Below are 142,678 nucleotides of genomic sequence, written 5' to 3'. Positions count from 1 at the left end.
ATGAGTTTTCCTATTCCGCGTGATGACGTTTATTGTCCCCGACAACCTCTGTAGTCCCATTTAGCCACTTGTTAGCAAGTGTCTTTTTCAAGACACGTAAAAGCTTAGCAAAATCACAGGTGGGGTATTACTGATGTATTTTATGTCGGAGAATAAAACCTGAAAATATCTTGAGTTTGTGTTAACCACAGACCTTATTTCAGGCATTTCACCAAAAACTCATTCAAAAAAACCCATTGACTTCGATAAGATGGAACCAGAAGTGCAAAAATGCTAACTCATTTCCAGGTTTTAGGACTCATTTTTGCAGCACTCTATAGTCTGAGGGATGTATATTGAAGCTAGGGTCTGTTTAAAGTGAAATTTTCGGGGAATGTACGCAACTGTAATTACTTCAACGTTGATTTACTCCATCCATACTCAGTAACATCGTTGCGTTTCCAGGAAGGTGGTTTATGAGATATCATGCCACGAGGTTCTACAATTTTAATAATAGTGTGGTCTAAATATTTCTCATTCCAAGGTGGAGTTCCCTGCTGGTCCAGGAAGTCCACGTGGGCCAGGTGGGCCTACAGGACCAGGCTTTCCTCTAGGCCCAGGAATCCCATGTACACCAGGGAGTCCTGCTTGACCCTGGATTCCTGGTGGTCCTTTTGGCCCTTGCAATCCATCTTTGCCTGCAACTCCCATGTCACCCTTCTGCCCCTTTTCACCTCGAGGTCCTGGTTGTCCTAAAGACCCTTTGGCTCCTTTAAGCCCTTGACTCCCCTTCACTCCAGAAGGTCCAGGTTCCCCTTGAGCTCCTTGAGGTCCGATATAACCCTTTGGCCCTGCAGGACCAGGGATACCTGGACGTCCCTTATCTCCCTTGATCCCTGTTGATCCTGTAGAACCTGTTGGTCCTGTTTCACCCCTGTTCCCCTTTGGACCTGGTGGACCAGGAGCACCTGCAAAATGAAAATAGATTAAATTCATCTCAATTTTAGTTTACCATATCTAATGCTATACACCACTATTAAAAATGCTACCTTTTACAATGGTGAAGTTCTGGATCAGCTGAGCGTGCCTGGTGTCCACCAGCTTCATCTCTTCCATAACCATAGAGATGTTCCTCATATCCACATCAAGACGTATATTAAGCATCATATATTGTGATCTCAAGGAATCAGCTAGGTTTAGCAGAAGCAAAATAGTATTGTTTAAATTCTGCAAATCCTCTGTGTGGCTGCCCAGCTTGGACTGGCAAGACGAGCTCTCCATGTTGATGTATTTGTACATGCTCTGAACATGGCTGACTGTTGCATTAATGCTGGAAGCAATGGTCTCAATTTCCAGTTCAATGGAACTCATTCTTGTGTCCAGTGTCACAAACCTTTCCCCAGTCCTGTTTTCATAGTACTTGGCATGATACTGGTGGTCATGCATGTTCTCCTCATGCTCATCAATGTAAGAAGACACGTTGTCCAGCTGTATCTGCAGATTCATGACCTGTAACGTGAGCTCGTGCACCATATCTGAGCTGATGCTGATTCTCTGATGTGTGGTAGAGATGGCACTCTGGATGGATCGCATTGTTTGGACATTGGTGCTGGAATTGGACTTGATTGCATTAAGCGTTCTGCTGTAGTTCTGCCAGTCTTTGGTCATTTTCTGTAACATCAATGCCTCTTCTTCTGCCTTCCTCTGAAGAGCATTTATCCACAAGGCACTAAGTGTGACAGTACTGTTGACCTGTTGCACGGCAGCCTTAAAATCATACTGGTCTTGGACCAAGGTCTTCATGCCCTGATCGGTCTCGTTGATAACAGCCTGCCATCCATTTACCTGATTCATGTACTGCTCAAGAGATTGGTTTATTCGTTTAATAGTAATCCCATAAGCCTGGACATCTCTTATCATCCTGTTATTGGACTGTGTTAGAGTGTTTTGGGATTGAGTGGTCCGGTCCAATAACTGCTCTTGACCTACAACCATCTTTTGGAGGTCTTCAAATTCCTTCTTGAGCCTGGTGATCTCTTCCTGGAAGTGAACAGCATTGTAGCATTCTGTACAGTTCATGGTGCTGAGATCTGCAAAAAATATATACTATATTTACATTTCTGTATATTTACTATATTTACATTTCACAAGGGTTTGGATGGTTATACCACAGAAACGCATGACTGCCCTACTTAGAAAAAGCTCTCCAAATGATTAGTATTTGTTGTGTTTGCAGCTGCTTCTCAAGCCATCAATAATGTAACAAGGACTTTTTCTTGACTCATTACTCTCAGAGGAGCTGACCCATCCCAAAGGAGTCAAGTGTGATAAGTCACAGGATTAGAAAAACACTTCAGCCCAGACAAACATAGCTTTTGCCTTACAGTTTTCTAGATCGATAACAAATTACCATTCTTTTAAAAGATATTCTCTCATTTGGTGTTTTGATGATGGTGGTGAAAATGCTGTCTAAAACATTGCTCCAAAGTCTATATTTTACAATTGGGTTGAAAACTGTTGACTGTGAAGGCCATAGTGTATGATTAACATCATTTTCACATATACCACAGACAACATATATCTGCACTTTATACTAGATACAGTTCAAACAGTTTTTGCCATCTATCTTTCATAGCTTCTATATCTATTATTTAAATATATTTTCTGCAATGGGTTGGCACCCTGTGCAGGGTATGCCCTATGTTGTGCCCCGAGTTCCCTGAGATAGGTCCCAGGCTCCCCCACGACCATGTGTAGGATAAGTGGTGTAGAAAATGGATGGATGAATTTTTTTTTCTATGTAAGTAAATTCTGTTTTCATGTAAATTCTGTTTTATGTTACAGTACAGTCATAAAAAGCATTTCACTGCATGATGCACTGTGCTATGATTGCGTGTGTGACCAAGAACCATTTTGATTTGATTTGATCTGATTTTTTTCATCCTCATTCAGTGGAAGTGAGCACCTGGAAGAGAGCACTGTCATTAGGATAGAAATGATTCATTTACAGTATAATAGGATAAAGGTGATCCTGTCAGAAGAACTTTGTACTGATTTGTAGTGACGCTTAACTCTTAAGAGAACAAGTTGGCCCAAATACCGAAACCATGCCAGAAAAATAAATGAACAACCCCACAGCTGAACAGAGCCACTTTTCTTTCCCCTTTTAATTTGTCAACCGTCAGCAAATTCCTTTTTCAGGAGTATGATAATGTTAAAATCTTACCTTGAGTACTCCCCTGGCCCTTGGTCATCTTTATATGATAAAGTGATTCCTCTTCAGATAAGCTGTCAACCTTCCTAAAAACTGATCATATAAATGAATCTGATTAACTTGATTTCAGTGATTAATGAAAATGTTCAAAGACCTGGCACAAAGACAGAAATGAAAAGAAAAAAAAAAGAATGGACAAACATTTTAAATTGAATAGTAAACAATGTGTGATTATTCATGAGAATAGTAGTGTTCTGGTATTCCTTTCAAGCTTTCTCCAATAAGACCTAAACTCGCAGAGTAAAATGCAGCAGTGCAGGAAGCTTGTGATAATTTGCAGTCTGACTACATGCATATCTAACCTTGTTTTATTCCCACAAGGTGATGAAAAGTCCCTATAGTTATAAAACAGTGATTAATAATGATAGATTACAGTATAACTGGCGCCTACCATGTTTTGCATAATTCAAAGTTTATTCATTTCTTGCTCTTTGAAACAGTGTACCTTATTTGAAGGCAACTGAAAGCTTTCTGTTTTTACACCCATGTTGGGCAACCAAGGAATGTGAAACAGATGTGTACAAAAGTTTCTGCCCTCACACGATCTTGTTTTTCTTTGAGCAGTAACAGCAAATCACATTGTTGGAACGTGAGTTTTCCAATTCTTTTGTTTTCAGATCATTAGGCCACGGATTTGTAGGTCGATTTTGTGTCTTTCCAGTAAAAAGTGAGAACCACCACAGAGCCTCAAGTATGTTTTGGAATTGGTTGCAGTCCCTTGTTGTTATCTGTAAATATGCAAGCATAGGTTTACTGCTCTGCAATCCCATGATTACTTTGAAATCCGAGATACATCTGGAGAGAAACATCTGTAGGCCCAGCAGTGGCTGACAGGTAAGGTAAGATGACCTACTCATATGATTCCTTAATCATATGGTAGTTCCACTGCTCTTTAGTCAGACCCCCTTGGTTTCAGTTCTCCGCTGTGCTTTACAATATAACTGAGCGTGTAGTGAACTCAAGCGTGTTGAAAGTGGGAAGCTTTGGTGCACTGATTGGTGATATGAGACTTGTAACCATAGTGCCTTTTTAAGTTCCAGATGTGGAAATAAACTTTATGAGGATATTTAATTTTATGGAATCCATAGTGGACAGTGTGATAGCTTACCCAGACACTCTACAAGACATGAATGACTTTCAAATGCAGACCAGCCTATTTTTATTCATCTAATATTAATCATCACTAATGATGGACAAATGTCTTGTTTATTTGTAAGCAAAACTGACAGCTTCATCGATTGCATAATAACCATGATCTCCATATCCATATATATATACATAGTGCATCAGGCAGCATTGCAAGCCATCGAGCCTGAGCTTGGGTTCCTGTCTGTGTGTGGAGTTTCATCCCATGTCCATATGAACTTCCTCCAGGTTCTCCAGTTTCCTCCCGCTTCTGAAAAAATATGCTGGTAGGTGTATTGGCTATGCTAAATTCTCTCTATGTGTGAATGAGTGTGTGTGTGATGCTCTGAGATGGACTGGACTTGGATGTCTTTACATCTTGTGCCTGGGGTTCCCAGGATAGGCTCCACAACCCTGACCAGGATGGAGCTGTTACTGAAGATGAGTGAATGAATGAATCACATCTTAACCAGAATAGCTTTAGCTCACCCAGAGAAACCAGGACTGCCAAAGCGATGACTATTAAGGCGAAGATGCCATAGAGAACTCTGACCGCCAGTTGGAGAGAACGAGTCTGCTGGCATTTCAAACAACCTCCTCGGGTTCTTCCTGTGGACACAAACACGTCTTGAGTTCACGGCTCCCTATGCCAAACCATAATCTCATTTAAAAGAGATTCGTGGTGCCATTATAAGAGTAACCACAAAAACTAATAGCAATTTCAACCTATGTCCAAAAGGTCTAGTGTTCAAAAAATTCTCCAAGTGACGACATAACTTGGAGTTACGTTTCTACTTAACAAACAATGTAGTCTGTGCCAGCTGTTCAGAGTTTATACATCATTTCCTAGTTTCACAGAGAATTGTATGAAACAGATGGAGGGACATAAACAACACTGTAAAAGCTGTGTTATTGCATGCTCTCAGCACATTTCACAAACAAGTCAGAGTTTTCAGTTTAGTATCATATTCATCATCATGTCATTAATGCTACATTTTCTCCTCTGTTTTCTTGGCCTCTAATTCATTTATGCTTAGTAAGAGCATGTTTTGTTTTGAATGTTAACACAGCAGCCACATGCATGTAGTTACATATCTGTCAAACTGTTAGCAGTGGTGTAATATTCTGGATGTTTGTCTAACCTCTGAAGGGAGGCATCTCCTCCTCCTCTCCGGTCGGGTCCTCCTCTGAGAACAGAGATTATTCAAAAGACAAATGAGTCACAATTGGAAGAGCTTCTCAGTTGCATGGATGAATAGCAAAACATATTATATAATTGCCTAATATCAATACTGCAAACTCCTTTGTGGCAGATTAAAACTCTCTCTTATCTCTCTGACATTATAATCTCACAGATTATAATGGGTGGACTGTTATGTTGGATTTATTTTTTTTTTCAACATTTTAAATAATAAAAATAGGACAAATTGTTCCCTTTTATTCCATTCAAAGTAATATATTCCAAATGACTAATAAATGAGCAAATCACAGAAGAATTGAAAGAGAGAAAAACTTCACAGTACCTTTGAAGAGATGGTTCTCGTAGCCACAATAACTTTCTGCAATAAAAGGAATTGGAGGGTGTTTGATTATTAGTTAATAAAACACTTGGCAGCATGTTATAATAGGAAACAAATCAACAACAGATTGGTGTGATGCAACCTGAAGTTAAGTGGAGTTGCTGTTACCAACCTGAAGCTGATTATTTTCCTATACTTTCCACACCTTTCGACGTGTTTTATTCCTCATTCACCACAGCAATTTGCTAACGTTTACAATTGTTAATTTATTAATGAAAAACACATTGTCTTTTTGGAACGCCCACTTAATAATCAGACCAACCGGATCTGAGAATTCTACCGCTCTGTGGAATAATATGTTTCTAAATCCCAATCATTTAAATCATGTTTTTAAACCAGTTGTATGAAACATGAACCCATAACCCCCCCCCCCCCCCCCCCCCAAAAAAAAAAGAAAAGAAAAGAAAAGAAAAACAAACTGCCAGTGCTTCCCTTCATGACACAAACCATGTGACTTGGGCTTGTTTCTAAACATGAGGTCATATCTGGCACCCTAACACACTATGCAGTAATAAATGAAAATCATGAAATCAGAGATAGGAGTGTGGTTTAATCAGTACTTCAGGAAAAATATATCTTCTTTTGGGAGAGGAGGAAGAAAAAACAAGAGTAAGAATAGCATAACTGAACTCGAACAGCATGAAGATGAAGGATCTAACAGGAATGGCTCCGCTTGGTGCATTACACAAACACATTGCAAATTATACCATCGTCAGTCAGAGCGAGTTGGGCCAAAGGTCGATTAACAGATGCTAAATAAGGGACTTGTGGAGCTTGTTTGACTCGAGCTCACAACAGAGTTGAAGGATAGCAAAATATATTGCTAACTCTAAATATATTCACTCCATTCTTTAGTCAATTTAATGTTTTTGCTTTAAGTCTTTGAAGAATTCTAGATTATCTTTTTGTCTTTCTGCTATACATCTAATTTTTCATTTGTCTAACACCAAAAACACTCTATACCCCTCTTTACTCTATATTCTTTGGTTTTTTCCAACGCAAACTTAGCACAAGTGAACAATCTGACTGATCTAATTGTAGCTGCCCTAAACTTTTACCCTCAGTAATGTCAGGATGTATGAATATACATAAAAAAGATATCTGGAAACATAACCATGTCCTCCTGTTGCCCTAGATATCACTAATAAGCTAACTTAACTAGCTGGATAGCTAGCAGCTGCTCTATTAACTTGTATACAGATACGAGTGGAATTTCAGGACCAAAGTCTTCATTTTCAATGAGTAAATTAACAGTAGATAAACCTGTAAAAAAAATAATAAAAAAATACTACGGCAATCAATCAGAGTGTTTTGGTTTTCCCTACTATTAGCTAGGTTGGCTATATTACTAGCAAAGCATGCAGGTTCTGCTGCTAAACATTGCTCAATGTTAACAATCTTATCTTAAACAACAATCTATATAATCAGAATCAGTCACCCAAGATGTGAGCTTTCTTTTTTTTTTTAGTTCATGGGTTCTTTAAATGAAGTTAAAGTGTGCAGCTTTGAGTCCATGTGCTCATGATAATCCCAAGATACCATGTATATCATTATTTCTGGACATGGTAAGCTAATGTGCTTTTTTTTTTTTAAAGCTGGTGTGCAGGGCAGCTAAAGGGCATCATCTATCCTGAGTGTGTAAGCCAATTGGAGCTGAAGTACTGTACCAACAGACCAAGAAATGTGCAGGAATGCCATCTGTCTGCACTTTTTCCAACCGAAGCACGGCTACGCAGGTGTCTCTGGGATCAACAGACCTAACCTGAGCCACTGCCATTAGTGCTGCCAACAACACAGAGGAAAAATTCAGGAGATCCTCTGGTCTGGCTTGCGGCCATCCCCTCCAAAAACAAGTTCAGGAGCTTACTTTCCAAAAACCGCTGAGGCTCATCTAACAGAAGTAGCCTTCAAAAGTACAACAACTTCTGAATGTCTGACAGGGGCAGGATGTTTGGAACGGGTGTCCAGGAAACTGCAGGAAATGGAGAGTTTGCTGAAGTCTGAGAACACAAGGAGAATTTGGTTTAATGAGAGTGATGAGTCCACAGGGAACCGAGTACAACTGAAATCCAGTTTGTCTTCTGATGTAAGACTTAAACAAGTTTATAGTGCAGAAACGTATGTTTATGGATTGTGTAATTGTTTAGCACATACAATGATGCTTCATGGTGGAGAGTTGTATTGTATATGTATTATCTTACGTTTTGGGCTCTATTTGGATGGAAAAGCAAATACAATTGCTTGTGTTTATTTTTCTCTCTGCAATTGGGAAATCCTAAGATTGAATCCAGACAACACTGCAGCCATTCAGAAGATCTACTCTGGGTGGAAGGAACTGCTTTCCTCTTTCACTCCTGTTGATCAGAGAGTCATTAGCCAGTCAAGAGTGTTGGTGAGCTCACGAATACAGAATTGGGCATTTGGTGTTTTCGTCAAAGAGCTTTTAACTTCCCTATGACTTTGAGTGAGCAGAAGTTTGCAAAAATGCAGGGTCTGGCTTCACGTATCTTGGATGCATCATGTGTCCATATTAATCACATTACCCTATCACTTTAGCCTAAATGTGTGTGTGAGACAGTGCATTGGAGTCCTATTCAGGATGTATTCCCACCTCATTCCCAGTGTTCCCGAGATTCTCTGGATCCACTGAGACCCTGACTGAGAGAAAGGATCTAATAAAATTAAAATACACCATTTACTTTGCTACTTGAAAAATGATGGCCAGTACCCAGCTACTCTAATGTTATAATAGTCTTTAAATGGTCTGCACTTATATAGCACTTTTATCCAAAGAGCTGCCATGCAAGACGCTAACTTGCCATCAGGAGTAACCTGGGGTTCAGTGTCTTGCCCAAGGACACTTTGGAATGTGAAGTCACATGGGTCAGGAATTGAACCGCCAACCCTACGATTAGTGGACAACCTGCTCTACCACTTGAACCACAGCCACCCCACTGGATACTGCATACTATCTTTAACAGTCCAGTATCAAATAAATGGTACAAAGCATGTCTAGAAATTATAGAAAGACAAAGACAGGCTCAAATATGTATATTGTTAAATGTTTTCTCAAAGTCTTTAATATATATGACATTACCGACATGTCCTTCAGACATGTTCCATGTAACATTTTCCAGGAGGCCAAAGTCAGAGGACTGCTACCATTACAGGGAGCTTGTTAACTGGGTTTTTGGTTGTTGTTTTTTTTAAGAAAAGCCCCAGGACAAAATAGTGAGCTCCACCCATAACTCTTGGTTGAAATCCAATAGTTGGTTACAACTGTGGGTATGCAGTATATCAATATGTCAAACCCTAAGCAGTTTCATTCTCAGGTGTAGGTGGAGGGAAGTAGTAAAGGTGATTTGTCTACTTGGCCAGATGTTTAATAGCATACTGCCCATTTCCTGTAAAAACAAGAGCATTAGATGTGGTGATGTTGTAACACACGGGACTTTTAGTTCAACAGTGCTGAGCGAGTAACCACATCCATATGAATCACTGTGCTAAATAGTCATTACATATAATCTCTGAATCTGTTCTGTACAGTAATTCTGGAGATGCCTGATTGTATTGAAATCAAGACTGTGATGATGAAAGGGGCTTTTTTTTTTTGCAACTGTGAGCCAGTATTCTGTGCCAAGTAGAAGCCTCGTGTCTTTCAACTAGTTTCTGGCAAAGGAATAATAAATAATTTCCTTCTGATTGTTTATTTTCTCCCTTTCTGGATTACTAAATGGTTAAAAATCCTAAGCACTGCTGTCTAACTCAGCATGTTCTCATATTCCAGTCCAGAGCTGTTCAGTGGTTTGTGTTCCTGAACTACGTCCCAAATCACAGTTTTTGAATGCTTGTCTTCTCAATAAATAAAAGTGTATATGTATGCTGTTTTGATAAAAAGTTCATATTTGAATGCGGTACAGTCGCATGCTGTTATTATAAACTCTGAGTAGCGCAGCCGAGGAACATAAAACCAGTCACGATCCCGGATACACAAAGCATGTGGCGTGTCAGACGTTTACGCTGATCTTTTTCTCATGCAACCAATCAGGATGAAGATTTCCAGAGGTGTGTATTCTTAAGTCTTAATCTTCAACGTTTGTTTCAAATTTCCAAAACCACCAAAATGATTGTACATTCATTTCAGTGTGCTAGATGGTTTTACCCAAATTCCAGAGATGCACAATGAAGCCCTTTTGCAACACACAACGACGTCTCATTTGATCCTCGTCAACAAACAAACTCTTCCAGAAGTACTTTATTAGGAGCGTGTGGTCCTGTTCTGAAGCAATGAAATGCAAGGAATGTGTGTATGCATTTTCCTCAAACAGTGAGAAATGAACTAAAGCATGCATGTGTTGTGGTCTGGGGTTGAAAATGTTGAACTGACTCACATGCCTCAAGCATGCATCATATGTGAATATTAATATGAAGAAACTACAATTTGGATAATAAGGTATGGTTTCAAATGTATAGCATTATCTCAACACAGACTGTAGTTCCTTCAGACTCGTTACAAGATACATGAATGGTCACTCTTGTGAAATTCACCACTTTAGAAGACAGATTTTCTGATAGCTCAGAATTCACGAGTCGTGGCACAACAGGCTGCATTACTAAGTGTAATAACACGTCTAATGGAAATGTTGATATTTCCAACAGTTGTGTCCCTTTTCCAGTGCCATTCTGGCTCTACTTTATTTGTATATAATACAAATTGGCCAGCTGTTCATTACTCTCAGTCATGAGCTAGTGTATACTTGGTGTCCTTATTTCCCATATGCACTTTGAGTGGCCAGTTATTCAATATGATATGGTTTTGAGCTGCATCCAAGGGAAATGCTAAATATTGTGCAAACACTTAGATTTAAAGAAACATGCCTCTTTCACTAACACTGACGGGTTCAAAGTTACAGCTACAGGTACAATATCCTTCATTGGACTTCATTGGTCACGCCTCCTTCACTGTGATTAACAGGCACACACATTAGAACTTACAGGCACAAAGGTCGCAGTCAATGAGACTGACAGGTCCAAAGATTACATCTTCTTTAGTGGACTGACAAGGACAAAGTATTTACTCTGACTGACAGGCACAGAAACCACACTGCCTTCATTGAACTGACAGGCATATAGACCGCACCTCTATCATTGGACTGGCAGGCATAGAGACCACACCTCCTTCAATGGACTGAAAGACATAGAGACGACGGCTCCTTTTTGACTGAAAAAGAGGCCATGCCTCCTTTATTGGACTGACAGGCTAGGAGGCCACATCTCCATCATTAAAACTGACAGACAAAGCATTTATTGAAACTGACAGACATAGAGGCCACGCTTCATTTACTGGAATTTACAGGCACAGGGGTCACACCACATTTACTGAAACTTACAGGCACTCAGGCAACTCCTTCACACCTTGATAGGATTGATAGGCACAGAGGCAAGACCTCCATCATCATGACTGACTGGTACAAAGCATTTACTGGGACTGACAGACATAAAGGCCACACCTCCTTTACAAGACTGACAGGCTAGGAGGCCACACCTCTGTCATTAAAACTGACAGAGAAAGCATTTATTGGAACTGACAGACAATGAGACTAAGCCTCATTTACTGGAATTTACAGCCACAGGGGCCACACCATATTTAATGAAACTTACAGGCACCAAACTTAAAGGGAACTCCTTTACTGCAACTGGAGGGCACAGAGGCCATGCCTCCTTCATTGGATTGATAGGCACAGAGGGTGTGGCTCCACATTTCCATCATCATGACTGCCTGGCACAAAGCATTTACTGGGACTTATAGGCATAAAGCCCACACTTCCTTTATTGGACTGATGGGCATAGAGAAAACAATTCCATTATCAGGGTAAACAGGCACAAAATATTTACTTGGACTGACAGGGACAGAGGCCACACCTTCTTCTGGACTGACAGGCACAAAGAATTTACTGGACCTGACAGGAATAAAGGCCACACCTCCTTTATTGAACTGATAGGCACAGAGACAATGCCTCCATCATCAGGACTGAGAGACAAAAAGCATTTACTGGGACTGACAGGTATAGAGGTCACATTTCTTTGACTGACCTGACAAGCACAGAGGCTACACCCCATTTACTGGAAACTACAGGCAGAGGCAACGCCTCCTTCGTGGGACTGACAGGCACAGAGAAGCATGGTGGAAGGCACAAACGTAGTGTTGAAGAAAGCTCATACATAGCGAATTTTCACACTATTCTGAAGCAATGCAGCTGTATTGCAAATATTAACACCAGGGCACTGATTCAAATTAATATAACTTTACAACGCCTGTTAATACACATGAACTGGTATGTCTTTAGTCATACTCAGACTGGAGAATATGATCCGGATCTCCGGTCACACACCTGCTGCCTGTCTGCTGATCGCCGACACGCACCTTTCCCATAGCTCTCTGGGATACGAGCTCAAATAAAGAGAAACAGACCTCCTACCTGCTCCCTTTCCCCATAAAAACAGCTTACCAAATCTTCTCCATATGCTGCCTCTGCCTTCAAAAGGTATCACTCAGCTTCATTTCCATAAAAATAAAAAAAATCTTCTCAGGATACCAAAATCTTAAATATCACACAATCAATACTGTTTATGCAGGAGTTTGTTTGAAATGCCAAAGCAAATGTGCAAGTGCTGAGACTGGGGAAGTTTAATATAAACCCCTCTGAGTCTGTCTTACATCCAAGATCAACAAATGCTGATTTTCCCTGGACACTGAGAGGGGTGAGAGGTGCAGTCTTTACAGCAAACCGCCTCAAAGTTTCAGAGTGAAGGAATTTTGATTTAATATCTGTATTCATGAAAAAAAGAGAAGAAAACGACCGGAGAATTTCTTCTTACCTTTCATATTAGTTGTGTAAAGGTGGTTCAGAAGGAATGATGATGAGCAGGTAGTCTTGAGAACGGTCTCTCTTCACAGGTCCTCCACTGTCTGTTTAAGTATACAGCTGCATGCGTGTCTTAAATAAGTGTCCTTCTTTAGAGACAAGTCCACTTAATTGTAATCGGAGCTCACTTGCTGATTTGAGCAGTTAGTTGTGCTACATGTTTAAGCAAGTGTGCATATGTAGCAGTCGCTCCAGAACATGAAGAGAAGAAACATGTGCAGTTTGGAGAGACACAACAGAGAACGGAGTGTGTTTGTCAGTGAGAGAAGGACAGAGGGAAGGGGAGGGAGAGATGAAGTGGGAGAGAGTGGGAGAGAGAGAGAGAGAGAGAGAGAGAGTGCATATGTTCCTGCAGGCCAGTCCTGTGCCGGCCTAATTACTAACAAATGTCTGGATAGGGAAGGACAGGCACCTTTGTCTTCTGTTTCTGCGTCACTGACAGATTTATGGGAATTTAGATCGGTTTAAACCACGGATTCTGCCATCTGGCTGTTTCTCAGTGTTCTACATTCCAAGTCAGTATCTGTGGAAATGAATTTGTGCCATATGGATTAGTGCAGAGGTTCTTGAACTTTCTACAGTCAAGTGCCCCTACAAAAAAAAATACAAGGACTCCCTTATGATATCTTTATACTTATAGATGATTTAAACATTATATATTAAATGTGCATTTTGTCTATTTATTGGTGCCTCTCAATACATTTTTTTTTTTTTTTTAAATTGCCCCTAGGTATGAATGTGTGTGTGAATAGTGGCATCCAGGATATTTTCCCAGCTTGTGCACAGTGTTCTGGATCCTGACCAGGAAAAGTGTGCTTATTGATTAATGTAGCCTAAGCATTGAATGAATGGAAAAAATGACTAGGAATTTCTATGATCAGTTGTTTTTTGTGTTTTACTGATCCATCAGGATACAATTGGACAGAGAGCGGAAAAATAAAGGTGGCGCACACGAATGAAATAAGCTGAGGCTAGGTTTAGATGGGGGCTTAAATCCACATTTTTTGGGGATTGTAAACAGGAAAGATTCTGTAAATTCTTTTAACAGCATTTCTTGATGAACGACACAGAAAAAAGGGCATGACGGTAGGTAATGACTGAAGATCGATCACAAATATCTAAACAACATTTTTTGACACCAGTTAGAAGAAGAAGAAGCCTTTATTAGTCACATATACATTACAGCACAGTGAAATTCTTTCTTCACATACCCCAGCTTGTTAGGAAGTTGGGGTCAGAGCACAGGGTCAGCCATGATATGATGCCCCTGGAGCAGATAGAGTTAAGAGCCTTGCTCAAGGGCCCAACAGTGGTAGCTTCGCACCTATTGAGCCACCACAGGTCTAAAAGTAATTTCTTCTCCCCGTCGGGGAATCGAACCCCGGTCTTCCGCGTGACAGGCGGAGATACTGTCCACTATACTAACGAGGAGGCCGGTAAACTGTCCTTACTGATTAACATTAATAATTTTGTGCTACTGAAAAAAAAAAAAATCATTTTTCAGCCATTATTTTTCCCAAATTGCCCAATCACATATTTTCATAAGACATACAGTTTGAAAATTAAAGCTTAAAGACTAGCATTGGTGCTTGTTTTCACTACATGGTGTAACAGTTCAATTCAAGATGACATTATTTCTACATCTCTTTAAGTTACTGAACACCTTCCAATAAGATACATGTTAATGTGACTGGCATAAATGCAAACTCATATAATTGAAGTGACCAGGCAGTTTTATTGTTATAGATTTATTTCTCAACAACATTTATACCACAGCACTGGGAAGCAACTTCACCTATGTTAATGACATTCACACCTAGGAGCCATTTAGCATAGTCAGTCCACCTACCTGTATGGTTTTGGGAGGTGGGAGGAAACTGGAGAACCCAGATGGACACAGAGAGAAAATGTGAAATTGACATAGACAGTAATCTGAGTTTAGGATGGAACTGGTAAGACGAGCATATCGTACATTTGACAGCCAAAGAAGCCATTAAAACACAAAAAGCAGTAAGTTTCTTGTGCCACAACAGGAATGTAGTGTGCATTTTATAGTCACACAAATAGCTGGCAGGTTGCAAGCAATCCTCAGAAGCAGCGATTCAATGAATAATGGCAACACATAAAGCTTAATAAATACTGCAAGATGCTCTTCAAATAGTCTGGATGAGCTTCTGAGAGCAAACTCTTTCTTGATTCAGGCCAGAGGAATTCCATTCAGTGAAGAAATGCTGCTGGGCGCACGCACACGCACACACACACACTAAAGTATCCATTGGAAAGATGTACCTTGGAACTGCGCTGCTAAAAGTAAAGCTTCTTTAAAGGAATGATAATTATATTATATTTGGAAGGCTATAATCCTGGACCAATCCTTTGAGGTTTGTTGACATTAAGTAAAAAGGCAAAAAAAAAAAAAAAAAACCAATCCCTGACAAAAAAAGAGAGAATAAGAACTGGTTATTACGATTTACTCCAAGCAGCAGGCTCGCAGTCAGAATCCAACCATGGGTGAGTATTTAGACCACATCGATTGCATCCATGCAGATGTGCAGATGTGAACGTCGCACGTGATCTTGATCAAGTCAATTTAGCGCAAACAAACATCTGGAGCGAGTGATGGATATCGTGTTTGCGGAAAAGAAACGCGCCAGTTACTCAGAGAGAACATCTTACTTTAGGAAATGAAATGAAAATGGTTAATAAACATCTCAATGACGTTGTGGAAAGCAAATTTCACACTCTGGAATATCAGTTCATGTGTCCTGAAACCTGACACAGTGATTACACTCAACATCTGGAAGAGATTACACCTAAACTTTTACGAACATTTATCTGTAAATCACAGAGATTAGTGAATTACGATAAAATGCACAACAGTACGGCATGCTGAAATGTGTTCTGTATGATGGGAAATTCTCATCACTGTCCTATTAGGAGCTGGAGAAAATGGAGCGTTCACTTTGCCTGTTCATTTCTCTAGTGCACTGCCAGGCGGCTGTGAAAGCATTGTAGTCCACAGGTTTGACCAAGACTCTAATGACTTCAAGCCCACCAGTTTACATCTGGCTGCCAAAACGGCACATTTGGCTGTCAAATGGAGTGTGTGTGTGTGTGTGACTGAATGTGTGATGTAATTTCCATAATCTGCTGGTTATCTCAAGAACCCAGAGACCCTTTACGTGTAAAAAAATTAAAGCAACCCCCTATTATTGCAATACAGAATTATTTTGATATAAATACTACAATTAGGCAGAATAGATAAATATATGCATATTATATATATATATATATATATATATATATATATATATATATATATATATATATATATATATATATATAAAATTTATTAAGTCTGTAGAGCTTTTCCTTTCTAAATATTTCATGAACAGGACACAAACAGTTAAAAGCTTTTAAATATTTGGTATCATATCAATATCACTTTTCGTAGTGGTGTTATTGCAGTTGAATTGAGTTGTAGTTCAACTATTCAACGATTGAACGATTCAACCTGGCATTATTTATATTTGTGTTGAAGTTACTGAATTTTAACTGAACACTAAGAAACATTAATGTGGCTGGCATTTAAGTGACCTACCAGTTAGGCTTTATATCTGTAATAACTACCATACCAAAGCACTGATCAATTCTGTTCGGTCAGAAGGTTTTCAACTCCATACTCCGCATAAAATAAAATAGATTTTATTGGCATTCCTCCATATAGCTTGTATACATTGGAAATGTCGCTTCTTCAGGACCATGGTCCAAGACAGAACAGTACACAAGACTACATAAAGTGCAAATACAAAACAGTGTGAGAGGAGTGCAAGTCAATAACAATAAATACACAGGACAGTAAATACACAGAACATGGGTGTAAACCCATGAAATTAACATTCCCATAGATGATGAAATTCAGTACACATTTTTGGGGCAGTGTGAGTAAGTATTTGACCAGAGCTTCTTTAAAGGTGTCCCAATATAACAAAATTAACCCACACCTGTCAACAAGTATGTATGTGACCATGGACTAAATTAAAATATCTGTATGATTCCCAGTGCCAGTTAATGGAGGATGAGCTCCCCCTACTGAGACCTGGTTCCTCTTCAAGTTTCTTCCTCGGCATTTCCATCTTTCACACTGTTAACACACTGAGGATTTCCATAAATATGAAGTATAGTTAAAAAATAGTTAAAATACCTTCTAATCTATATGCAGATTACCCGTAAAAAGTTTAGAGACACTGATTGTTATTTTTTAATTTGCCCCCCCCCCCCCCACCCCCACATTTTAGAAGAATAATAAAGTCATCAAAACTCTGGAGTAACACAAATGGAACTATGGGAATTATGTTGTGGTAAAAAACCCAAAATAAATCAAAATAATTTAATATTTTAGCATCTTCAAAGTAGATGCCCTTTTTGCCTAGAATTTCCAGAAATGTATTCTTGGCATTTTCTCGAGCGATTTCTTGAGGAATTTCCCTGAGATTCTTTTTAAACAGTATTAAAGTAGTTCACACCTACGCTGGACACTTATTGGCTGCTTTTCGGAATATTTCGCTCTGAGTCGTCTGTTTAAAAAAAAAAATTGTAAATAAAATGTTAGTTTTCTAATGAAAGAAATGAATATGTTGGCACAATTATATTTTTTGTCTACAACACCAATTTCAAACATTTAATCATACACTTTCAGATCAAAAGGTTTTTAAGATCATGAGAAACATTTCAGTCGAGTGTCCACAAACTTTTGACGGGTAGTGTAGATGTATATGTGTATAATGTGTACAGTTTCTGTTACTTATAAATGTTCATACTGCATATGGTCACTCTGGCGCTGCTCTTTCTCAGGTCTTTCTGTTGGAGTAAAATGATCTTGAGACAGTAAAGACCTCAAGAATGAGCAGCCATGTTTAACTTGAACATGAAACATTGACATCCAGGGGACAACATGGAGAAAACAACAGTTGTTTGCATTTCTAAAACAAATACCAGCACAATATGCAAATTAGTCTGCAGTTAAAAGAGAGTGCTTACAGACCTTTAAAGAGTGCTTACAGAATCTCAGAATCTTATTGAAATGAAACATGGCCCCAACCAGAGAGTTGTCAATTGAAACAATGGAAAGGATTACAAAAACTCCTTCAAGAAGGAAATCTGGCATGAAGTGTGACTAGGGTAACCATATGTCCTCTTTCTCCCAGACATGTTTTCTTTTTCAGACCTTAAAAAAGTGTCCGGCCGTGATTTTTAAATTTGAGAAATTGTCTGGGATTCAGCTTTAATTTCATTATGATGTGCTTATGGTCTAATACTGCATCATGTGTGCGCATATTTGTTTGAGGTATGTTTCACGAAGCCAGAATGTTCAGTTTTTAAACAAAAATTGTTTTGTGTCATATCTGTGACTTGTTTTTGATATGAAGTAAAAAAGCTAGGTGCGCATCCTCTAAATGTGGTGACTCCATAATTTTTTAAATGGGTTGTATATATGGGGAAAAAAACTTTCTCTACTACTACTACTACTACTACTACTACTACTAATAATAATAATAATAAATTGTCTCTGCTAATTGGACAGCCCAGTGCAGTAACCTGTCAGAGGCCTGAAATTTATTCTGGTGCCCTACCTAAAGCATTCATTCATTCATTTTCAGTAAGTGCTTTATCCCAGTCAGGGTCATGGTGGATCTGGAGCCTGTCCCAGGAACATATTATGAGGTGAGATACCAAAACCAAAGGAGATAACATGAGGGTCTCATTGTTATTAGTCCAAAATCAATGTATTACTTCTTATTAGTAGTATTAATATATAGTATTAATAAGCCAACTTTCTTGTAAAACATGGAATAGCTGTTTTTTTTTGTATGAACATCTAGAGTTGACACTGTTCACATGTATCTCAATCATAAGTAAAGTTGTAGTTTTATGAAATCTCATTACTCTCAAAAGTGAAAAGGAAGCAAAATGCATTTAAAGATTTCATTCTGACTGCAGTGCATCACATTTTCCCAGCTGGCATCTGATTACAAACCGATTTAGTCTGTTTCACTATCCAACTATAGTTATTTCACACATAGCTATCCAACAACTTGATCAGAGTATGACATTCACTGCTTGAGGTAAACATGCAAGGTTTTAGACATATTTAAGCACACTAAGTGCATTTGTTAAACTGCCTTCATACTAAGCATTTGCAGGACACCTGGTTAAATATAATTTATGCTTCTTAAAGTTAAGGTGTCAAAGTATGTCAAAGGCCAAACAAAAAACAAACAAAAACCCTCAACACTGATGCTTGGATGCCAAAGTATACGAAAGATTACTTCCATTATTAATGTTTATACTCCTAATAATAGTGGTGTACATGATAATATAAATAAATTATAAAGAGGAAAATTGCATAGAGTTTTCTCTTTAACACAGGGGAAATACTGAAATCATTTTACATACTGATAGTACAATACAATTCAAAAAAAGAAAAAGCTTGCATAGGCTCTTATTTTATTGAAAATATTGGTTAGAGTTAGCTGAATGGTTAAAGCTCATTGCTTGCAACAGGAAAAGAAAACATGTTCAGTTCCCACAACAAAAATACTGCTGTTCTGTGAAATGGTGACATCACTGTTATTTTGTGACCAAGAAAACAATTCAAACGGCTCACGCTATGTTTATGATCACTGTTGAAATAAGACATGAACAAAGCAGAATAAGAACAGTATTGCCTTTATTACCTTTCTTTGAGCAAGCTACACATGTAGTTTCTATGGTCCTGTGTGTCGATAATTATATCTCTATGCTCTGTGTAGACGTGGAAGGATTTGATTTTAGGTGCTAGAATATGTTGTTAAACCCTGAGTTAAAAACCTGCAAGATCCTCCATGGTTATTATATTTTAGCCCTGCATTAGGAAACTCCCACATATAATTATGTAATGCTTTGGCACTCATATTAGTGGAAGTATGGCTGCACCGTGTTGGAGAAACAAATAATACCAAACAGCCACTATTTCTGCAAGTCTTTAAAGGAAAAACTCCACACTGAACGACTGCCGTCCAAGATTTTTGCTTCATAATAAAATGATCCATTCTTTCTTTCATCGACATGTTGGTCTGTTTTCCTGTCGACAGCAGTGCAGTGATATTTAACCTTTACTCAATCTCTACCGATCCAGCAGCGCTTTAGTTCTTTAGTCTGTCCAGCTCTCTCACCTCCTCATCTGTACACTCTGCTCAAACAGACCAGCTTCCAAAACTTCAACTTTCAGTCTAATACCACTTTCATCATCATCACGATCGCCGTCTCGTAGACCTCTAACTAGCCGAGCCGAATCTCTGTCGCAGCCGTGTCTATATGGTAGCTGTCCAACATTCGCTGTCTCTATAATTTCTTTGTTGGATTTCCTCATTAATATGATGTTTATGTTGCTGGAAGGTGGTGAATGAGAAAAGATACGCTTCCTCTTCTGTTTTCAAGTGTTCACATTAAACTCTGACCGTTATCCCTTATGTTTGAGATTGTTGAAATTGTTTCTAATATACACAGTTGTAACTGCGGTACCAGACGTCAGCACCAACCAGCACCAAATACAACACCAACCAACAAATTGTTGCTCGGTGGTTAAAGGCTCTGCATACTGATCAGAAGGTCAGGGGTTCAAGAACCAGCACTGCCAAGTTACCACTGTTGGGCCCTGGGGAAAGGCTCTTAACTCTCAACTGCTTAATTGAAAGTCGCTCTGGATAAGAGTGTCTGCCAAATGCCATAAATGTAAACACATCAGAAATATTTAAATATAAACATATTTAATGTGTTTCCTTTAAACCCTCAACCTTTGATTTTATAGCTGGATTTAAATTTGCCTCACTTGTACATCACTGTATAATGAAATAAATGCATACATATTTCACCTGTATGTTATAACTCAGGGTGAAAATGAGTCCCTCATGTTTTTGCAACCACAAATACCCACCAAACACCCCCACCAAATAAAAAACAAAATATATTTCATGTCAACTTGGGCTCAAAAACAAGCTTTAAATCACCTCTGACTCACCGTGAGTAAGACAGGACAATGTGCAGCTGTGGCCTCCTGACATCTTGGCTCCTGAAACGCCTGACAAACAACTCGGCCCAGGACCTAGACATGACGAATAATAACATGCACCAAGCAACCACCAGCACCCCCTGTCTTCACCACAGCAAACCTAATAACCAAAAGTCTAAATCCATTTTCAGCTGTGAATGGCCCAGCATATAATTATCAGTATTATAAACAATGTTTAACATGCAGACTCTGGGGCATGAGTCACACGTTTATCGGGGACAAACATCAGGGACCAACCTTTGTGCCTGTGAGCTAGAGTTAAGTGCAAAAGTATGTATATTGTTAGGACAAAATGGAGAAGACAAGGACATTTCGTTTATACCAACAAGTGCACTGATTTTATTATTAGGCCTACATGTAATAAAATTGTTAAATAATATATATGTTCAGATATTATTAATAATAAAAAAAGTATGAATAAAAAGCATGTTCACCTCACACCTCCAGGGTTTGGGGTTCGATTCCCACCAGTGCCCTGTGTGTGCTGAGTTTGCATGTTCTCCCCGTGCTGCGGGGGTTTCCTCCGGGTACTCCGGTTTCCTCCCCCAGTCCAAAGACATGCATGGTAGGTTGACTGGCATGTCCAAAGTGTCTGCAGTGTATGAATGGGTGTGTGAATGTGTATGTGAGTGTGTCCTGCGATGGATTGGAACCCTGTCCAGGGTGTACCCCGCCTTGTGCCCGATGTTCCCTGGGATAGGCTCCAGGTTCCCCGTGAGCCTGAAGGATAAGCAGTATAGAAGATGGATAGATGGATGGATCTCCTTTCCACAGCTCAAGGACAGTTTACATTCCAAACTAATAAACACAGGAGAAGAACAAACAAAAGAGCAATGATATAAATATTTAATCTGTTAGGAGAAGCGTTTGAGTACTGAAGTAATAAATATATTTTAAGTTGTGATTTGAAAGTTGAAAGAATGAGATGATATCTGGGAATAATAAGCTATGAAGTGATGAAATACTGAGTTCTCTTCAACATGCAATTCAGGGATTCCATGCAGAAGGCGATTTTCCATCACTGAAAAATGAAGCCTGTGCTGGAAAGCTGAACATCTGGACTCAGAGCTGCTTGGAGCTGAAGTGCATGAAAAATCGAGCCAGTCATTTACCATTTGCATTTTATAATGGAGAGAAAGCCACAGTTTACACTTGTTTACAATGAATCCCTGTGCACTTTCCCCACAGGATGGATTAGATACCAATGCACTACTAATGCAGATGTTATTCACTGTACATGCATTTCACAGTCCAAGCTGAAGATCTGCTTAAGTAGGTCAGCTGATGTGTCTCTGCTGATTCACCCCCTCATAATGTGATCACTTCAGCAGATTGATCAACAACATGACTTTATTTGTGCCCGTAAATGACTGGCTGTTTTTATCCAGTAAGCCTTTTGTTCAGGCTGGCCTTGGAACAGGGTTGCCAGATTGGTGTTTGCAGCCCAAATTCAGTTTAAAAGCCTCTCTATTCTCAGTTGAGGAAGTGCAAGATCAAAACAGTACAGTGATTTCTATTCACTCAGAATTCTCTAACACATCAGATTCAGTCCATGAAGGTCTTGCTTATTAACTTATGAGTTGAGTCATGTGTGTTATCCCTGCTGAAAGATTCAGTTTGAATTAACCAGCTACCAGTAGCCAAAACACAGACCCAGCTGGTCATACTGGTAGACCATTATTACCATGTTATTTACACTATATGGCCAAAAGGTTGTGGACACCTGGTCATAACACTCATATGAGCTTTTTAAACATCCCATTTGAGATTTAGTCCCTCTTTGCTGTACAATTGTGGTGAGCAGAAAAGCATCACAGAATGCGCAACACGTTGAACCTTGAGGTAGATGGGATACAGCAGAAGACCACGTCAGGTTCCACTTATATCAGCCAAGAACAGCCAAGTCTGATGAATCTCGATTTTTGCTGAGGCACGCAGCTGGAACGGTCAGAATTTGGCACCAACAGAATGAATCCATGGAGCCCATCTGCCTTGTCAACAGTCCAGACTGGTGGAGGTGGTGTAATGTTGTGGGGAATGTTTTTCTTGGCACATGTTGGGCTCATTAATACCAATAAATTATTACTTGAATGCCACATCTTATATGAGTGTTGTTGTTGACAATGTGTATACCTTCATGGCCACAGTGTACCCATATTCGAATGGCTAATTCCTGCATGTTAACACGCCATGTCACAAAGTAAAAGTCGTCTCAAACTGGTTTCATGAACATGATGATGAGTGCAATGTTCTTCAGTGTTCTTCCAAGTCACCGGATCTGAACCCAACAGAACATCTTTGATATGTAGTAGAACGGGAGATTCGCAGCATGAAAGTGCACCTGAAAAATCTGGAGGAATTGCACAATTCAATCATGTCAACATGGACCAGTCTATCAAAGGAATTTGTCCAGTATCTAGTGGAATCCAAGAACCGAGGCCATTTTGAGAGCAAAGAGAGGCCTATCCAGTATTAATATAGTGTTTCTCATAAAGTGCTCAGTGAGTGTACAATTGTTCAATAACATGAATATTTCATCCTGGATGTGTGTATTGAATTTAATGTAGATCGAAGGTATAAGTATTTTAACATGTTAATCGGTTTAAAAACAATTAAATTAGACATAGATGGGTTGAAATAACTCAGCAGATGGTTCACAGTTCACAGACTCTCCTCATCCAATCCGAATGAGCTTGAGAAGATCTGCCAGGAAAAATGGGAGAAACCGCCCAAATCCAGTTGTGCAAAGCTTGTAGAGACTTCCCCAGGAAAACTCACAGCTGTAATTGATGCCAAAAGTTGCTTCTACAAAGTACTGAATAAATGGTTTAAATAACAACTGAGGAGAAGTTGGATCAAATGATCATCTGTTCAAAACATTATGTTTTATGCAAATATCTTTCAATATTTTTTTTTTGTCTCATGATATAAATGTCAATATAAATGTACAGCGAATGTGAATTCTGAACTACCAGCCCTTGATTACATTACCCCACCCAGCTTAAGGTTCAGTATGGTAATATGTAACATTATGCCCTGTTTAACTCCAGCACCACCTGTCTTCACCACAAAAAAATCTCAACAATATTGACAAACAACAGAGATCTTCCAGAGAGATCTCAATGCCCATCTTGCTGTTAAAGTGAATGTAGGCAAATGGTCTGCTACTTTACACTACAGTCAAATGTATGTGGACACCTGACCAGCCACACCCATATGTGCTTGTTGAACATCCCAGTCCAGATTGTAGATTCGTAGCTGTGGGGATTTGTGCTCATTCAGCCACCAGAGCATGTTGGGTGCGGAGGCCGGTCACGAAGTCAATGTTCCAAGCTCTTCAGCTGGATTGAAGTCAGGGCTCTGTGCAGAACACTCAAGTTCTCCCACTCCAACCTTTTCAAACTATGTCTACATGTACTTTGCGCATGAGGCATTGTCATGCTTGAACAGGTTTGGGCCCCTTAGTTCCAATGAAGGGAAATTGTAATGCTACAGCATCCAGAGACATTCTATACAATTGTGTGCTTCCAATTGTGTAGCAACAGTTTAGGGAAGACCCACATATGGGTGTGATGGTGTCCACATGCAGTGCATTTGGCGATATGGCGATATGTTTGGGTATATATATCTATGCAATAAAATGGCCTCATAGTTACAAACGTGTTGCATTGTGGATAATTGCGTACAACACAGTGACATCAGTGAAAACAATGCATACATATCTGAACAGTTTTTGATTTAAAAAAAAAAAAAATGGACCTGCAAAAATACAGTAGGAAGAAATGGCAGTGATGGCTCAGTGGTTAAAGGCTCTGGGTTACTGATCAGAAAGTCAGGAGTTCAAGCCCCAGCACTGCCAAGCTACCATTGTTGGGCACTTCGGAAAGGCCCTTAACCCTCAAATGTATAAATATAACTTGCTCTGGATAAGGGTTCTGTCAAAATGCTGTAAATGAAGAAAGAGCTAAACACATGTTTTGTTATTATGGATCACCATGGCCAAAAAGTAGCCTACATTTAATCCTTTCACAATACACTGTGCAAAGGTGAAGGGGTGTGAACACATTTTGAACCCACTGTACATAATGAGAGAAAATCAAGCGGACAGATTCCTAACTCAGGAGTAACTATCTCCAATCTGGCAACCCGTCCCCCTATGGCAGAGGACAGAGTGGGTGGGAGGGAGGGAGAGTGAGCGGGGGAAGGGGGGGGGCGCATAAAGAGACATTGGAGGAGAGAGAGAGAGAGAGAGAGAGCGGTAGAGAGAGAGAGCGGTAGAGAGAGAGAGAGGGCGTGACACTTCTGGAAAAGTCCAGCAGTGAAGAAATAAGGGTGGGGTGCATGTGGGTAAGGGGGGAGGGTGAGGAGGGATTCGTTCTCGCGTGCTGAATCACGTCGCCACCTCGCGGTATAAATAACGGGGCGCGCGCGCGGAGGCAGGCGGAGGACGCACGGATCCAGCTGTGCAACAGACGCTTCGGTAAGTGCGCGATATCTTCCCACAGTGGAACTCTTCACCACACGGACAGAGCACAGTGTTTCATAATAATAATAATTATAATAATAATAATAATAATTTTTTTTTTTAAAAAACCCGTTAATCCGCATTAAGTTGCGCCTGAATGATTTGAGTTGGATCAATGATGATGATGATGGTAATAATAACACAGTGAAACATTAAGAGATTGTCTTGAGCGCTTGTGTTTGCACATTAGATCCTTCTCTGTTGCAGCTGTGCATGAACAGAGTGGGTGGGAATGTTTATGTCCTCTGTTTTTGCAGAGCCAGATGCTCCAATGTCCAGTAATTACTTTCAGAATACGCTTCATAAGCAACATTAACACATTAATAGCGTACGGATTTAATTTTGGTTCAAATATGAAGGTTTTTAAAATGCTCTGATTTGTTGCATAAGCCACACAGAAAATATATATATATATATATATATATATATATATATATATATATATATATATATATATATATATATATATATATCTCTTCTTGTTCATTAAGTCTGATAAATAGTCTGATAAATATTACCCACTTATATATTACTTACAGGCTGAACGCTATAAGTGTAATATATAAGGGGTTCGTGATATTAGTATATGCAATAATCACGATAAGGATTAACAAAATATACTGTTCACCCCTGCATTACCAGAGTGAATTCCTAGTGAATAATTGTAATATTACATCTATATTAATAATAATAATAATAATAAGAAGAAGAAGAAGAAGAAGAAATCTTCTCCTTAATACTAATAATAATGGTGGAAGTAGTGTGTGTGTATATATATATATATATATATATATATATATATATATATATATATATATATATATATATATATATACAACATAATATTGGTGGAAGTAGTAGTATTAGTAGTGGTAGTAATAGTAGTAGTATAATAAAATAGTACCAACACAAACATTTTCTTAACTCAAATCACAGTAAAGGTGAATATTTCAATATGCAGTTAAAATGTTGGGTTTTTTTTCTGAAACTTGCATGTCATCTTATTATAATACATGAAAAATACACTACAAGACATCACTAATCCCATGTATTGTAGTAATACCCAGAATGAAATGAAAGCAGATATTTATTTTTAAATCACAGGTTTATCAACTAACCTTTTTTCTTTAACTCAGGCATTGTTGTGTCATTGTGTAACTGCACACACAGAAGGTTAAACAGCGTGTCTGCTCGTTCGCCCTCCCCGAGTTGAACATGTATTGATTTCTCAGTGCAGAGGGGAATTTGACTCTCAGTTCCAAACCATGAAGGGGTGGCAGGATAAATCAGGTTCATGTCATACTGCGCTCTCTCTCTCTCTCTCTCTCTCTCCCCCTCTCTCCCTCACTGCAGCACAAGTCCAGGTTTTTCAGGACGCCTCCGATCCCTCCCAGCTAAGGCCAGGCCATCTGCTTCACTAAACTAAAAAATAAATAAATAACTAAATACGACCTGCCAGGGACATTTTTTTTCCCGTCTGTATTTGGAATTTGCTGGATAACATACGCAGCAGAATGAGGAGAGAAACGGCTTAGCCTGCACCCTGCCGTAGCAAGTGATACTTTCACAATATATTTTCAGGACAGCAGGATATCCATTTTGTTTGATAATAAGCACCACATTAATTAAAAAAAAAATACATTTAACACTTTTCATTTAACACTATTCCAGTATTTACATGAATCAACTCTTTGCTAACAAACAAACAGGTATTCGAAAAGACTATAGTATGAATATGATATAAATATTTTTTCACCAATATGATACCAGTTCTAAGGAAGTATAATTAGTGTAAACAAAACTATAGGCTGATATTTTATATAGGTTAAAAAATAAAAGCATAGAAGATTAATCATTATTTCCAGCTCCACCCATATGTCTTAATTGGCATACTTGGTGCCTGCGCAGGTAGGATAACCAAATCCAAATCCACTACAAATTATTTTAGGAATAGAATTAATGAAAAAATCTTGGCTCATGGAGTGCTTACTGTACCATAATACATCATCGTTATGACCACAGGATATTTCTCCTTCTACCACAGCGACTTGACAATGACTAATACCTTTTTGACATGTTTAACAGCTATTCGACAATGATTAATATCATACCTTTTATAAGTTTATAGTTATGTTTACTGTTATGGAACATTCGAAGTCAGTTCCTATCATCACTTAAATTAAAGCAGCTGTAAACAACTGTTCTGTCCACTTTTCTTGAAGTTAAGACAAAAAATGCTTTACTACATTATAGAGAGAAACTATGAAATGTCCTCCATCATTAGACTCTCCCATGTTGGAAAGTTTAAAGGAAAAGCTTTACCTGTGACTGTTACAAAGAACTGACACTGGAGACTCCTTCCATCCATCCTATTTATGTACCGCTTATCCTACACAGCGTTGCGGGGAGCCTGGAGCCTATCACAGGGAACTCGGGGCACAAAGCAGAGGACACCCTGGACGGGGTGCAATCGCACAATCATTCACACACTACAGAGAATTTAGAAATGCCAGTCAGCCTACAACACATGTCTTTGGACTGAGGGAAGAAACTGTAATACCTGGAGGAAACCCCCAAAGCACGGGGAGAACATGCAAACTCCGTGCACACAGGACGGAGATGGGAATCGAACCCCCCAACTCTGGAGATGCGAGGCAAACGTGCAAATCACTGAGCCCCCCAGATTCCTTCCAAAGAATGTTAAATAAAGCCTCTTTCCAGAAAGCTTTATTTACTGCATCAACAATTAGACCCTTTTGAATCTATTTATTATAAGACTAAGAAGATTAGTTGAAGCATCTGCAATACAAGTCCTGTGAATAAGCTGTTACTATAGAAACCTATTCGAATAAGCACATTAATATAAACCTGTGATTTGTTTACAACAATCTATTTATATAAATTAATATATATATAAAAACTTGATTTGTTTATAACAGCCAGCGCTATCATCAGAGCTTATATTATTTTATTATATATTATATATATTATAGAAAATGAATCAACACTTTCTGACCAGTCGAGACTTTAACAGCACTGTGGTAGAAACCACGATAACATATCGTCGACTTGCACACTTCTAATGTCAGATGTGTGTGATTTGTTTTCTCAGCGCTGGGGGTTCTGTATCGTTCGCATTTCAGTAAGCAGTGAATGTGGAGGACTTGTGTGCTTCTTATATAACTGAGCTCCCTGCATTGATCTGGCAGAAGCTCAGAGGTTCTCTGTGCTCCGACGCAGCATGCAGGCATCCTCTCAGCATAATAGCACTGTCAGTGCACACCGAGTGTCTGACTAATCCTCAGTTGCTCATCAAGATGGATTGCGAATGGTGGCGCAGTTTTGGAAACGATTGTGGATGCCGTCGAGAGTTAATACGATTAGAACAATAATTCACAGTGTACTCGCACGCCTACACTGAGATTAAAGACTGATCTTCTGTACTTATTTTCTGGCTGATTGTGAAGCAGCACATACAAATCCAACCCCTAATCTTTCAAATCCAATCCAGACAGGTCAGAGGTTACTTACCACTGGTGGCTGAAAATGCGTCTGAAAACAATGCAAAGCAGGAGAGTTATTACAGTGCTGTGAAAAGGTATTCGCCCCCATCCTGAGAAACTAGGACTTACTCCTATGCTTTGGATCATTGTCTTGGTACATAATCCAGTTGCACTTGAGTTTCAATTTACAGACTGAAGACCGGCCATTCTCCTTTAGGATTTTCCAGTAGAGAGCAGAATTCATGTTTCCCTCAATTATTGCAAGTTACCCAGGCCCTGAAGCAGCAAAGCATCCCCACACCATCACACATCCTCCGCCATGCTATGATGTTCTTTTTGTGGAATTCGGTGTTTAGTTTATGCCAGATGTAACAGGACCACTGTCTTCCAAACAGTTCAACTTTCAACTCATCAATCCACAGAACATTCTCCCAAAAGGTTTGAGGATCATCAAGGTGTGTTTTGGCAAAATTCAGACGAGCCTTAATGTTCTTCTGGGTTAGCAGTGGTTTTCACCTCGCCGCTCTTCCATGAATGACATTTTTGCCCAGTGTCTTTCTGATAGTGCAAACAGCTTTATCAAATAATATTATAGCTAGGTTGCTAGTACTGACACTTTATTAATTAGCTGAATAGCTAGCAGATTGGGTATTTAGCTACAATTACTCTATAAAATTAAGCACTGAATAATATTAGGTATTAAATAAAGCTTGTTGGCTATCAGAATGAAGGGTTGTCACTAGCATTGCTTAACAGCTAGCTACTATTACTTTATAAAGTGCTACATAAATAAAGGTTGTAAGTATAGCTAGCTAGCTAGCTAGCTATCAAACTGAAGGTTTGTCACTGGAGTGGCTAAACAGCTAGCTACTATAACTATAAAGTACTATATGAAATAAGGTGTTAAAAGAAGGGTTGTCACTAGACTAGCTAAATATCTAGCTAGCTTCAGTAACAGGCAGCTATCACTAACATATGAAATAATATGACTGCATATGAAAAATATTAAGGAAATTAAGGTAGTAAATAAGCTGGTGTTACACTGAGACACTTACTGCAGAAGCTACATGATCTACATGGCGTGCTATTTTCACACTGAAATTCTGAAGAGATTCTCAGTAGTTTAATTTTAAGGATGCTGCACCTAAGTTTCCTATGTCCATGATGTATACAGGGTTGATCTAGTGTCTGGTTTCACATGTCAGAGGAAGTCACGTTACATCTCTCTCCCCAACTTTAGTGTGTTTCCTGCATCTGAAAGCTGAACGCGCTGAAGATGAGGGCGTGTTGGTTTTTGCTGGGCCTTTCTCTCCTCTACATCTCCGCTGAGTGTCTGCTTTCCCCCTCCACAGACGATCTTAAAAGTGAGTATTACAGACGTCCTGTCGGTGCAGTTAAAATAGCGTTCCGTGTCAGCCGGTGCTTGATGGTAGCTGTGCGTCTACAGAGATCTCTCAGCTTGGAGAGAAATATGTGGATAAGGAGATTGAAAACGCCATTAATGGCGTAAAGAAGATGAAGACAGTGATGGAGAGGTCGGAGGAAGATCACAAGAAGTTCCTGTCATCGTTGGATGAAACCAAGAAGCAGAAAGAGGTTAGAGAAGATTTTCAGACTGATTCAAATTTTTTATTTTTTTTTTAAATGTAACATTTTGGAAGTGTGCTAAACCTCCAGATTTCCCGTCTGCATTAGGACGCTCTGAAGGTCGCACAGGAGATGGAGGAGAAGCTGAACGAGGAGCAGTCAGTGTGTAACGAAACCACACAGGCCCTGTGGGAGGAGTGTAAGCCGTGCCTGAAGAACACATGCATTAAATATTACTCTCGCACCTGCAGCAGTGGCTCCGGCCTGGTGGGTCGACAGGTGAGATCTGAAATCATGCTGCATTCGTACATGTCAGATTGTGAACAGCAACTCAATTTAGATGCTTGCCAGTGGCCACGCCCACAAAACAAATATATATTTTAGAAATAACATGATAAAAAAAAAAAACGCATGTGCAATTCCCTAAGTAGGAAAATTGCTTTTGGTCTCATATTTTCCTTTTTGTCTAGGGAGTGCACGTCTGTATTCAGTACAAGTCTGGCTTAAACGCTGCGTTCACGCCATGTCGTAATTACAAGATTCCAACTTCTAAAATGCGTTCGTGTCCTTGTAGAACTCGTAATTACAACTTCTAAACTAGGAATTTTCTGAGACGTCATTCGGCAACGTCATGCGGCAACGTCATGCGGAAACACTCAAATTGGCGGCAGCTTCAACAGTACAATGTAGTTAAGTAGTTATTTTGTAATATTTCTGTGTAATAATTCATATAATTGACTATTAATAATGTTTTAATAATGCAAGATTAAGCTGAAAATAAACGAAAGACATGCAATGCAGTTTAATGTCATTTTGCAGTTATCATTCATTTAATTCCGAGTCCGTGGACATGAACAGCTGCAAGTACAATGTCCGGGCTGTCATCTAGTAATTACGGTAATTCCGACATGGCGTGAAAGCAACATAATCATTAATAATCATTATAATAACAAGCAATGTACTATATTATGAATAGAAGTAGTATAATAAGTAATATAAACCAGCAATCAAACTGTATAATTAGTAATATTCAGTAATTAAAGCATTTCTGGAAACAAAAAGTAGATCTAATTGATAAATAATATTTATGTATTAATAGTAACGATTTTATTATACATTCCCTCCAGGATTTCGTGATTTTTGCGATCGCAGAAATGAACACAAAATCAAGCAAACGCCGTAATATTCGGAGGAGCTTGCAATGTTTACCACAGATTTTGGCCAAGATGCGTCATGTGACATAATCATAACATGCATTCAGCCAAAGCCGTCTTTAATTCACGTGTGTCAAACCTGAGTACAGCTAAAAGGCCTCATTTATGCAATTTAAAAAAAAAAAAAAAGCCACGGCAAAATCAAACATTTTTAGCCACATCAACCACAAAAAAAACCTCGAAATCCTGTACGGACTGATTATAACATCATTCTTGATTCTTAGAACTTTATCCAAATTGCAAACATCACAAGTCATGCAACACTTACTTTAAAGACCTTAAAGACCATGTCCATTAGACAAGCTACTTCCTGTTATCACTTAGGTTATAGCAGCTATAAAGAGTCCTTCCCTTACCAGCCTATTTTTTCCCCCGCCTCTTTCTTGAAGTTAATTAGATAACAAAAATGAAGCTTGTCATATTACCAGAGAAACCAGAACGCACAAAGTCCTCTGTCCTGAAGACTTTCCTGTTGCAGGAAACTTACTGACTTTTACAAAGTGCTGATACTGGAGACTCCTTCCATAAATCCATAAAATGTTAAACAAAGGTATATTGTATACAATAGAATAGAGTGGAACTCAAACCCATACTTTTGTGTGCTGCCCCGTCTCAGCTGGAGGAGTTCCTGAACCGGTCCTCGCCTTTCTCCATCTGGATTAACGGTCAAAACATAGACACTCTGGAGAAGGAAGACCAGCAGCAGAGGCGGCACTTCCAGGATCTGGAGAGGCGCTACACCGACGTGGCTGACGGCGTGGACAGCATCTTCGTGGACAGCATGAAAGTATTTGACCACATGCGCTCCCTGCACCAGCCCGGATGGTTCCACAGACCCTCCCCCATTTACAGGTCCCTCTTCCATGACCCACAGTTCCCTGACTTCCACAGCATGTTCCAGCCTATGAGGCAGATGACTCAAGACGTCTTCGGATCGATCGGGTTGTACATGGGTGGTGATTCGAACTTTCCCTCTGAAGGTAAACAAGCTGTAACGTTACAGTGTCAGTGTGAATGTATTACTCCTCTCTGTGTAGCATTAAATATCCCTCGCCGTGTGAGAAATGAAATGCAGTACAGCAACATTATACCATATTCATCATTCTGTCACACAAACATCACTAAGTTTATCAGTCCACTAAGGGTGTGTCCCAAACCATATCCACTATACAGGCTATTCAGGAATGTACTCCGTATTCTCCACTATGCACACATTGAAGAGGGTCTTGTTTTGGGGATTATTTATCATTTCCAGCGTTTATGGTTGTTTTTTTTGGACAGACGGCAGCGTGAACGAAGACGTTATCATAACCAGACCGTTTGGGAACGATAAAATGACCTGCAGGGAGATTCGCCGCAACTCCGCCGGCTGCATCAAACTCCGAGAGGAGTGTGAGAAGTGCAAGGAGATCCAGCACATTGGTGAGCTCAGTATCAGGAGCACATTATAGTCAAGACATTACAAAAAACAAACAAACTCATACTAGATCTTGCAGATTGCTATTATAAAAGATTATAGTGTTTCATTCTTACTATATTCTTTTTTTCACATGTATTTATTGCATTTTTGGTGGACGCCCTTGTCCAGAGCGACTTACATTTATCTCATTTATACAACTGAGGAGTTGAGGGTTAAGGGCCTTGCTCAAGGGCCCAACAATGGTAGCTTGGCAGTGCTGGGGATTCATCTCCTGACCTTCTGATCAGTAACCCAGAGCCTTTAACCACTGAGCTACTACTGCGGCATGCTATAGCATGCTACGCTGCCTTTCATATATAGAACGGGTCACATAAATGTAATAAATAAAGCAAAAGTTTAATAAATGAAGTCAGAGGTTTTTAAATTGTGGGGAGGGTGTTTTTAACTGACCCCCTGGCAGCCCCGCCCCTTTTCTCATCTCACATAGTAATCTTAATTTTCTCACTTGAAAGCTTGCGTTTGGTTAGCGTACACGCAGAATGTTTTGAATTCATTCAACGGAATAAAATATAGCAATGTGTGTTCCACGTAGCAATTATGAACCCTCTGTGGGAGTAATCATGAAATCAAAGTTTTTAAAATTCCATAACTAGTTATTTTAATTGTATTTGAACCTAAAAATCAATCATCAGTTCTATTTTCCAAACATTGCCCTTTATTATGGCTGGACGTCATTTAGAAATGACACTGACCCATTAGGGATGAACTTTTTTCCAATTTGTAATGGCAGTCACAATTCCTTTTGTTACATTTAAGATAACAAAATAAGACCTTAAAAGTTAAATTAAATAATTCTTTCAATGTGCTTAACAGATTTTCTGTTCTGGAATAGGTTGCTAAAAAAAAACAAAAAACAAAAAGTCATTAAGGAATCGTCATAAAAACTTTTCAATTTCAAAACAATCTTCCAAATTCATATAACCATGAAACCATGATTAAACGTCTGTAATTATGGAATTAAGGAAGTAATTATGTAGTTAGATACATAGGCATCAGTTAACTATTTGAATTAGGGATGCTACTTACTTTTACATTTATTCATTTAGCAGATGCTTTTATCCAAAGTGACTTACAAATGAGGAAATACAAGCAAAGCGATATATATAGCGGAGAACAATACAAGTAGTGCTACCATACAAGATCTTTAATTGAGTTCTAGAAAAGCAAAGTGCGCAGAGTAGAGGTGTACGAGCCAGAGAAAGGTTTTTTTGTTTGCTTGTTTTTTATTTTTTTAAATAATGTGGGGTTGGCATTTTATGTTCACGAAATAGGTGGTCTGATTTCCTTGATTCTTAAACGTTTCATGCTGAAACTGATTTTTTTTTTTTAAAAAGAAAAGGAAAAAAGACACACACAGGGCCTTGTGGGGGAAAAAGTTAAGCTCCTTTTCACCAGAATGGAAAGCATACACAAGTGCTCCACTTTTCATTTTAAGGTTTGAAAAGCACTTCAGGATGGAGCAGTCCAAAATAATAAATCAGGAACATGCCCCACACATCTGGAACAACTGGCCAGTGGTGACATACATGTACAAACGTCCCCTCCAACGTGATTACCTCGTCACAGCAGCAGTGATTAGAAGTGTCCCTGTAAGTGGTGAAGCTGTTAATTCAACTCCATTACCATTAGCAAGGTGGTAGCATTGCTCCATTTTAAATCAATAGTAGCTTATAATGGCTCAAGTGAGGGATACAATCATGCTGTTATAGGAAATCAATCAACAACAGCCCAATGCAAAGATTATTACCACCCACAAATTGATAATTTTCCAATGTCTGCACATCCCATGTGTTGTAATACTCATTTACTACATCAATTTGCACTGAACACAGACCTTTAAAAAAAAAATTAAAGAGCGACACGTCATAGTTTAAGAAAAAAAATCTATCACTTGTTCCGTAAATGCTATAAATAGTCGTTTCCTCACCAGCCTCTCTTTTTCCTCTCTCGAAGTTAATAAGTCAAAAACAAACGCACGTTTTTAAAATTTTTTTTTTTATCCGTTTATGTGGAGCGTCTGCTATACAAGTCCCTGTGAATTAGCTGTTAAAAACAATAATAATAATAATAATAATAATAATAAAACAATAATGCATTAGAACAAGTGCATTAGCATAAACCTGGGATTTGTTTCCTGTTATAGAAAATAAATCAACACTCCTGACCAATCAGAATTGAGAATTCAACAGCGTTGGGGTAATGCTGTTTTATTAGCGTGTTGATAAATGCTATAACTTGTAAAGCTTGTAAAGTAGGTTTTCCATTGAAGTTAAAACTGTAACATGCGACTTTTAAAGACATTGGGTACTCCGAGGAAACATTTTAAAGCCTACATATCAACAAATACTTTAAAAGTAAACTTTTCCTTTTAGACAGTGCAATTCGGTATCATCTTCCTTAGATGAGGCCGAAGAAACTGCAACATCTTTTTTCCCCCCAGTTGATTTCACTTCATTTTGCTTACACGGCCAACAAAACATGCACTGTGAACTTCCTGCATCACCATGCTTGTTTGACGATAAGCTCGGCGAGCCTTGCAGGCAAGTTTGTTTGTGGTTGCTGTATGAGCACTGATAACGAAGTGTAAAGCAGACTTAAGATGGCCTCGTCTTACACTCGTTAGATATCTACACTTCCGTGCGCTGGTTTTTAATCAGTGTGACAGGAAACCAACTCTTCTTTATCTAGCTACGCTGGTCAGCAGCAGCAAACAGTTGATTCTTTCAAAAGCCAGACTGTGACACGACACCAAGAAAACCATAAAGTTTGTAGTGTACCGTTTCGAATGAAAGTAAAATAGCCCTCGGTTCGTCACAGCTCTAATGCTGATGGCCCAGGTTCTACAAACCAAGCGTTAAGCATGGCTCTCTTGTGCAGACTGTTCTGGAAAGAAGCCTCTGGAAGGTCCGCTGAAGGAGGACCTGGAACAGGCTCTGGCGTTGGCCGAGAGATTCACAAAGGAGTACAACAATCTCCTGAGGCGCTTTGAAGAGGAGATGTTCAACACCTCGAAGCTGCTGGACATGCTGAGGAATCAGTTCAGCTGGGTGTCCTCGCTCGCCAATCACACGACCAGCGACGACGGTATCTTCAAAATCCAAACAGTGAGTCCTGACTCAATGCCATCTTACTCACATGCATTCAGACACGATGATCCAGTACTCTATATAATGCTGTATTCTGCTTTCATAAAAGATCATCTGTAAGGACACCGAGAACCCTGAGACGCCAGGTGACACCAGCGTATCCGTCAAACTGTTTGACGAGCCAGAAATGAGCTTCACCGTGCCGGGAGAAATCCCCTGGACCGACCCGAAGTTCTCCGAGGTGGTGGCGCAGGAGGCTTTGGATCGCTACAAACAGAACACTATGTGGGTATTGAAGAAACGGGTCCAGAATATCCCTCTTAGCGGTATCGCTTTAATCCTTGCACTTATTACAAAATCTTCCTTTTTCATTACAGAGTTGTAAAGTAATCATGAAGGAGCCCGGGTGGAACTTCCTGTCGAAGAATCCACCCCACAAACATCATCATGGAGAACAGTAAAAAGTTCTTTCTGCATTTATCTCTCAAAATACCAATAGCTGTTGTACTACTTAGCTGGATGTCCTCTATCTAGCATTATTCCTGCTGTATGATCCTGACCGAGGCATCAGAAGATCCTCAGGCACCTGTGTGAAAATAAAAGTGCTTCCAATCTCCCTGTAATAACCAACTGTACATTCGAAAATGGATAATAAAGTGTATAAATAAACCCAACTACTTTACGTTTCCCTTTATATGTCTAATAATAAATGAGGAATAAAAACAGGACCAACATTTCATAATGTTTGGTTTCCTGAACAGATGGAATTTGGGAAACGAGGAGACTCCGAGACGTCAGCAGTGAAGGTTCTTTGCCAGAAGGTTTTCAGTTCTAATCTCAGCACTGGTAAAGAATCACTGCAGGGTTTCACACGCATCTGAAATATTCCTGGGCAGAGGACAGAGGACCAGCTGCTCTCTTACATTCCCCAGGCACTCTCTTCAACCCTGAGTTTTGTTTATGGCACAGGCAAATTGCAATAAATAAATAAATAGATAAATAGTGTGCTGTTTTCTAGGAAAGAATATTATATATATTTATTTCAAACACAGCACATACATGTAAACCAGATATTCTGGCCTGAGTGACATAAAGCAAAGAGGTGAGTATCTGTTATTCCACTAGAGGGCATAATAGAGCACTAAACTCAAGGAAATCAAAGTTTCCTCAACAACCGACAAGACACGCTAACGATTAATGTGTAAACATTATGCTGTAACCATGCCCCTCTCTCAAAGAACTAATTTATTGGTTTTTATAGCTATCAGGGTGAACACTTACACAATCACATCTTTTTCTATTTGTAAATAAATTTGCAAACATTAATATTATGGTCTATTTTGTATGGATTCAAGGCCATTTTTCTAATGACGTTTTGAAACCATTTCCTTCCCAAAGGCAAGCTGCACTTTCACCATGAAATCAGACCACACAGGCTTAGTTTTCAGCACGTTTGCCTCGCACCTCCGGGGTTGCAGGTTCGAGTCCTGCTTCCGCCCTGTGTGCGCACGCATAGTTTGCATGATCTCCACGTGCTTCGGGGGTTTCCTCCAGGTACTCTGGTTTCCTCCCCAGTTCAAAGACGTGTGTTGTAGGCTGATTGGCATCTCCAAATTGTCTGTAGTGTGTGTGTGTGTGTGTGTGTGTGTGTGTTTGAGTGAGAGATTGTGCCCTGCGATGGGTTGGCACCCCATCCAGGGTGTCCCCCGGCTTGTTCCCCGAGTTAGACCCTGTGTAAAATAAGTAGTATGGAAAATGGATGGAATCAATCAGATCTCTCTCTCTCTCTCTCTCTCTCTCTCTCTCTCTCACACACACACACACACACACACACACACTGTACTGTTGATCTTAAGAAAGCTCAATACATTATAATTACATCTGTAGTTTTACTTCTATCTGCATCTAGCTAACATAAATCCAACACACTGCTAAATAAAAGCGCAATAAAACTTGGACATTCATGACAAAGGAAAAGTTATTAAAATATTGTGCCATTTTTATTTTGTGTAAAAATCACACAGCTGCTAGTTTATTCTGCAGAGATACATCCATGCAGTTAAACATCTATGATCCCACAGCCATAATATAAGCAATTAAATAGAATATTTGCTATTAGTTAGCAATTAATGCAAATTTACATATGAGATCAAAAGGTATATCATACAATATACAAGAAACCTCTTATACAGTACATCGACCTGAACAGCAGGGGGAAAAAGGCTCACCGTGACTCAACATGGGGAAGGGGGGGGATTAGTGTAAAAACCTGAACGAAAGGAGTAAGGCTTCAGGGACCAAGAAGGGGGGGGGGGGGGGAGACAAACAGAAAAACTAACAAACTAACCAAACATTTAAGACATTAAGTTTGAGTAAGAATGTAAAACTCCTCTAGTACTAGTTAAGATAATAGACGTACAAATCAAGTGGTTCGAATTTTAAGAGCCGTTTTAGATCAAATAAGAACAAGAACGACATGCAAAAAGGGGTACAGAGTAAAATACGGACAAACAAAGGAAAGCCAAAGGGAACAAAGTGCAGTTTCAGGTCTCGTTTTTTTTTGTTTTGTTTTTTAAACTGATGGAGCAGGAAAACATGACTCTGAAGCACGACTCACGCAGGTTCTGTGCCATACAGGAAATGAGTGCGGGAGTCATGAGTGCGGGAGTCATGAAAGAAAAGATCTGTAATACAGGGTCAATGACTGTACAAGGTACAAAAACATTGTTATACCACAGATGTTAAAAGAAGAAAACGGAGCGGTCTGTGATGCATTATGCCAGTGTGTCTCAAGTCTACTCCTGGTGACACTTTACCGTGTGCTAACACACATCAAGCACTGATCAGGTATGATGGATGTGCAGAGCAGTGATCTTCAGGACCGGAGCTGAGAAACTCTGTATTATGCCATATATTTATAACCATCACTCACACACACACACACACACGTGCGCACACAAACACGAATATTGGTGTTGGCCAATGGCATGTTAGGGAGCTTACAAGAAACATGAACGAGTGCTTAGCAGTCATTCGTGAACGTACTTCTGATCAGAGCATGAGCTCCCTCCCAAAAAAAAAAAGAATATCAGTCCTCCCCTGCACTCACATGATTATCAGGCCAGAACCGCTGAAGAATCATCACCTTCCCATCATCCTCAGCGTGATTCAAGAACATATACTCCCCATAATAGCAGTGCTAACCGAGTGCTGCACAAGCAGAGGACTGACATTTACATGTAACTCACACTCTGTATCGTCAAAGTGCCAAAATGTTATATATTCCTACCCCTGGCTGTGAGGACAGCCTGTCTATCAGAGCAGGATGGGGTGTGGGAGAGCATTATGGAGGAAGCAGCAAAGTCTTTCCTCAGGCAGCCAGATGAGGAACAGGAAGAGGGCTGACATCAGCGTCCTCCCGGAGGATCTGTCGGACCTTTCCTGTCGCTCTTCACGGCTCTTCCTTCACGCGCTTACAAATGGGAAAAAGGTCTCAGCTGCTCCAGTTGAACTTCCAACGATATTCTCTCCTCCAGCAAATCCTGGAAAAGAAAAAAAGAAAAAACACAAAACTGTGATGGTGAGTAAATCGATTGGTCATGGCGATTAACTTGCCCTTTACTGCCAACAATGTGATGCAATCATATGGTGAACTCGGGTCGAGGACCCCTTTCCGAGTTTCGGAGTTAGGAAGTCCAACTTGACGCGGCACTTTGTTTGATCTTTCCTGTTCGGAGGTCAGAAATTCTGAGATTTGAGCTTTCAGAAGCAGTGGGGGAACGCTTCCTCACTTTTGAGGAAACGCCTCATAAATAGGAAAGTAGTAACACATGACCGACTGAGCACTTCCATAAATGTTTCCTAACAAACAAGTTACCAAATCAACGATTATACCATTTACTTTGTTAAACTTTTTTTTTTTAAATAAATCCGTTTATGATTAGTCTTAGATTATGCTAAGCGTCCACTGTACAAGTCCCTGTGAATGACCTGTTTTTATAGAAACAACACAAACAATAGGTTTTATATTAATGCACTCCTTCTTATGTGTTAAGTTACAGCTGGAACTACTGTCCGAACTGTGCTGTTATACAAAAATAACACACACCTTTTGACCAATCAGATTCGAGAATTCGAGAATGTGTAATTAAAGTCTTTGACACTTTTAAAATTACACCTCTCTATTTCTTTCTAAAATGAGCAATAAAGGCTTTCTATTCTATTCAATTCTATCACTATCTTTCAAGCATAAGCACTGATCGTGTGCCAGACACTGTCGACATATGATTACCGTCGTCCTTTTGCCCTGCCCTAGTCTAAATATTTCCTGAATGCACCGTCAGCCTCAGGAAACAAACAGCGGTACAGATTGGCTCAATATTTACAATATGGCTGCACTGAAAAAGTGTACATCAGGTGACTGTGGTGTGTCTCATACGACATTCACATCACTTCTCATAAGTAGTGTAGTTATTTACAAATGTTAACAAATGAGTTTCTCTAGGATTCTCTATGCTTTTTAATCCCAATTTATGAGGCGTGTCCTCCAGCTCAAGGCTAAAATCTTAATCGTGCTGTACATCCAGTACAACTTGTAAAAACACACACACCTTTAACTGCTGCTGTAATTCACTGTTGAGTCTGGCTAGAACCGTGTTCGTCTCTTTGTTTCTTCTAATGGAAGCTTGGATTGCCTTTTTATCCTTCCCAACAGACCTACATGGAACAGAAAAGATTAGAAAAGAGATACACAAAGAATAATACTAGGAAAAAATAACACACACACACACACACACACACACACACACACACACAACATTTTTGATTGACACGAATGCCTCGTGTGTATACCGTGGTATAGAAGGCTGCGTGGCAAGGACAGTGGCAACGATGCCGGACTTCTGAGGGTGCTCGTCCAGTTCGGGTCTGAGCTCATCTTCTGACTTCAGCCTTCGGCGGACAGGTTTAGGAGGAGGGGCCAATGGAGTGGATCCTTTGGCCTGTGAGAAAAATACACGGTTCAGTCGCAATACACAATTAATACGTCTATTAGGTGTGCACTGTACCACACCCATAACCACAGGTCCTCCCCTCCAAAACCGTGTGTATAAATCTGCTTTTACATTCAGATACGTGTAGACGTGCCAATATCAACAGGTTAGCCATAACACTTATGATTTTTGACCTACTACAGCAACACCCGGGGAGACCAAAAAAAAAAAAAAAGACACTTTTCAGCTAAAGCAGCAGTGAGATTAAACAGGATCAACGCTTTCCTTTCAGAAAAGTCACACGCATTTGTGGTTACTGTTGTTTCCGGTTACTTCATCTCAGTGCATTTTGCATTGCTGCAAAATTCTCTTTTAAAAGCACAGATAATAAGCACAGGCCATTCTCTATTAAAAGTACAAGGTAAAATATGCCATATATTGACCACATTATCAGTGTAAAAGTCCAGGGATTTTTGTTTGGTCAAAGTCTCCACACTAATTATATCATATTTTATTATTTTGCAGGAGACACCATTTTTGTGTCACCATCAATCCATAATTCTTTCTTAATCTCTCTCTCTGTGCATGTGCGTGTCTCTCAAACATACAGAGTTCACAGTGGCCGCAGGTCGCTCCTCCGGCTGAGTTTCATTCTTCACTGATCTCACAGCTGCAGCAGCGTCTGCACATTTCTCTACCTGCATGAAAACAAAAGCAGAGACTTCAGGCACTGACCGAGACGCACACAACAGGCTTGTTATTCTCAGCGGAATAACAAAATGGAGGATATAAGATGGCTAGCGTTACACGACTGCTCTGCGCCATGCCAGTAGTCCGAATTTCCTGCATCGCTGGATTATATCTTGTCTGCTTAAAATTTCAAGCTTGTCTGTTACAACAAGGCCAGAAAGCCTGAACTTTGTTTCCCCTCAGTAGCAGAGTATGTAGCTCCTCTGCTAACCCACCTGTCCACTGTCCTGCTGTTTGTCCCGCTGTTTATCCCCTTCATCTGCAGGCTGGTCCACAGCAAACACCTGAAACTGGCTGAAATCTGCAAAATTGGGCTGTTCTGGTATCTGCTGGGGAGAAGTGCTGGAATGTGCTGGAAGACCATCTCCATCTACCGAACGGTGCCCATGTGGCACTGACGTCTGAGCAAAAACACAAATAGCTTTAACCAACTGCATGGCAGAATGCATAATAATAGCTAAAATGCTCATCATAACTATTATGCTCAATATTGGAATAGCAATCAATTATCATGATTATCTTAAAATGGCAGAAAATTAGACTCTAAATGTCCTGCAATAAGACTTGGATCTGAGTACTATTTAATGCTTGATATAAACACATGGATGGGTTATGTACCGGTCAACAAAAGACTGATCCCAAATGTTAAGTAACTTATCACAGTGTCACTGATGACTGGTTCAAATGTATTAGAAGCCAAATACTGCGATCACATTTAAAATATGGGTCACATTTTATGGGAATCTGTACTGTTTTATAAACGAAAATCCAATGCCTGTTCTGACGTGTACCTGTGTAGCCAGTGGCCGAGGAGGCACGGCAGGAGGAAAAGCCACTGCTCCTGCCTGCTGCTGAGCCCCTGCAGAAATTACACATTTAGTTTCAGGTTAATATTTCTTCTCAAAACAGACAAGCTGGCTGCCCTGGGTAAAAGCGTGTGTACCTGCAGTGACGGTGGCAAAGTTCCTGTTCATGTCTAGAGAGGAAGAGCGGGAATGTGAAGCATGAGGACGGGGAGGAGGAGGGGGCGGAGCCACGGCTTTCAGACCTTCAGGAGATGTCCCAGAGTGAGACCTGCAACAAACACACCAGTGTTCAAAACAAGCAGGACTGTGCTTAATGCACAACACACACACACCCCTACAGGGCCATAAAAGTACCTTTCTCCCAATTTTTGCTCAATTTCATTAGCTTAGCTGTTAGATATTTCATTTATTATCCATAAACAAATTAAGTAATTTGAATACACTGAGACAAAGACTTTTGAAGGGTACAGTTTAAAAAAAAAACCCAAAACAAACAAACAAACAAACAAACCCTGCCTAAAGCCAATTTAACAGAACTAAAATATCAAATCCTTTTCACCTGTTCCTACAAAGTAATTTGTTAGAGGGGGCGGGGGGTGGTTGGAGGGGGATTTCTTGGCTGGTATGCTAACTGCTTCCCAGTTTTTGTGTTTACCTGGTCTCAAACTTTTTGGACTTAGTGACCCCTTTAACTGTTAAATAAATTTCAGGGACCAGTACATTTTTACAAACGTACTCCAACTATTCAAATATTAGGTATATTATTCAAATGTGTACACTAATATTCTGGACCCCCTGAATATTAAGTAAGTAAATAACAAACCCCCTGGCAAAGCTTCACAGACCCTACTTTGAGAACCATGGCTATAAAGGATATGGAAAATAATCATCATGTTACGCATCAGGCAAAGTGGAAAGAAAAATGTAGTACTGAAAAAAACACATGCGAGGTTGGACTGAAAAAAGGATGAAACTATTCAGGGCTGAAATGAATCTGACACTGTAAAATAGATAAAGCATTTCTTCCAACTGGATCTGAAAACTATAAAGCAGAAAATATATTTGGAAATAAGACATATAATATGATATATATAGATATATATATATATATATATATATATATATATATATATATATATATATATATATATATATGTATGGTGTTATTTGGAAATAAGATATGATATACAGCCGCCTGCATCAAACTCAAGGCCTTGATGCTCATGAACAAGACCTTGTATGGAACAGGCCCTACCTCAACATTCTCCTGAACGTTTAAGTTCCCTCGCACAACCTGTGATCGGTTAACGACCGACGCCTGGTAGTGCCTACTCAGCGAGGCACGAGGTCCCTTTCCAGAACCTTCAAACTGACTGCCACTCAGTGGTGAATTGAACTTTCAACCTCAATCCCGACAGCAGAATCTGTCGTTATCTTAAAGACACGGCTAAAGATCCACCTCTTCCATGAACACTTACCTAACCCCTAACTTGTACAACACCCGCCCACCCTCACACGATTTTAAAAAATAAATAAAATTCTGCACTACACTGGCTCTTATACCTCTACTTTACGCACTTTGCTACTCTAGGACTAAATTAAAAATCTTTTATGGTAACACTACGTTATGGTAACACTACATTTATTGTTCTCTGCTTGATATATCGCTTTGCTTGTATTTCCTCATTTGTAAGTCGCTTCGGATAAAATTGAAATACTATATATGTATGTATTAGAGATGCACCGGCCGATAATCGGTATTGGCCAATAAAGGCTATTCTTCGGTATTGGCCAATAAAGGTTTAAAAACATCCGATGATCAGGGCAGATTATATCCTGTCAATCAAAAGAGGGCGGGAAAACACAGATTTTGTAAAGATGATGTCTCTTTTGTGGAATGATGACAAAACTGCAGTTTGTAAACTCTGCACCACTAAAAATTTTACACCGGACGCTGCAGCAGTGAAACGAGTGTATGTGACGTGCATTACCTCTGTCTGGTTGCAGCACTTGAAATGGGTTCTTGATCAGATGTAAATGAATCAGAGCTGCTATAGCCGTCACCTGCGTGACAATAAGACGTTTAGGATTTGTCTGCAAATGCCTGCACTCCTAAAACAAGCCGAGCTCACAGTGGTGTTAAATAACTTACCTACAGTGCTGCCAGGGAATTTAATAACTGCTAGCTTTTTCTCCTCTGACAGTTCAGGAGGTTTAGTGATTAACGGACTTGTCGGATGTGTGTGATCTGTAGAGTCAAGACGGAGAGAAAGAGCATGTGTCATTTGTTTGGATGGAAAGGTCTCTGCGATCCAGGAAAGCAGCGTGCACATCTGATAAAGACAGATTTACATCAGACAAGTCGGGGAATTTCTTCATGCTGGGCTTGGATGGAGGATCTGTGAACTCCTGTGTAGTGCGTGAGCCAACAGTCTGCACTAAAACTGACCGCCATTGCGTTTCCTAATTAAATAAAGTGCTTCCTTTCTTTATGTTCGGATTATCCCTGCTGGATAAATTACCTCTAAGTGACCGTTGACTGATGAATTCAGAAGGTCTGTCAAGTAAAATGCAAGTCATTTCTGCAAACTGAACTTTTCGATCTTTACATTCTTACACGTTTCCGGTCTTAACGTGAATGAATGCGGCACTGCCAAATCCTTATACACATTATATTTTTGACATTAGCTTCCCTAAATTTTATATTGATATACTGTGGTAGTTTCTTGGTTGCAACACATCTTCAATTGGCTACTTAATATCATTAGAACTAAAATAGCTTTTTTTTTTAATAACCAGGCCAAAAGAAATCAAGACACATGTATTGTCACTAGCCCTAATTTCTGCAAATGCAGTTTCAACAGAGGGAGTAGAGTTGCATAGCAGAAGGCAGTGGTTTATCACTGTCTTATTTCAAGTGGGATTTACCTTGCAGGCAACACATGGCTCTAAAATTACACACTGAAAGGAATAAAACACAACACAGTGTGCTGTTATACCTCTAATACAAAGCAGACTCACTCTTACTACCCCAAGTTGATTATTTTTCAATAACAGCAACAGTCCCGAGGTGTTTTATTCTACTAACAATTTTTATTTTTATTTTATTAAAGAATGACACGCTGTATGTGGAACATCTGTGAGACAAGTTACTTCCTGTAAACACTGGCACACTCATTAGAGGAAAGAGATGAAAATTTAGTGCCAGAGGTGAGACCACAGTTGTGTAAGCCTGTATGTGCAGCCGGGATGGAGGAAAGCCTCCATTCTGCATTCTTTCCCCTAAATTGGTTGAATAATTGTGATAAAAATGATTATACAATGGAGCAAAAGCAATAATCATCATCATCAACATTTAAAAGGTATAACTTCCTGTACATCAGGCTGACTGTTGTGTACTAAAGTCATTTTTAACGATGAACAATGAAAACTTTCATAAATTTGGCACGAGCACAAGTTCTTAAGCATAAATACAGGGAAAGTTCTTTACCACTTCCAGTTCTCTTCAGCTCCATCTCCTGCATGTGTATCTTGCTAGGCGTCATACGGATGGGCACAGGATGCACGATGGCCGTATCCTGTAAAATATTCATGCGTCATTCATTACAGCAGTGTTAAGCATCTCACTTTACTCCTCATGGAGTGCAACAGGCATAGCTAGGCCATTAGGGGGTTGGCGGTTGGTTGGGTGTATGGGCAGGGGGGTAATAACTGGAATAAATATTTTACCAAAACGACTCTAATATGACCAAGAACCAAGAAATATACATAAAACTAAAAATTTAAGTGTGATTTCAGAGTCAGATTCACGTTATTACTCAGGTTTATTTTCACACAAAAGGAGCATGAGTGTAGAGTGCTTTTAATATAATTGGCAGAACTAGAGGTAGAGATAGGTACAGATAGGTACTGCTCGCTTCGTGCAACACAGCCGGATTAGAAATAAAGAGAAATTTAGTCCCAGGAGTGAGGTTATAATTGTTTAATCCCGTATGTGAGGCTGGGAATGAAGGAAAGTCAAGGATCTCAGTGTTACAAATGGTAAATTATTAAAGTTATTTTTTATTACTTTTTTTTAGTCATGGGCGGGACAAAAATAAATTAATAAAAATAACCTTAATTTACAATTTGTAAAACTGAGATCCTTGTAGGGAATTAAAAAAAACCAAAACAAACAAACACCTGTTACAGTTTTTTGTTAAAACTGCTGCACTTTTCACAGAGATAATTCTGTCTTTTAGAGAACTGGTACAAATGAATCTTGCGCAGGTTTAAAAAGTCAAGTTCTGATTTCAGGTTGTCTTTAAGTCCCAGTTCCTCTCTAGCTTCACTAGTTGAAAGCTTAAAGCAAAGAAATTACATCCCTATACTCACGGAGAGCTGAACATTAGCAATGCAGCTGCAATAAATAAAACTATTGACAATACTGAACTTTCCGAAAGAACACATATAGCGGTAAAAAATTTAATAACACAATAACCGTTATCGCCCAGCTCTATCATAGCTTTCTTTTGTTTCATAATTGTAAAAGGTTTTACAGAACCATCAATAGTCGCCATCTAGACCGTGTTATGTGAACAGAGTGAGCAAAACAATAATTCACAGGCTTAGCAAGCAAAAATAAAAATAAACAGAATTAAAGAGAAAAAAAATCTGTATTGGCAACTGCTGCGGATGAATTAGCAATGAAAACATGCATTTTTTTTTCAAGACAGAATCCCAAGGGTTAATGAAAAATCATTAATCATGAAAGAGCACTAGGTGATTGACTTACAGGGTCAGCTGGTGCAATGTTAGAATCAAATTGGGTCAGAGTTTGTGAGCTTGAGGAGCGTTCGCTAAAAGTCTCCCACTGCTGGAGAGACAGAGCAGAGACATGGAGACATGTCAGCAGGGTGCACGTGCCGGACTCACGTCCAGCTGAACACAACAGCACCAGTGAGCCTGCAGTAGAACTACAGCTTTCACTCTCCCAACACAATAAATCAATAGAGAATAAGAAAAGATAATGTGCAACACCAACACTACACCCCAAACCATCAACCAAAATATCAATGTACTGTAATAAATATCTTTGGTGCAGATACAAACAATAGAGTCTCTCACAGTTTTACTGAACAAAGCAGAAACAGCTGCCTACACTTTCCCAGAACATGAACAGTCAGTCACACAATAACCAAATACCACCGACTGAATAAGGACTCAAACACTTAACCTTTATATAAAAATGTAAATGCTCAAAAAAATTAAATGTAGTCCATCAGACAAGACATGTTTTTTTGTCTCAAGTTTGCATCTTTTTCCTGGTATCGGAGCTAAAAGTCTAACTCCAGTAGGCACTTAGCATTTTGCAAAGTGCATTCCCAGATCATCACACACCGACGTCAAAAGAGCACGCCTGGCTCCATAATATCATTTTCATAACAGAGTCTCAAAATAGAGTCGGAAACCACATAGCCAGGTCTATCAGAGATTATAAATGTGTGATGATTTAGACGTGCACAGTCATGATGCTAAACCGAAGGCCAGGAGCATGACTTGCTAGCACATTAGCCATACAGCATCATTACTCATAATGGGAGAGAACAATTTTTATTTTATTTTTTTATATACAGGTGAATAAACACACTTTTTTCCTCTCCAAAGTGGCATTTGAAAACAAACTGTCAAGCTAAAATGGAGACAGATACGAAGAACATCGTTTAAGTGAGATGTGGGGAGTTAAATAAATGATGTCCTCCTTAGCACTTTTTCTCTGTCAAATACATTCCTATGCCAATCGCTAGACTATATTAGTACGCTTAAGTAGATAGTTTGTCTCCATTAGGATGAAAACGACATTGTATACCACTTTTTAGCTGAGTTGGTTGTTTCAGACAAGCAAAAATAAAGGACTGGGTAAGCGTAGTGAGCTGCATAATAAATTTATGATGTGTCAAACTCTGGTTTATAAATAAATAAATAAAAACATGCCTTAGCTGATCGACTACATTTCATTATTCTGTAAAACTTTAAAAATAGAACAGCTATATTAAATGTGTATCTGCTGTAATTTTGCTACAATAGGTGAGAAGCTCAGGCCAAACCTCGTTGCTCTGGTTGAGCTCGGGCCAGGTCTGGTTTAAGGAAGGCATGGAGGGAGATTTATTAGGCGTCACCTCCACCGGGGAACCAGAGAAACTCACTTCAGGTGCAGGCTCTGGGACTCCTAAAACACACAGGTGCACACACATGCACACACACACCAAGGCCATATGTCTGATGCACTCTTTTGTATTCTGTATGCTGATCCTAGGTTCTGAAATATAGCTTCCTTTACCACTCCAATTACACATTTCTTGGGTTTCTCTTCTGTTCTTCATACCTGCTGAGTCATCCAGGTCAATAAGCTTTGGCATTAAGCTCTCTGGAAGCTTCTCTGGAAGGTCATAACCGTTCTTTCTGGCAACCACGAGATGAAACGCTGCACAGAACTCGTCCAGGGTCAGTGCACCGTCTTTATCAAAATCTGATAACTCCCTGCAGGGGGAAAATATATGACTTAATATGGCGCCTTTTTTTTTTCTTTTCAACAAACATTTTATACAAAAACCATCGCTGTGAATTTTGTGGTTTCCCCCAAGTAAATCAACTTCCTCTTAAACCCATGACTCAGGCAAAATAATGTGGCTAGAACACAGAGCCTGAATACTAGTAAGAAGAGTTAAGATTAACATCTCAGAAACGTCCTGAAAACAGCATCGTTATATTTACACTAAAATGATTTGAATACAAGCACTATGCTGGTCCTCATACAGCAGGTTCCTTCATTTAGCAGGGTGATGCATGCTCATGAAGCTGGTTTAGAAGATATTTGGAGTGTATAAAGTTTCATCAGAAATTATTATTATTATTATTACTCTATATTTAAACATAACTCTGTTATGGCTTATTTGTTTGATTGATTTGTAAAGAACTCTGGGTCAACTTCTGTTGTTTTAAATGTGCTCTATGAAAAAAAAAAAGGTTGACTTGACTTGCGCTTAAAATGAGCATAAAACTGAATTTTAACTAATACGGTTTTAATCATGATTATATTATTAATAGTGTTTGGTAAAAATCTCCTGTGACCCCAGGTGACCTCAAAAGTTTCAAACCTATGCCATATCCTCATTATTATCCTAAACTAATAGCCAAATAATAAAAACGAAGAAAACTCCTCAATGAGCAGGTATGCCCAGCGTTTTGACTGGCAGCGTATGTGTGTTTTTGAACAGGCTTAAGCAAGGTCATCCAAGACAAACACAAACACACTAATCTCAGTAAAGCAGCTTACCAAATGTGAGACAATTCTAAAATAGGCAGCTTCGACTTCGTAAAAAACTCCTTTGCAGCAGAGCCTGTAACAAAAATCGCTCATCAGTTTATCAAAACAAATATGAATGAAAACAAACCATATGTACTGCATATATACAGAAAGGTCAAATGTTCAACCCACTGACCTGGGATAAAACCGGTCAGATCAGGTTGGATAGTTTTGAACTGATTAACGTAATACTGTCTTTGCTCATCCGTGATTTTCCAGGGGTCGTCGTAGCCACTGGCCTGTCTTTGGATCTCGTTTGTAGTAGCAGCAGATGCCACTGTTCGTACTGTTGTGCTCTCCTACGGTACACAATGCAGCAGCATTCAGAATTAGGCACAAAAACAACTTCAAGCGTTAGGGGACGGGACTAAACGTGATAACGCCTTTAAAGAAACAGTTTAAAAATTTAAAGATAAAAACGAATTTATAAATTTTTTTCTGTAATCTAAATGCCAAGTTTGATGTCTGACATGTTCTTTTTTTTTAGTTTTGGACTACAGCTGGATGTTTGTGGATACCTGATCCTTTAGTCCCCTCATAACTGTTATAGTAACTTCCACTCTTCTGGGGAGGCTTTGCGTTCATTCTTCCACAAAAGTATTAGTGAGGTCAGGCAAGACCCACATATGGGTGTGGGGGTCAGATAGCGTATGAGGTAACAACTACTGTATAAACAAGTCTGTACAACCCAAAATATTTCCACTGTGTGCATTTCTATTCTGCAGAAACGACATTACAATTGCAAAGGTACGTATACAAGCCCCGGTGTTTTGGTAATGGGAAATAAATACAGCAAAACAATAGATTCAAATCAAACGCCAAGGGCAAAGATAGGAGCCGTTGGGACGTGTAAACATTTTCTCGGGTCCCATGGATACTTGCTTTGTTTGCTGCAGGTATCAGTAATGAGGTCTACTGTGTGTGGGCTAGACAAATATTAAAACAGGCCTGTGCTTACCCCATCGTGACAGAAGATGCTTTATAAACAGAAGCTTTATAACCAGCATCCATAACAAGCTTTGCAAAATACAAAAGCTATTGAGACGGGCCACAGGTTGAGAGAAGTCGCCGGTGCAGTACCTGAGCAGAAGAGGGATGCATTGCTGGAAGTGTGCTGGAGGGAGGAGTGTCTGTAAAACTGACCCAGTTTTCCTGAACAGGAGGAGGAGAGTGAGCAGACCACATCCCATCACCTGCTACTGGACCTTTGGGGAAGAGGAGGGGGAGGAAGGGGTTAGACACCCGCAACACTTTAGAAGTGGATTTTAAAATTTCAAGTAGATTTGCAAGGCCCTCCAGAATTAATGGCACCCTGTTTCACACTTTTTATTATGTTCTAATTGTTCTTAATGCCATTTTTATCTGCTTACCTATTTTATATAACCGTTACTATGATTTGCGCAGGTCGACAACCACCAACTCTCTAATTTGTGTTAAACATTCTTAGTTTTTTTCCATGATAATGGAGAACAAAGGCTACTACACAGTAGGCGAAAAGCAGTACGCTAGAGGATTCGTATGTCCGAATTCTCAGTAGTCGAGAAACAGTAGGTGAGAAATACAAGGACGGCATACTGCTTCTGGAGAGATTTTGCAGTGTGCAACCGATGGACACTACGTGAGTCAAAATTCCCACAATACAATGGGGATAGCGGATTTTCAGTATTAAACCTTGGATAAACAGGACTTGTTTAACAATACCCAGATAAATTGTTAACTTGTTGAATGTTTATCATAAGAAAACAGCCGTCACAACATTTGAAACCTTTTTTGTGATCTCCATCATGCATTAGCCGGCCAAGCTAATGGCAACGAATTTACCGCAGCCTGTTAACCCTGCCCTCATTACATTAGTAATTCAGTTAACTTTCCGGGATTGTAGTCATAATACACACACACATACTGATTAGTACGTACTGTTTCAAAGGCCAAGCAGTAGGTGCTGCATCGAATTCAGCACGTACGGTCACAGAATGCGATTTCAGACACAGCCGAAGGGATTTTTACACGTGTGCAACCACATATTTATACCCCAGGAAAATGGTTAAAGCCAAGAAAGTTCCTTGTGACTGACAGCAAAACAACAAACAAGTTTTTCCAGATATTTGTTTGGATTTGTATTACTCAGAGACTGCAGATCTTATATTTTTATTAGAAAAAAAAAAACGAACACATTTTTCCTATTGGTTGATTGACTGAGTGAAGATTTTTAATTATTATTTGTAATGATGTAATTTTATGCTCATTTTTATGAAGGGTGCCATTAATTCCGGAGGACACTGAATAAATACATTACAGATACCAGGTGAGCCTCCCTGACTAACATATCACTGTAGCTGATTAGATTAGCTGGCTCTCTGTACTCTACACATTCAGAGTGTGCTTGGACGTTTATTTTTGCAAACGCATCCGGCAGAAAAACATCCGACAGGAGAAGGTGTCCGGTGTCGAATGCAGGCTTGTTCACAGAAAATAAATGCTTTCATTTATCTAACCCTAACCCTAGCTTAAGAAGAGTCAAGTGTGTCAAGGCTGGTAACATAACTTAGTTAAAAAGACTGATGTTAAGAAATAATTCATCATTTGCTTTCTTTCACAACTTATAACGGGTCAACTGTTCAATATTGTGAAGAGTTTACATATCCACGAGAGGAACTGACTCAGCCATCTTATGAGTAATATATTCCCCTTTTTGAAAAACAGGTCACGTGATCAGCCCCTTCCTCGACGGTGAGTCAAATGAAAATGTAAATTAGACTAACAGTATGTTAATTAATTTTAACGGATTCTATTAAGCTGCGGATTTAATTTGTTCATGAAAATTAATGATGTACCCGCTTGTGCTTCTCTGAATGGTGGCCACACGGCTCCTGCCACCGCAGCCTGACGGTCCACGGTGCCGCCGCTGGCTTGTCGCTTGTGCTTCCTCCATGCGGGAGGTGAGGTGGGCGGAGACTGGTGAGGGGACACTACGGGAGACGTGGTGTCTGGCTGGGGGTCAGAAAACACAGAACATTAAAGAAAAAAATAAAGTTAACGTTAAATAAAAATCTTCCCCATACTTGACATGCAATTGATCAACCAAGTGTATTTGCACCATGTACTGTTTGTGCAAACAGTTTCATGCTTCGGCAGTCTGTAGTAATAAATTAACACAGAAATCAAACTGGAACTACTTTATATTACAAGCCTACTATTCTATTGTCGTATTATTAGCCACGCCCCCTACATAAATCAGATCTGAGCTGATAAACACAAGTGCTAAGATTCAAGATGGCTGCTGTGACTTCATGTTCTGCTTTAGTCTCTTTTTACAAGGAAGTGTGAGACACGGTATCAGAAACCACATAAGCTCGCCTGAGGTTAAAATGTCTTGTCTGATTGACTATGTCTGGAGTAAGAGGAAAATTTTATTTACCGATAGACGTTGACACAACACAGCTTTACAGAAACCTGGACGTAGATTTAGATTCTTAATAAACAAGGCAGAGACAACAGAGTACACTGACCTGGGGATCGACAGGGGGCGCACAGGGCTGGATCACTTCGTGCGTGGACACTTTTTTGGTCGGGACTCGGCCCGGGGGTCTGGGGATCACACTGGAGTACGGCCCCTGGTTCTCGGTGTCTGGGTACACGGCTGCATGTCTGGCCTCCTGTTCGTTCTTACCCACCACAAAGCGAGGGAGTGGCAAGTCTTTGACTGCAAAGCCAAACACAGATATACGAGTCGTTCATGCAAACAGGATTCAGACCTATGCTACAGATAAAATTCCAGGATATTAAAAAGCTTTTCAGACATGACTTTTGTTTTCAAGGATACAGCAAATGTCCTTCACTGAGCTAAAACAGTGTGGGCGTCAGGCGTGAGCGTTTGGTCCGTGTGGGTGGAAGTACACATCAGTGTGAAGCTTTGAGCCATGATTCTTAACCCCTCACCACAAAATCAGACAATACATTAACAAAATGACTTTCAGGGCACTTCTTATCAAAAAGGCACTTCAGCCTTTTCAGTCCGGGGTGGACAAATCATACATTCTTTTGCCCAAGTGACAGCTGAAGTGTGCTGTCCAGTCCCACGTTTTATTTACCATGAAACATAACCGATTTTAATGTTAAAATGGTGGAGCTACCACAAATACGTATGGTGAGCTACGTTAATTAACCAGCTAAATGTATAAATATAGACGAAGAGAAACTAATGGGTAAATGAACTGGGAGTGGATGACGCCGCATAGCCAAATACTGCATTCGACTAAAACTCCTAACTTTCCTAGTCAGAATTTAGGACTTCTGACTTGGACCACTGATCGAATTCCCACTCAACCTTGAGTTTAGTATGTGACAAATTAACATTTCTTATGATTAAAACAAACAAACAATACAAAAAGACAATTTCAATTGCTTTTAAAGTCAAATTTAACAAGCTCAACACATTGCATTATATATGTTTTGCATTGGCCAATAGAATTAATCAAGCTTCAAAACTAACCTGACAAGGAGCAGGTTTGTCCAAAAGCATACGTTGCCATAGTAACCCAGCGGGGCTTGCGATTTGCTTCGTTTGTGAAACCAAAATTGATGGAAATTAGCCGGGCTTGTTGAAATAAGCCTCGGTTTTGTGGAATACCCTCCAGAACTAAACTCTGAGCCAGAAAAATGTCAACACGAGCCTATAATTGCAAATCCACAATTTAACCCGCACAGCAACATTTTAACGAACAAATGATATCTTTAAGATTATTGAACTTCTTTTTTATACAATAAATAATTTTTTTTAAAAGCTACATTCTAATACCAGCAATAACCTTGATGCTGGAGAACAAAACGTTCTTTCAAACCGTATCTCTACTTTGAGGCCCCTTTTTACTGCAATTTCCTGTTGACTCATTTTCTATTCTCTTACAGTATCTTCAGGCCTACAAGGGATGCCCTTATTTCCTGCTCGGTTTTAAAAACCGCTATCCGCTTTTTTATTCATTCTTCATCTATGAAACCAGTCATTTCCTGATCTCTAATACAGGAGCTTTCAGGCTGGCAGCTGAGAACGCCAGAGAGAGAGGGAGAGAGAGAGCGAGAGAGCGAGAGAGAGAGAGAGAGAGAGATCGCACAGACTTGGGGATTTTAGTAACAGAAAGAGATTGAACTGCAGCTGTAGTGTGTGCAGAATAAAACTCCTGTCATGCACAAAGATGCACTTATTAGTTTTTTCCATACACAGGACATTTACTACAGGACTGCTTTTGCTTACCGCTGTTCAGGCTCTCGACACGAAGTGGCAATCCAGACTGGGCTATTGCGATAAGTTTCAACGCGATGTAGAACTGGCTCCTACCGAAGTGGCCAAGACGAGTCGCACCACACAGTTCAGTGATCTGAAACAATAAGAAGAGGTCAGAAATTCTGCTGCAATACTTCAACTATTAACAAAGCATCGACCATGACTAAGCACCTCTATCAGGTTACTGAGTAAGAAGATTCTGTGTTAGTTTTGTGAGAGTGTCGACATAACTCCGCCTATCTCCGATCATCGAGATCAAAAGCATAAGGCCTGATGAGAAAGTGGAAAGGTCTGTCACAACAGACAGACACGCCCCTCTGTCTGTATACAGGTTTGTAGACAACTTTGGCAAGCGTCCTCCCTCGTTCAGCGCACTGGATCCTCGATGCTGAAACGATGAGGGTGCGAAACTCCTCGTCTGATGACTCATCACAAAATGGCTTTTTGGCTTCAACTGCAACTATGCAAGTCAGGCCACAGTGCTTGTGGCCTTGATCTGATTTCTGAGAAGTCAGTGGTACAAATACTGTATCAACACTAAGCAAGTGTTATATCAAAAACAGCAAGTCGAGATATTAAAACGTGTTTACATTTAGCAGTTTGGCAGGAAATGTGCGAACAGCTACGACGATACCAAGCACTTTATGAACTGAAATGAAACGCAAACGCTTTTATACATACGGCCTATCCTTATTGAAGACAGCAATCATTTCAACTTCCTGTAGAGAACAACTGAGATGTACATTGTGTGTGTGAAGAACATGATGATGCTAGCTAGCAATGACCAATAGGAAAATGTATAAAATCGGCACTAGATATTCAAACTGTTGATCTATGCAGTGCAGATGTGCGACATGTGATGCATGTTCATGACAGTTAGAAATCTCTTTAGCTTTTTTAAAATCAACAGTCAATAGCGTTGAGCAAAATAACGACATGCTGTTGATATCAGAATACGTCAGGTCATCATTTATAACTTGCTATTACAAATAAATCAACAGGGCATCATACTCAATCTTCTGTATGTAACTAAGAGACGCATCGATGTTGGCTTTTCAGCAGGTCGCCACGTAAGAGCTCTGTGGATCAGTCGATCCAAATCTGACGTTCTCCTAATAACCAAGAACATTTCAGAGACATGCTTTAAGGCTTATAATCTGCTTGTTAAACTCTCAGCAAAAGCGTTCTTGTGTATAAAGTATGGAAATGTTTCTGATAGAACAATTAATGGACAACTTTAGAAGCTTTAAGAGTCTTAGATTTGACATTTTATTATTTTATTCACAGCTGTCCAGTGGTTCTGTGCCGTTTATTCTTTATCATTCACCAAACAACAACAATTTTCTCTATTTACCACTCAGTCCACTCATTTTCCTTGACCTTGTTACCCTCAGGGCAAAATGAACAGAACATAATCTCTAATCTCTGTTCAGTATATAAAATTAAAATCAAGTTTCATAGTTGGAAAAGCGTATCTAGCATGCTTACTAATGTATTAAGAACTTTTACTTGTATTAAGAAATACACATTTTAGCGTTAATCCTGCTATAGCACGCCTGTTATAACTCAGAAAAAGACTATTAATTAGCTGATTAGTTGAAGTATGTGCTAAAGCAGGAAAACCACTCCAGGGCCAGAGCTGGGAATCTGTGCTTTAAGACAGTCTGTGTCGTGTTGGTCAATTTTGTATCGTTCTGGACTCAGTATCCATCTTCGTTCATCATTCTCAAGCATCGGATAGGTCCATCTGTAATAACCCAAGCAACTTGCTTATCATGGCTGGTTTACATAGTTTAGATAATCTAGTCTAGATTATCAAATCTAGACTAGATTATTATCTAATCTAGAAATTAAATTGTTACAACAGCAACATGCTACTAAACCTAACATGCATAACAACAACTCAAGCAAACAAATGCAAATATTTAGGAAAAAGGTCCGGCACAATTTTGAGATTGTACTTTATATAAATAGCGCAAATTATGTTCGAATATAGGACATGCACTACATTGCCAAAAATTTGTGGACACCTGAGTACCACATCCATATCTGGGCATTACACAAACTGTTGCACACAATCGTATAGGATGTTTTTGTATGCTGTAGCATTACAATTTCCCTTCATTGGAAATAAGAGGCCCAAACCTGTTCCAGCATGACAATACCACACTGTGCACAAAGTGAGCTCCATGAAGACATGGTCTGTCAAGGTTATGCCCTGATCTCAACCCTGGTGAACACCTTTGGGATGAACACATAATATATGATATCGCCAGAATGGTTGAAATTCGTGTTCAAACAATTTGACATTCTCCAAGCAACTGATGACTCTGTGCCGTGTTGGACAATTTCGCACAAACAAAGTCAATGGAAATGAGAAGAAAACGCATCCGATCTGATCCTTCCTCATACGTTTTTATGAGCGAGCATGCAAAAACATGTTCCGTTCTAAGACGGACCAATGGGTGTTAAACTACACATATACACGATTGTGTGTTTACTTATTATTTATACTTAATTTTATAGGGGTTTCTCCCACCCTCTAACAAGTGAAAAATGGCATTAAGTTTGGATGAAAGAATAGAGATGATGCTCTTTGGTACTCTCACAAAGTTCCTGACGTTTTTGAACACCCTGTATAAATAATAATAATAAAAAAAAGTAGTGCATGTAGCAATAGGGACGAACATCACAGAACGATACATGATGATGATGATCTACCCAGGAAGTCTGGAAACATCAACAGCAACTGCTCACTTTTCATGTAGAACTGGACAAAACATTGTCGTGTACGCATCAACACCATACCTCCACATTTCAGTTCCTACAGATGATAATGATGATGAAGAATAAATGATTGAGTTCCACTCCTCGTGTATAATACAATACTGTCAGATATCAGCACACATACTGTGTGCATCAGGAGGTTTTGTTTAAGTATCGCGATATGATATTCTTGCCATATTGCCCATCCTATTAACAGGTCGTGTTCGAAAGTAATGGCACACACCAGCTAGCTAAATAACTTCGCAAAGAACACACCCTCCCTCTATTTATCTATCTATCTATCAATGAGGCATTGTTTTTCTTTTACCTAATCACAAAATCTAGCAAATTAGTAGACATAAACCCACATAAATAGAGCTGAAAATATCTGTTTGTAGCTGCAGACCTTACACACACACGGAGTGTATTGAGGCGCAGCTGCGTAGCTGATGCACCGCTATAGCTGAGTTACCTGCAGCACCACGTCGTTGGAGAGCTGGGCCGCCCGGAAGAGCTCCAGCACCTTGCCGTTGGAGGCCACTTTCTTCGTGTTGTCCACGTCGCAGTACACAAACAAATCCGAGTAGTATTTCTGCTCGACGTCGCTCAGCGTTAAACTCTCCATTGTGGCATATAGGCTAAGTTATTAGCGACAATGCTAACGCTTAGCAAGCTAGGCAGCAATATACCCCAGACTGCTAGTGCCAACCAGAGAAAATAAACCGGCTAGCCAAGGCTCAAGTGCGTCCCTTAGCTACCCCTTCTTCCCCTCAGTGTGTTGTCTGGAATGACAAAAATAACAACAAAGTCAAACGTTTCACTAGTGCAGCTGCTACCGCTCAGTACCAAAGCTCTAAGGTTAGCTTCCTTGCTAACGCAGGTAAAGTTACAAGGAATAAGTTAGCTAGCTCAGCGAGCTTATATCCGTAACCGTCCTTCACTCTAAGCCGCAGGAGAGCTCTCTGTGCATTTAACTCTGCCCTCGTGTCCTCGGCGACTGAAACGATGCGGTGTGTTACACCCGCAGAGTGTGTGCTGCTGTGGAGTAAAGTTTTCAGGCTGTTCAGGCTCCCTCCCTCACACAGACAGACAGCGCCGCCATTCCTGCGCCCGTGACGTCATCGGCCAGTCTCTAGCGCGTGTCTACGCGATAGGGGAAAGACCCGGATGTTCAATTCCAATTATAATTTAACGCTTCAGCCTACATTCGCGATGTCACCGGTTTTTTTTGTTTTCGTTATGTTTTGTCTTTTTTATTTTATCGGAAAACGCCAAATTAAACTCTTGCAAAAAAATGAAGCCGTGTGCAAAAGGGAAAAACAGGAAAATGTAGGCTACCTATAGGCCTACTGTGAGTTACAGTATATTCACTTTATATATAGAAACATGTTAAGAGGATGTGCATAAAATGGTGGAGGCCGTTATAAAAGCTGGACTTTGTGCAGGACCTTTATGATGCCAGAGTATCCGATTTTCTGTACACTTCAGTATTTCTCTGCAGCAGTCAGGATGGCCGAGCGGTCTAAGGCGCTGCGTTCAGGTCGCAGTCTCCCCTGGAGGCGTGGGTTCGAATCCCACTTCTGACAAAGCTGAAATACTTTTCAGCACTGCGATACGCCAGGCAACGGTTGCAGTGTGTGAAACAGGGGTGTAACTATACTCTGGTCACAATTATCACGTGATTTTGGACAAAATTTGAATGAAGAAAAATTTATAGCTGAAAACACTCCCTTTTTTAATTTCTGAATCATAAATAATGGACATTTTTGTCTGTATAAAACTAAATCAATGAAAATGGCTAAGAACATTTTGTAAACATCATTATTTTGTGAACTTCAGTACTATGTACACTTTAATATTCAGTAACCTTCAGGATTTCATACACTTCAGAACTCTGTATATGTCAGCATTCTGTAGCCTTCAGTATTTTGTACACTTCAGAACTCTGAACACCTCAGTATTCTGTGTATACTGTGAATACTGTGAACTTCAGTATTTCCTACACTTCAATACTCTGTATACCTCAGTATTCTGTAGCCTTCAGTATTTCGTACACTTCAGAACTCTGAACACCTCAGTATTCTGTGTCTACTGTGAATACTGTGAACTTCAGTATTTCCTACACTTCAGTACTCTGTATACTTCAGTATTCCGTAGCCTTCAGTATTTCGTACACTTCAGTATTCTGTGAACTTCAGTATTCCATAGCCTTCAGTATTTCGTACACTTCAGAACTCTGAACACTTCAGTATTCTGTGAATACTATGAACTTCAGTATTTCCTACACTTCAGTACTCTGTATACTTCAGTATTCTATAACCTTCAGTATTTCCTACACTTCAGTATTCTGTGAACTTCAGTACTCTGTTCACTTCAGTAGTTATTTTTTATATACTTACAGAAATTTTAGCATGTCATACACTTCACAATTTATACACTTTAGTATTGCATACACTTCAGCATTTCACACACCACAGTATTTAATATTTTTGTGCCCTTGACCTTTTCCCACTAACAAACTGTTTAAAAATTAAACCTGTCGGTCATGTATAAACCGCTGTTGTATTGTTATGTATTTTATTTTGTATCAATAATGTGTAGGAGACCATAGATGCTGTATTTGTGATGTTATTAGATACTGACTAAACACACGAGATGGAAGCTGCTCCTGCATTGCAATTTTGCAATGTATACTATTCAAACAAACAAACTAACTAACTGAAATATCCCAAAAGTATCTAAGAAGGAATAAAAAAAATCTACTCAAATGTGAGTTGAACCCATGCCTTACTATGGGGAATGTGCGCCCTCTGCTGGTAATTATCCAGATCTGCAACGTGGAAAACGCTGATGATTTATCTACATTAGGGTTCGAGTCCCACTTCTGACAAAGCAGAAATACTTTTCTCTTATAACGTTTCGTAACCAAAAATTTGTGAAGTTTAATATTTAACTTTAGAATGGCTTCTTAATAACTACTATCCAAGAATGATCAGGGTAGAATGGCTTATTAAGAAGCCATTCTACCCTGATCATTCTTGGATGGTAGTCTCTTGTATATTCCGTATACCTCACAGTACTAATAATGGAGCAGGTTCTTGTCAGAATCAATGGAAGGGTTCAACAGCATCATAAGCAACGTTTAAAATTATGTTAAAAATAAGATGTCCTGTGTAGAAAATAAATACACTTTTAATTCTGTCAGGCGTTGTAAAGAAAATGACGTTTAAAATAGGTAAAAACCAAAGCAGGTGAACGGGCATGAGGTACTGACGGATAGTGCGCCCTCTCTCGGTTGTCAGGGTTTATTACACATTTCCCCGCCAGTGTAAATCAAGCGCTCGCAATAGATTTGCAACAAGCTTGTTTGCATGTTTGTGAACACGTTATTTTATTACACGATGATCTCAAACAAAACAATTTTTCACTGCAGGGGGGATTTATGACCCTTTATATACGATATATACAAATCTTTTAAAGCGTTAATACTTGAAATGTTAAACTCTGGTGCGTAATCTAGTGTTAGAGATAACCCAGTCAGGATGGCCGAGCGGTCTAAGGCGCTGCGTTCAGGTCGCAGTCTCCCCTGGAGGCGTGGGTTCGAATCCCACTTCTGACAAAGGATATGTTTTTCCACTTCCGGGGGAAAATTGTCTGAATTTGAAGTCCAGAAAAAGTATCAGTGTTTGACTCCTGACAGAATCCCTGTTTTTGCTTTTCTTCAATAGAGACGTAAAGAATCCATTGATCAAGACAAAACACTTGACTTTCACACCGTTTTAGCTTGTAGAATTTTTATTTATTTATTTAGAAATAGAACTCTAATGCTGCCTGATTGAATTATGTTTTTCAAAGGTTAGAAAAAGGAGGATCAGTGAGGGGCTCAGTAAAAAATAAATATTTCAAATGACATCTCATTTTGTTATTGAAAGGTTGTGACAATTGCATACTTGACAAAATACTTTCCTCAGTGACTGCCTCACAGTACTGTCATGGAGAATATTCTGTACCAGAGCAAAATGCACTTATTCCAGTGGGGGAAAAAACATGAAATACAATACTGCTTTTTATTAGGGAAATACTGAAAACACACAATTTGCTTATAGGCAATAATACAAAACTACAATTTTCCTATGTAACTGAAAAAAAGGGGTTTTAAGTTTAACTTAACTTAAAAAATGTCATGTCAGATGACCAGGAAGTGCTGTTTGTACTTCCCCTTTTCTGCAGTCACATGGCATAGTGAAGATCATCATCGGAGGGCTCTCAAAATTTGATAGAATTATTATTATTAAAAAAATAATATTCAGGTAATGCTACTTAAAGGAAAAAAATGAAACACTATATGAGTTAGAAAAAGGAAAAAATGAAATGGGAATTTGGTGGGTGAGAGATCATGATTATACAAAATCAGGGTGAAACATGAAAGAATATAAGTCTTTTTTCTACATCATTTCTGCATGAAATAAAATAAAAAATAATGTTAAAAACTTTTTTAATGCACTGTTATCAGTTAGTACTTCCATCATCATCATTATTATTATTATTATTATTATTATTATTATTATTATTATTATTATTGTTGTTGTTGTTGTTGTTATTATTATCAAATTTCCTCTCGGGGGATGAATAAAGTACATCTGTCTGACTGTCTGTCTCTAAAATATTCTGTGATTATAAAAAAATATCCACCAGAGGGCGCAGCTGTCCATAAATGTCCACAAATTCCAGACGTTCAGTATTATCTTACACTGGTGGGTATAAACTGCATGACAATAAAATAAAATACTGAAATATATGTTTTGCCATATTAACCTTACTGTATTTAATAATAATAATTTTCGTTCATTCATTCCTTCTTCAGTGAGCACTTTTTCCAGGATCCAGAGTCTATCCAAGGATGGGACATCAGTCCATTGCATAGATCCATACACACACTCATTCACACACGAGGCAATTTTGAGTAGCCAGTCCACCTGTGCATATTTCTGGGAGGTGGGAGGAAACTGGAGAACCCAGAGGAAACCTACACAGACACGGGTAGAACATGTGAAACTCCATACAGACAGTAAACGGAGATCAGGACAGAACCATGGATCTATAACGTGACAAGCAGGCCACAAATAGTAAATACGCTACATGTGTTTTCAGGGGGATTTGAAGAGGTAAAAATTATGTAACGAAATATTCTCATATGATAAATCTGTTGTAATTTGATGGGAACTGTCACAGATGATATTCGGGAAATGTGACTATATAAATACATTTGTTTATCAACCCAGAATCAATGAAAACATACTAATCTCTAGATTTTTTCAGCAAAGGCTGGATTCAGGTATGACAGTACATCATGTAACAGGAAACACACATTATGTCATAGAACAATGACTCAGCCATTCAGCTATGTTTTTGCTCACAAATAATAAAAAAAAGACCTCCCCAAAAAGACCACCTCTAATGCAGCAATTAAAGACAATATTGTTAATAACAAGAATAACAAGATACAGATGAATAAAGAGGGGCTGAAGAATAAAGTGTCCATTATAGTGTTCATGACGTTAATAGAAGGGATGAGAATAAAGTGTTTATTAAAATAGTTAGAGTGCTAATAAAGACGATTAGAGGAATAGTGTTTATTAAAGTGTTGAGTTTATATAACCACAGACAGATAGATAAAGTGTTTATTAAAGTGTTGAGTTTATATAACCACAGACAGATAGATAAAGTATTTATTAAAGTGCTAAGAGTGTATATAATGAGAGACAGAGAGAACCTGTTTATTAAAGTGTTGAGTGTATATAACCACAGACAGAGAGAAAGCATTTATTAAAGTGTTAAGAGGGTATATAACCACAGACACAGAGAGAAAATGTTTATTAAAGTGATAAGAGAGAATATAATGAGACAGAGAGAGAAAGTGTTTATTAAAGTGTTGAGTGTATATAAAGACAGACAGATAGATAAAGTGTTTATTAAAGCGTTGAATGTATATAACCACAGACAGATAGATAAAGTGTTTATTAAAGCGTTGAATGTATATAACCACAGACAGATAGATAAAGTGTTTATTAAAGTGTTAAGAGTGTATATAACCACAGACAGTGAGAAAGAGTTTATTAAAGTGTTAAGAGTGTATATAACTACAGACAGAGAAATTATATATTAAAATGTTGAGTGTATATAACCACACAGATAGATAAAGTGTGTATTAAAGTATTCATATTGTTTATAAATAGAGACAATAATTTTAATAAAAAGGGACAAATTAATAAAATGTTAATTAAAGCACAAAAGTTAGTCTGAATGCAGGAAATGCAAATTATTGCATTTCTTTAAAAAAAAAAAAAAAAGGAACAAACTGATCTATGTGTATTTTGTGCAGTTATTATTACTACTGCACACATTTTCAATGTAGCATAAAGACTTCCGGTGTTTACACTCAGCGTGGGGTTTTTGTGTGTGTCCAATTCAACGAGTTAATGCAACACTACAAGAGCTGCCTTCCTGCGCGCGCTCTGCTTCAACCCTCTCGCGCAGCACAGCCGCCGCTAGTCGCCCCCCAGCGCGTGCTGTTGTTTAGGTCTCCGCGCGCGCCCAACGTCACGTCTGTACTTGAACTTAAATTCCAGTCTTTACTCTTTCAGTCTGAGGCAACCCCTGACCACACACTCACACACACACACACACACACTCACACACACACATGTACAGGCGCGCGCAGGGTGGGTCCTGTCCTCCTTCGCTCCCTCCCTCCCTCCCTCCCACCTTCCCTCCCTCCCTCGCGAAGAACCCCGACGTAAAACGCGAGACGTAATTAATGACTCGGGCCGTGGGTCGCTTTTTGAGAGGCGGCTCCGTCTCGTGCGCCGTGAGTTGCCGTTGCCGCGCGCTAACGCCGGGCAGGATGGAGCGCGAGCTTTCAGTCACCTGTCAAAACCACTTTGGAAGGAATTGGGATTTGCGCGAGAGATGCCTTTTTTGACACAAGCGTGCAACTCTGAGCGTAAATAAATAAACAACAACAACAGCAACGACACACTGTGAGCAGAGGAGCGAATATTTACAGGCAACTTTTAGTTTGGGGAAGTCGCGTAGTGTCGCGCGCACTGCGAGCAGAGGAGCTGCATTCGGTATTAGAGGAGAAATTAGGGGATTGGTTTTAGCTCGCGCTCGGTGAGGTGAGTGTTAGTCGCGCAGAAGGTGCGTTATTATTATTATTATTATTATTCATCTTTATTATTTTCCTGCTTGCCGTCTTCTATTCGTCTGTTTTAACCCGTGCACACCGGAGCGTTCTCCCGTCCTGAACAATCACCTGAAAGCTACGGGCTCCGGACAAAAGACACGAACAAAAAGTTTGCTCAGAGGAAGAGGAAGAGGAGGAGGAGGAGGAAGAAGAGGACTGCGTGTCTCTCACGGACTGTTTTTATTCCTCTGTGCTGAGTGTGTGTGAGATGCCGGGCGATGTCCCGCCGCAAGCAGGGCAACCCGCAGCACCTGTCCGTGAGCCAGAGGGAGAGCGTGCAGCGTGAGTAGTCCCACTCTCACACCCACCCACCCACCCACCCACACACACACACACACACGCACGCGCGCGCGCGCGCATGATTCTAATCAATAGGCCTAATGATTACACATCGCATAATAAACCGTCTGTCAATAACAATCTTGCACACACGCGCACGCATCGCCAATAACCCTAAACACACACACACACACACACAGGAGGACATGTAACAACACTACGCAGGGGCACTGTTCTTAACGTGATGAAATGATATATTTTGTAACTCAAGTTTAAAATGCAGAGCACCACTGGACTAGTTATTAAACCAGCTGTATCTGACTTACACACCGACCCTTTAACGAGCTTCTCATTAGTCCAGATTAACCACATACCTTGATCTGGTCCCTGAAATATATCATTTTTTAAATCCATATTATTTGATGCAAAAATAAAGGACTTTGACTCTGGCTGAACTCCAGACATCCCATTAAAACAGAGACGTCTTTTTCATGTCCTCTAAAGGTATTTGTGCTCACTACTATTTTACTACTTTAAAAACAACAACAACAAAAAAGGTTCCTGGAAGTTCTTCAGATTGATTCACCTTTTAAAGGTGTCTCCAGGAACCTTGTTTTAAACATTGCTGAAACATAAATGGTTCCTTAAAGAACCCTAATGTCAATAAAATCTCAAACGCTATCCGAAATTCCGTTATTATTATTTTGCTCTAGAGTACATGAGAAGACTTTCATCATAAAAACCATCTAAAGAGTGTTTACTTGAGAGCATAGATTACACTTTCATTTTTTCGAGCTGCATTATATTCCACACTGATTATAATTTGAGTCGCATTGTATTTATTAATGTTTACCTGCCCAGATGGAAAACTAGCTTGCTAATTCTCATTCAAAGCACATGTTTCAGTTTTTATGTATTCACCCCCAGACCAAATAAATCAAACAAACAAAATGTACTAATTCAAAAATAAATAAAAAAAAACAGACAGAGAGAGAGAGAGATAAACATCTACAGAAACATTAGAGTCTCTAAAATAAACTGATAAACTAGTCTTGAGAAAATTTTGCATTAAAAAGCAGGAGTAGGAAGCACAGATTAAAACAAATCACGCACACAGCTGTTTTTAAGGTTTAAAAAGGGGCTTTGCATCAAAATATGAGTTACTACTGAACTGAGGAAGGCTCAAATGATGTCTGTCTCAAACACACACACACAGACACACACACGTACAAACATTTTTATATACAGACTAAACACTTCCACTGGAGCGCATGCAGTTTGTATAATATTTGATTAACCATTTAATATGATGCTTTTCCATATCACTAGGCCATTATTATTATTATTATTATTATTTTAAATGTAAGATTTGCTGATCAATGTGTTCGGAAAGACTGATCTCATATAATTTGATTTTTATATTTATACATAAATAAAACGCTACGCAAATTCGTAGAACGAAAAGACACAACGTAATTAGCATTTCCTTTAACAGGATGATTTGGCTTACATTGATCTTAATTAGCAAATGAACACATTGTTCCAGTGAAGCCATGCCTCTATAGCTTTACAGCCAGCTATCATCGTTTTACAGCGCAATCAACATCAACATCATCAGCATCACCTCATAATAATCAAACGTTACCTCAATTAGAGCTTAAAAAGACTTCATGCATACAGGCCCAAATTATATTCATTTCACATCATTTCAAAATATCTTTTTTTTTTTTTTTTTAAATCAGATGTAATAGCAGCCAAACAAGTAACATTCAGTTCCTGTCTCCAGTTCAACAGCAGCATAATCAGCGTAATTCATTCAGCCTGTTTGCTACTGATGAGCTAAACATGTTCGTTTAGCCACCTACGGATGTAGCTAGATTTCTGTGCGTGCGTCGAAAGTAATCCATGTGTCATAGTATGATTCTTGAGATGATGTGTGCGAGGACGTGCGTGTGTAGGCCTGTAGAGTTAGAGAAGTCATCCTGACCTTTAACCTGTCTGACTGCTCTGTTCTAATTCGTGGAAAGTTTGACGCTTTGACGACGAATTCATCGACGTGTACGCTTTAGTTTCAGATAAGGTTCCTATAAAACCTAATCAGTCTTATTGTGGAACGTGTAATTATGTATCTGTTGTAGGTGTATTTATGAGGCCCTTCCTTAAGTCCTATTGAGCCCTCCAAGGTACGGTCAGAAATCAAAACATAAATAGACACGTATAATGCATATTTATTAACCTGCAGTGCAAATGAACATGTACGTTCGAGAATATATGAATTAAGAGCTGTGGTGTAGGTGTAGATATAACGACGGGAGTGGAGTAGTAAGAAGGTCTACAGTACTTGATGTACGTGAACTCAGCAATTATAGAATATACGATACAGGCCATACATACATACAGTATATAATACTCAAGACTGTACAAATACTTAACTATACAACCCGTGTTTTGTCTTACGGAAGTTATCGTGTTGGTCATTGAGAGGTGTGTGTGGGTCTGTGAGTACGAGTGAGTGACAGGAAGCACTGATGACCTTTGAGCCGAGGGTCTCTTTCAAGACTCGAAACTTTCCAGCTTTGCTCCAGGGCTTCTTCTTGCATGCTGTAGATCCATGAAGCGGCTTCGTGGACGGTGTAAAGTTTGTAATGGAGTTACTGAAAGCATGCCAATAACTTGTTGCACGTGTGCGTGCGTGCATGCAAGTGTGTGTTTGCTTTTGTGTCTTGGTGCATATGTTTGGAGAGAATAATGAGATTATGACTCATACAAAATGTTTGTTTGTGTTGCCCTGCACGATGCATGTGTATGTCCAAGGAAAAGTGTGTGTGTGTGTGTATGTGTCTCGATCATTTCATACCAATTGTATTAATCTCTGCCGAAGGTCGAACGCAAGGGGAAAAACCAGAACGACCTCATTTGGATAAGCTAACACTCTTGGAACAGGACGTGTCGGTTGAGACGGTTGCTCAATGCAGGTAGAGTTAACCCAGGGTGCTGAGATATATAGGTCACATTAGGTTAAAAAAAAAAAAAAAAAAAAAAAAAAGGTGTGGAAACTGGAGGATCCACATATTTTAAGCTGTAAAATAAATGCATGCATAAGCTGCTATATGCTGTGTGTGAGCCGGAAGGCACTAGAGAGGATGGAGTGTTGGACAGAAAGGATGCAGCTTAAATGTTTGAAATGATTCAAATTGCCTGCGTGTGATGGATGGATGAAATATGAAAATATTGAACGTACATATATATCTATCTATACATACGTGCTAATGACTTCATGACCTTTAAAATAAATATATATATGTGTGTGTGTACAAAATATTATTAGTGCATATTTGAACATATTTACACACACATATATACATACATTCTTGTATATATGTGTGTGTATATATATATATATATATATGTGTGTGTGTGTGTGTGTATATTTAAAAAATATTTAATTCATGTAGTTATATATAGTTTAATACGTATATATATGTATGTATGTGCGTGTGTGTGTGTGTGCGCGTGTGTGTGTGTGTGCACGTGCAAGTTTTATTATTTTGGTGGGGACCAAATGTCCCACAACGATAGGAATATTACAGTTAGGACATTTGGTTGGTCCCCACAAGTTAAACTATTTTTTATTTTAAGCAAAATCTGCAGCTTTTATTTATTTATTTATTGTTATTGGTGAGGATAGTGAGATAAGTGTGTGTGTGTGTGTGTGTGTGTGTGTGTGTGTGTGTGCGCAGTAGTACTTTTCTTTGAAATTTGGCCATTTTTAAAATAAAAAAATGAGTCAATGCATGAACCTTGTGTATATTTATGTGTAGGAGGGGGATGTCCATCCTAGACCTGTGGGTCGCTTTAGTGCATGCCGTGCAACAGCGTGCACGCTGTTTCAATACGATTTCGTGTCATGGCCTGTGGATGCACACACATGACATTTTGACTGTATGTACTGTAAAAGAGTGACCAGAAAGAATGACTGCTTCTTCTTCTGATGAGTCTGATGAGGTGTTAAGAAAATCGAATCTTGTCACTCTGGACACCAGAGCTGTTATCTCCAGGTCTGTGACATGTACGTAGATACGTTTAAGCAGTTTTGTGTAAGGAACCGACACAAAGCAGGACTTCATATTCACGCCCACGTTAGCCATCAGCATGGTGGTGTGTAAAGCATGTGCAGTAGGGGTTTGCTCGGTTTAGCAGTATCGATTGTTGTGTGTGTGTGTGTGTGTGTGTGTGTGTGTGTCTGCTCATTCTACGAGTGTGTGTGTGTGTGTGTGCGTCTGCTTATTCTACGAGTATGTGTGTGTGTGTCTGCTCATTCTACATGTGTGTGTGTCTGCTCAGTGTTTGTATGTGTGTGTGTGTGTGTGTGTGTGTGTGGGACTTCTCATGAAGAGTCAGTAGTCAATAGTGTGACTGATAGGGGGTGCTGTAAGTCTTTAGGAGCTTTGTGCAATTGGGAAGAGTGAACACCCCCCCCAAACCCCCCTCCCCCCACCCCCAACGCCCCCAACTACCCACCCACACCCACCTTCTTTTGTGTGTCTGTGTGTGAATATACTTCTTCGGAATTTGTCTTTCCCTCTGATTATTGCCTTCAGGAATAATGTGTGATAAGTGTATTTATCGTGTGCACATCCCCCATGTGGCTACCTGTCATCTCAGGAGTATCGTTCCCAATCCGCATTCACTTCCACCCCTTATCTTAAGCTGGATATAATTCATTCGCTTTATTGTCTGTCAATTTTTCCCTGAGGAACGTGCATGAAATTGCTGCTTTGTGTGAGTGTGTGTGTGTGTGTGTGTGTGTGTGAGAGAGAGAGAGCAAGAGAGAGAGAGAGAGAGAGAGAGAGAGAGAGTTTGTTTTCCACACTGAATATAATTGAATAAAGTCATGTTACTGTGATGCACAAAAACATTGTGAGCATTAAAACATTGTGTACGATTGAGCTTTTTCGAACGGCCTGCAGGACTTCACCCAGCCGTACTAGGAACATGTGATACGTTTCTCTGTAAACGCAGCTGCCGAGGTTTGCTAACGGTTCGATGGTTAGACTGTTTCGATTCATTTATTTATTTATTTATTTATGTATTTATTTATTTAGTCATGCTCATGTCGTGTTTGCGTCTGAGACACTTTTGTTACACGAACAGGATTTCGACTAAACACTAAGCGCTAGGTTTGGACGACAGTGGTTTACTGAATACAGTTTCACTTATTCATTTTTTTTTCAAATAATATTGAGTATAGTCCCTTTAAAATAATATATGTTTATAGGGTTTTTAAAACAATTGAACAATTTTGTGAATTTCCTTTTATTATGATAATTGATAACTGATAATAATTAACAATTATAATAATATAATTTTAGCATAATTAATAATAATAACAACAACTATGATTGCTAGTAATCATAATGTTAATATTATTATTATTATTATTATTATTATTATTATTATTATGATCACCTCTTTGTTGTTTTATATTTGATTTAAAATTCGATATTGTGTGTGTGTGAATGTGTTTGTGTGTGTATGGTTTGCAGCCCCACCTGCATGTTTTGCGCCCTACCCCGTAGCAGTGCTGGGCGTTTTTTTTTCTTCTTCTTCTCGGGGGCGAGGGTGCTACTGAACGAGCTCCTGTCCGCCATTCCTGTGGCGTTGGGATCTTTGCCAACTCCATGACATTCATGTTCCTCCTCCGGCGATCTTACTCAACCGTGTGTGAACAAACAGGCTGATGCCTCTTTCATCTCACACTGAGAACCGAGTACAGATGGCCAGGTGTGTGTCGGCGACACAGAATGGCTTCGCTGTTAACGTTCAGGCTGCCATCTCGCAGCAACGTTCGCCATGTGAGAACACGGAGCGGTTGATATACTCGAGGAGTGTCTACTCCTTAGCGTACCGTAATCTTTCTATATTCACAGTATATCAGATGCTATTACGTACATGGTATAAGATCTCAGACCTGTTAATAGGGTTATTAGTATTAGTGTATGATGCGATATGAGATAAATGATGGAGAGAAAAATGTGAACAATGTGAATTACGTACATCGTGCATCCATTTCTGTTTAACGTACATCGTTCATAATTTACCCGGACTATAAAATAAAGCTATATGATATACAATAAGTAATATACATTATTAAAAATATGGCAGACAGAATAAGAGCTATATTCTTGGTTGCATTAAAAGGAGTTCAATTAGGCACAGACGAGTTAGTGCTAGCGTGACAGAGCACAAATATTCACACAGGAGGTGGTTGTTTGTCGAGTATCCTTAACCGATCTTTTCCCAAAGTGCACCTGCGAGGCGGCCTGCGGCTCTCGCGCCCTGTTTGCGGCTTCAGCAAGCGCTCCTCGGCTTCTACCTGTACAGTGCATGTGCACGTCTCCAGCATCCGGTCCAGCGTGCAGAGAAGTAGACCGGAAATAGCGATAGCACTGCAGGATCGTGCTATTGCACGGCTGTGACACACACACACACACGCACACACACACACACACACAAAAAGATAGAAACTCACACTAAGACACCTTGTCTGATCTCAGTTTGTAGTTCACAGGTGTTCTGCTTTCTGTGGTGTGAAGAAAGAGAAAGGCATTTTGTAACGGCAAGACACTACTTGTGCGCTATAGCAAGCGTACACTATAAGGATCATGATCTGCGGTCCTTGAGGCCAAGTTTATGCTCTGAAGCTGAGGACATGGTATTAGTTAGCGTCAAGCTCAATTTAAGAACATGTTTTCAGATTATTATTTAAAAAAAAATTTTGATGAAAAATCAAACGTAAACAATTTTCCCCTTGTCAAAATATTTTCAGTCATCAAGGTCTGATGTTTTGAGGTTTGCGGATGATTTGAGTAGCTAGCCACTCATAAACATCTTTCTCACCTAAAAGCTTTTCAGTTTACATCCACCAATAACTACATCCAGCTCTTCAGTGGTGAGGTTTAGGACACCGTGTGACGTAGTGTAATGTATAAACAAGAATAAAATGCTTATGGAGGTAGGCATTTTGGATAATTGGAATAATTTCATTTCCCCACAAGATACACAGCAGGCGGAATTGTACTAGAAAGCTGTAAGTAATAGGAATGATAACACAGTCTCACTTTTAATCTACATTGTAAACCTAAAACTCACTTTTTGCCTGCTATATTCCAAAATTGTTTAGAATTGTATCGCTTTAAAGCAAGAATGAAAAGCTTTGTGTGCGTATTTATGCTAGATTTGGAGTGAGATAGACTTAAATCATTTTCCATCAAAGCTTTCCTTAAACGTGTTTAGCTGAAAATTTTATGTTTTAATTAAACGCTGTCTTGTCCCCTTTCTTCCCCGAACAGCCGAGGCCAACCATGAAATGGGGGTGGAGCCTCGTTCACCACGGGTGTGTCCTCCCAGTCCAATGGGCAACGCTGGAGAGAGAGACCTGCTGACCTGCGGTCAATGTCAGACCAATTTCCCTCTGGGAGACATCTTGTCCTTCATCGAGCACAAGCGGAGGCTGTGCCGTGGGGCCGGTTCCTGCTACGAGAAACCCAGCGAAGGTGGCGCCACGTCATCGTCACCGCGTGCTCTGCGAGTAGAACTCTCCAGGAGACCCCGCCCCGTGGAGATCGGCATCCAGGTCACACCAGGCGAGGATGAGGAGGAAGAAAAGCGTCTAACGCCCGCCAGAGGAATCTGCCCCAAGCAAGAGAGTGTACCGACAGGTACGAGGGTGGAAGGGAGGAGGAGGGCTTGGAGAGAAGGGATTGATATATGTGTTAAACTGTATACATCCATGTGTAGGTGTGTTGAGAGGCGGAGCTTAGCAGAGAACAACCGATCAGGAAGTACACAAGGGTCGGGGTGTGTGTTAGGTTTTGGCAGTGCTTTCACAGACCAATTTAATCACACTTGTGCACAAACACACCCATACAAACACTCCTCAACTGTTCATAACATATCTATCTATCTATCTATCTGTCTATCTATCTATCTATCTATCTATCTTCCTTCAAATATTTTTTTCCTTTTAGCTTTGGTGGCAAGAGGGATTAAGACATGAATGCATGTCCGCTGTCAGATGAGTTCATTAGAGTTCTACTTTTTTTCCCTTCTTTCTTTTTCTTCCTCTCTCAAACAGACTCTGGCTGAAGGGCAAAACTGCATTTCTAGGAAGAATGTTCTTGCCTAAACACCCTTACCTTGTAAGGGTGCTTTCACACTTGGAAGCTGTAAGTGTAACAAAGCTGTTATCAGCCCAAGCTAGTAGTATCAGCTAACTAACTATCCTAAATAACCATTATGAGTAATAGAGATGAAATAAAGATTGGTTTAACTGTGGTGAGGAAGTAGTTTAGCGTCATTGTGGCTTTGGAAGCAGAAAAACCATGAGAAGAGGGGGCAGATACGTATGCCTCTGGAGTACTGAATGTGAGTTTGAATCCCGGTTTGAATGTTGCTATGGAAAAAGTATCTGTAAAGTCGAACCTCATGTCACGTCACGTCACATCATGTACCAGTCCCAACAATAGACACGGTATTAATATTGGAATATTGGTGATAATATTTTCATAAATCTCCTTATATACGATCTCTTACAAGACTTTTTCTCCAGCACTTCATGTGTGTTCCATGATTGGTTTTTCTCACTTGCCTATCAACTTGCCACCTGATTGGTCGGTAGGTCAAAATCGTTTGACATCACTCAGTACTTTTATTTTGAAAAGTTTACATTTTTCAACTTTGAAAGCTCCACTGTAAGCCAATGGGATTATTTATTTATTTATTTATTTTTTACAAAAGACACCACATTCTATCCGACTTACGGTTGCTAAATATAGCATTACATGTCACAGTTGAGAAAAAAACACCTAGTGTGAAAGCACCCTTGCAACAAAAATGCAAAGACAGAACAATGGGCAAGTGTGAAAGAGTATAAGACAAGATTCAAACTCATCTTCAGTACTAGCAGCTTACTGCTAACTTAAAGTTTACACAGGAGGTCATTGCTAGCTAGCTAAGTTAGCTCAATCAGCTCAATCAGATGTCCATATTAGCTGCTGCTTGATCTAAATGAGCAGATATTAACCACGATGGTCTCACATTTAGAAATTTGACTGAATTTATATGAAAAGTGACAACGGTTAAGCTTGGGTTTAGTGTTTGGATCATTTCTTATGACTTTATTGTATGAAATTGAATGAAATCCAACCACATCATTCTTGTCTTTGCCTCTTTTTCTTTCTTTCTTTCTTTTTTTTTTGTTTTGTTTAGAGATCAGGTTATATCTTTGGTTTTAATAACTGGTTTTGTTAAAGGAAATGAAAGCATACACTTTGCTACAGAAGTTGCTGCCAATGTTGGGTTGTTGTTTAAATTAGGTCTCATTAGCAAGTCCCCACTTGACGTATCCACCATATTTAGATAGGATCAAAAACATTTCCAGGTGTTTTAACCGTTCTTGTGATCTTCAGTGTTGGAATGAAACGTGATCAGTGGAAGATGACATCAAGCAAGTGCGCGAAAAAGAATAAGAATGCCTACTAAGAAACCCCCTCATTCTTCTTCTCTCCTTTTTCTTTCTTTCTTTCTTTCTTTCTTTCTCTCTCTCTTTCTCGTTTGTAATAAAACATCCCTTTGCAGCCCGAAGCACTTTGCCAGCTGAAACCAATTTTCTTTAAAAAAAAAAAAAAGAATCCTGAACCTTACCCTATATGTAGGGGGAATTTAATATATTAGGAGAAAAAACAGTTAGGGAAGCTCATTAAAATTCACTGGCTCTAAGAAATAGGAAGGTATTATTATGATTATTATTATTATTAAGGGAGAGTTTTTTTTTTTTTGCTGTTTAGTGTTATGCAAGAGAAAGCAGAGCTACAGGACTACATGTTTACCACGAGCAACATGAGCACAGCAGCAGCTAACGTACTGAACATTATACACACACACAGGTCTCAACACCGCATCTAAGATTACTGTTTTTATGGGGATTTCCACCGAGTTAGCTGGTCTATACCAAGCCCTATCTCTACTTTCAAACCTAACCTCAGCACTCAAAAATGAATATTTTGATATGTCTTTTTCAGACAAGTGTTGCATGTTGTTCAAATCAAAAAACAAAACAGACAATAAAACAGACATACTTTTATAAAACAAAACAGACAATCTTTCTTAATGGGTACTAGCTAAATGCTGATCCAGCAAGGTCAAACCCATGGGTCATTCGGTCCTGAGAAAGAGTTTAAAACGTGTGTGCACAGGCCACATACCACACACACACACACACACAATGTTCTCACACCTTTGCATACAATTCTCTCACTTTTATTCAGCACAAATCTGTAGTGTGTTAAAACTGCCTTAACACATGAACCCCACACACCTTAAAATACTAGTTTGGTCGTGAGTTGAGATCGGCGGCCTTACAACACGTAACGTAATACTCAGCGGCCGCCGATATCGTGCCATTGCGATCAGTGACGTCCAACGACAAAAAGTTCTGTCAGTGTCCGAAATGTTTTAATCTCAGAGAGTGACCGCTGCTAGGACGCTCGTCTAAAAACCACCAATAGGAACACGGCATCGTATCACACAAAAAGTACAGTACAGTAATGGCAAAGATAAACAAAACATAAACAAAAGAGTATCCTTATTTCTTCAATAAGACGATCTGATTTCCGGATCACGCTGATCGATAACATAAGCATGACGTAATAGTTTTCTTGCATTGCAGGTCTATCGTTAGAGGATCTTTATGTTTTGGTATATTTTGACACGGAGAACACGTACATTATCACGCAGTCTGTTAAAGAAGATGTTTGGCCAAGATACCATTGGGGTCGTCTTGTACAGTGTGACAAGTAATAATCTTAAAAGACTGCTGTTTAAAACTGGCTTGAGACTTAAATCAGCAGATTCATCTTACTGTGCATAATTATACCTCATTTTCAGGTTTCCACTATACATTAAAGTGAAAATATTATAACACTGTGATGTTTTATGGAATTATAGGATATCAGAATTTAGTTTGACTGCGGAGTTTCGTAGCCAGCGGTTGAGTTGTAAAATATTAAGCTGGATGAGAAGTACATCGTATAAAATGCCTTGCTAATGGTTACAATTAACACATCATTACCCTACTTATTATTATTTTTAAATCCATTTCCAGTCCACATGTTTATGTAGAACAGATGAGTACCTCATTGGAATTGTTCAGTCGTTAATGGTATTAGTTTTGTAATTGTTCTATTGATCATTTTCTATGCACTCATCTTATATTGTGTCAGAACCTTGCTATAGACACGAATGAATTTACTTCACAGTTTATTTATATATCATTTTTTTTACGTTTTATTTGCGCTTAAAGAAATTCACAAGAGAAGGAATCTTATGTATGGATTTAGGTGTGCAGGAAAACTCATCCGCATGATACATAATATAGCACGATCGATTGTCTTAATATTAATAATGCAAAGATTATAAACTCGGATTTACTGAATTTATTTAAATTTCTCAAATAGGTATGGGATTAAAATATCGACACGCCTAGTGATATCACATAACCACAATAACGAAGGTGAGTGAAAAAAGAGGAAGATTTCTGTGATTTGTTTTAGCCAGGTAGATAGCGTTTCTAGCTTAGCATCTTGTAGTTGTAAAAGTATTTACGATGTTCACAAAACCTTTATCCATCATAGTTATGGACGACTGCATACATTCGCATTTCCTCCATCACCAAAGGGCTGTTTGATTCCTAATTCTTTAAATACTTTAAATACTGGTTTCTATCATAACAACAAAATCACAGGGACTTGTATAGCAGACAATAATCTAAGGCTAATACTCAACAGATTTTTGTAAACGATTGTTTCAATTAAAAGAGCATCATTGTTGATATGGTGAAGTTTTCTTAAGTAGACATTCCTTAAATATTTATGCAAGGAGTCTCCAGTGTCAGCGCTTTGTAACACTCAGTACGTTTTTCGGCATGGGAAAGTCTTTAGGTGTTTTGGTTTCTTGGTAACATGAACGTTCGTACGTTCGTAGATGCTATAACGTAAGTGATAATAGGAACTAACTCGTGTCATGGATATGCCACAACATTAAATGTAACTATAAATGGATAAAACGTAATCGTAGTGGTCAAAAAGTGACGTAATTGTTGTAATTAGTGTGATGTAAGAAGGATGAAACACTGGGATGTGCTATTGTAGAAAAATAACTTCAGGATGGTGTTAGCTCGATGTGAAATGGAGTTACTGTTAGGAGCGAGTTGTTGATTATTTTCCTATAGCGGCACATCACGCCATATTTTATTCCTTACTTAGAAGCGTCTGGGAAATGAAGGTTATCTGCAGACATGCAGGTTAGAGAGGAGCTCGAGGGCAAACGGTAGTTTCTCAAAGCATGAAAACTTTGCTTATCAAATTGAAGACAGTAAAGCTTTATCTTTGGTCAGGAGGAACGTATGATTCCTGATTGCTCAAGGTTAGAGTTTGATGAGTACACAACGCTAACCGTTAAGATCCTGAGAATGTCTAATCATACTATGTCAAGCTATTCACGTCTAAACACTGGCAGTACTTTGCCATAGGCACAAAAAGATTGGCACCAGAAAACTATTAAAGGGAAAGTGGCCTTCAGTTATGTTCATAACCTTTCCTGCTGAGGATGGAGCGAGAGTGTAGAGATATGTGCCTCTGTCCACTGCAGTCCCACAGGGCCGATCCTGGCACGCACACTGGCAGACATTTGAACTCGATTGCAGCCTTGGCCGTCATTTGAACTCATTTTCTCCCCAACATCACGCTCCCGCTGGGGCAGTTTAACAGCATGGCTGGCTCAAGTGTGAGGAAGTTATCCCTGACCTCCAGCTTAAAGGATCAGTGCCACTGAATTTAGACTCAGATGGCCTGTCCTTGTCGTATTAGTGCAGAAACATACTTCCAAAGATCTCACACTGGAAATTTGGCTCAGAGTTTAATTAGCACGTTGGAGCAAAAATCAGGTGATCCTGAAAAGTGTTTTAGCTAATCTTAGCTAGCTTTTTTTTTTTTTTTTTTGGCAACTGTGAGCAGCAGGCAATATTAAGAAATTATTAGCAATTACTCAATAATTTTTTTTTTTTTTAAATCACACAATCTTGTCCTTTTTATGTTTTACTAATTTGCAAGGTTAAAGTTCACATAGATGCAAGGCAAAAATAACTTTTTTTTTTTTTTTTTTAGTGTGCCATGTTTTTGTCCCCATTCAAATAAATTCATTCCTCCATCAGGAAAATTTTATTCCAATTTTTTCCTGACCACCCCTTAAATTTTGCATTACTGTTTCTTGTTGCCTTTCTCCATCCTTCTTTTATGTCTATCAGGCCTCACACTTTTTAAAGATAACACCTTTTTTTTTTTTTTTTTTTTAAATAGCAAATTAGTGCTAATTATAATCAAGTTTTCCACAACGTCTTAGATCGTCTTCCTCGTCATGCTAGCTAGCTAATGTTCACTACTTTTTTTTTTTTTGTAACTGTGAGCTATGTTAAGTGGCATTAAGGAATTGTAAGAACATTACTATATAATTAGCAGTTACTCAGTTTTCTTTTAATTCCGGAAAACCTCATCCTTTTTCCAGTTTTCGAGTTTCCCTCCAAGATTCACCGACTTTCCACCAAGCTGAAAAGCAAAAAGCAGAATTAATCAAAGTGAATTCTTTTTTTTCTGTCTTCTCGTGTCTTTTCCAACTTGAGCAAATTGCTTTCATTACATGCAAAGTGTTATTCACACGACATAATTTTCTGACCACCCCTTTAATTTTTATGTCTTTTCTCTCAGGATTTCCAAACCTGCAGTGGACACACAAAAACGGAAAAGGATAGCGCTCATATTCAGAGCTCTTTTTATTACTAGTGATTTTTATTTAGAAACATTATCAAACACATTTATTTAGATACCAGGTGTTATTTCACTCTCTTACTCCATGGCATTTTGCCTGTCAGTTTCAGTAAATGAGACATGGCCTCACAATTATCAAAGCTAACACTTTAAAAATTTAATAAAAATTTATTCAACTTGAAATCAGACTATTTGTACAATACTGAATCAGATTGTATTTTAATGCATTATATTGTACTGTATTATATTGTTTTGTATTATATGATATTGTATTGTCTTGAAACATCTCTCAATAGTACGTATCAAATTCAATTATTGGCGCCTTTAAATCTGTAAATATAACCTAACAGAAATCGATCACTGATTATGTATTATTTTGGAAGTACGGATACACAATGCTTAGAGGTGTACATCATAGCAAATTGGGTTCTCAAAGTGGGGTGTGTGAAGAATAGTCCAGGATTCAGTGTTTAGTTTTGCTTTTGTTACAGTGCTAAAAGTCTAGAACATTCTGTTAGATTTATTATAGAGTCAATTTGGTTATTAGCCTGTTGGACTGGTCACGTGAATTTCATAGTTTTAATCCAAACCGTTAACTTGGACCTAATGTGTTCTGTAAGCAGAAAGTTCAGGAAGAAAAAATAAATAAATGTACAAAAAAAAAAAAAAAAAAAACCTCTGTGGCTCTAATAAATAGGCAAAATATTACTGTACACATTGAATTAATGAGACTAATTCAGTATTTGAGCTTCTGATTATAGATTATCCTGCGTCTCATTACTGAATCAAGAAAATCACCAGTTCACTGTTTGTACTCTTACTAATTTGTTCAAATTCATATTCAGGGTCAATAGCAGATCTTTGCCAAAAGGCAGGAATATTTCCCACTCTGTAACATTTCAACACACGTCTTAGGTGCACTGAACGACTCTTTAGCATTTTCAGTCGAATCAGTGCAGCGCTCTTGCCGTGGCGCATGATCCAGCTTCCAGATGTGAGCGTAATCATTGGTGAGTGAGACTGGTACGTCAAACCTTTGAGGTTTTTCTTGTCTAAACATTCGCCTGACGAGGCCCAAACCCTGATCAAGAGTCCTCCATGAGTGCTTTTGTTTCACGGCTGCAGATGGTGATCTGTGTTTCCTATATAACATATATCTGAGTGTGTGAGATTTGTGGAATTGTAAACAGGTCTGGAGTGTCACAGTATAACTGTAAACCGCTGGGCTTGATTACAGCGTGCTTCTTATTTAAGACGCTACCTGTTCTTTTATGAAATACAAATGCCATCAATTTTCTCCTCGTTTGCAAAACCGCGCAGACGACACCTACACCGCGCTTATTGCAGGCTGCACGGTGAATCTTTTTTTTTTTTTTTTTTTTTTTTTTTTTAAATCTGCCTAAGCAAGCACACGTCCTCGCACGCTGGCCCTTTGCAGTGTTCGTCTAATCACCGAGCGTGCTCTCATTTAAATATTAGAGTAGTCTTTAATCATGGAAAGTAATCAGTGTCATGCATATTCATACGGTCCCGGTCTAACAGTCTCATTGTCTCGCTTCAGTGCCAAATCATCTCAGCCAGTCTCTCAGCTGCCTGCTCTGATAGCGAGAGCCTGGTGCGGTGCCAAAAATACAAAAAAAAAAATCCACCATCTCAAGTTTGAAAGAACTTCTCTCGCATTTATATGTCGTCCCTGAAGAGAGAGGTGTGAGTGTGCATGTGTGTGTGCGTGTGCCTGTGTGTGTGTGTGTGTGTGTGTGTGAGAGTGTGTGTGTACGTATGTGTATGTGTGTGCATTCGTGGGTGTGTTTGTGTGTCTGAGAGAGGAGAGATTTTCGAAAGATGGCGAGACTGATCCCTGTTCCGAACGATGAATATTTGCGCAGGGGCTCAAGGAAAACTCCATTTGCATAATGACTTTGTAGTTCTGCATTAATTAAATTTGCATATGAAACTGCGTTAATTACCTCTGATCATCTGGTTTCGACTCTGCTGCATTTGATGTCCAGCCTTCAGGGTTGTGATTAGAGGTTACAGTGGCATTTTGTGTGTGTGTGTGTGTGAGAGAGAGAGAGAGAGAGAGAGAGAGAGAGAGAGAGAGAGAGAGAGAGTGTGAGTGTGTGTGTGTGTATGTGTGTGTGTTTGTGTGAGGAGGGTAGGTGTGTGTGGCAAGTTAGTTAGTAGCAAGAGATCGTTAGCGGATATGAAAGCCATTTTCTCACACTGTCACTCAGAATGCACAGGTTGAGTAAACTGTATCTGTGTGTCCTCAGTATCCTCAGTACAGACCTGACTATGAAGGGACTGACATACAGCTTAATATCATGTTTATCTTTTATGTATCCGGTTAAAACTTCTCGATCACCGAATTCATGTCAGAACGCGCCGGAATAATGAGTAACACTTTCCAGGAAAGCCGTATGCACAATGACCAACGACTACATTCATAACATGTTACGGTGTTACACTTGATAGCAATGTTTATAATGCATTTCTAAATCATTCACATTACAAGCAGCGTTTAAAACAAAACGTGTTACATCACCGATCTCGACGACATCCAGGATGAGTTTGATAAACTCGTTGTGAAGTTATACACTTTAATAATTAAGTTATTAAGCTGTCACTCTGTCGGGTGTGATTCATTTATCCAAGAAAATAAATCACGACAGGTCTCATAAGGCGCTAGACAAAGCGGGACTCTTTGGTATTGGTGATATAATGTGTTATGAATTTATAACGCATCACGTTAACCATACATAATGCATAATAAGCGGCGCTATAAAGCGTAATGCATCTTCACAGATAATTATGACAATATGTATAATGTCATATGACGTATCATGTGTTCATGGTTTATTTTAGAACGTTTTACTGAAGGGTTTGACAGATTATGATGAATAACAGCTCTCCATTGTAACAAAAAAAGGACAAAAATAACATTCTCTGATATCTGTTTAACAATACAGTATGTTTTTTGTTGTTGTTGTTTTTTTTTTTTTTACAATATTGTGGCATATTACATGACCTGACATCATTATCTGTACTGTTATAGCATTATGTGTAGCATTATGTGTATTATGCTCCAGCATTCAATCTAATCTCTGTTCAGCATATCTGTAGTGTATGCCCGGACAATAATTTGAACTTCATGTTACTCTGTACTGAGAAAATAACCGAAAACCGAAACTTGTTTACTCGAAACAAGTTCAAGTTGGTGAACAAAACAATTCAAATATGCATACATTTCTAACCTTACTTAAACAGTAAAAAATCTTGCGAGAACATCTCACCAAATCTGTACTTATGTCATTTCACTCAACTTTCCATCACTGGAGCAATAATTCATTCCAGTTAGGCTTTTCTAAAGGTTTTATAGTGTCCACGCGCCACAAAAACCTTCTCGTCTCAGAACGGACGATAGATACGGATTTAAAGCTTCTTTAAAGCTTCGCAAAATACCTTTGAGCAAAGAATTCATGACAATTTTCTAAAGAGATATATTTCAGTCGTTGGTATAAATAATTAGACTTAAACTATAAATAGGTTTTGAGTAAACAACTTTTCAGGGTGCTGTTTTTTTGTTTCGTTTTTGCGCTCTAGCAATCCAACCTGTTCAGACTTTTGATACATTACACAACACATACTACTGGCAAGAGCATCCACCTTTTCTTTTGTAGAGAGTCGTATTTTGGGGGGGAAAAAGGTTACGATACAAACCCATTCTACTGGCTTCCCAGTGAAATCCCCAGAAGTTTTGCATAGCTGCAAAGGCTCATGGAATTGGAGGCGTGGCTTTCGGGGCTGGCCTACACCACCCTGAGGAAGGCTGATTGGTTTTTCGACCCTGCTCCATACTGGATCAGTTAAAGTGTGGCAGAAAAGAGCGACACGCCATGTGCTTTCCACTCGCCGCCCTGTAAGGAGTTAAAGTCTCCCACATGAAGGCATCAAACGCTCCACATACCGCTTTATGGTAGTCATATGGCAACCGATTTGATATTTTTCCTACCACAGCAGGGAATAAAACTCGCCACTAATTTAGGCTGCAAGCGCCGCCGCTAAATTTCAGCATGTGCTGACGGTGTTCGCCAGATGTTTTCCTTTTGGTCCCTCTCGCTTTTCAGCCCTCGCTCTGTCTCTCTCTGGACTCGCCTAATGTTCTCTCACATTTTGTGAGAAACTGCCTGGCTGTGGCACAAGTTTGGAAAACAGAGACTAAGTTTTTATTATAATTATTAAAAACATCATTGCTCTGGTTATAGTTTTCATCTTGTGAGGAATCATGTCCCATTGGATCTGTCAGCAGCAGCTCGTTCTCGTCGTGTCTTCTGCGAGCTAACCGCATTGCTGACGCCCAGATGCGACCCTCCGCTTCTGGAGTACGTTTAAAGCCCTTGTGATTTTCTCCTTTCGCGCGTTATTTTTCTTCTCCTGCTCCTTAATATTATGAAGGGACCTCTAGATTATGTGGGTCATGTTCCATTAAGACGTCGCACATCACTTCATCGTGACAGTGTTTTCCTGGTTTTTACAGTGATTCTAATCGAATCTTTACACACCTTCACACATTTTTATTTATTTATTTATTTATTTATTTACTTACATTTTCCGTCTGTCTTACGTCCCTTCGGGAAGGTATAAAGGTGAAAGTGCGGGGAGTTCAAAGAGACACACGCAAAAACACGCGCGTCCTTGTGAAAACAATCCTCCTTGCTCGTTTTTCTTACATGGCCCCGAAGGATTAGCCCACTGTCTATCAATAGTCAGACTAACAGTGTTGTTCATGGAGAAAGACTAGCTTAGCTGAACAAGTAAGCGAGATCTGAAGCTGCGGCTGTTTAAAACAAACAGTTTTCCTTAGCAGACATTACAACGTCTCGAGATCTCATTGCCTGAGCTTAATTCAGTGGTAAAGTGTGGTGTCGGCTTGAGCGTTACCAGCCAGAACGTAATCTCAGTTACAGCGGCGTTTGCCTGCCACCGTTATTGTCGTTGCGTTCTGGGTGGCATTATAAAAACGCAACCGCTTTTAAACACCGAAGTTCTCATACGCTTTTTTTTTTTTTTTTTTTACGGCTGTCTTATTTTCCCCTCCCTCACTCAAACTGTCTGTCTTTTTCCTTGGCGCTGATTTTGATCTGTCTTGATGTGATAAATGCCGCATGCTGACCATGACTGGGCCATATGCCGCCGCTTTGCTGTGGATACTGTTTTCACTGTGCAGCAAACACAAGCCAGACCTCTCCTCAAGAATCGCGCTTGTACGCTGTACTCTCTCACGGCTGGAGAGTTGATCGTTGGCAGTTTCACCTGGCTTCGCCTCTGTATGACATCGCTCGGTAAACTGAAACCGGTTTAGCTTTGCCTACGGCAAAGTCCTAGTCTGTTCTACTCTCGTTCTCTGATGCCCTGAAATGTAGCCCTTTTTTTTTTTTAAAAAAGATCATGACGGGGGAGGGGGGGGGACTTTGTTGTGTCATGCTAATAAGAACTCATGTCATTACAGTACATAGATTTAACTCTGAGAGGTTATGGACACCATGGTACCATAAGTACCCTTCTTTGTCTCTGTGGGAGCCCCTGTGAAATGAAATAAGGCCCTGATCTTATCAGATTTTGTTCGTGCCAGCACAGGCTTGTCCCGACGCGCTCGCTGAGTTAGCCATGGCCCTGGCGCTACAGGCACTGCCGAGATGAAAGAGCCCCCTTAACCATAAGCTATGTAGGGAACTGAGCCAGAGTTTGAAATGCATCGACGTGATAACAGCCAAGGGAAAAACGAATCTCCTCTTGTTTAACTCCCCCACGGCTGCAGTCAGGAGAAGGGTACATGCAGGATCGGGGGTGGGTGGCGTGGGGGGAAGGGGAGTTATTCGGCTGGTTGACGTGGCCATTTTCGTTCAAACCTGACTGGCAGGATTTACCATGATTTATTTGTTCTTTTTGAGGTAATTTATTGCTCAGTGTTAGTTTAGCTTAGTAGTATCATAATCTGATCTGTATCATGATTGATAGCATAGTGATATATTCTTTTCAACTGTTTTCTCTTTTTATTTTTGTTTTCATTTGTCTTGTTTTCTCATTTTTTATCCTTTCATCTTCTCTTCTCTTCTCTTGTCTTCTCATTTCCTCTCCTCTTCCTTTTCAAGTCTATATGTACTGTAACCTTTAGCTTAAAACCCAGTTAGTGTCAGTGTTTGTTTCTGATTGCGTGATCTAAGGTAAAAACTTACTTAATTACTAAGGCGTGTTCTACACACACACACACACACACAGCTCTGTAATATGGTCAGCGTTGGGGCTCGATGCCAGCAGGCATGGCAGTAAGGTGGCTGGCATGTGTGGCAGCTTCTGCCATCATAAGGGCCGGGCGGCATCTGAGGAGCCATTTTATAGTACATGCACACACACACACACACACACACACACACACACATGCACGCACACACTGATTATAGCGGCCTGATTGCTTTGGAAGGCACTCTGAAGGTCTGCTGAGTTTTACAGTGGCCTTTAAATGGGTCTAGATGCCTGCGCTCAGCTGGGGACCATTATGGGGTACGTTATCCAAAAAAATGGCAGGGCAATTATTTCCCATACGGGACTGTTCTTCGTGCCATTTTGTTCACACACACATGCAGAAGTGCACACACATGCACACACGCGCACACACACACAAACAAGACATGATACGCTTGTTTTGTGCATTTATAGATTCCGGGCTTCCTCTTGCAAAAATTGAAGAGATCAATATGCACCTCCCACAGTTATGATGAACACGTTGGAGTATCATTCCCGACAGTTAGAGCTACCTGCTCTCACGCTGATCTGTGTGCTGATTCTCTCAGTGTGTGTGTGAGAGAGAGAGAGAAAGCGAGAGAGAGAAAGTGTAAAGCCTGTGGATGTGTGGGAGGGAGATGGTGCCCATCCAGGAGAAGATTGACGAGATGCATAGCGCCCAGCTCACGTTCCCTTTGATCTCGTTCCTCTCGCTTGCTTTTTTTCCCTTTCTTCCCTACACGGCGGTCTGCGTCTCCCTTCAACCACAAGCTCGAGTGTCATTCATCAAACCCCTCGAGCCCTTCGCCATCGGTGGCTCATGCCAGCCGCGTCTTAGCGTAGCGACACATACTGGGGCTTGTGCCCGAACCATGATTCAGGCTTGCTACGATGCCATGAAAAGCTTTGCTAGTGCACTCTGTATTGCTGTGACCAGGCCAGGAGTCATAGCTCTTATTGACAGAGATGTCTTTCCACTTATTTTGCACTGTCTGCTCCTGCCTCTGGCTCAGGATCCCTGCTCTTGCTCCCGTCATGTCTATCTGATGATGGCACACCACTCAGGCCCTGTATGTGTTTTCAATTAGATGCTTGTGTATCCTAGCCTGTGCTGGGAGATGGAGTTGTAGCAAAATGTCTAGCTTATAGAGGTTCATTGATCTGGCACACACACACACACACACACACACACACACACACACACAAATACAGTACACCACCTGCTGGAAAGCGGGCATCCAGCCAAGATTCATGTTGTGTGTGTATGAGCTGAAGGAAGCATTTGTGTCCAGTCTTCTATCTTCAGTCCATTGTGTGTGTGTGTGTGTGTGTGTGTGTGTGTGTGTAAGTGTGTACTGCAGCCACATCTCTCCTCAGTCATCCTGCAGGTGGAGCCACAACCGGTCTGCTTCTAAAATATGTGTGTGTGTGTGTGTGTGTGTGTGTGTGTGCGCGCACCATTCAGACTGGCTTAGTTGCTCCACACACACACACTCCGACCCAGGAGGCCAGGAGGTGTGTCCAGTTGTGCACCTAAGATGTGTTGTGACCCTTCATCTGCAGGTTTTATCAGGAAATATTGCCAATATACTGTATTCCGTAATCTAACAGCAACCATAGTCCTCATAAAGATTTGATTTGTATAGAGTTATATTACTATATATAACTAAAAACGGAGGGGCACGATGGCTTAGTGGTTAGCAAGTTTGCCTCACACTTCTGGGGTTGGGGGTTTGAATTCCGCCTCTGCCCTGTGTGCACGGAGTTTGCTCGTTTGGGGGTTTCCTCTGGGTACTCCAGTTTCCTCCCCCAGTCCAAAGACATGTGTTGTAAGCTGATTTGCATTTCTAAATTGTCCAGAGTCTGTGTGTGTGTGTGTGTGTGTGTGTGTGTCTGTGATTGCACCCTGCGATGGGTTGGCACCCCAGTCAAAGGTTACCCCTGCCTCGTACCCACCCTCGAGTCCCCTGGGATAGGCTACATGCTCCGTGCGACCCTGTGTAGGATACGTGGTATGGAAAATGGATGTGTTGATAACTAAACATTGTGTTTCCATTCATGTTAGTTAGATAGCAAGTTCGGTCGTTAACATGAACATTTAGAAAAGTGTGTAAGTAAGAATAAACTTGCATGGTATGCTGTAGGGGGTTATTATATATTCTCTTTTATTTTCTGATATCTCCGATTCATCTTTTTCTGTGAAGAGAATCGGAAAAATCTGGTTGACTATCTACCTGGTCGATTTTATACTTTAATATAGCATGGTATTTGTGATCTCGAACCTGGCAATAAGTGATCATGAGTTACCGCATCCACTTGTTTGCTACCTCCCCAGTTCCTTCTACACTAAAGCACCCGTACACAACACAGACCCAAAGTTTAAACCAAGCCATATGGGTGAGCCAGTGAAGCAGGTATAAATAAAGCAGCCCAAATGCAGAACAAATCTATAGGGGGGGTGAGTTGTCAGGTCTGCTTGAGTCTACAGACTGGGCTAGAAAGAAATCAGCCACAGCCTCTACTTCTTACCATTCTGTGTATTTTTTTTATTTACAACCGTTGATGGTGCTTTCATCTGCCTCGTACCTCCTGGGTTGAGGGTTTGATTCTCGCTTGTTCTTCATGATCTCCCCGTGCTTCAGGGTTTCCTCAGGGTACTCCGGTTTCCTCCCCCAGTCCAAAGACGTGTGTTGTAGGCCGATTGGTATCTATAAATTGTCTGTAGTGTGTGAATGTGTGCACGATTGAGCCCTGCGATGAGTTGGCACCCCATCCAGGGTGTTCCCCACTTTGTGCTCAGAGTCCCCTGGGATAGACTTCAGGTTCCCCTCGCGACCCTATGGAGGATAAGCGGTACATGGATGGATGGATGGCGGTGCTCTTGTTCTTGGTTCCACAAAAGTAAATAATAATAATCCACTCCAACCCATTTCCTAACACCAATAAGATGATTTGGAGGCCAAAGTTTGAGCCTTATTATTATGGGATGTTTTTCTTTTCTTGAACGACAGCCCTGGTAGCCCATTTATACCAGACAGCCCTGATCCACAACATTTGTACCGTACGTGCAGTCACAGCGGACAAGAATTTCAAGATGGTTCCCTGTACTGAAACCTGTTTACTTGAAAAGCAATTATAATGGAAGCCTAAGGGCAGCTCATTATTCCAAAAATGAAGTTTGGTAATGGATGATACAACTGGTTAACACAGACATCTCGAAGTAAACATAGTCATGCTTCAAATTGGGCCCCATGGTTATTGTTACAGTGTAACCGTTTTAGTTTTGACTTTCTATTGTTGTAGTTTAAACATTTATTGACTAAATTCAAAAGCTGCCCTTTGACAGCCATTGTAAGTGAGTAAGCATTTAAAAAAAAAAATCACAACTTTTCTTGTCCATAGTAATACTGAAGTGTTCTTCTTTAATATGGTTGGTTGCTCAAGGACCCAGCAGTAGCTCTCTAGCAGTCATGGGATTTGAACTCACAACCTTCTGGTCACTAAGACAGAGCCTTGACTGCTAAGCTAGCACTGATATAGACCCTCTCCATTATTTTACACTATTGTCTAGAACTTTGTAGTCATGTCTGAAATTGTAGTAGATAATATCCAGCGTGCTTCTTGGTAATCCCAATCGACTTGCATCCAAACAATATACCCCAACTGGCACAAAATACCCATGATGCCGTGTGGCATGCCCGGTGTGCGGTGTAGGAAATAAGAAGGTGCTGTTTCAGATATATAAATCTATATTTCACTGCATTGTGGTATTTCATCAGCACACTGATTCAGGCATGACTATAAACTGCACGCTCATAAAAATGCTGCATTATGTAGTGGACAGGCTGTGATTAAAGACATATTGAGAATATCAAGATTTCTAAAGAGAGATAGCAGCACAGTCTTGGGAGGTCTTTCTTTCCCAAAGACACACACATGCACACAAATATATGTACACAGATGTCCTGGTGTGTATCTGCAGCAGAAACAGCTTTTCTACAGCAGTGGCAGCATGTCCCACACCACCATGCATGCATCCGTGTGTGTGTGTGTGTGTGTGTGTGTGTGTGTGTGTATGTGTGATTTGCATGGCAGTCTGGCCTCTTGATTAGCCGCCATCATCTGAAACAAGACATCAGCGATGTGAGGTGAGGCCCCGTGGGTGCCCAGGAGCTGCAGATCACAGCCATGCTAATGTGGGCACCGTGCCAGGTGTCACACAGTGGGTGACAGGTTCTCAGAGGGGGCGTGGGCGCTGCCGGGGGGTGTCACATTCGGTGCGTTATCACCTCGTCCTTTGTTCTCTATGCAAATGTACCGTCGTAGCATCTTCCACTGCTAGTAATGTGACACATTCTGGAAGCTGAGCTCCCAGAAGTGCAAGGCGTAAGGCTTACAAACACACACACACACACACACACACACACACACACACACACACACATCACTGTGACTGGCAACGTCTCTCTCAGATCACTTAACATGGATGGGCATTGTTGTAGTGCTCGAGGTGTTAGAGCTAGCAACCATGTTAGTATCTCCTTTTCTCAAGACATGAGACTTATGAACTTCCTCAGAGATAATTAAATATCAAACAGCCTCCTTTTACCATTACACGCATTCTAATCGCCTCAAAAAGGCCAAATAGCCTCGTTTTAAATGAGAGCTAAACCCTGAAACGCTCTCTCAAAGGATGGCTTAATTGGCTGTGTGGTTCTGTAACACCAAATCCACTAGGGTGGGGAACTTTAATGCCGGACCACCTCTAATACACACACGCATCATTAATCACACACACACAGACACAATGTGACGGGAAGCGAGCCCCTCCTCAATGATTAGCGCTGCGAGTTTGGCTTGCAATGAAATGCTGCGCAGCCTGGCATATTTTATAACAGCCGTGACTCAACTTAGCCATTTAACCTGTAATCCCTGCATTATTTATGGAAGTGTGAGGGGCGGGGGAAAATGAGGCCATTAGGCTCTCACAACGAACACCCTGAGAGCGGAGAAGGCGCTCTGCTAACTGCTAGTTGACCTCCACAGCCCACAGCGAGAGCTTTTTTTTTAGCATGGACCACTGTAATTGCTGCAAATTGAATCACAGAGCGAGTGGCAATGATTCCTTAATGAGCACTTTTATTGGCTGGAGCAGTGCAGTGTGGCACAGCCCTGCCCGGTGCCATGCGGTGCGACCCAATGGGCCATGATCAGATGGAGATTTGTGATCCTGAGGTGGCTGATGGGTAATTTCACACCATCACACCACACAAGCTGCCGTTGCAAGACATGGCTCTCTGATGGGTCATTAGCATATTTTAACTTATTCATGATGGGCTTCTCTCATTCTGCCTCTCTCTCTCTCTCTCTCTCTCTCTCTCTCTCTCTCTCTCTCTTGCTCTCTGAAGCTTGTTTTGAAAGTTGATGAAATTTGTCTTTGGTTGTCATTAGGCCTGCCTGTCTGTTAGCTGACACGCTCCTTTGGCAACATATGGCTCTTTCTGTAAGAAGTGATAAGATGCAAATTGCCAGAGCTTGAGCGCACATTTATGGCAGAGTAGAGGCGCACACTCATAAAGAGACCCACACACATACACACATTCAGCCAGTCCCTCTCCTCACACCCCCTCTCTATCACTCTCCCTGTCTGTCTCATTGCCATCTCCCATCTCCCACCTCTCTATTTAGAAAAATCCAGTTCGGCACTAAGCACTCACTTGAGGAATGTGTGATCTTGACGAGGCGTCATTAGAACTCATGGGGGGACATCAATTACGTCCACTCCTGATCCACACTTCAGCTCCGGGCTGAGTTCCATGCACGCTGAGAAGGGAAAGGAGCAGGCACGTTTATATTTTAGTATCAAATCCTCCCCCTCTTTCTGCTCCCTCCTGTCAGCCATGTGTGTGAAGGCCGGCCAAACTAAACACGGACATCAGGCCCCCACACTTCTCTCATCTCCAACAGAGCAACACCAGTGGGACTCTGGCCATGCCATACAAGCCCCTGGCCATGGCCCCAATAACACCCTTTGGCCCCTGTCAGCCGTAGAGACAATACCACACCCCCATTAGCACACAGTAACTCTACACACACACACACACCCACACACACAAGACAAAATAGAGCCACCATTATAATCTTCTCTGTCTGGAGCCAGAGCTGAAAACCTGACCCATATTATAATATAAAAAAACCCCAAAATTTTCCATTGTGTATATCATATTTCACTCACTAATAGGTGAGTTTACGGCTCACTTTCACTGCCAAATGATTATCATGTATTTTTTGCCATATATGTATTCTACATCCGTATTCCACACATATCAGCTTTACAGGTAGTACTAGACATTGTAATGCAGTTTTATGAGTCGGGGTAAAACTGATCACCACCTCACTTGTTTTTTCTTTCTATTTCTTCATCTTCTCTTTACCCTGCCTTTGCTACGCACTTATTCCCATATGGAAATAGCAAATGTGTCAAATGTGTGTGTGTGTGAGTCTGTGAATTGAGCTGTATATTAAAGCCTGTCTGGAATTAGCATTAGCATAATGCGTTGAGGCCTTCAGGCTGTACCTGCCATCTGCATAAGGCTCCAGCCCTCAGGGAGTCTCAGGGAAACGCTCACACACCAACCCTCCACCCTCTGGCCCTTGATCCTTACCCAGTCACGTACAGACACATCCTCTCCACTGAGGGTTTAGCGAACAGCAGGCACCGTGAGGCCACTGATAACCTGGCAGAGTATCAGCCGATTCGGCTCTCCCACTTACAGCGATGCAATTTTCATTTTGTCTCATAAAATGGCTGTCACCAGAGTGCGGTGAGATGCCGCTCACATGTTGCCTGTTTAATTTTTAAAGTGAAATGATCCATGAACCTCATCATAGAGAACTCTTCCCTTTGATTACACCCATAGCCATTGCCGCGAACAAACAGATGCAGGAATGACATGAAAATCTATTAAAGTGTGCCATCAGAGGCTCTCCTAGGAGTGTGTTGCAGAGTTAAGCACTAATTTTTATGCATTCATTCACACCATGTACTTTTTGTGTCTTCCAGGGAAAGATGAGCCCTCTAGCTACATCTGCACCACATGCAAGCAGACTTTCACCAGCGCCTGGTTCCTGCTGCAGCATGCTCAGAACACGCACGGCATCCGTATCTACCTGGACAACCACCCTTCCAGCTGCTCCCTTACACCCCGTATGGCATTGCCCCCTCCTTTGGGAGCAGATGCCCTGCCTCGCTCACCTCTTGCCAGTTTCCTGGGAGACAGCAGCAACCCGTTCCACTTGCTCCGCATGGCAGCACCTCTTCTACGAGAGCCTCAGCCCACTGGATACATGGAGACCCGCTTGCCATCTACACCACCATTTGTAAGCCCACCTCCACCGCCACGTCATCCCCTTGACCGACTGGGCCCGGAGGAGATGGGCATTCTCACCCAGCATCCCAGTGCCTTTGAGCGGGTGATGCGCCTGGCCCCAATGCCCATGGAACCGCCATCCATGGATTTCTCCCGCCGCCTCCGTGAGCTGGCCGGCAATAACAACAACAATGGTGGGCCCACACCTCCTCTCTCACCTAACCGTGTGCCCCCTGTGCATAGGCTCCTCAGCCCCACACTCTTTCAGCCTGGTGCCAAGCCAGCGCCTTTCCTAGGAACGCCAACACAGCCACTTCCAGCTGCTCCCAGGTCCAGCTCATCACCAACCTTGAGCCAAGCAGGCAAGGTCAAGTCCTGTGAGTTCTGTGGAAAGACCTTTAAGTTTCAGAGCAATCTGATAGTACATCGGCGCAGTCACACTGGTGAGAGGCCTTACAAGTGCCACCTGTGTGATCATGCCTGCTCTCAGGCCAGCAAGTTGAAACGGCATATGAAGACCCACTTACAGAAGTCAGGTTCATTGAGCAGCTCACCAGATCGGGGCAGGCGTGATTCAACAGGAGAGGAGCAAAAGAGCGGAGAGGGCAGGGAAATAATGTACAATGATGATGAAGACGAGGAAGATGAGGAGGAGGATGAGGAAGAAGAGGAGATAGAAGAGCAACAGAATGGCAGTAGCAGGCCTGCATCTAATCTCAGCATGGACTCTGAGCTCAGCAGAAACCGGGAGAACGAGTCCCAACCTTTAATGACAGAGAAACCACTCTCCATTGACAGAGGGAAGGAAAGCCAATATAATGACATCGACAATCACCTGAGACTGCCTTTGGGCAACAGGCCTAGGGAAGAGGCAGACACAGATTCATCAGCCAGAGAAATAGATACAGAGGGTCGACCCATGGTTAACGGCAGGGGCTGTGGACCCGAGGACTCCATGGCAGGTTTGTTCCAGCAGAAGCCTGCACCTATCTCTAGCCTAAACCTCTCTGGCTCCTCATCCAAGAGGATCAAAGTAGAGAAGGACATGGAGATTCCATCTCTGCCACTCATTTCTTCTGAAAATGTGTACTCTCAGCTGTTGGCTGGCTACGCTGCTTCCCGCCACTACATCAGGGAGCCCTTTCTGGGCTTTGGTGACTCCCGGCAGTCACCTTTTGCCACATCCTCTGAGCATTCGTCCTCAGAGACGGGCAGTCTGCGCTTTTCCACGCCCCCTGGGGAGCTGCTGGAAGGTGGAGTGTTGTCAGGACGAAGTGGCAGCAGCACACCACACCTCCAACTCAGAGGTCCGGGTCCTGGCAGGCCTCCTGGTTCTAAAGAGAGCCGGAGGAGTGACACATGCGAGTTCTGTGGCAAGGTGTTCAAGAACTGCAGCAACCTGACAGTACACCGGCGCAGCCATACGGGCGAGAGGCCATACAAGTGCGACCTGTGCAGCTATGCCTGTGCACAGAGCAGCAAGCTCACACGCCATATGAAGACCCATGGCCAGTTTGGCAAGGAGGTGTATCGCTGCGACATCTGCCACATGCCCTTCAGCGTCTACAGCACCCTGGAAAAACACATGAAGAAGTGGCATGGTGAACACTTGATGAGCAACGATGTCAAACTTGAGCAGGCAGATCGAGCCTGAGTTATGTGAACTAAAGCACATACTTCAGACAGTATCATGAGTTTAGCTGGATAATCTTTTGAATAAATCTAAGTATAGAGTTTTTGGAATGATTTTGGTGTGTTTTTTTGTTTGTTTTTGTTTTGTTTTGTTTTGTGTTTTGTTTTTGTTTTTTTCTAGTGCCACCTGAGAAATAAGAACGTTAGTAAATGTCTGTGGATGGATTTGAAAAAGCCCTGCTGGCATTCCCAGCAACCACCAGGAATTTGTCCATTAAGAATCCATGGAGCCTTTCTACTGTGCAATAATTTCTGTATTTATTGGATCATTTCTTGATGATACATGGCATGTGCAGGTATATTATGGCATATGCAGGGGTTTTAATGCATTCCTTTGTTCGAATATTATTTTCAGACACCATTTTTAAGATATGACACATACTGAGATTTCGGCATTCTGCCACCATTTTGTTTGAGGAATTTCCTGAAAGGAAAAGAAGTAACTTTAACCTGTCCTGCTAAATCCTGAAGAAGTTGTACTTCTAAAAATCAGAGAGAGAGATTTTCTTGTGTACTTCTGCTGTTTGCAGTCACACCAGACGTGGGTGATAAATTAAAAACATAAAGCACTGAATGTCAACTTGACAATAAATATGAAACAAATTCGAGGGATATGGAATACCAGGGATGTCTCAGGCAGCTGGATGACAGTTTGACTGTATTTTAATGATTACCTTTTGACCACCATCCAGCTGAGTATGCTCTTGATATGACTTTTATGATTTCAGCTGTCAAGCTTCATCAAAACAAATTCGACCCTACGACAATATACTCATTTAGAGACTGCAGATTTATTGTATTCTTCACGAGGCTGATAATGTAATATAGCCCGTATTTTTCTGATCCAAATGTTTACATTACCACAAATTGTAAAACAAAATACACCACCCAGTGTATATTTTCTTAATACACACGTTAATGGGTTTGGCCTCGTAGCAGAGTAAACATGCCGATTTGCTTATTTTATCCTGATTGAAATGAAATGTTTAGCTGATTAAAATTGTGAGATGTTATGAACACACTAGGGCCCATAGTGTTAAAAACAATTTTAACAAAAACCTCAGCCAGGACCATTCCTTAACCTAGTCTTGCAGTATTATAGACGTATTATTTACTAAATTGTTATCAAAATTGTTTTGTTATGGCAACATGCAAATGTCCTAAGTGGCTGCTTACTCTCCAAAGCTTAGTGGAATGAAAAAATTGTGCTTATTTTAGATGTTGGAGGCCTCCCTACCTCCTATTTTTCACACTTCACCAGTTCAGAGGGCTGCTGTGGCTTTAACAAATGACCATTCTCCCCTCTAATCTTAGAAATCTCAGCCTGCTGCTTTTTTTTTTTTTTAAATAGACAAAAAAAAAATTCCATACTATTTTCATTCCAAATTAAGCTTCAAATCAGCACTTAATATTTCTTTGTTTGTTTGAAGACATTGAAAGATACCATAAGAAAAAAAGGATTTGATCTTTAAGCCTAGCTTACCATATGGAACTCGGTATATGTCTTTTGGGTAGCATAAGTAAAAATAAGGTAACTTGAATATTACAGAGACGTTGAAAATAGTTAAAGTCAAGATACTCAGAGACAAACCGGCCCAGATACACACGCTTGTGTTTTACTGCCGTTCAATCCAACAAGCACACAAATGATTGTGCAGTGTGTACACTTGTATTCCAACACCAAGAAATCACAAAGAAGAGGTTAAATATTTATGCATTTGACGTGCGTATGCGTACTACCTTTCAGAATCGAATTTAACGCACAAGTTTGTCTGAGACGACCAAGCCATCTAGTTCTTCACTGATACTTATAGCTGGATATTCACCAGCTTGGAAGAAAATAAAAAAAAAAATAATGATAATAAAAAGGAGGAAAAAATGACACTCTGTCTTTAAAATAATGTTTACAGTGTTGAAGTACAAGGATAACAAATTCCTGTGTAAATGTGTTTTAAAAGAGAATAATCTCATGTTTTTTCTACCATTTTCTGAATGCCATAGCAGGGTTGGTTGATTGTTTGTTTAATATTTTATTTTATTTTTGGTGCAGGGTCCCCCCGCCTCTCTCCCTCCATAAATTTCAATGGATATATTCGTATATGTTTCGTTCACTGTTAAAATACACAGTGTATTTGTATACCAGTGGCATTTTATGAAATGATGCAAAAAAAAAAAAATCTTTATATTTTGCAGTCCATTATAAAATTGTGAGTCTATCCAAATGTTTTTTTTTCTGTTTTTTTTTTTTTTTTGTCTCTATACCTGTTCATAATTTTGGTAAATCCATCCTTGTGAGGATGTAAAAAAAGAAAATAAAAAGGAATGAAAATTCAACCTGTTTACTGAATCGCTGTTTCATGTTAAACTTGCAGCTGTTGGATAATTAGATATCACTGGGGCTCTGAAAGTAGGGTATAATCTTATTTCTTTTTTTTTTTTTTTAATTTATTTTACCTGATCAAATATTCTGATCAATAAATAAATAAATATTTAATAAAAATGAATATTATTTAATAAATAAAATAGCATTAGTAGAGGGAATGAATGAATAAATAAATAAATAAATAAATAAATAAATAAATAAATAGTGTAACAACTGTCAATAGCAAAAATGGTCCACTGCAGGCAGATTTCATTGGCACCAGGTTTTATGTGAGACTTTTAGGAGTCAGATTTGGATGACTGACTGGTAAATGCAGCTATTTAAAACCTCCAATAAATCTCGTTCAGTGTTTCATTTTCAACACCCAAACTTATGGAGCCTCCAGACAGTAGTGCTGCTTACTGCATGACCTTTGACCTAAGAAGTTCACTATTTTTTGAGCCCTTTATGTTGCACCTGCCTGCCCCTCTCTGTAGTGAAAGATGCTCTAAACACAATGACCCGTCTGACCTATCTTGACCCCATCAATGTCGCCACGTCCCTTCTTCCCTTGTGAGACAGGTGGGCTTTTGTAGCCCTAACAATGTTGCGTGTAAGGGCGGGAAACTACTTTAAAATCTTTTATATCCTATTTACGCATGGCCAATCATAGGGCTTTGCTGCTGAATAACGCTCTCACGACTTGCAAAGTGAAGTATCTGAGAGAGGCGTTTTCTGAGAGACCTTCCCTACTTGTACCAACAAACAATTAAACCGTAGTCACTGCGTCTTGAAACGTCTTCTGGTGCTCCATGTTGACGTGACTGTCTGCTCAAAGAACCAGGCATGGATGTGGTTAGACTGACCCTGGACATCTGGGACGCATCTTCAGTCCTGAAACAGCCCATTCCCAGCAAGACTCTGAATAAGATTAAAAGACAGCAGATTCCCAAAGTCTCTCTCATGGCACCATGTTCCCTTGAGGTCTCACCATTTTCCCATTCTAATTACGCGTCTCAGCCACACCGATGCATCGCTAGGCCATTTTGACCACCGCTCCACACAGGGTAGTGTCATAGTTCACATCTGATATGTGATTTAAAGTCCCTTTTAAGCTTGGGTAATAGAAGGTCCCCATTTGTGCTGTGTGGCCAATGCCACGGGAATAAAATGGGCCGTCATTTACTCGGCCAAAACGGCTAGAACGTGAATGGGTCACACACAAGGAAACTTTAGGAAATGATGGCTTTTGGTAAAACCACGGCCTCGGGGAACAGGGTGTCAGCAGGGGCTGTGGTCGGGGCCTTGACCACACAGATTGACCACAGAATCCTTTATTTTTTAAATAGGATTGCAGGGGCCAAACCCCACCGGGTCCCTGTGTCTATATCCAGTTAGCAATCTCTATTCCCTGACCAAGGCAAAAGGATATGGCACCCAGTGAGCAGGCTTTACCCCCAAGGCAGAGGAGCCGACAACCAGAGCAAATCTGACCCATATGGACAGGCCTGGGAACATGTAGGGTGTGTAGAGCAGTTTCAGAAAAAAGGATAGGCAGGAGATGAAGAGGAGTGTGGTTGCTTCACGGTCAGTCTGCAGCTGCGGATCTTTTTTTTTCCAAGGAGATCTGACCGAGAGGAACAAAGGCTTTGTGGTGCCATGGAACATATCTGTAAAGCGAAGGGAATGCATGCTCCCTGATTGAAGAGAACAAAGAAAAAACAGAAAAACTGTTCATTGTGCCTCTGTTACATCAATGAACACTCAAACAGCACACAACGTGCTTTAAAACATATTACACCACTGCACTGCACATTGAATTGCCAAACCTGATGGTGTTGATTCATTTTTATAACAGTAGCACGTCAGTTTTCCACATGATTTATAATCATAGATTTACTATATATTAATAACTTATGGTTACTATAGTAGCAGTTTACTTACACAGGGACTTGGCAGACATTCAATATATACTTGTTATTTAAATGCATGTAATTGTAGATATGGTGAAATTTTCTGTTAGGAGATGTTTATTTAGTATTTAGGAAGGAGACTCCAATGTCACCACTTTCTTTTAGTCAGAGGGGGAAAAAGTCTTCCACCACAGGAAAGTCGTCAAGATGGAGAGTGTTGCCGTTTCTCTGTAACATAACAAGCTGCATTGTTGTTGTTTTTGTCTTATTAACTTCAAGCAAAATAGAAAAAGAGAGGCTTGTGAGGGAACAACTATTTATAGCTACTATAATGATATGTGATATATAGCTGGAACTAACTTGTTTTGCAATGAGTTAGTTCTTGTGAGTAATTCCACAACATTAAATGTGCTAAAATGTGCATCAAATGAATAAAAATTATGATGTGTTGTGGAAAAAAAATTTGCTCTGCACATTGCTGTAGTAGGGGGCACAGTGGCTTAGTGGTTAGCCTCGCACTTCCGGTTGGTTGGGGGCTCGAATCAATATCCGCCCTGTGTGCGTGGGGGTTTCCTCCGGGTACTCTGGTTTCCTCCCCTAGTCCAAATGTCCAATTCGTGCATTTCCAAATTGTCTGTAGTGTGCGATTATGCCCTGTGATGGGTTGATACTCCATCAAGGGTGTCCCCTGGCTTTTGCCCCAAGTTCCCTGGGAACTCCCCCACAACGCTGTATAGAATAAGCAGTGTAGATGGGGGGGTGAACAGTAACTCTTCTTTTCATCGGGCCACATCACAGTAACCCATCATTTGGGGGAAATAAACAATTGGAAAAAAATAGAAGTTTCCATACATGAACTTAAATGAGCAAATTTTTACAAAATAGTTTATTTACAAAAGAGATTACATATCTTAATATAGTTTCAAATGACTATTTCAATCTATTTCAAATCTATTTTTGGAAAAGATTTTGGGGATGACACTTCCATTATTTGTAACAAATACACACCTGGAATGTGAATAATTACCTCTAGTATCTACAAGCTGTAGTCATATGGCTTCTTAAAGCCAGACCTCCCTGAAGCAGATGTAAAATTAGGAATCTTTCTGAGCTGCCAGAGCCGTTACCTCGAGGGGGTCGATGTAATTGTTGATATTGGACCCTGCTCCTGTCCCAGAGAAATATTAAATCTTCTCATTTGATTTCGAGCATAATTATGTCGTAAAAGTAAACTGGCTGCGAGACGGCGGGCCCCGCCAGTCGAATTTGCTTTCATCAAGTACGGACTGGCTTAATTACAGAGCACATCACTGGCCGTCTTTTCACTGCGCTGCCACACTCAGCCATTTGTCTCTCCGAGTCATCACTCTCTCGTGTTCACAGCTGATCACAAAGCGACTGAGGCGGTTTGACACTCGATCACACACACACACACACACACAGCACAGTGAGGAACTTCAAGCCGATACTTCTCCAGTGATTAGGTGGTGTACTCAGTGTTGGGTTACAGATACATCAAACACTGCTTCTAACCATAGCATGAGGAAGAAGAGTTCTCATAAATCAAGACAAATGAAATGTGAGGAGCAAAACTTTCGAGTTTAAACTCTTTAACACATTAAACAGTGTTTGTCAGTCATCTACACTAATCTATATAGCATACAGTATATCTAACATCAACCTCATGTACACAGATTTAACATATTTATGCTTTACTTAGAGTACCTATGAAATGTGTTAGGTTTTTTTCTTATTTATTGTTATTCTTCATGGAATATCATAGTTCGTATATATGTTATGTCATTAACCCTGTTAACCTGACCATAGTGCAATAACAATACCCAAACAGACAGACAGATAGACTGACACAGAGACAGAGAAAGAGAGACACATAAACAGAGAGACAGAGAGATATATAAATAGACAGTCAGTAAGACAGATAGGTACATAAAAATACAGACACCGAAGTAGATAAACAGACAGACAGATATATAGTCTGTCTATCAGGTGTCACCCAGATGAGGATGGGTTCCCTTTTGAGTCTGGTCCCTCTCAAGGTTTCTTCCTCGGTTGCTCATTAGGGATAAATTCATATATTTAAAACCTATATCCTGAATTGATATATTTCTGTAAAGATTCTTTGGGACACTGTCCCAACGACTGTTAAAAGTGCTACACAAATAAAACTGAATTGAATTGAATATATAAACAGATGTAAAAAAACAGATATATAAACGGACAGACAAACAGGAAGACAGACACACAAATAGACAGAGAGATACTTAAAGAGACAGTGAGTAAGACAGACAGATACACAGACATACAAGATAGATAAACATACTGATAGATATTGTACATAAACAAACAGAAAGACAGATAGATAGACACATAGATATATAGCCAAGACAACCCAATACATAAACAGAGAAACAGACAGACAGACAGATGCATAGACATACAAGATAGATAAACAAGATATGCAAAACATAGCCTACAGATAGATACTGTACCTAAACAAACAGATAGATAGACACTAGATATATTGTATTGTTTTCCGCTTGATATATCGCTTTGCTTGAATTTCCTCATTTGTAAGACTCTTTGGATAAAAAACGTCTGCTAAATGAATAAATGTAACTGTGTAGATATATAGTCAGAGAGAAAGACAAACAGATACATAAATAGAGAAACAGACAGAGAGATGTACAGAAAGGCAGACACAGAGAAAGAGAGATACATAAACAGAGAGACAGATTGATATATAAACAGACAGTCAGTAAGACAGATAGGTAGAAAAGACAGACAAAGAGGTAGATAACCCGACAGAGAGATGTATAAACAGATAGAAAAACAGATACATAAACAGACAGTCAGTAAGACAAACGGACAGACAGATACTTAAAGAGACAGTCAGTAAGACAGACAGTTACATAGACATACAAGATAGATAAACATACAGATAGATACTGTACAAACAGAAAGACAGGCATATAGATATATAGCCAAGCCAACTCTATACATAAACAGAGAAACAGAAAGACAGATAGATAGACAGATAGATATATAGTCAAGCCAGCCCTATACATAAACAGAAACAGAAAGACAGATAGATAGACAGATAGATATATAGTCAAGCCAGCCCTATACATAAACAGACAAACAGAAAGACAGATAGATAGACATATAGACAGGCATATAGATATATAGCCAAGCCAACCCTATACATAAACAGACAAACAGAAAGACAGATAGATAGACATATAGATATATAGCCAAGCCAGCCCTATACATAAACAGACAAACAGAAAGACAGATAGATAGATATATAGATATATAGCCAAGCCAACCCTATACATAAACAGAGAAACAGAAAGACAGATAGATAGACATATAGATATATAGCCAAGCCAACCCTATACATAAACAGAGAAACAGAAAGACAGATAGATAGACATATAGATATATAGCCAAGCCAACCCTATACATAAACAGAGAAACAGAAAGACAGATAGACATATAGATATATAGCCAAGCCAGCCCTATACATAAACAGAGAAACAGAAAGACAGATAGATAGACATATAGATATATAGCCAAGCCAACCCTATACATAAACAGAGAAACAGACAGACAGATACTGTAGATAGATAGAATGAGCATGAGCGGTGTCCTTATTAGCGGATAACTAGCTCTGCTGGCTCATATATCTGCGCGTTTATGGAGAGCGTCGTCTTGAGAAGTGTTTGCTCAGCACTGGGCTTGTTACAGTGATAAGTGAAGACAGAGCTTCTCTCCCTCAAACGCTCCATCAGGATGACACACACTCCTGGCAGCGGTTTATACACACCAATTCGGCAGAGCTCTGCACTGTGTGGGGAGAAAGAAAAAAAACAACCCCAAAACTTTATCACTCAGCGTAGAGGAATTAATGTCCATGCAGATTATCTGTTTCATCAATTCATTCGGTTTGCATCACATTCAAGCAACGTCAAGATGAGCGAACATTTCACAAGTTTTACTCAGGACCTGCGTTTTACAGACTGGAAAGCGTCTTGGCACAGTGCCTCTTCAAACTGGAGAGTCTGTGTGTGTGTGTGTGTGTGTGTGTGTGTGTGCGTGCATGTGCGTGTGTGTGAGCGTGTGTGTGTGTGGGGGGGTTACATGTTTTATATCTTGGTGGGGACCAAATGGGCCACCAAGGGCAGGAATATCTGTTAGTTTTGTCATTTTACTTGTGGTCCCCACAAGGTAAACTGCACTTTTTTGTGTTAGTTTGTTTGTTTATTTGCAAAAACTACAGTTTTTATTTTAAAAACTAAAAACACCAAAAAGTTTCCTTTTAGTTCCTAAGGAAAAGCCTAGTGTTAGATTTAGGTACAGATATAGCATTAGATAGTGCAGTGCAATGGAAGGTCCTCACAAGGATAGTATGACGAGTGTGTGTGTGTGTGTGTGTGTGTGTGTCTATTGTGCTTCATTCCTGACTATGTAATTGTCTCTTTGCCTGGAAAGCGCATTCCTGTATTATCCAGATGAGACGGAGGTTATCTGATACTGTACATGATGATGAATTTAGAAGCCCCTGGACTTTTGCCTATTTCTCAAAGGTTCAAGTTTCATTTCGAGTGATTTTGCAATGAGTTAGACGGAAGCTAAAGGATTTTTTCAGTGACTCATACACAGAGTTGAGGCTTGCCTTTCGTAGTCTATTGCCGTTTTCTTGGTGGCTTTGGAGTGGAAGAATATGTCACCGTCCCGGACATTCAGATTTCAAAACTGCACTTTTTTTTTCCACGCTCAGAGTCAGTGTACAGGCATTGAAGCTAGTAACAAGTCAACAAGGTCAACTTGTAAGATGATTTTCCGTTATGTAATGTTTACCACGATTATCAGGATGTACATTTTGATATATAACTAGCAGCTTTCAGAAATCCACTTTTAGCGTATGATTTAGGATCAAATCAGGGATCATGTACCGTATGTTTTGTAACTTAACCTGACATGCGATGAGTGGGTGAGGTTTGTAACATTGGCCCCGTTCCATCCAGTCATACTCTGATGATTAATTCAACCTCAACAATACTCGACAATACCAGTGAGTGATCAGATCAGACTTCCATAAGCTGCGTAATTCCTTCCACAGGTAATTGATATAGCTTTTTGGGGAAGTTGTTGAACCACACAACTAACTAATAGCAACCGAACACCACAAAGCAGTTGAATTTTTCAATCTTGAATTCTTGACTTTTCTTACACCACAAAGCAGTTGAATTCTTGAATCTTATCAAACCGTGTTGGTTCATTTTCTCTAACAGCAGCTCTGATAATAGCTCCAGCTCTAACATAGATGATAGGTTAATAGTAATGTGCTTCTTCTGATAGAAATAAAAAATTATGAAAATAATCTACAGCGGTGTTATAACAGCAACTCTGCTTCACATCACCCAGACTTTGATTATTTTCCTATAATAGCAAGTCTAGATTTGTTTTATTTCTTACTTATTTGCCTTAAAAATAAAAGTCTTTTGTGAATACGCATTAAAAGGTGGTGGTGGTGGTGGGGGGCGGGGGGGGGGGTTGTTTTGACAATGTAAATAAGTTACATTGTTAACACAATCATTCCAACGTTGGTTAGATTTTCATTTTCCTATCTTGGAGTACTCGGGCATGTATTTTAAGAATTTCAGATGTTAAATTGTTCATCCTCCCGAGCAGCCTGTCTTACCATTGACCCCCTTTAAATGGTCTGAAAGAGAAAATAGTCCTTTTTGCATTCCTCTATTCCTAAAATCCAATTAATCACTCGTGTTTGTTGCCATGTCTTCTGGACCAGGGCAATTTCCTGACACTCGAGGTCTCTTTCCTGACACTCATTAGCCTGGTATTATGTAGCTTGATATTTTTCCTCCTGTGAAGCCTTCATCTGGGGCTGCGGTGTTTGGTCGTGGACCACCAGCTGGAGCCACTTATCCTCCCCCAGTTCAGATGTCCTGCGTCCAAGGGAATCGGCGTCATTAGCCTGATTTAACGTGATCACTTTGCTCAGGTTGTTTGAATGATCCCATCATCGCGAATTAAGCTTCTCTATAGCACATGGAGGCTGCAGTTTACATAAACCCACGACAGTGTGCTGCTTGGCAGAAACTGGCTGCGCTGTTTAGGGCCTCGGTGCCCTCCAGGTAATGCCGCACCGGCCAAGTGTGATCACTCAGGCAATTTGAATGATTTTCAACGGGTGCCCGGAAAGTAGCATGGGGGATAAAGACAAGCACGACCACAAGCGATGCACACACAACACACACACACCGACCAAACATGGGCGCTGAAATTTGCATGGTGCTCAGTAATACATTAGTGAACATCACTTGGCAATCTGTTCATACCAGCTTAATTGGATTTTAATACCGCCTCTGATCTTGTTTTCTAATTAATGGCGGTGGCTGGCAACCAAGCAGAACCGTGCACTGAACTACACCTTTGATCCTGGCCATATGGAGCTCCTCCAAGCATGGCTGCGATGGAGAAATCCGTCACCTCAGCGCTGGGTGTAAAGGTGCACGGGCAAGATGGGGGGAAAGTGTGGCACAAGCCACAGCCTCCCCGGTGCCATCCCTATTGATGAATTTCCCTCAAGATCGGTTGTGATCACAGATAAATAAAACATGAGCCAGTGAACTGATGCAAATAAGCCCTTGCATGCTTTAGGGAAATGTCAATTGCTTCTCCAATCTGTTTATTTCCCCCCCTTCCATGGCCTTTTTGATATGTGCCTACTAAAAATGTTCTATTCTTCCAACTGGCAAGGTAAGAGCTGCATTTCTACATCTCAGTCTTCGCTCGGTAATTGAATGGCATTTGATAAAGGGTTGAGAAACACAAACAATATACATTCCATACATATGCGTTATATAGTGCTCGTCCCAATCCCTAGGACAGTCATATTCATTTCAGGGATGTAAGGAACGCTAGGAACGTCTTTGACGTATCAAATGGCCTTCCAGCTATTGAAGTGCATCTATGTGGCATCGTTCTCGACATGCATGGCCATATATAAAGGCTCGCTATTGAAAAGGTGTTTTTGCCATTCACACGGTAATTAATTTAAATAGTACTCATTACCTTTAAGCTGAATGCATAAAATCCATATGTTTTTCTCTTTGTGCTTCAGTGTAACGATGACAGACAGGCTGATGACTGAAATCAATTAACTCTAGAGGCAAGTCAAGTGCGGATATGCAGAGAAGGCCTCTGTCTCATTTAAGAGCTCAAGTACACATCAAAGAGCGTGGAATAAAAAATGTCTATATGCTCAAGTGCCTTCACATGCATTCTTCAAAATGTGAGTGTGAATGTTGTAGTGTCAAAGTTGTTTCGCTTTGTGTTCTTAAGCAGCATGCAGCAGAATGTCAATGTCAAAATGTCTGTCTTCAATCAAGAAGTAGATTAATGAATAACAAAGAACTGCCACATGCATATATCACTCTATATAACTCCTGAAAGACATCAAGAGACCATGAGGAGCTTTGATCAGGAACGTTTTATATAAGAAGTGTGATGAAGAACTATAGGACATTATTATCAACATTATAATCAAGTAAGTACATGGATTTAAGGTAACAGGTTTTTATAAATCCTGTAATAACATGCCAAAATGTACCAAGTTTTATTATTCAGTCATTTATATTGAATAATTAATTAACTAATTTATTCATGGGTGTGAGGTTGGAATGCACCCTGGATGGGATGCTAGTCTATCGCAGGGCACCATGCACACACACATTCACACTTAGGGAGAAATTTAGAGCAGCTAGTTCACTTACCAAAATGTTTTTTGGGAGGTGGGAGGAAACCGGAGAACCTCAAAATTCACACAGTCATGGTTAGAACATGTAAAACTCTACACAGAGAGTAACCCGAACCCAGAATCTAACCAGAGACCCTGGAGCTATGAGGTGACAATGCTTCCCACAGCAGCACCATGATACTCTGAATAATAAATTGTTTATTAACACCTAAGAACTATAACTTAATATGACTATGTATGAAAATGAATGATTGGACATTTGGACCAATCCCCTGAAATCTGGGAACCCACAGTATGCTGGTCACACTTTTTGCTATTAGCTATGGTATATTTCACTACTGCAGAAATGTAATCCTTGTACATGCTCCAAAAAAAAAAAAGGCTCTGTCTTTGTCCATCTGAGAAAACCTTTCCAGGTTCTATGTAGAAAAACCTGACAGGGTTGGGGGTTTTTCTTTCAGAAACGTTTCCACACATAACCCTTGCAGAAACTAAGGAACGCTTTAGAAAGCAATTACGTAAGACTCGACATCGGTTCACCAACATGTATCAGAATGAGCATTGTTTTGACTGATATTGCTTGGTGCTACTGTGCAACTCTGTTATATTTTACTGTGAGTAATGTTTGCACATACTGTAGCTAAAAAGCTAGTTACACTAGCTTGAATTTTCACATGTAGACATGAGCGGTATTTTAGTATCACTGTTCGTCTCAGTAAGTTGTTGAACAGCTACCAAAGCTGCTGGTTGTTTAGAAATATTAATGAGCACGGGAATTCAATAGTTTGCCAATTGAGACCACAATCAATTCTGTTAGTTTTAGCAGGAAAATAAAGAAGAAAAAACAACCAACAACTTTATGATAATGTGACCATATGCTGAAGTAATGCTTTTATATTCTGTGTTTGAAATGAAATTATAGATGCTGCCTATTATTTAACACGGTAAGTGCTTGTTGTACATCAAGGACCACAGTGGAAATAAGTCAATGATTTTATTGTGTTTTCCTTGACAAAGATACAGTCTTGCTTTGTATTGTCAAATAAACTTAACCAAATTAAACTAAACTAAAAAAATATACTATAGCATAACAACTAAGAATTTGTTCATTAGCTAAGAGAGCTAGCAGTGAAGCTTATCATGCAAGTTCTGTAACAAAAGGTTTCTGGATACCTCTAATCCTTTGGTTGTTGAGTGGAAGTTTTTGACTAATTGAGTTACTAACTGAGCTTGTGAGTAATGCTTATTATTATTATTATTATTATTGTACAGAAGTGCTGGAAAAGTGTCAGTTTTAATGGAAAATATGACTTTTGTGATGCGTTAGTAAATGAAAATTCATACTGAGTTAAATACATGCAAAGTTTAAATAATTAACTAAATGTAGAGTTTAATATTTTTTAACTAAATGCAGAGTTAACACATTTAACTAAACACAAAGTAAACAAATTGAACTAAATGCAACATTAAGACGTAACTAAATACAAAGTAAACAAATTGAACTAAATGTGACATTAAGAAATTTAATAAAACAAAAGGTAAACAAATTGAATTAAATGTGACATTAAGAAATTTAACCAAAAACAAAAAGCAAACAAATTGAACTAAATGTGACATTAAGAAATTTAATTAAACAAAAAGTAAACAAATTGAACTAAATGAAACATTAAGAAATTTAAGTACACACCAAGTTAACAAATGTAACAAAGTGCAGAGTTAACAGATGCAACTAAACACCAGGGTAAGAAATGTAACTAAATAGCAAGATAACAAATTTAACTAAATGCCATATTAAAACATTTGACTAAATGATGTGTTAACAAATTTTACCAAACACAAATCAAACACGATTTGACTAAGCATCCATGAGAAGTCAACTATTTGCATATAGTGTTGTTGAGTTCAAGGTGCTATAAAGGACAATGTTACCTAACTTTTTGCTGCAGGCCACTGGCAAACACTCTCAACTTCTACATGATTTTAAAAACACCAACTATTTCAATCAACACAATTCCCTCTGGCCACAGAGCAGTTTTAAAGTTAGTGATGAGCTTTGTGTACTTCTCCAAAGGTGTCAGTCAAGTTGGAAGAAGTAATAAAGAGCACCTGGCATAAGTCAGCTAAGATCACATTATGATTCATTTTTTACTTCCTGCTTTGTTTTGTGACAGAATTGTGTGTGTGTGTGTGTGTGTGTGTGTGTGTGTGTGTGTGTGTGTGTGTGAAGGGAAAAGGGTCAAAAGGGACAGAATACAAATTAATATGAATTAATAGCCACAGATCATCTGCTCAATGACCATCTGCCTTCAAGTGCATGAGCTGAAAATTGAAGCTTATTTTAATAATTGAAGAACCGGATTGCTAAGGGCAAGGTGTTTTTCAAGTTTCCTTGATAATATCTTTACAACTATGTTATGACCGGTGAGCTATTAAAGCAAGTTCTGTGTTTGACTTGAGGGCAGATGATTATGGGAAAGTTTGTCATGGCCAAAAATATTGCTGACATGATAACACTTCAATATAAAATGTCAAATGTGGTTGCACTGATTTGATGCTGGAAATGATCTCAGTGTTCAATCCAGTTCGCCAATAATTAGCTGGTATGAGTCAGGTGTATTACAGTGGGGGGAACCACAAAGCTTTACAGAGCACAGGGTACCAATGACTGGAATTAAGAACCGCAGATTAGCATAACGTGTTGTTACCCAAACAGCTAGTGATTTCTGTACTGACAATTTGATCTCATGAAAAGAAAAAATTGTAGATGTATCAAATAACCCAGATTGATTTTTGTTAAAATAATTCTGGAAAAGTGGTGGCACGGTGACACAGTCATACTCACCTGAATATGCCATCTGAAATTTCCATTTCGTGGTTTCATTTCATTAAATGACGGGATGCTGTAAACGTTTTCATATCCGGTGAGTATATTCAGCTCAGAAAAAAAGTCTTTGTGTCAAAGTTTAGAAATTTTACGGCCTTATTAGAAGCCAGAAATCCATCCCTCTTCCATACCACTGATCCTACACAGGGTTCTAGAGGAGCCTGGAGCCTGTCCCAGGGAACAAGACAGGGGACGCCCTGGACAGGGTGCCAACTCATCGCAGGGCACAATCCCACACTCTCAAACACTAGAGACAATTTGGAAATGCCAATCAGCCTACAACACATTTCTTTTGGGCTGGGTTGGAAACTGGAGTACCTGGAGGAAACCCCCCGGAGCAACATGCAAGCTCCACACACAGGGCGGAGGTAGGATTTGAACCCCAACCCCAGAGATGCGAAGAAAGCGTTCTAACCAATAAGCCACCCCCCACCCAAGTCAGAAATCCAGATAGCTAATTTGATGTCAGTCTTCATGATTCTGACGCTTGTGGCCAGAGAAGTGTGCAAGAGGTAACAGAAATTCTGGGGATTATTAGTGGACTTCCTGAGGTGGAGAGACTAAGCTTTCAGCAATCCAGGTAGTGAATTATTCATTCATTCATTCATTCATTCATTCATTTATCATTAGTAACTACTTCATTCTGGTCAGAGTGGTGGAGCCAATTTCAGGAACGCTGGATGCAAGGTGGGAATACACCCTGGATTTAATGGTAGCAAAGAGATACAGAATAACTAAACAGCATTAATATCTTCCTACTTAATGAATCATTATCCATCTACAGTCACAAGATGCGTAGAACAAACTTTGCTAAATGCTCTTTTAACTGCATTGAGACTCAGACCCACAGAAGAAGCGTCATTGTTACCTCATAGTAAACAGTGAACACTGGCGAAATGGCATGAGAATGAAACCGTCAAATTAATAAAGCACTTGCAAAGGTTCATTCTTTTTGTGAGAGAAGGTAACACAACCAGGTTGCACTAAAGACTGGGAAGTACTCAATATGGGAGTGTTATTATAGCTGCGGGTGTACAAAAGCCCAGAGATAGGAAAGATCAGATGTAATGTATCTGGTCAGATGTCTAAGTTTCATTTGGAACGATTATAGAAATTAGCTTCCCTGAAAACGCAATGCTATCATAGACTGTGATATTTCTTAAGATGATGAGATCATGTTCACAAGTTGTTATTGCACACGCATAAACTGAATATATGCGAGCGTTGTAATAGCAAATTGAGCCTGCTGTGAATGTTCGGTCTGACTGCACAGAGGACATAGCACTGATCTTCAGCGAGAGAGTGTCAGAAGCAACACATGAGCAGGAAAATACACTATCAAGTTTTTTTTTTTTTTTTTTTTTTTTTTTTTAAAAGGTGTGAAATTTGCCAGCCAAATGTAGTTCAGCCAAGGTGTCTGAAGTTTGTTCGTTTAGTTTTGCACTGAAGCTCCAAGGCTAACGTAACTAACAAGGCTTATATGTTTAAAATGTAGCTCAAATTATTCTCCAGTATGATGTAAAATCCATTCATCCATTTTCCATACCGCTTATCCTACACAGGGACATGGGGGAGGATGGAGTCTATCCCAGGGAACTCGGGGCGTAAGGCGGGGGACACCCTGAACAGGGTGCCAACTCATCACAGGGCACGATCGCATACCTATTCACACACTACAGACAATTTGGAAATGCCAATCAGCCTACAACACATGTCTTTGGACTGAAGGAGGAAACCGGAGTACCCGGAGGAAACCCCAGAATCATGGGGAGAACATGCAAACTCCACACACACAGTAAACTGTTACACATAAGCTTCCTGTACTTGTTAGCTCTTGTACAAAACTAAAGAAGCAAACCTCAGACACAAAGCATGTCTTGGCTAGATGGACTTCACTTGTGGAAAATTTCACTTTTGACCACACTATGATGAATTGTGATGCTGACGATCTCTTGATACCTGCAGCATACTGTATATTCTTAACTGTATGCTGTAGATGCATATTTAACGCATTATTTTGCTGCACAATTATCATACCTTCAAATATTATTAACTCCTGTATTAACTCTTTTCTCGAGTCATTAGTTTAGTTTGGCTGTAAATTAAAATTCCTGAGAGTCTTTAGCTGAAGCTCTGCTCCACCATCCCTGTCCAAGCCTGCTGTGTGCACAGTGAGAAATCTCAGACTGTCTGTAGGAGTGCTGCCGTGAGTCACATGTCAGTTCACTCCTTCCTCAGTTTAGACGAGATTAACTTGTCAAACAACTGGTCCTTTGCCAGTCTGCTCTTTCCAAGCGGATCTGGGACTCTGATCCTTTCTTGGACTGATAGTTGAGGCTTAACAGAATGCAGGGCCAGAGAGAAGCGAGAAATAAGCGGCTGTGGATTTAAGACCACTTTACCTGGATTCGGTGGCGCAGGATGGTGGGATTAGCTGCTTGGGTCTGGCGGCATACTAGTCTGTTTAGCTTAAGGTAAACAGTGTCATTCTGTGTACCCGCACAACTCAGGAACTACAAAATGCACACAGGGAGGGGTAAAAAAAAAAAAAGATTTTGAAGTCTTTATAGTTTAGGGCCCTAACACACCAACCTGAAAAATGGCCTTCAGATGTGATGGTTGACCATTTAAATTCCAAGCAGGCTATTTGGTAGCTAAGCTAGGTTCCAAGGTCATGTTCCAAAGTACATAGTACTGGACTAAATATATACTAAAAGTTTGTGTACACCTGACCATAACACTCATGTTCTTTTTGAACATCAAATTCCAGATTTAGTCCCCCTTTGCTGTTAAAATGTCCTCCACTCTTCTGGGAAGGATTTTCACTAGATTTTGGAGCGTGGTTGTGGGGATTTGAGCTCATTCAGCCAGAAAAGCATTAGTGAGGTCAGACACTGATATCAGGTGAGAAGGTCTAGGGTGCCAACAGCATTCAAGTTCATCTCAAATGTATTGAGTGGGGTTGAGGTCAGGGCTCTGTGCAGGACTCTCGAGTTTTTCCACTCCAACTTGGCAAACCATGTCTTCATGGAGCTCGTGTTGTGAACAGGTGCATTGGCATGCTAGAACAGGTTTGTGCTTCTTAATTCCAGTGAAGGGAAATTGTAATGCTACAGCATGCTAAGACATTCTAGATAATTGCGTGCCTCCAACTTTTGTTTGGAGAAGACAAACATAAGGGTATGATGGTCATGTGTCCAAAAACCTTTGGCTGTATAGTGTATTTTATCAACCATACATAATCAAATATGTCATAGTTCAGAGGTGTGTGTGGGAATGTTTTTGAAATTCCATTCTCGCCACTCCTAAAGGAAATCTGAGCAGTCCCATCCACTCCCGCAGACACTCTTGACCAATCCTGTCTGCTCCTGCAGAAATTTTGACAAATACCGCCCACTACTTCAAACACTCTTGCCTAACTTCATCAACTACAACTGTTATTATCATTTGTACCTGTCTGCGATATTTTTTGACGTCCATTAGTTATATAACAAAATATAAACAACTTAGTCATTTAAACCATAATTACCTTGACCAGGTGGTTACTGAACGTTGCCTTTCTTTGTCTGGATGAGCTTCATATCTGATCATGTACTCTCACAACCAAGTCAAAAATTCCTGCTCTCGAGATTTTGTTGTGAGGTCGTGTCTGTCCTGTGGGATCCAAATACGGATGCACACCTCTACTATATACATTATATAGCCAAAGGTTTATGGACAATTTACATTCAGACGGATAAGTGGGCCTTCCGCGATATGTGGCCACAATATTGGAAGCACACAATTGTATTGGATGTTATTGTCATGTGTCTATAAACCTTTGGCCATATAGTTATATATAGTATATTTACCATCACCTAAAGTATGTGCCAGTCTGCTACGAGTTGTAGTCTTTGTGTCTTTGTGATAAGCCAGAACAATTACAACCCGTCCCTTAGCCTAACCCTAACCCATTAGATCATGTTGGTTTGATATTGCACAGGACCTTAGGCTACTCGATGTATGAATCTATACAACTCTGAACAGGAGACCCAATGCTCTTGTCTCTCAGCCAGGTACCTGCTGCCGTTCTCCTCTCAGCTCTAATTGGTAATTATTTTTTGGGGTTAATGCCTTTATTCAGGTTGTCACCGTGTGGTGAGGAGTGAGGGATTATGAACCTCATGGGGGGAAGCGGTGTGAGATGAGACCCTGGCACAGGCAGAACTGATCATTTTTGTGCAGGCAGAGACGGAGGACAGCTCATCTTTGATCCACTGGGGTCTTCGCAGGCCAGAGGGGTGACAGCTGCACTTTCTTTAGCCCCACATTTGAATTTGAATTCTATCTTATGATGCAGCTATGCGCCGACTTGGCAGGCCAGTGGGGTAATCTGTTCCGCGCAAAACGCAGAGCCTTTCTTCCTGTGTGCCCTCACAGAGATTTGAGTAATTAAAGTTAAATGGAATGCATTAGGAAAAAAAAAAAAAACCTCACTTGTACCGGTGGCTGTCTTGCAAGTGCCAAGCGTGAATAGTCAGGGCTGTCCTTCGCTCTCTAATCCCTCGTACTATTTCTGCCCCTGTGACTTTGGCTGCTGCTGCACTGGAAGCTCAGCTCTCTTCACAAGCCGTCTTTGCAAGCTGAAAAGTGGAACTTTTGAACTGGTGACAGTTATTTGGAATAAACATCTGTGCTGGTGTTGCTTTTCGGCCCTTTCAGTGGTACTCTGAGCAAGAGAGTCAGGAACTTAAATGTTCTACATCATACATTAACCTGTGGGAGAGGGAAAAAAAAAAACCCAGAACCAGTGAACTGGAGATCTTTCTTGTGAATAGTTTTCACAATTTTACATCATTAAAGGAAAGCTCTACACTGAAACACAATAAATATGTTTATATTGAAATATTTGGGATGCTTTTTGATGCTGTATTTTATTTTAAATAGTCCTGTGAGAAAAAGAGGTTGCCTGCAATGCTGTCATCATAGATGGGCATTAATAGCACAGTTACTGCAGAATGGTGTTCAATAGGAGAAAAATTTAAACAATCTCAAATATAAGTGATAATGGGCAGGTTTTACTGTTCGTTCCTAATAAACAAAACAACGTAGACTTGTGGAGGCAGTAAACGGACTGAAAGTTCTAGCTGTAATGCTATGACACCATTACGGCAGAGATTCAACTCGGATAGTTAGCAATCTACAATGATATTGTATAGTATTGTATAATGGCGGTATTAAAGCTTCCAAAGATGACCCGAAGCTTTCAAAGCTGATCTGTTTGAGCAGATGAGAGAGCTGGACAGACTGAAGGACTAAAGTGGTGCTGCATCACTCTCTCCAGAGAGATGAATCAACGGCTATAATCCCCCTGCACCAGTATGAGCAGGTAGTTGAATGACACTGTGAGTAATGTAGGAAACCAAAGAGAAAACTGACCAAGATATTTATAACTAAAAATTCTCAGAATTTTATTACAAAATAAATCTTGGATAGCGGGAAGATCACACTCACTATAAAGGTTAATATGCATGTTGTTCAGAGTGAATGTTTCCAAGAAACATAGGGTAAAGTACTAACATATGTATGATACCAGATGTACCTACTGTATATTAAATATTACCTTGTTTGTATGGACAAATTTGCAAGACCGAACAATCAAACACTTCAACAACAAGAACAGCTAAGCCAGACTGATATGAAACTTGTCTTAGTGGGTGTGGCCTATTATTGTACCTTGTAACATGATTGACTTCCTGTTGTCCGTGATTCCCACAGCCACTAAAAATAGTGGTTAACCATGGAGATTCGCAAAGACTAAACACATTTATTAACATACATAATAACTTAGAGTATATTCAAATAATTATTAAACTATCAGAGTATGCGACAATCACTAGGTTAGCTTTTGCTTGCTAGTTTGTTTTTGCTCACTAGGTTGACTCAAAAAAACTGTGTAAAGCTTTAAACAAACCTATCTCACCCACTTTACATAGAAAGAGGAGAAATTAAGTCATGCTCATATTGGAAATTCACTAATAATTTATACTGTATGTTGCATGTTGTGTATATGCACAGATTTAGTTCCTATGAATGTAAACAATCATATCAGAAGTAACAACTCTCACCATATTGCGTCACTGCATGGAACAAACGAACAAACTGGAAATGTATACGCTCAGGAGTAAAATAACTATATTTCTTGTGAATTAGTCTTTTTTTTTTTTCAACTTTCGATTCGGCAAAAAACAAAAGGATTGCTGTGTTAGACAGTTTCATTAGTGTCACCTTTCAAAAGAAAGAAGGTGGGGGAAGCTGTGAGACAAACACTTTTGCTTTGAGCTATGATACTTAAGTGATAAAAGGGACGGCCCCAAAACATACATGGAGTCATAAATTGAGTTGAACAGTTCCTGTGTTGCATAAAGGGCATTAAGTCATGACTGACAGGTTGGTATACAGTACGTTTAAAGCAGGAGGAAATGCTGTCTGCATATTCATGTCTCAAACTGTAGCACCTTCAAAAAAAAAAAAAAAGGTTCAAAAGGACAGCAAGTCTGCAGATGTTCTAAGAATGTGTTTTTCTACTGCAGGTTCAAATAGGAACCATATTGAGAAACATATACATTGGGTCTATACAAAAAAATGTCATTCCAAAGTAGGAAAAGACTGAGCAGTTCATGTTGGAACAGTTCATATCAGCTGAAATCAAACCAGTTTGTCTCTTCAATGTTCCATCGCTCAATATTCTCCATTTTCTCCAAGTCTTTTGTCTACGTTTATGGGCTCACATACTGTTGTGTAACTAGTTAGCATGCTGCTAAACCCCTTTCCAGAGTACCACCAGGTTTTGTTGGTGTCATTTTGGGCATCTATCGAAAACCATACAGCTGGAACCTTTGGTTTTGGGCCAGTGGACAATACAAAAAAGCTAAGTCCAGTGTGTCTGGGGCAAACGTTAAGTGGGGAAAAACACACAAAGAGTTCAGAACACTGATATGTAACACCTTGCTAACTAGATATCTTGATTATGATATAAAAATGATACCGGAAAACATAAAATAAAAAAATCAAATCAAACCAACACATTATACACTGTAAAACTGGATAAGTTCATTTAGCTCAAAAAATTTGAGGAAACTAATTACCTCAAAATTTTTAAGTTGATAAATCAATTTCTTTAAGCCAAATACACTTAAATATAACAAGTTTGAGTTCAATTTTTGTTATATTTAAGTGTATTTGGCTTAAAGAAATTGATTTATCAACTTAAAAATTTTGAGTTAAATGAACTATCCGGTTTTACAGTGTATAACATCCAGTATATAGCATGTATATCTCAGTTCAGCCATGATGCCCATGAATCATGCACAGGAATTATAAACGCATCTGAGAATTTTGTTCAATTTCACATGAAAGAAGTCACGAGTAAACTTCATTTGACTCATGCGAATTAATGTGAATTCAATTATTCTCTAGCAAGAGGTGACATATGGTAAAATTAAACTAAGACCAAACATAATTATGATCACGAAATAAATTTGCATGTCATTCCTAAAAAATGTGTCTAATTACATGGGTTTGTAAGAAGCAAACACAGGAGCGAAGTGTGGCCGCCAAAGTCTGGCTCATCTCTCATTAAATAAAAGTGCCCTAAAAACGTCTGAGATCTCAGGTATAATACCTCTCAAATTGGATGTCGTTTTTTATTTCCAGACGGGATGAAGATGGAGACAGAGGATACAAAACGACCATTGTAATTGTCTTTGGCTGGATGTGTGATGATCTCCCCACCTCTTGATAAAATGGAAGAAAGTGAGGTCCAAGTAGTCTCCCATCACAGGCGCCATGAGACAGACTCCACATCAAAGTCGGCATTAAAACACACACACACACACACACACACACCAGCCGGCCTGTTTCAACACACCTGAGAAGAAAAAGCAAATTGATTACTCCTTAACCTACACTGCTAACCAAGGTAACCCTCTGATATGACTATGAAATAATTATAACCTGCATTTCTCAGTGGGCATTACTGCTGTATGTATATTTTCATTGACTTATGTGAAGACCTCCAAGGTCTGGACAAAAAAAAACTACTTTAATAGCTACCTGTCAAGTGTAATTAAGTGTGTTTTTCCTTTTCTATGCTTTTCCCATAGCCTGCAGGGAGACGTTTCTCTTAGCCGTGTCTGCCTCAGCGCCTTTGCCACCCAAAGCTTGGAGACAGTTTTAATTGCAACATGACGACCACAAGAAAAGCCCAGAATCCTCATAAAAGCACAGCAAAGTTGGCTGCAGGCCCACGGAGGAGAGCAAGCCACACCGTAATTACAGGTAAACGACCTTACTTTTTCCTCAGACTGCTCTGAGTGAGTGAGTGAGTGGGATGGATTATATTTTAGCATTTCAGATCTCGTCACACCTCTAAGCGATCATGGTATATCAGTACGTACAGGAGGAATGGTGTGCATCTGAGGGAGTTAGGATTTCTTTCCCTGGGAAAGGGGGAATGTGTGGTTGAGTTGTTTTTTTTCTCTACAAATTCATGGTTTCAGTGATAAAGGTGTTTTTACAAGTAATGTAGGGCTGTAGGACTCGAGTCTGGTCTCAAGATGTTTTCTGCAAAGACATGCATTTGTCTTGCATGGACATATTCACATTCGTACTTAGACTTGTCTTGGAAATTGGTCTTGCTAAATATGGTATCGGTCTCATCCGAGAGTTTGTAAAAATAATGCTCATGTTGACTTTTGTTTTTGCATACAAAAAGTTTGCCAAGAAGTAATTCCTTCAAGAAAACATCCTCAAAAAAAAAACCCCCAAAAGGATCTGATGGTTTCTGGTCTCAGTTAAGACTTGACTCAGTTATGGTCTTGACTCGGCTAGTCCTGGTCTCAGTTTTGGCAACGGGGGTCTTGACTACGGCTCTATCCAAATGCATAAAAAACAAGCAGCTTCCTGAATTCACATTTCATATCCATGCTTAAGTAAGGAATAAAAATAACTTTGGGGTGTGCTTTAAAGGAAAATAATCAACGATGGTTAATTAATAATGAGATATGGCCTGACACAAAGCAAAGTTACTGTTACCACCCGAAGTGCATCAATTTCCAATTACGGCATGTTCAGGGGGTTTGTTCCTCATAAAGCAATTTATTTAAGAACTAAATGCTGTGTTTTTTTTAATTATCTGTCTATAGTTACATTTAAATGTTGGGGAACATCCCCAAAACAAGTCCATTCCTTTTATTGCATTATAGCAGCTATAAACAGTCATATCCACACCAGCTTCTCTTTCTCCTTTCTCTTTACAGTAATATGACAAAAAAAAATCAGCTACTATGATATCACAAAGCCTTATTTTCCCATATCAGAAAGTGCTGACACTGGAGACTCCTTTCTTAAACGCTAAATAAACATCTCCGCTCCAAAAACTTTACTATGTCAACACATTTTAAAAAAAATCTATTCTTGTGGATATTTGCCCATATTATATATAGAATCAATAACATATTAAAAAAATGAAAGCATTAATATAAATGCAACTGCTGTTATAGAAAATTAATCAACAGCATCTGTCTAATCAGGGTTGAGAATTCCATAGATCTGTAGAATAATGTTTAATGAATACTCCTGCTTTAATATATTGTACAGTATTTACAACTGTATAGTGCATGTGTAGTTATGCTCCCTAGTTATTCGCCATTTTTTCTCTAGAGTATGTAATGTACTTATGAAAATGGTCACTTTGCTTCCTGGCTAACTGTTACAATGAGTAGTTCTGGCATTGGTTCCCAAACTGTGCAATCCCCTTTCCTAGACTTTCTTTTTATTATTATTATGATTATTTTTATGTATTTATTTATTTATTTATTTTACATCTCCTATATTGCGTCCTTTAAATCCTAACTAAAAACTCGTCTTTTCTTCCTGTTCCATCGCCATCTCCTGTCACTGGCCTTTTTCTCTTTATTCACTCTTTGATCGTCTGATTTATGATTGTTATTTTGTGTGTGTGTGTGTGTGTGTGTGTGTGTGTGTGTGTGTGTGTGTGTTGTGGTTCAAGATCTTTTTTTTTCATGCTATACATGTACTGCAACTTACTACATAATGGCCTTTTTCTTGTGAAGAGGAAGATATACAAGCAACATATTCTTTCTGTTATTGTTTATCCAGTTCAGGGTTGTGGTGGATCCGAAGCATTTCCTCGAACCTCTGGGAGAAATGTGGGACACATCACAGAGCTCTATCAATCAGAGAACATTCATCACACACAGGCTCAATCTTCAAGTCTCCAGTTTTGGTGAGCCTGTGCCTACTGTAGCCTCAGATTCTTGGCTGACAGAAGTGGAACCCAATGTGGTCTTAAGCTGTTGCATCCCATCGACCACAAGAATTCGACGTGTTTTGTTTCTGAGATGCTTTTAAGCTCACCATGATTGTAAAGAGTGGTTATCTGAGTTACTGTATACATCTGGTCAGTTCAAACTAGTCTGGCCATTCTCCTCGAATCTCTCTCATCAAAGAGGTGTTTCCATGTGTGAAACTGACACTCACTGGATGTTGTTGTTGTTTTTCTTCACACCATTCTATATACATTTGATATAAATGAGGCCCCTAAAGATATGAGGTACCAACACTTCCTAACACACCACCATACATATTGGACATGCATGTAGAGATCTAACATTTTATGCCTTCTTTACAAATGCAGTAAACATACCTCTAAGGTTAATGTGAAGAAAACCTCAGTAGTCAACAGCTTGTCCAAATCTGTTTTATATAATGTCATTATATAGTGGCCTTTTGCATCCATAGATGGAGTACTGCTTCAATTTCACCTCCTCTACTCAATGATTTAATTCTCCATTTTCCTTCCAAGTGGTTCAGCAAGTGGCCTGTCAGGACATTCACTGCATAAAGCTGCAGACAGGAGTGACTGCATGCAGCTGGCGTTTATTAAAATATTGACTTTCATGAGACTGCCATTGTTTCTTTCTGTCATAGCCAAAGCACTTAAGGCAAGCATGTGCCATGATCAATGAGACAGAGAAAAGGCTGCTGTTAGCTCCTTGTCAGGCCGGATGAAGCTCTTCAGTCGTCCATGTCCATTTCAATGTCTGGCCTTAGTAAGTCAAAACAACTGGACTTGTGTTATAGTCTTGAAGATTTTTCTCCAATCATAAAATTCGCTCTAAAACAGTGGTGCTCAAACTGATCCTCAGGGCCCTCCAGATGGACGGCCCACATTTTGCTCTATCCCGACCCACCTAGCACAGGGAAAGAACAAAAACATGAATTGTCATCTGTAGGGCTTGGAGGATTGATTTGAGAACCACTGCCACTTAAATTGTAAGTCTGGTAGCTTTGAATTGCTGATGTCCGGTATTTTATTTTGTTTGAAAAAACATGTTTATCCTAAACAACTACCATTTGAAATACAGTCAGAGATTATATTTAGGGTTAGAGCCCAACAATGGTTCTCTCATAGTCCTGGGATTTGAACTCATACCATTCTGATTACTCACCTAGGATACATTGGATACATTACATCCCATGTTGCTAACTCTTTTGGTGAAAATGGCTAATGCATGTTCAAAAAGCTGCTAGAGGTAATTGACCGAAGAGGTCATTGACTAATTTGCATATTAATTGAATAATCATGATTACGTGCGTATGAAAACATGTTACATGAAGAGAGAAGATTTTCTGAATACACTTAGAATAGAACAAAACAGAACAGAAAATAATAGATTATTCATTAGAGAAAGAAGAACATTTTGGTAATGGCAGCAAAAACTATGCGCACATTTACACTTCATAATAAAACACTTCATTATAATTTTTGAGTACATGACAGTGACCAACGTGTGCACAGAAATTTGTGTGATTTGTCATTAGGTGCTTTTTTGAAATAAAAAAGGAGTCCAAAAAGTCAGCAAATGTAGTGAAATATTTATGGTTATTTCTTTCAAGGATTTTTTTTTAGAGCACCCACATGTTCCTATTTGCTATAAACAAATGGCTAAAAGTGTGTTATTTTATTTTTATTTCTCTGGAACCAAGAACTACTGTACTACCAAGTGCTATAAGTAAAAATATATAAAATGATATGAAGTAGAAGCTGAGACTGATGTCTTTCTAGCCCAAACTGTAGATTAATGCATCCTATCTATCAGTGGCAGTCATGTCAAGTGAATCCAACCTTGATTTTATGTGCACTATGGATAATTTCTTTAAACCCACTTCACTGGTACATTTATAAAACGTTACGAGCACTGATTGAGATAATACACATGATACAAGATAGCACATGGAATCATAAAGAACGAGTTGGATTACTTTGACAAACATTGATTTTTCAAAATGGAGGAGAAACTGGAGGTAAATTGACTAAGCAGACATTGTCCAATCAAAGTTCAAATTTCACAAAGAAACAATAGCTCAACGTGCGTCACATGCAGCTCGACGTGCGTCACATGTCAAAACCTAAAAACATAAACAGAAGAAAAATGAAAACGTTTAACAAATCAAGAAAAATCAAAATCCACAAAGAAAATAAACATGCCAAATTAAGATATAATAATAATAATAATAATAATAATAATAATAATAATAATAATAATAATAATAATAATAGGGATAATGGGGATAATACTAATAATATATTTGATAAAATGTGATACAATTGAAAATAATAACTAAAAGACAAATATATTAATCAAAAGCTAACTTAAAAAGATATGTATTCAAATGCTTTTTAAAAATGTGACCATTTGGTAATTGTCTAATTTCAATAGGTAAAAGGTTCCAGATTTTTGGGGCATAATGGCTAAAAGCTGCTTCTCCTGATCTCTTAAGGTTTACATTGCTATATGTCAGAAACTCAGCATTGGACGACCTCAAACTATAAATTGGAACAGATTTTGATAAACAATCAGAAAGATATGAAGGTGCTAATTCATTCAGTACTTCAAAAACCAGTAGAATAACCTTAAAATCAATCCTGTACTTAACAGGTAACCAATGCAAATGAGCTAAAACAACTGTAATGTGATCTCTTCTCCTGGATGTTGTAAGCACTCTAGCTGCAACATTTTACACCAGTTGTAGTTTATCTAAACAATTCTTAGACAAACCAGTATAAAGTGCATTACAGTAATCAAGACCGGGAAAAAATAAAGAAGCATAAGGTTTTGTGTGGTTTGAATGAAAGAGCTGGCTGATAGAAGGTGCAGAAATTCTGTTTACCATATTCGCTATTCGGAAGAGGCATGGCATGATTGAAATTGCAATCATGAATCTGTTTTTTTTCAGTGAGTGTGTGCCTGTGCAGAATAGTTTTGTGACTATGATGCTTTATAGCTCAACCACAGTGTTTTCATAATAGTACATATTTTAAATCCTCCCATTCGACATCATGACCAGCAGTCACTGCATGTATTGAAGGTTATCCAAGTTCACTTAACCCTAATAATCATCAGATATTGCAGACATGCCCCTTTCTACCCTTTTTGAAACCTATCCACCTTTTTTGAACCTTCCCTTCCTCCACAGTAACATCCGCCCTTATAGTGATGTCGAAAACTGAATGAGACGATGCCAACTTTTTGTCATTGCCTTGTTTCCTCAAATCAAGAGTCCTCCCTCCCAGTAGGGACCAAGACAAGCCAAGAGCAGCATGCTGAAACGTGTCCCTCGCTGCTTCTTTCACTGTCTGCATAATAACCATCTACGCAGGGATTCTCTCTAAGAAAGAGAGTTCCTGGTAAGTAGAGCAGCCAAGCTTCTCTGGAGACAGACAGAGACTCCAGCAGGAGAGGAGAAATCAAAAGTTAAATTATAAAAAGAAACAAAAACAGCAGAGCCTTGCTGGTTTAATGATAATTTCAGGAAATGTTCAAAAGGATGCTCGCACAATCACATAACAAGGGGCCGAGGAGGAAAAGGCAGAATTATTTAATTACCTCCTACGAGTAATACATGTTACTTTTTTGTGCCCTACTTTAATGACGATCTCATTCAAGTTTAAATCATTTCTTTCTTTCTTTCTTTTCAGTTCCTTTTTATTTGGTCAGGCATTGTTAGAAAGAATATGTAGGGAAAATGATCACGCAGGAATGTTAATCATTTAGGGCATAGCAAATTATTTATGACCAAATATGGCTGAGTTTGGGCACACAAGGGTCAGTTATAGCAGTGGCAAATGTATCATGGGCCAAAAGTGGCCTAACTTTAAGCAGCCAAATTTAAGGTTTTTGCGGCATTTGGAATTGGAGCCAAAAACGGCTCAGATGCAACCAACCATATCTAATGCCTGTGCTACATTTCAATTTTGGGCCAAAAATGGCCCAAGTGTAAGTTCTGCTCCATATCATGCCTAAAATATGGTCTCATCAAGGCTGAGTTGTGGCTGTGTTCTGGCAGCCAGATCCGGATGAGTTCATAGCCGTCATGCCGAGGCGGTATGTGGGCCAGATGAAAATGGGAAGCATGGGCCAGCACTGGGCCATCATTCATCAACTGGGCCATCATACAACTGACTGTCAGGATGATTTAAAAATGGGTTTACAAAGCTGTTAATCAGGTAAAATGCTTGCTGAATTGTAGGGGTAGAGTTCAGAAGCTAAAAACAGTTTTCAAAAATTCCTGAATTCGCTGAATTCACATCAGATTGTATAAGCATTGGCTTTGGCGCTTTGTCATTTCATTTGTTTGTTCATCTTGAGTACTTTTTCCTGCTCAGGGTTGCTGTGGATCCAGTTCCTATCCTGGGAACCCTGGGAATACACCCTCAATGGGACACCCGTCTATCCCACTACACATGTTAACACCTAGAGGTAATGTAGAGTAGCCAGTCCATCCATGTACATGTTTTTGGGAGTTGGAAGGAAACCAGAAAACCAGGAGGAAACCACACAGACACTGGAAGAACATGTGAAACTCCATACAGAAGGGGAAAAAAAGCGAAGGGTTGAACTGGGGATTCAGGAGCTGTGAGGCACCAACACTTCCTGCTCCACCACATTGACACCCACTTTATCATTTATTATCTGAATTTATATCATAAAATATCTTTAGTACAAAACAGAAATGACCATAAACACACTACAAACCTGGAAATAAAAATGTTTAGAGTGTGATAACTCTCTATTGAACTGACATAATCACAAGATCCCATCTCTGCTTAATTTATTATTGGATTGTGGAAGTGATATGTGATTGTGATGGATGCTCTAGGCTTTATGTAATTATTGTAAGTGGTTATCATTGTCATTACTGATGGTTTATATCACTTTTATCACCATGTCCACCCTTGTAGAAGTGTGATTAATAGCCGCAGTTCTAGGAACACATTAAGGAAACCTTTTCACTGGAAAGGCTTTCACGCTTAACTGACCAGTTTCTGAAAACTGATTATATTTACTATATATAAATATGCGTAAATTATTCTGATTAATAATGTACAAAAAGAAAGAAAAGCTGACTCAGCGAACTACCAAGAACTGTTTTATTATTTACCAGAAATGAGTACACGTTCATCCAATTCTATTTCTTAAAAAATAATGCCATACTTCAAGAATATTCATGCATTAATTCATTTTCAGTAGGAGCTTCATCCTGATCAGGGTTACGGTGGATCCAGATCCTATCCCAGGAACACTGGGCGTGAGCCTGGAATATACCCTGGATGAGATGCCAGAAAAACCATTCACACACTCCTACACATCTAGCAGCAATTTAGAGTATCCAATCTACCTGCCATATTTTTGAAAGCTGGGAGGAAACTGGAGAACCTGAAGGAAACCCACAGAGAACATGTGACACCCCACACAGAAAGTAACCTGAGCTCAGGACCGATCCAGGAACCCTGGACCTGTGAGATGGAAACATTACTCGCTGTACCCAAGAATTTACAATTCCAGTCAAATGTATTTGCATATACAAATGTAATTGTATTTGTTAAATTTTTATTAAACAATATAGTAATATAATATTAAACTAAATCCTCAATACTTTTATCTGGGGATGAATTGTAATATTCTGTTAATTAAATTGTAAATTAAAGAAGTTTGTTCTTATCTATTGAAATCAGTATATAAGAGTAAAAACATTAAGTTAGTATCAAGTAATAAAACATCAACACTATTTAAAGTGCATACGTGTTGATGTTTAAATGAAATAAAACGTATCATACTAGCAGGAAAAATGTATGAGGAGTATATTTGCATAATTCAATTTCATCCCGTTTCATGGACAGTTAAAATAACTTTGTCTCTGTTATACTGTAAATAACATTTTAATAAATCCAATTAATTCGGGTTAGTGGATTGTAGACCCTGTTGGATGAAAAACCAATCGCAATATATACACAGATATACACTGACAGTTTGAAGTGTATGCAATCTGTCCTGTCTTCAGAAGCAACCTTGAGCTGTTGATTGAGATGACAGAACACACCGCCGCTTCTCAGTGACCTTGCGGGGATGTAAACACACCAGCTGGCCTGCACTGGTGACTCTTAGATACAGTGTCTGGCATTTTCATTTGTCTGATCCATTTTCCTTCCACGATGGTGGTGTGATGATGGTGTGACAAAGCACTCAAAAGATCCTCATAGCTTGCTTGTTATCTGATCCCATCAATTACTGTCAACGCGTCTGTCCGGCCGGTCTTATGTCTCTCTTTGTCATCTTTGGAGATAAGGTGTCGCATCTGCAATCGAGGGGCCATTAAAACACACAAGCCTTCTCCACTCGCTCCATAGAGACCAGCTGAGATGTTTGCCCTTTTTTATTAGGTCATATGGTCACTCTTTAGAGTGACTGGTAATGAAACCTTATTTGGCAAGGTTGAAAGAGCATTCATCATTCTCTGGGTCTGGTTTTGAAAGACTGTCAAACATCATCAGTAGCACTCATTTCAATACGCTTAGTGCTTGAATTCTGTTCCACATTTCCAGGTCCTTTTGCATTACATTTATATTTGCTCCTTTGGCTGACACGTCTATCCAAAGTGACAAAATACACCCAAGGTTTAAGGGACTGGGATTTGAACTCAAAACCTTCCACTCAGTAGTCAAATACATTAACCACTGACATACTAAACCCCAAAGGGTTCCTCAAGGGTTCTTTGCTTCCCAAAATTATTTTTACTGGGAAATACATGAGATACAACTTAAGGAACTTTTTTTCCCTTGAGGAACAAACAGAAGAACCTTTTAGAATTCACACTCCCTTACATTATGTAGTTTACTACTACCACCATTTTGCTGATATCCATCCATCCATCCATCCATTTTCCATAACGCTTATCATACACAGGGTCACGGGGAGCCTGTAGCATATCCCAGGGAGCTCTGGGCACAAGGTGGGGGACACTCTAGATGGGGTGTGAACCCCATCACAGGGCACAATCAGACACGCATTGAACAATTTTGGACATGCCAATCAGCCAACAATGCATGTCTTTGGACTGGGGGAGGAAACCGGAGTACCCAGAGGAACACCCCTCCCCCTTCCGAAGCACACAGGGCAGAAGCGGGATTCAAACCCCCAACCCCGGAGGTAAGAGAAATATATCAGCAAAAAAATATGCCTAACATTAGACAATTTTGGAGTATGACCATTTTTCTGACGTGGACATATCGCAGCATACGGAGAAACATGGAAGAGATTAAAGAAAATCTGAAAAATATGCATAAATTATTAGACCACAGTGCTGCTGAAATCTCAATTCTGCTTGGTCAGATGATTAATTGATTGATTAATTTTCTATAACAGCAGCTCTGTCAGTAGTTCAGCTGCAAGGCAAATCACAGGTTTATATTAATGTTCTCATTCCAATACATTACCACTTCCTTAGTAATGATACGTAACAATACTTATACAGAGATAAAACCTTTCAACTTGCACAAGAACTTATACGGTATGTAAATGGATTAAAACCTTATAAATGTTAATATAGTAAAGCTTTCTGTAAGGAGATTTACTAAACATTTTTGGAAGGAGTTTCCAGTTTGATATTTGATGACAATACATTTAATGCAGTACAGTTTAGTAGCCTCCAATTAATATGTGACCAACTTTGTTCAGAATCTGGTGCAGGCCTAATGTTAATTCACAAATCATGAGGACTATTTTAAGTATTTTAATTGAAGGGAAAATCACCAAGATAGCCTATTTATCCATCAGTTTAAACTGGTGGTCACCAACCCTGTTCCTGGAGATCTCCCTTCCTGAAGACTTCAATCATAATTGTTCCCACCTGACCATCTAATCACTGCCTTAAGAAGTTCTTAATCAACTAAAACAGGTGTGTTAGATTTTGGGTAGAGATGAAACGTGCAGGAAGGTAGATCTCCAGGAACAGGGTTGGTGACCACTGGTTTAAAAGTATGACTTATTGTTTTACACACCAGTTGTCTGCCTTTTTTCAATAATAATCAGATTATAATCGATTATATTGGATAAGATTCATTTCAGTCATTGCCTTATTAACTTCAAGAGAGAGAAACAAGAGAGAACAAGCACTTATAGTTATTATAATGTAAGTTGTAACAGGAATTAATGCGTCTCAGATGTTCCATAACATTAAATGTAACTATAGAGTAAATGGATGAAATGTGACATTCACATTGCTGTAGTATAAGGTTTTCTTATAACAGCATGCCCAGTCATGTTTATTTCTTACATAAATGAAAATATGGGCACTATGTGTGGCAGTTAACATTCCTGTTTTTTTGTTGCCTTGAAACTCCCATAAAGTAACGGTCAACAAGTTAAACGTCTCTAAGCAGCTCCAGGGAATCTTTTAGATCAGGTTGGAGATTGCCATCTTGGCATTAGGTTCTTAGGCTACCAGCTTTGACTTCCTCTGCTCTCGCTTACCCAAAGTCCTAATAGTCACAAAGGTGTTATGTTCAAAATATTTAAAAAATAATTTAAAAATCTTTTTTTTCTTTTTTTTTTTTTTTGCAGTTATCTATGATCCTCATCCAGGCCTATAAAGGACCCCCAGTCTTACAGAGAAAATCACTGTGGGAGAATAGAAGAAAAGGAAAAAGGCAGTTTATCAAAGCCAGCTGGCAGTGTGTGCACCATCAGAGAGACGGCTGTTAACACTTACCTTGTTGTCCTTCTTCACGCATATGTGCACCGTCTCCAGTGTTTGGGCTGGCTGTCCTCCATGGCATTTTCAACACCGACCAAATAAATAAAGAATAATGCCCACAGTGCAAGTGTATGGTGCACAGCAGATGTCATTGACTGAAATCAGAGCTCTATCTATTACACACGTATCATGTGTATTTTTATTGTCACTCCTTTACAGAAATGCATACGAGGGGAGTAGACATTGTGCCTTGTGGAACATGTTGCAAAATGGAAGACAATATATAAGGGATGGGTATAAGAATGTGAATTCAGTGACCAGCTGACAGATTGGTGCTCTGAGTTTCAGGGAATCTGCTTTTGAATTAACAAACTAACACCACTGAACTTCTGAAAAAGAGTAAAGCCTCTGTATAAAGGTTGGTTCCCAAAAGCCCTCTGACATCTAATGTGTGTTAAACTCCCATTAAATTTCCCATTAGCAGCATTAAACTATTGTATACCACAGTGCTGTTGAATTCCTAAATCAGTGGGTGATTCAGGTGAAGGTGAAACAGCAAGGCTCTGATAAGAGTTCTCAGAGCAACACAAATGATTCTTTCTATAGTAACATTTCCATAGTAACTCATCTCATTATGTATGGCATAATTCACATAATACGGCAAATCAATGGCAAAAATTGATTAACACTTAATCATTGCTATGGTTATGTTTTCTGTTAGGATGTGTTTATGCAATATTTATGGTGTGGGGTGTCTGCGTATTATAACAGTGAGCGAAGAAGTTTTCCGCCATAGTAGAGTCTTCATCACAAAGAGCTTTGCGCTTTCTGGTTTCTGTGGGGTTTTTTGTTTGTTTGTTTGTTTATTTGTTTGTTTGTTTGTTCGTTTGTTGTATTAATTTCAAGACAGAGGGGGAAAAAAAAGACTGGTGAAGGAATGATTCCTTATAGCTGTAACAATCTAACATCTTTCATGAAGGTTCCACAACATTAAATATAACTATAAACCGTTAAAATGCACGTAGTGCTCTTCATTAACAAAGAATTAAGTATTGTATATAATATTCATAAGCAACACAAATGATACAGTATACATCATATATTTTGTTTTGTCTGAACACAATGGAGCATTTTTGTTGTTTGTTTATGTGGGTTTTTTTTTTTCTTCCTAGACCCAGTGTTTAGGGGCTGTTTCTGTAGCCTACCTTTTAAAGAAGCATGGCCAGTGTTGCCCAGATGATGCACTTCTATATTGTCTTTTGAAAACTCAGTCAAAGAATTCATCCATTTTGTTTAAAACAACAACAACAACAACAACAACAACAACAACAACAACAACAACAACAACAACAACATATCTGTTCTTTTTCACCTAAGACTACTTCCTGTTTACTGCTCCTCTCCCACCCCCACCACATGTTTCATTTGCAGTCTGCAAATAGCTAAAACCTCATACTGTTCTGAAAAATCTTGAAATGTTCCAAGCTTTCAGAGGTATCTTTTGGGTTCTTCTCAGAAGTACTTAAGATGAAGCATAAACCAGGATTTAAAGGGCACACAAACTTGCAAAGATATACTTCCCGTCTTCATCCTTTTTTTTTTTTTTTTTTTTTTACAGATTTCATCATAGACTTCCTATGCTAAAGCAAATATGCAGACAGATATCAAGATATTTTCTCAGATACTGTAGATTACACTACATATCAGTTAGGATGGTTGCTTACACACCCTGCAGTGTGTAAACCTGTCCCGTTGGCTTTGACTGTGTGCTGTGCTGCTGCTGCCTCTGCTATTCAACTCCAAACCTCTCAAAAGACTTCTTTATCCTGTCCATACAAAAAAAAAAAAAAAAAAAAAAAAAAAGTCTGCCCCACCGCAGCCACCCTTCCCACCCTTAAGCCCCTGGACACCCAAGCAACCCCTCACTCCTCCTCCTCAAAACATTATAAACCCATTTAAAGCAGAAGATGTCCTTTATGCCCATATTTGTCTCTGCTGGTTTGCTCCGTCAACCCCGTCGACACAATAGACGTTCAAAAAGACTGACCATCAGCTTTTAAACCTTGTTACCCATGCAGGCACAAAGAAACCTGGGGGAAAAACACACACCTGCGCCTTTATGTCGCCGACACTTGTTGGCTGATGGCGCATGAGAAATATGAGAGGACGGATAACACTGTGGGACACGAACGAGATGTTTGCCAAAGTGTTTGTCATTACGATACACCCACCCTGATTTCCCTAATGAGTATATGTGTGTACGGTATCATTTTGGAACATCATTACAGAGACGGCCTGAGGCATCTCATCACTGCTCGACTCTATCGCGGGCCATTTACACTCATCGAGGATACTATACAGGTATGAAGTAATGCATCTGAAAGGAAATATACTTCACCGTGTTGCCTTCAGGAGCCGAAAGTATGATTTATGCCCGAGAGTCTAATCAGCACCTGGAATGTGTGTGTGTGTATGTGTGTGAGAGGGCGTGAGATAATCACTAGACCACAGCTTCTGCTCTGGAACTGGCTTGGTCAGTCAGCAAAAGAAAGAAAGTGTGGGGAAGGGAAAAAAAAATGGATCAAGCCGCCTATAGTTTTGACTTCGCTTGAAAGGCTGCATTTTCCCATGTACACAAGAGAAAACCTGTCCCGCTCCTGGACGCCTGCCAACTTAACATGCTGAGACCAACTGTGATCTGTGTTACATTTCAGCATTAACTGCACTCCCACCGGCTCTGCCAACTATTGATAACATATCATTGTGTAATTATGGAGAACGCCAGACATATCCACTAACTTTGATTTATGCTGTTAAAATGCACCACGTCGAAGAACTGCGTCGTGTGATTCGATATTTCAGTGCCGCTGAATATGTCGAGGCTTGCCGTTAACTAGCAAATATGTGCATTATGCTAACTGGAATTCGGACAAGCATATCATAGGGGTTGTATTATATGGGTGTGTGTAGGTCTAGGTGTGTGTATGAATGAAGAAGGGATTCTTTTTTTTTCCACATGTGCTCTTCTGATACTTTTATCTAATTAAGACAGGTTATACAGTGCTGTGAAAAAGTATTTGCTTTGATTTCTTGTGTTTTTGTGTATATCTCATACTAAATGGTTTTAGATTTTCAAACAAAACACAACATAAAACAAAATCAACCTGAGTAAAACACACAATACAGTTTTTATTTATATCTTTACTGAAGCAAAAAAAAAAAAAAGTTATCCAAGACTGATATATTTCAATCACCTTCTTCATCATTATTTCTGGAATTTCTTTCAATTTTGTCATAGTGTGTTACTGGGTAAGACCTTTTAACCAATTTCACCTGTTGAAAAAGTTCTATTTAAGTGTTGATTTGATGGAACAGGGTTTGCGATAATCAGGACTGGTTGTGTCTAGTCCAGCTGAACTCCATTATGAATGCAGTGTCAGATTTGGGGAATTAGTAACTACGGGGGCAAATACATTTTCACACAGGCCCAGTTGGTATTGAATAATTTTTTGCTTCAATAAAAAACATTATCCTTTAAAAACTGTGTTTTGTGTTTAATCAGGTCGCCTTTGTTTTATCTTAGAATTTTGTTTTCATTTCTGAAACAATTTAGTATGAGATATACACAAAACAGAAGAAGTCAGGCAACTACTTTTTCACAGCGCTGTAACTGAGTAGTTAAAGGCGAAGAATCTTGCTCAAAAGACCCTTCTATGGGATCTTGGTAGTTTTGGGATCTGCAATCACAGCCTTCTGATAAGCAGCCCAAAGCCTTGACCACCGAGCCACTGATTGACCGTGTGTGTGTGTAAGCAGTGTTATCCCCCCCTTGTGGCCCACAGCTCCTCATCAGTATGTTTCCTTATCAAAACAGAAACTCATATGTATTTAAACTTGCTTTACACTAGTGACAGTGTGGTCAGTGCGTGTTAAATTAAAGATATTTTGCATCCTTTTTTTGTAATTGCAAATAACAAAGTATGTCTGCAAGCAACATTAAGTGTTACAAGTTTTACAAGCTTTACAAGCTAACATTAAGCCTAATTTTCGAAGATTTCTCAAACCCTGTTAGACATAGATGTCTCTTTAAGATGAATCCATGATTGGGGTGTCATTTAGCCTCAGTCATTTAGCCTCATTTAGTTATGATTGGGGTGTCATCAAAAGGTCATTTGGCCGTTGTAAAAAAATAAAAGAAAAAAGAAACATTTTTCAACAAAGAAAGCATACATTTAACCATTCAAAAGTGTGTTCAATCATCTCAGAGAACAGTCTGATTTTTACAAGGCTTCTTTGCTGCATTTTGCTTTTAAATGAAGAACAATGTTGAAAGTAATAGGGTTGAGTTTGAGCAAATAAACAAAATGTGGTTAACTAGAATCCATGCGTGAGGACATTAAAAAGACTCATTTCAAGTAAATCCTTAAAGTAATAATTGCCTTATGTAGAATTTAGGTATCAGAGTTGTAAAGTGAACTCATTAAAATAAAGAAAAGGAAATCAGAGCACTTACTTTTCTTCTTCCAGTGATCTTCAGGAAATTCAGATAATCAACTTCCTTTAGATGATAACATTTTTTTATTTCATAGAAATGAATGTGTTCATGGGAGTTTTCATGTTCTCCCCATGAATTGGGGCTTTCCTCGGGGTACTCTGGTGTCCTCCACCAGTCCAAAAACATGCACTGTAGGTTGATTGGCATTTCCAAATTGTCTGTAGTGTGTGACTGAGTGTGTGAGTTGTGCCCTGCAACGGATTGGCACCTTGTCCAGGGTGTACCCCGCCTTGTGCCCCATGCTCCCTGGGATAGGCTCCAGGCTCCCTGTGACCCTGTAGGATAAGCGGTATAGAAAATAGATGGATGGATGGGATGGATGGATGATATTTGAAGGTAAAGTGTAGTTATAATGTTCTGGGACAGGCAAATGGTGCAAGTGCTGTAGATAGGGTAAAGGTTTTTATTAAAGCTATTTATCTGAAACATATACAAGTCATATATATCTGTAAATAAAACCTCAGTAGGTCACACCCCAATCGTGGAATCACTAACATTTGAGTGTGCCTTGAGTAAGGTAAAGAATAATTACCAAATTACCACAGCAAAGTATAATTCTAAATCCAGTGATTTCACACACACACTATACACAAAAACATTGCATTAAAGCACATTCCTTCAAATGAAGGAAATGAAGGAAATGAAGCAAATCATTAATTGAGAATTTTTTTTAGAAATATCTTCTTATGTCTGAGTGATGTCACTCAGACTTGATGTGTTTTAGGACACGGGTTAGGATGTAGGTTAGGACACAGTATTCATTCATTCATTCATTCATTTATCGTTATCCTGGTCAGGGTTCCTGGTGGATTTGGAGTCTATTCCAGGAACACTTGGTGTGAGGCAGGAACACATCCCAGATGGGAGTTAAGCTATATCAAATCCAGTCCATTTCACACCTAGAGGTAGAGCCGCCAATCTACGTATTAGCATGGTTCTGCAGTTTGAGGAAATTGGAGAACCTGGAGGAAAGCCACACAGACAAGAGGACAACATATGAAACTCCACACGGATATTAACCCGAGCTCAAGATCAAACGAGGCTCCAGAGCCGTGAGGCGGCAATGCTACCCGCTGTGCTGGGACATAGTATGATTTACTGTAATCTATAAACATAAACAGAATTTCACCATGCAGCTGAATGTTGTGTCATTAAGCAGGCAGCCATCTTGGAAAACTCACTTTGTTCTTTGGTGTAGTTTGACATCATTCCCAGCATCCTGACATTTAGGCAGAATTGTACCATTTGTACTTTAAAATGTAAATTTGTACATGCAGCCTTACCCTGTTTAATAGAAGTGAGATTACAAAGCAAGAAACTAATTTGGGTGAAATAAGCTACCATTACTTATTAGCTCAAGTGCAAAACTAAAGAAGCAAATGTCAGACACCAAACATGTCATTGCTGATTGACATTTGCTGTAATGACCCAATTATATCAATTAGATTTTTGTGAACCATCCCTTTAAGTGTGCCATGAGTCAGAGAGTGTGTAAATGCATCGAGGCATTAGTTCTCCATCTAAACTGTGCCTCATTTACACACAATCTTTTCATTATTACCACCACGACATACAAAACGCTCAGTGAATTACAGTAAATGTGTTTGCATTGGATGCTGAAGCTGTAAAATACACACACGCGCACATACACACGGCACCAGACCACCTCTAAAGTCAGGACCACCTCAATGTTTTCCGTCGGAGGCTCACAGAAGTTCTGGAGCTGTAATGCTTTAATTGCTATGGGACTGGAAGGCTAATAAGCTTTCTAAATCGGGCTGCTTTTATTTGTTTTGTTTTTGACTCGCGGCTAGAAGGGAAAATGCAGCCGCTCTAATTGGAATGCTGTCATTAAGAGATATTCGGTATTAAAGTTTCTTCCTCCAGTAATAGTTTTGCGGATTTCTTTATTACTGACTCGCGTTCCCCTTGTCGATGCGACTTCAAGGAGGAAGTTATTTAAACCCAATATAAAAGTGTCATAAAACGCAGTCATTGCTCACCAGTGTCCGGATTCTGAGAGATGTGGTAATGAAATGGGGCCCTCCATTTTCTTACTCCATCACTGATACCTACTGCTGGAGTTTGTGTTTAATCAGTTTTGGGAGAGTCAGTGGCTTTCATAATAGAGACCAGATGACCTTTCTTTTAACATAATAAGCATTCCGGGTTGTTTTTTGTTTTTTTTCCTTGTCTTGAATTTTCCTAACACTAATGTGTCCTTCATGCTTTATGCTTCATGCTTACTCGCCATGGCCTCAGTGTTACTTAGTAAAATATTAATACAGTATACACTGTATGTACTGTAAATGATATCAATCTCAGTAAAGATGTTTATATGTGCAGTACAAAATGCTCAAATAGCTGCACAAACTCAGATTCTGGCAAATACTTCAAACCCATTCACAATGTGCCTTTAAGTAACGTGATAATGTGCAAACTGCAGGTCAATCCATAGTTGGACTGCTTTTTTCCACAGCATCCTGCCAATAAACCCCACTATAGAAAAAGGACCAAGACATAAAATTCAAACTTCTTGCCAAGGATATTTCTTTGGAGTTTTCTTTTAGTATAAAAAGTATTTTGTTGCAGAGCCCTGGAGAGAAATACTGTACAACTGGAACTGAGATGTAACTAAATATGAATACATTACACCGATCAGCCATAACATTAAAACCACCTGGTTAATATTGTGCAGGTCCCCCTTGTGCTGCTATAATAGCTCTGACCCATGGAGGCATGGGCTATACAAGACCTCTGAAGGAGTGCTGTGGTATCTGGTACCAAGACATTAGCAACAGATCTTTTAAGTCTGATAAGTTATAAGGTGGGGTCTTCATGGGCTGGATTTGTTTGTCCAGCACATCCCACAGATGCTTGATCAGATTGAAATCCGAGGAATATGGAGGCCGAGTCAACACCTTGAACTCGTCGTCATGCTCCTCAAACCGTTCCTGAATAAATTGTGTAGTGTGGCAGGGCGCATTATCCTGCTGAAAGAGCACACTGCCATTAGGGAATACCGTTGCCACCAAGGGGTGTACTTGGTTTGTAACAATGTGTCAAAGTAGCATACACATGAAAGCCAGGACCCAAGGTTTCCCAGCAGAACATTGCCCAGAGCATCACACTACCTCTGTCGGCTTGCCTTCTTCCTATAGTGCATCCTGGTGCCATCTCTTCCCCAGGTAAGTGACACACGCACCTCGGCCGTCCACATGATGTAAAAGAAAAAGTGATTCATCAGACCAGACCACCTTCTTCTATTGCTCCATGGTCCAGTTCTAATGCTCGCATGCCCACTGTAGGTGCTTTTGACAGTGGACTGGGGTCAGCATGGGCACTGTGACTGGTTTGCTGATATGTAGCCCCATACTCAGCCTTTGCTCCCCATGTGCATCAAGGAGCCTTGGGTGCCCATGAACCTGTCACCAGTTCATCGGTTGTCCTTCTTTGGACCACTTTTGGTAGGTACAAACCACTGCATAATGGGATCACCCCACAAGACCTGCTGTTTTGGAGACGCTCTGACCCAATCATCTAGCCATCAGAATTTTGTCAAAATCACTCAGATCCTTATGCTTGCCCATTTTTCCTGCTTTCAACACATCAACTTTGAGAACTGCCTAATATATCCCACCTCTTGACAGGTGCCACTGTATTGAGTTAACATTATTCACTTCACCTGTCAGTGGTTTTAATGTTATGGCCGATATAATTTAGCATCAAGAAATACTAAGTCAAGATTGTGGAATTCATAAAGTTTGCTTTTATTTTGCCATTGCATATGATGGATATGCATTCATTAACCGAGAGGACAAATGACTCAACTTAGGGTAAGAATTTTATTCAGTTGATCACGTTAGAAATTACAAATTGCGAGCATGAGAAACATGAATTGTTTACAAGTACTATACTGTGACCTTCTGTTTAGTAGAACAAAAATATCTAAATATATTTGTGGCCTCTCCAAAGTTCTGTAGTCTGCTTCATGTATATATGCAAATGCAGAAAAATGAGTTATTTCAGATTTAATGGTATACATTGACAGAATAAGCAGATTATTGGGCTAAAATTCAAGAGATCCTGCAATACTGTGTGAATAATCTGGTTAGTGATGAGATCATGTAATCAGTGTTTGAAGTTTGCACATGTTTTGTTTCTTGTTTCTTCCACGTGATTTCTTACCTCTTCTATACATCTGCATTTGTCATTTGAATATAGCACCTCCTGAGTTGAAGCTAGAAATCAGACGGAAAGAAAATCTAACACTTTGAGTGTCCAACTTTGTCTATTGCGCTCTTTCTTAATTGAATTTGCAGCAATTAGCATCGAAGGGAAGTGCGACACGTTAGCGATATCGTTGAAGTGGAGGTGTCACAGGTAAAAGTTTTGTCGCTGACACTTGAGAGAGGTCCAGATCCTCTCACCTGTTTCCTAACACAATGGCATCTCAATTAACACCTTCTGCCTGTATATGTGATGTCAGGGGACAGCACAGCTGCACAACAAGACCTCAATCAACACGGTGTCACCCGCATGTGAGAATGAAAGATGTTCATCTCGCTCAGCTACTTTTTCCAAAAAGATGTTAACACTTTTCATTTTAATTGGAACAGTTTGGAAGTGATGTGTGGCACAGTGCAATATGTAATAGGAGTTTTGATTGAGCATATTGTTGGGAAGATTTTTCTCAGGGTCCTCACTCTTTTATGATCAATAAGTTCTCTCTGATTTGCTTTTGTTGTTTTTTTTTTTTGTTTTTTTTTTTAAAAACTGATGACGGAAACGAAACTGACACTTTCTAGATCTCTACTTTGGCTTAATATCTGGTTGAGCGCTTTACCTGCTCCAGACAATCCCCTCCTCCCTGCTCTGAAACGCAGGAGCCTCAGTTTTCATCTTTGGTTCTTCCATCTGAACCCGTTCTCGCTGATGAGCCAGAGTCAGGAAAGCATAGGCCCTGAATAAAAGGCGAGGCTGACAATGATTGATGGGTGAGCGCTCTCCTTGATTCGCTGATTAAACCCATCAATCTATATGCAGAGGAGTTGTCCAATGCAAATGGATCCAATCTGCCGAAACAGAGTGGTATTGTCTGCGCTTTATGGAGAGTGCCAAAGTTAGACGCGGCAGGACTGGCAGCTCGGGCTCGTCTCTGGGAAATAGCACTGCGGGAGTCTGCCGTCAAAGGTTGTCCAGCGCTAATGGACAAACTATTACACATGATGATATTCATCCATGGCGGGGTCATTAATTATTTGCAGTTTTGCAGTAGGAAAACGCGCTCTCCAACAGAATAATGAAGGCAAATCGGTTCCTGTTATGCTAAACTCCACTATCATGCTCCTTTATGGCCTTCATGCTGAGTAGACTATTAGGTCAGAGGAATTATTCAGTCTAAAACTCAAACCTTAGGAATCTGCAACTTCTTATTTTTATGTCTCTATGCATTTTGTTTCATTCAGGCGAGATAGTGTTGCAGATTATTATCAAAATAGCTAAAAAGGGGACACTGATGGTTTAGGCCCACATGCATTCTCCTAGAAAAAATGCTTCTTCATGGACATGTGCAAAATGTTTCGTTTTCTTTTCTCCTCTTTGTATTTTTTTTTCCCCCCCCATTTTTAAAATAAAAAAGAACAAGGAAAATATAACACCAACGGCGTTGACAGGGACAAGTCTAGTCCTTCTTGGTACTACTTTGGATGCCAGAAATATCCTTAAAATGTATTTCAAACAGGAAAGAAGCTATTGAAGAAAAAACTATTTCAGACATTTGACCTTGCTGTGACCTTTGACCATGTTTGGATCAATTCCAAAATCAAATCGTTTCATCCGCACTTTACAGCAATAATTTCATATCAATCCTACAAACATTCAGCCGCAAGATTCAATCTTGGACCGTCTAAAAACATAATGTCTCCACCACCTACTGGCTAGTGGCTAAATAAATATATTTTTTGCATTTATTTGTCTGTTTCTTAGTCATGGCTTTAATAATCTAAAATTTCTCTTTGTATTGTTCTCTGAAGACACCCCCGGCCCACCCCCCCAACAAGTCCTACAAGTCCTACAAGTGATGAAATGTAGCTCAGGTAGCTTGGGTTGTAGTGGACCCAAAATATTTCAGCGGATTGAATCGAGTGCCCGAGAAAAGACTTTAGCAAAACAGATCAACATACGTAAAAAGATATTCACCCTGGTTCAGCGACTCCAGTTTTTTTTCACCACATGCATATTCATGTAAAATATTTAGCTGAAGGCACCTCACTGAGAAAGCAAAGAATAGATTTTTTAATTTCATTTAATAAAAAAACGTGTAGCGAAGTCACTACAGAATGTTTAAAGATGAACAGAAGTATGTATTTACTGTGTGATTGTTTGCTGGCTTGGTTCATAGTTTATTACTTTATTGTGTAGTCTATTGTCTGTTTTTAATGTATTTATTGACTTTGCACTGTCTGCTATTGTGTTAACATCCTCTTGTCTGAGATTGTTTCATGTTAACTCTTTTATGCATGAATTATAAACACATATCCAGATTTGTACGTGGTTTTATTAATCAATAATTGCATACTTTTTGTAAAAAATTACTTAAAACAACTGAAGTGAATACGAATCAAAGGACATCAGAGGAGTCAAATGGGACAAATCATTACTGCTGAAACTTACAACATTTTTAAAAATAGTTTTAAATTGAAGTTATGATGTTTTATATTAAAAAAATAATAATTACATTTTTTTTTTTTTTAAACAGCCCTAAGTTAACAGCCTATGAGAGTGGACATCATACACGAAAGTGTTAAGTGATTCTGGGGCAACATTTCATCAGTCTGAGATGAGAGAAATGACAAAAAACGTCTATTTGAAAAAGATTTGAGATGAAACAGATTTTACATTCACCTCATTACTCCAGTGCAAACTAAAGAAGCAGATGTCGGACACCAAATATGTCTTTGTCGATTGTTTATTTTTGTGGTAAGAGGGAAAAACCGTAGCCGACCTTTAAAAAGTGAAGAAGATTCGATTACGTGTGCTGCTGTTCTCTTTAAAAAGCTACAAAAATGTATTTCTTATATTCAGATTTCATTACAACTTGCCAAAGCAAAAAAAGTGTTTACATTGAATTCATCTCTCCACCTGATGTATCAGGATGCCATTGTGACCTTTGACCTTAGTCTACATCCAGCATCTCATCTGAATCACTGAGTCACCGTGGAGTAAAATCGAGTGAGCAGTTTTGGTTCGGACGCTAATCCAAAGCTCCACACGTTGCCCCCCAGGAAGCCCTGCAGGGACGCAAGAGAAAAGCTGAAGCCAAAAGGAAGAGTAGATGATGAGGAGGAGGAGGTGGAGGCAGAGGAGAAGGGGAAAAAGAGAAAAGGCGGGCAGGAGTGATGCCAGGGGGACCACGGGCTGCTCTCCCCATCTCCCATAATCACCAGGGCGATGCTCGGATGCCTCCCCTATTTGCATAATGCCATCCTGACACTTTTACTTCCGCCATCCATCACCAGCGGCGTGAGTCCTGCGCCCGGCTTCATGCCTCCGTCTCCCCTCTGATTGCGTCCTGTGTTTATCTGCCCAAGCACAAAAGATTGATTCCCCGCTGTCTCGCAGCCTTATGTTCGGCAGATAGGGATTTCTCTCAGAATGATGAAGCACCCAGTCAGCTAATGATAAACAGAAAAACACATATTCAAAAAGGACCGTCCCTCTCTTTTCTCTCTCTCTCAGTCTCTCTTTTTTATTTTTTTTTTTTTAAACAGGCGTATTTTTTTTTCCTGTTTCTCTTTTTTGTGTGTTTGTGGGGCGTGTGCAAGAAAACGGATGTCAGGTTAAGGAACTGAACATCCTCTGCTGGGACTTCAATTTGAAACGCAATTGTTTTCCTGTCAGCTCTCGGCTGCTTTTCCTTCCATTCACTCAGGGTGGGGGGGTTGAAAAGAAATAATAAGAAGAAACAGGAGGGAAAAAAAATGGGATAGCAATTAAAATAAAAGATGGCGTTCCGATGGACGGTCTTGTTTCTGAGCGCATTCGTTTTTGTGGCGTCAGCGCCGTTTCAGAAGAGTCTTCATGTGCTTGTAATGAGGAGCGTTTAAAGAACATGAACAAGGTCATCACTGCACCTCTTCAGATCCTCCACAGATTTGTTCTAAAAGGCCAAATTCTGCATCCGTGACCCCTGTGATAGAAGAAGTGAAGTGAAGTGAAGTGGACCCCCACTCCCACCACCCCCAATCTCCCCACCCCCAACTCCAATCCCCCCCCTCCTCAAGTTTCAGTCAGATGATGACAAAATAGCATTAGCGGCTGTCACTTCTAAGAGGAGAGAGATTATTTTATTTATTGAAATGAGATTGAAATGATAAATCTCCCCTCCTCCTGATAAAACACTTGGCCTCATAAGCCTCGGTGTGGGGACGGGGATTTGGGAAGATGAAGGAGAGAGAAGAAGAAATTCATAATGCATAATAAAACAAAAGGTGTCGTGGGAAACATCGCCGATATTAAAACCAGTGGCAGACAGATCTATATGAAAAATGCAGATTTTAAAATGTAAATAACTGGGGCCGGCGAGGGCTTTTGATCCAAAGATAAGGTGACAGCACAATGGAGGAAGAAAAAAAGACACTTAGTAGGCAATAGATTTTATTTGTGCTTGTGCGTGTGTGTGTGTGTGTGTGTGTGTGTGTGTGTGTGTGTGATCAGAAAACAGTCCCATGTAAACGCTCGCCTCTTTATCATCTATACAAGCTCAAAACCCTGTAAATAACGTCACAAAGAATCCGAGTAAAACAACCTTCGACAATGAATCTAAGCCAGAGTTCAAAGACGTATCATCGTTGCTGGTTTCTGAAATTGTGCTACGGAGTAAAAAGATGCTGCAAGTAGCACATACGCTCTTACAGCTTTAGCAGTCAGCATGGCTCATCACATCACAACATCACATTAACCTTTTATTAACCTTCACATTAT

General features: G+C 39.7%; 4 protein-coding genes and 3 non-coding genes across 12 annotated transcripts in view; 4 read left to right on the top strand and 3 right to left on the bottom strand.

Annotated features, from left to right (window-relative positions):
• The window catches only part of scara3 (scavenger receptor class A, member 3), a 14,562-nt gene extending 1,155 nt beyond the window's left edge, over positions 1-13,407 (bottom strand). Inside the window, exons 1-7 of the mRNA XM_053614466.1 lie at positions 12,838-13,407; positions 5,902-5,937; positions 5,521-5,565; positions 4,868-4,987; positions 3,206-3,286; positions 1,029-2,069; positions 1-947 (exon numbers count right to left, since the gene is read on the bottom strand). The exon at positions 1-947 is cut by the window's left edge and continues 1,155 nt beyond it. Of these exons, the coding sequence (XP_053470441.1) occupies positions 514-947; positions 1,029-2,069; positions 3,206-3,286; positions 4,868-4,987; positions 5,521-5,565; positions 5,902-5,937; positions 12,838-12,844 (1,764 nt within the window). The 5' untranslated portion in view covers positions 12,845-13,407 and the 3' untranslated portion in view covers positions 1-513. The remainder of the gene's footprint in view (positions 948-1,028; positions 2,070-3,205; positions 3,287-4,867; positions 4,988-5,520; positions 5,566-5,901; positions 5,938-12,837) is intronic.
• Positions 13,408-14,243: 836 nt separating this feature from the next.
• trnad-guc (transfer RNA aspartic acid (anticodon GUC)) lies at positions 14,244-14,315 on the bottom strand. Its single transcript has one exon. It is a non-coding gene; the product is annotated as a tRNA-Asp (tRNA).
• Positions 14,316-25,348: 11,033 nt separating this feature from the next.
• Positions 25,349-37,063, top strand: clu (clusterin). Its single transcript, XM_053614438.1, has 9 exons — positions 25,349-25,474; positions 30,263-30,386; positions 30,470-30,618; positions 30,718-30,888; positions 32,440-32,803; positions 33,105-33,245; positions 36,181-36,407; positions 36,499-36,674; positions 36,767-37,063. Exons 2-9 carry the CDS (start codon positions 30,299-30,301, stop codon positions 36,777-36,779), a joined length of 1,329 nt encoding a protein of 442 aa, XP_053470413.1. The 5' UTR covers positions 25,349-25,474; positions 30,263-30,298; the 3' UTR covers positions 36,780-37,063.
• Positions 37,064-38,348: 1,285 nt separating this feature from the next.
• reps1 (RALBP1 associated Eps domain containing 1) lies at positions 38,349-59,439 on the bottom strand. 6 transcript variants are annotated; one of them, XM_053614291.1, is made up of 20 exons: positions 58,801-59,439; positions 55,533-55,656; positions 53,791-53,984; positions 53,116-53,272; positions 51,362-51,486; positions 50,418-50,580; positions 50,252-50,315; positions 49,256-49,455; positions 49,023-49,144; positions 47,711-47,791; positions 46,427-46,514; positions 45,089-45,184; positions 44,928-45,000; positions 43,074-43,204; positions 42,922-42,989; positions 42,346-42,531; positions 41,989-42,078; positions 41,241-41,389; positions 41,000-41,105; positions 38,349-39,931 (listed from the first exon to the last, which is right to left on the bottom strand). In XM_053614291.1, the coding sequence occupies exons 1-20, from the start codon at positions 58,951-58,953 to the stop codon at positions 39,863-39,865; spliced, it is 2,439 nt and encodes an 812-aa protein (XP_053470266.1). In that variant the 5' UTR covers positions 58,954-59,439; the 3' UTR covers positions 38,349-39,862. The 6 variants fall into 6 exon arrangements, with proteins under 6 accessions (XP_053470266.1, XP_053470267.1, XP_053470263.1 ...); XM_053614292.1 differs by having other exon boundaries at positions 49,301-49,455; XM_053614288.1 differs by having other exon boundaries at positions 49,023-49,455.
• A 392-nt stretch (positions 59,440-59,831) lies between these two features.
• On the top strand, positions 59,832-59,914 carry trnal-cag (transfer RNA leucine (anticodon CAG)). The gene has a single exon. It is a non-coding gene; the product is annotated as a tRNA-Leu (tRNA).
• A 1,950-nt stretch (positions 59,915-61,864) lies between these two features.
• Positions 61,865-61,947, top strand: trnal-cag (transfer RNA leucine (anticodon CAG)). The gene has a single exon. It is a non-coding gene; the product is annotated as a tRNA-Leu (tRNA).
• A 3,188-nt stretch (positions 61,948-65,135) lies between these two features.
• On the top strand, positions 65,136-96,456 carry bcl11bb (BCL11 transcription factor B b). The gene is made up of 3 exons (XM_053614029.1): positions 65,136-65,856; positions 73,206-73,574; positions 93,079-96,456. Exons 1-3 carry the CDS (start codon positions 65,793-65,795, stop codon positions 95,037-95,039), a joined length of 2,394 nt encoding a protein of 797 aa, XP_053470004.1. The 5' UTR covers positions 65,136-65,792; the 3' UTR covers positions 95,040-96,456.
• The last annotated feature ends 46,222 nt before the right edge of the window (positions 96,457-142,678 follow it).

Source organism: Ictalurus furcatus, chromosome 25 (genome assembly GCF_023375685.1).
Source record: "Ictalurus furcatus strain D&B chromosome 25, Billie_1.0, whole genome shotgun sequence".
Lineage (NCBI taxonomy): Eukaryota > Metazoa > Chordata > Actinopteri > Siluriformes > Ictaluridae > Ictalurus > Ictalurus furcatus.
The sequence above is the reverse complement of the archived record's forward strand: the minus strand, read 5'-3'. Positions and strand labels throughout refer to the sequence as shown.

What these genes read in the sequence shown, in the direction of transcription:
- clu (XM_053614438.1), top strand. Translation starts at nt 30,299, where the DNA reads ATGAGGGCGTGTTGGTTTTTGCTGGGCCTTTCTCTCCTCTACATCTCC. An exon ending in CTCCACAGACGATCTTAAAA is followed by an intron (nt 30,387 to 30,469) that starts GTGAGTATTACA and finishes GTGCGTCTACAG; the next exon opens with AGATCTCTCAGCTTGGAGAG. An exon ending in GTATCTTCAAAATCCAAACA is followed by an intron (nt 36,408 to 36,498) that starts GTGAGTCCTGAC and finishes CTTTCATAAAAG; the next exon opens with ATCATCTGTAAGGACACCGA.
- reps1 (XM_053614288.1), bottom strand. Translation starts at nt 58,953, where the DNA reads ATGGAGAGTTTAACGCTGAGCGACGTCGAGCAGAAATACTACTCGGAT. An exon ending in GCTGAAGAGAACTGGAAGTG is followed by an intron (nt 45,185 to 46,426) that starts GTAAAGAACTTT and finishes TTGACTCTACAG; the next exon opens with ATCACACACATCCGACAAGT. An exon ending in AACAGCAGGACAGTGGACAG is followed by an intron (nt 42,079 to 42,345) that starts GTGGGTTAGCAG and finishes GTTTTCATGCAG; the next exon opens with GTAGAGAAATGTGCAGACGC.
- bcl11bb (XM_053614029.1), top strand. Translation starts at nt 65,793, where the DNA reads ATGTCCCGCCGCAAGCAGGGCAACCCGCAGCACCTGTCCGTGAGCCAG. An exon ending in CCAGAGGGAGAGCGTGCAGC is followed by an intron (nt 65,857 to 73,205) that starts GTGAGTAGTCCC and finishes TTCCCCGAACAG; the next exon opens with CCGAGGCCAACCATGAAATG. An exon ending in GCAAGAGAGTGTACCGACAG is followed by an intron (nt 73,575 to 93,078) that starts GTACGAGGGTGG and finishes TGTGTCTTCCAG; the next exon opens with GGAAAGATGAGCCCTCTAGC.